This window comes from Carassius gibelio, chromosome A12 (assembly GCF_023724105.1).
Source record: "Carassius gibelio isolate Cgi1373 ecotype wild population from Czech Republic chromosome A12, carGib1.2-hapl.c, whole genome shotgun sequence".
NCBI classification, from domain to species: Eukaryota; Metazoa; Chordata; class Actinopteri; order Cypriniformes; family Cyprinidae; genus Carassius; species Carassius gibelio.
In genome coordinates this window covers 10,509,807-10,622,413 of record NC_068382.1, presented here as the reverse complement: position 1 = coordinate 10,622,413, position 112,607 = coordinate 10,509,807, and the positions used below count along the sequence as shown (strand labels likewise).

Sequence of the window (112,607 nt, the reverse complement as noted above, 5' to 3'; positions counted from 1 at the left end):
ATTACAGTGTCTGACATCGTGCTTGCAAGTTCAAGTTTCTCAGTGGGTGCATCACTGAGTGGAGAGAACCTCTTTAATGTTTTGATCGGAACAGAAGAGCGTTGTTTTGACCCACGACTACGCTGCCTCACCGTCACCCAGTTGCCCTGCTGCAGGGGCTCTGTTTCCGGAACCGAATAATGTACAGGAATCCCTGAGCTAGACGCATCCAAAGCCGTATCTAGTGCCCTAACATTCGTACTGTCGTCAATTAAAGTTTGGATGGGTGTCTCTAATTCTGAAATCTTCTTTGTCAGCCTAACTATTTCCCTGCATTTGTCACATGTGAATCCCTCATCTGCAAATAACAATAGCAGGAGAAGCCATTAGTCATCGTGCTTTATGAAATATTCTTACCATAGTAGTTTGATGAACTTGTGAAAAACTAGAGCGAGAGAGAGAGGAGAGGAGAAAAGGAAACAGCGATAGGTTTGAATGAAAATGCTAATGACAAGCTAACGAGTGCTAACGCAATGTAGGTGTTGAAATAAAAGTGAATGATCAAAATTAATCTGATAAGCTTGATCGATAATATCAGAAATATGGTGTGAATTAAAAAAACTTTAAAAAAACAGAGAGTGATAGTAAGATAAAGATTCTAGAGAAAAAAAAAACAACTACACGGAGCTACGATCAGCTACAGCAAGGTCAGCAGGACGCAGAGAAAACACTGTCCAACAGCGACACCCGCAGTCAGGGAGGGGTAGAGCCTCAGCTTTTTAGTCAAGCAAGCAATACGAAATACCTTTAGTTTTGTTTTCCTCCAGCTGCACTGCATTTTTCGGGCTGCTCTCTTTAGGGTGCGAGTGTGCTCATTATAACACTGTAAAAACATGGAAAAAGATTCATGGTGTAACATCTTGCAGATCTAAATTTAATACTGCAGCCAACACTTTTTCAAACAGCCATCAATAGAAAATAATGAATTTAAAATGGGAATTTCTCTGGATTTACAAATCAGTGGGAATTTTTGGCATAAGGTAAGTGCACAACTGCATGAAATATATAACAATGTGCAAGTGGCTTTTGGATATTTCATGACATAAATCTTACATATTATGCCTTTAAGTATTTTTTGTTTATGTATACATGAATTTAAAAAAAAATTAAAAGGTGTATGTGCCCAACACAGACGAAAAAAATTAATCGGTGCCTATGCAACCGTCACACAAGAAAACATTACTCCATCAACTTTCAGCCCCAAAATGTTACTCTGCTGCCATTATCAGCTCCTTTCACTGGGTGTTTCTCTAAGAGCAAAAATCTTTTCTAAATTGGGCAACCCAACACAGTACCAAAAGAAAAATACCTGGCTGTTATTAAGCCTCTCATTAAAAAACCACAACTTGACCCCAAAGAACTAGTTAATTATAGACCAATCTTGAATCTCCCTTTTCTGTCCAAGATACTAGAAAAGGTGGTATCCTCACAATTATATTCCTTCTTAGAGAAAAATGGTATATGTGAGGATTTCCAGTCAGGATTTAGACCGTACCATAGTACTGAAACTGCTCTCCTTAGAGTTACAAATGATCTGCTCTTATCATCTGATCGTGGGTGTATCTCTCTATTAGTTTTATTGGATCTTAGTGCTGCGTTTGACACAATTGGCCACAACATTCTTTTGCATAGACTTGAACACTTTGTTGGCATCACTGGAAGTGCATTAGCATGGTTTAAATCTTACTTATATGACCACCATCAGTTCGTAGCAGTGAATGAAGATGTATCATATCGATCACAAGTGCAGTATGGAGTACCTCAAGGCTCAGTACTAGGGCCGCTACTCTTCACGCTTTATATGTTACCCTTGGGAGATTTCATCAGGAAACATGGTGTTAGCTTTCACTGTTATGCTGATAATACTCAGCTCTATATTTCTTCGCGGCCATGTGAAACACACCAATGTGAAATACTAATGGAATGTATAGTCGATATAAAAAACTGGATGACGAGTAATTTTTTACTGCTAAATTCTTTTTTTTTTTTTTTTGAAATGTTTATCACTTTTTGTTTTAATTTCACAACATTTTATAACAGTAGCCAGGTGGCGAAGACAAGAAAAAATAAACTAAATTACAATGTCACCTGCAATCGCAACTTGCACTCTCTGCTACCTGTGACACTTGCAATAGACACAAATTGTGAATGTTGCCAATGGAGACAAGAAGCTGTAGTGGTGATTAAATGATTAAACCTAATTTAGTACTATAATGTACAGGGTCCTGCAAGAAAAAGACAAGACTGGCAAATCCGCGGCCAGAACACCAGAATATAAACGTTTGTGCAAAGTCTCTCGCTAAGCGTAGAAAAACATAAACACTTAACATGGCTTAATGTATTAAGATGCTATTAAAATATCAAATTACAATTACAGTTCATTATTTTAATGAATATGTATATAGTATTTTCCTCACATACCGCAAAATGTGGCATAATGGACTAAGATGATAAAAGCCAAACTCAATATGCTTCTCTTCTCTTGAGGACTGAGTATGTTCAGGTAAGTTCAGATTTCAAGATGGCTGTTGTAAAAACATTCCCAAAAATTCTACATTGTAGAGTAATCTCTAAATCTCTTTCCAAAATGTATTTTTAGAGGGTGATGGAGCTGGATGCTGATGATGACCATCACAAATTCATATATTTGGATGAGGCAGGTTTTAATCTGGCCAAGACAAGGAGGAGAGGTCAGAATTTCATTGGTCAGCGGGCAACCATCCAAGTACCTGGACAACGTGGGACCAACATTACCATGTGTGCGGCTATATCAGAAGATTGTGTGGTGGGACGCAGACCTCATATTGGACCATATAATGCAGCTCTCCTTGTCACCTCGACAAGCTCGATCAGGTTTGTAGAGCTGAAGGTCTGACCTATGTCATTGTGTGGGACAATGTCGGGTTCCATCATGCTAATGTGGTGCAAGAATGCTTTCAGGCCCATGCACAATTTACCACCTTGTTTTTACTCCCATACTCTCCCTTTCTTAACCTGATTGAGGAATTTTTCTCAAAAAGGAATTTCAGAAAGCCAAGTCCTAACTGTGGATGAAAGGAGGAGCTGGGGATGGAGGAGGATAATTAGCTCCTGAATAAAACAACAAAGCTGCTGAATAATACTCAATGAACTTTATATACTGTATGCATGCTAGGCATCATATTCCTTGACTGATTTAATCGAGTAGGGTAAGCTGGGGCAAGATCACCCACAACTTAATTTTGTGTCTCTTGATCACTGATGAGACAAAATTTCAAAGCTGTTCCATCTTATAACAACTAAATTATTTCCATTTCTTTTCTTTAATAACACATCGGCTAATGGATCACCATTCTGTACAGACTAAACTTACATTTAAATGTGTTGCAGCATGAAAATGAATGCATATTTTCCCCGATCTTCAGCAGTCTTACTCTTCCTGTCTTGACCTGACTAACTAAAATATGAAAGTAATTTCTTAAATGCCACAGCACACTTCTCCACCAAGAGCTGCTTTGACATATCACTGATTTTACTCGAACATGAGGTTTTTTTATAAATATGTTGTAGTCCATTTTAATAAATCATATTTGGTAAAACCAGTGAGAGGGATTCTCTGGAGGAATGGACGAAAAATGAATCAGCCATAGAACACTGAAGCTCCAGTCAGGAGCCTGAAATTAAAAAGCTAAACGGTGCGTGCACTAAATGTCTTCTGAATCTCCAGGGCTCTCTGCTGTTGACTGGAATCAGATTTGTCTCTGAAAGCTCCATCTGCCTGAGACGTGCTTAACATCTCTGCTATGAGCTCACACTTTCAGCCTAACTCCAGTGCTGTCAGACAGTTTTGGTCTCTCATCTGAGAGAACAGGGAGAAATTCTTCTGATTGCTTGTACCATCCTCACCGTCTCTAAACCCTGGCAGCCCAGTGGAGCTCCTACAATACGTCCTGCTTAAAGAGCTGCTGGCCATTACACAACTGACATCTAAACCCACAGGAGCATGTAATACAGTTATATAGTTTTTCGCCAGCCAAAGTCTAAATGCAAGTTTTGAGAAAAACTAGTGGTTTATATATATATATATATATATATATATATATATATATATATATATATATATATATATATATATATTATATATATATATATATATATTTTTTTTTTTAAATTAAAGAGAATGAGTTTTTAAATGTTGTTAGTATATATATTCTATAGATTAAGAGAGAAAGGTTTACACATCATAGCCACTTAAATTGTTTATCATATCACCACCTGTTTATAGGCGTCGTGTGTTTAGGCTGTGTTTGCACTTCCTCCACTGAATAAAAAGCCAAGATCTCCATAAGTTAATAAGGTTTCCTAATTTCTGAGTTAAGTGTCATTCCACGTTATGTATCTCAGTTGCATCCTCTTTCTTTTTTAAAAACAAAAAATACATTTCGTCAAAGCTCTGAACAACATTCATTTGGAAAACAGTGTGTCAATAATGCAGAATGATAGTTAAAGGCAGTTCATCATTGAATTCAGTTATGTCATCTCTGTTCAGTTAAATAGTGTCTGTGCATTTATTTGCAATCAAGTCAATGATATCGCTGTAGATGAAGTGACCCCAACTAAGCAAGCCAGAGGTGACAGCGGCAAGGAACTGAAACTCCATCGGTGACAGAATGGAGAAAAAAACCTTGGAAGAAACCAGGCTCAGTTGGGGTCAGTTCTCCTCTGACCAGACGAAAACCAGTAGTTCAATTCCAGACTGCAGCAAAGTCAGATTGTGCAGAAGAATCATCTGTTTCCTGTGGTCTTGTCCTGGTGCTCCTCTGAGACGAGGTCTTTACAGGGGATCTGTATCTGGGGCTCTAGTTGTCCTGGTCTCCGCTGTCTTTCAGGGCAGTAGAGGTCCTTTCTAGGTGCTGATCCACCATCTGGTCTGGATACGTACTGGATCCAGATGACTGCAGTGACCCTCTGATCTGGATACAGACTGGATCTGGTGTTCACAGGAGAGAAACAGGCAAATATTAGCGTAGATGCCATTCTTCTAATGATGTAGCAAGTACATAGGGTGTTATGGGAAGTGTTTCCGGTTCAGGTTTACCTAATTAATGCAGCCTAAAAATCCTTTAACGGATTTGGATATTGAAAGCATATTAGTATGTAAGAACTCTTGCTGCTGCATTTTGGACTAGCTGTAGTTTGTTTATTAAGCGTGCAGAACAACCACCCAATAAAGCATTACAATAATCTATCCTTGAATTGAATTGAATAATCTATCCTTGAAGTCATACATGCATGGATTAACATTTCTGGATTTGACATTGAGAGCATAGGCCGTAATTTAGATATATTTTTGAGATGGAAAAATGCAGTTTTACAAATGCTAGAAGCGTGGCTTTCTAAGGAAAGATTGCAATCAAATAGCACACCTAGGTTCCTAACTGATGACGAAGAATTGACAGAGCAGCCATCAAGTCTTAGACAGTGTTCTAGGTTATTACAAGCAGAGTTTTTAAGTCCTATAATTAACACCTCTGTTTTTTCTGAATTTAGCAGTAATAAATTACTCGTCATCCAAAATCGGCTATGCATGCCATTAGTTTTTCAAATTGGTTTGTTTTACCGGACCGCGAATAAATATAGAGCTGAGTATCATCAGCATAACAGTGAAAGCTAACACCATGTTTCCTGATGATATCTCCCAAGGGTAACATATAAAGCGTGAAGAGTAGCGGCCCTAGTACTGAGCCTTGAGGTACTCCATACTGCACTTGTGATCGATATGATACATCTTCATTCACTGCTACGAACTGATGGCGGTCATATAAGTACGATTTAAACCATGCTAATGCACTTCCACTGATGCCAACAAAGTGTTCAAGTCTATGCAAAAGAATGCTGTGGTCAATTGTGTAAAACGCAGCACTAAGATCCAATAAAACTAATAGAGAGATACACCCACGATCAGATGATAAGAGCAGATCATTTGTAACTCTAAGGAGAGCAGTCTCAGTACTATGATACGGTCTAAATCCTGACTGGAAATCCTCACATATACCATTTTTCTCTAAGAAGGAATATAATTGTGAGGATACCACCTTTTCTATTATCTAATATGCTCATATAGGCCGTTTGTCCAAATCCCTGAAATACGACCCTTCAGACTGTATACTAAAATTGCGCCCCTCTCTGCAAAAGGTCGTTTTCATATTAATGTTTTGTACTCTTTTATTTGCACTCTGATTTGAGTCATGAATAGATAGATTCGAATTATGCTATCATGGGTTCGATCCCAGGGAACGGATGTGCACGAAAATGTATATGCTCAATAAATCATAATTTAGCATGATTTCTGTGAGGGTTAGGTTTAGGGGTGGGGTTAGGTGTGGTAATTCAAACGAATAAGCCACCTAGTAAAATATATACAAAATACTGTGAGATCGGTGTAAAAAGTCCACACATTGCATTTAAATTGGTAATGGCGTTATATGTGATTTCATGACGTTAGACGCAATGTGGTACTGTCATTATTTTTACACCGCTAGATGCCACTTAACTTTAAAACGTAAATATAGGTCGTAATAAGGTGCTTGCACAAACGACTTATATGGTAGTTTTTTGTTGGAGGAAAGACTAAATTTTTTCCAACATAGAAAGTTTACAAAATAACAGATTAATGTAGGCCTGTCCATTCAGTAATGAAGAGTGTAATTTTAATTATTCAGTAAAACAGTGAAAACTGAAGGAATATATACAGTTTTTTATTGTGTAATTCTCCAGTGCAACTGAAGTTTTCCCAATGTGAAAAGTAACTGAAAAAAGTTTTTCACATTACTAACATAGCATCTGCTAAATAAATAAATATAAATAATGTGCCATTAAATGTTCATTTTTCTATGGCATTTTTTTTTTTTTACGTTATCAAGTGCAAACGTTTGCCACAATACTGAGGGAGGAGGCGTGGGGGTCTTTGGTTTAAAATAATAATTAAGGGGTCGAGACAAAAAGAAAATACACTACACTACTAGACTTTCTAAGCAAACAAAAGATTTACTAAATTCAGAATACTAGCACAATAACATAAAATTACTGTACATATGATGGTATGCAATTTTCAATTCAGGAATTGTGTTTTTCCTGACGGATTAAAGAACATATTTGCACGTAGTGTGTATAACTGTGTGTAGTTACTGTTATTCATCAGGCTGATAGCTGCAGTAACACTATGTTTTGCTGATATCGTTATCGCCTGTACAGCCAAGATAAATGTAATATTAAAAAGTGCTATGATTCAGAGTTCATGAATAATACAGCATTGAGAGCTCTGCTTACTCTCCTGAATCCTTTAACAAACACCCAATTGTATTAGCATACTTAGTGTCAGTCAGCGTGAGAACTTTGCAGAAGGAAAATAAAAATGTCATGGTTGCATAGAGCAAAGCCATTTTGGAAGGGAACTTTCATGTGTATTTGTTTATACATATAAACAAATCACAGATATAAACAGCATTATTTGTGCAATATTTTTTTTGTGTGTGTTTCTGATTACTTCTGTTAGACAATCTGTGGCTTCATTAAAGTTTGCTGTAACCAACAAGGTGAGCGACAACATAAACGCTTTGAAGCAACTCTTCTAAGAACAAAAAACAAAACATCATTCCCGTGCCAAGACTTTAAATCGAAGCACTGGATTTCTGTGGTTTGTCCAATACAAACAGATGGTTGGATTTTGCAGTCTAAATACGATGTCTAATAAATTCCTCCTCGATTGATTCGACCATTTTTTCACATACTGTCGGAGAAGAATACGAAGGGGAACCAAGACGTATGGAGAAAATGCCAAAGCAAGCTTTACGGGGGTGATTTGTTTTGAGCCATCTGTTTTCATTGGAGCCACAAGTTCAACTGAACCTGGAAGGAAACTCCAAAGTAAGAAAAGCTTTATTTAAATCACACAGTGCTGGTGAAGTACTGAAACTGATTCCAACTGCTAAGCTCACATGTGCCAACCATATATGCAAATACTTTAAGAGAAGAAGTTTGTCTTTGTCCTAAATGTCAGAATGAACAGGAAGTTGTGATCCAAATACTAAAATATAATACATTAATTCAGTCAAATAATAAAAATAAGAAACCTGTAGTGCTGGCCTTGGGAACTGATTGGATCGTTTTGAAGGTTTGGGACGGGAGGATTACTGTCCCGTTCTCGCATGAGTGCACACGTCATCATTAGTTGTGAAGGGAACTTCATTATCAGGGCACATGAGTTATATATATATATATATATATATATATATATATATATATATATATATATATATATATATATATATATATATATATATATATATATATATAATTATGACACAGATGTGATTTATAATAAATACTATAACATTCCATAAATACAAGAATTGTCCATTTTGATATCATGGCGACTTTGGTGACAACGGTGATGCTGTTTGCTATATTAAGTTTGTTTTTTTGTCTTATATAAGTTGTGTTGTGAGGTCTGAAGAAGAAGAAGACTGATATTAAAGAAGGTACAATCAGGCACCTGGTAAAGCGGCCCTTACTTTAGATTAGATTCAACTTTATTGCCATTATGCAGAGTACAAGTACAGAGCTAATGAAATGCAGTTAGCATCTAACCAGAAGTGCAAGAATATAGTGTTTTATATACATAAAAGTGCAGAATAAGTAAAGCTATGATATACAGAATGTACAGTGGAGTTGCTATATACAGTATTGAGCAGAGTATATACAGAATATAAATATGAATGCAATGTTGGGATTCTATGTACATTATGAACAGAGCAATGAAGGATTATATATACATTATGAATAGCAGGAACGTGAGAATAGTGGTAATAAATACAATTGAATGAGTGTGCAAAAGTATTGTTGAACAATGTATTAAATGCAAAATAACAGTAGTGCAATGATTTTTTTGTAGAAATAGTCTACTGTGCTTGTACAGTAAAAACTTAGACAATTTATAGTGTAATGGATTTAACCATGTGCAGTCTGTGCAAAATATGAGTAGTGCAATACATGTAAAGTACTGTGACCAGTGCAGTAAAAGAGCAGGTGTAGGTTAGATTGGTGGTGAGGTGTTCAGGAGTGTCACAGCCTCAGGAAAGAAGCTCTTCCTGAGCCTACTAGTTCGAGAGCTTAGGCTCCTGTAACGCCTGCCAGATGGAAGGAGGGTGAAAAGTCCATGGTTAAGGTGAGAAGCATCCTTGATCCCAGACAGCGCTTCTGATAAATATTCTCTATGGAGGTTAACTGGGTGCCAGTGATCAGTTGAGCAGTTTTCACCACCCGCTGAAGTGCTTTGCGGTCAGATGCGGAGCAATTGCTGTACTACACTGAGATGCTGTTTGTGAGTATGCTCTCAATGGTACATCGGTAGAATTCAGCAAGGATCCTGGGACTGAGGTGAACTTTTTAAAGGCTCCGTAAGAAGTAAAGGCGCTGCTGAGCCTTTTTGACCAGACTGGAGGTGTTTAGGGACCAGGTGAGGTCATCTGAAATGTGGATGCCAAGGAACTTGAAACTCGACACACGCTCCACTACAGCTCCGTTGATGCAGTTTAAATCTAGATTAAAAACCCATCTCTTTAACCTGGCATACACATAACATACTAATATGCTTTTAATATCCAAATCCGTTAAAGGATTTTTAGGCTGCATTAATTAGGTAAACCGGAACCGGAAACACTTCCCATAACACCCTATGTACTTGCTACATCATTAGAAGAATGGCATCTATGCTAATATTTGTCTGTTTCTCTCTTGTTCCGAGGTCACCGTGGATCACCAGATCCAGTCTGTATCCAGATAAGAGGGTCACTGCAGTCACCGGGATCCAGTACGTATCCTGACCAGATGGTGGATCAGCACCTAGAAAGGACCTCTACTGCCCTGAAAGGACCACCAGGAAAAGACCACAGGAAACAGATGATTCTTCTGCACAATCTGACTTTGCTGCAGTCTGGAATTGAACTACTGGTTTCGTCTGGTCAGAGGAGAACTGACCCCAACTGAGCCTGGTTTCTCCCAAGGTTTTTTTCTCCATTCTGTCACCGATGGAGCTTCGGTTCCTTGCCGCTGTCGCCTCTGGCTTGCTTAGTTGGGGTCACCTTCATCCACAGCAATATCATTGACTTGAAATAAATGCACAGAGCATCAACTGAACAGAGATGCCTTTAACTATCATTTTGCATTATTGAGACACTGTTTTCCAAATGAATGTGGTTCAGTTGCTTTGACGCAATGTATTTTGTTTAAAGAGCTGTATAAATAAAGGTGATTGATTGATTGATTGATGTAGATAGGTGTGTGTGCATGATTCCTAGTCCGCCTGAAGTCCACAATAATCTCCTTTGTCTTGTGGGTGTTTAGTTCCAGGTTGTTGGTGGCACACCACACAGCCAGGTGCTGCACCTCATCCCTGTCTGACTGACTGTCCAGGTGGGTGAGGGCAGAGTGAAGTGCCGTTGAGATGGCATCCTCAGTTGACCTATTGTTGCGATAGGCAAATTGGAATGGGTCTAATGTAGCAGGGAGACAGGATTTTAAGTGGGATGCGACCAGTTTCTCAAAGCACTTGGCAATGATGGGGGTGAGTGCAACAGGACGGAAGTGGTTAGGGACAGAGGGAGTGGAGTGCTTTGGTACAGGCATGATGGTGGAGGTTTTGAAGCAAGTGGGGACAGTTTGGGCCAGGGACAGAATGAAAATGTCTGTGAAGACCTCAGCCAGCTGTTTGGCACAGGCTTTAAGCACACCACCAGGTATTCCGTCAGGGCCAGCTGCTTTCCGTCCATTCACTTTACGCAGAGTGGAGTAAACATCTGATGTGGAGAGTGTGAGAGGCAGTTGACTGGGTTGATGCTCAGTTTTGAGTGAGATCTCCTTATTATTTTTATCAAAACGAGCATAAAAGTGATTGAGCTCATCTGGGAGGGAGGCAGAGCTGGAGGGGGGCAAAGAGTTAGGTAGTTTGTAATCTGTGATAGATTGTATGCCTTGCCACATACGCTGGGGGTCTGAAGAATTGAAGTGTTCTCCAATCCTCTGTTTATGTTTGAGTTTGGCCTGGCAGATACCCTTCCTCAGGTTGGCTCTGGCTGAGATGTAAGGTCTCCAGACCTGAAGGCTGCATCTCTTGCTTTGAGCAGGAGGCAAACCTCTCTGTTCATCCAGGGCTTCTGATTGGGGAAAAATTTTATTTTTTTGTGTGTGGTCACTCTGCTCACACATCTGTTGATGTGCTCCAGGACAGAGTTGGTGTAATTGTCAATGTTGATCTGAGAGTTTGTGGTGGCCTGGGCAGCAAACTCACTCCAGTCTGTGTGCTGGAACTGATATTGAAGAGTGGAGTCTGTACCTTCCAGCCAGATTTTAAAGGGGGGGTGAAATTCTTGTTTTCACTCAGTCTCCTGTTAATCTTGAGTACCTATAGAGTAGTACTGCATCCTTCATAACTCCAAAAAGTCTTTAGTTTTATTATATTCATAAGAGAAAGATAGTCTGTACCGATTTTTCCCGGAAAAACACGAGTGGCTGGAGGCGTGGCTAAAGAATCACGGGCACCAGTAGGCTTTTTCGTTGAGCGCGTCTAGAATCTGTGACGCCGTGAGGACAAAACCAACCAAAACAAACCATGGCTAACAGTCAGATTCAGCGTATATTTATGATCCAGAATCAGATCCAGAGGCTGAAATTGAACAAGAGCACCATCAGCAACGACGTCTCTATGTGGTATGTACTGAAACTGTATATATTTGCTTAGCGGTTTTGGAAAATGACTAAGTTCCACTTTGTCGTCTTTTTTTTTTAAGCTGTACATGTGGAAAGTGCAGTTTGATGACAACATTGCATGTTGTTTACTTGATGTGCTTACGCGCCGATAGCTAAGTTAACAACACAGAGATATTTGAAGCAGTTTTACTCGTGCAGTTTGATGACAACATCACATGTTGTTTACTTGATGTGCTAACACGCTGATAGCTAAGTTAATAACACAGAGATATTTGAAGCAGTTTTACTCACCGCATGTGGTTCCAACACATGATCGTGACCCTTTTTCGTTGGGACTGCATTATCCTTAAGAAATAAAACTGGACCTTGTTTGTAAAACAAGCATCTCCGAAATGCAGGGGAACAAACACAAACACTTGCACAACTCCGTTGATGCTCTGTAAAAATAAACTCCATCCACTGGTCCCTTAATGCTGTTTCTCTTTTGGTAATCTGTGCAGGGTTGTCTTGCCCTGGCAACCAAAAACACACTTCTTTTGTGACATTTGGCGACGCTCTCGCTCTGATCAGTGAAGTCTGTTGTGCTCTCAGTGCTCTGCTATACGGGAGCGCGCGCTCTTCCGGCAGAAGTGCCTCAGGACCCATATAAGGAAATTCCGCTCCATCTAACGTCACAGAGCCATACTCGAAAAAAACTTTCCGAAACTTGTGACAAACCGGAAGTAGTATTTTTGTAGTAGTACATTATAATGTTGTTATATTTAAGATATACCGTGATTCAAATGTGTATGCTCACTACCGTTAATCCTCTCATGTTGATTAATGTATAATGTGACAGTAGCAAGTTGTTAGTTCCACTACACAACTGTAATTTACATTTAGCAGATGTAAACTGATGTTTGTTTATTCTGTTTATTCCCGTTCATTTTGGTCCTTTGAGCCGGATGCTATATTCACTTCGGTGATATGGAGCAACAGAGCCTACTTCATTCCCCTGATACGACACACGGTGTGCGCACACAGGCGAGAGCACTTCAGCTTTCCACACGTCTGCAAGCTTATGATGTAGCCTTGCCGAAGTCTCTCATACCAGACCCTGTTCTTCACGAAAGTTCATACCACCTACCAAGGATGGATTCTCCAGCAGCGCAGTTCGACCTCAGTGGACAGGCCGAGCCAGTCTCGACTGTGGAGCAGCTGCCCATGGGTGATCTATCAGTGGTGCAGTATGGAGAAGTTTCCGCTATGAGTCATCAATTGGATGTTGAGAGATCTGTCGGTCATCTTAGCTCTTTAGTAGCTCCTCCAGGGTATCACAGCCCATCTGAGTGTGATTCATTCAGTAGTGGTGCTGCATCACCCATATTCAAGGTAGATGTACGAGCCCAAACTATTTCACCACATGTAGTCAGACCGAAGGCTACTGCAGTCTCATCTGTCCTGCTTCCGCATTTAGGCCAGTCATTTCAAGCTCAGACAGCCCACATTGATATTTCTCAGTAGTCAGTTTTGTGGCACGTAACACAAGGCACCCTTCCTGCTGCATATGGTACTACTTCAACATATCGTGGTGCTCCCCTTATCTGTACCACATGTAAGGCCACAGCAGGGGGTCCTGTTCAGCACAGTAGATTCTACATGTCAGCTTACCTCATCACTGCCACATACTGTTACTTCAGTGAAGCTGTCTTTGACCACTACAACGTATAGGCCTTTAGTGCCCCCTGTATATCAGTTACAGGCTCACATGCCGAGCCAAGCCACACGGCAGTCGTTGGCTGTCTCTGACCCGTATCGCCCTCCTCTACAGACTGCTGGGTATCACCCTGCTCAGCCTCCCGTCCACACTCCTGTGCAGTCTGGGTATCCCCCTTCAGTGGTTCGCCAACCACCACCTCCTTTTCCGGTTTACCAGCCTCTGCCAGTTACACCAACAGCTACAACCAGTTCCCATTCCAGCCTTGCCTAAGCTTGTGAACGATAGTGAGAGGGAGTTCACAGACCTGAAGATGGCCTTGGATAATCTTCTCAATCCTCACACCGAGCTTACAGAGCACTATAAATACAGGGTACTGATGGAACAGTTGGTTCTTGAGGAAGCTAGGATGATTTCACAAGCATGCCGGCATCATCCTGCGCCCTAAATGGCAGCTATGATAGCATTGCAAAGACAGTATGGCCAGCCTCATCAACTGGCACAGAGCAAGATCGCAGCCCTGCTGAACTCACCTGATATTAGAGTTGGTGATGCAAAGGCCTTTCAGAGTTTTGCACTCAATGTTGACTTACTAGTTGGTATGCTGATGTCACTCGAGGGGCCACAGAGGCGAGAGCTCTCTTGTACAGGGCATGTTGATAGATTACTCAGTAAGTTGCCCAAACACTACCAAGACAGCTTTATAGAGCATTTACAGTTGCGAGGCCGATTGCACACTGACAGCCTCAATCCATATAACCTGCATGACCTTGCTGACTGGTTGAAGGTCAAGGCGGAAGCACAGCCTTTATCTACCAAGATGGTGCAGCGCTACCAGACAGAGAGAGTACAGGTCTCACGCAAGGACCGCCAGTCTGTACCCAAGCCCCAGACTCGACCCACTGCAGTCTATCATGGCAGTGAACAGCCCATGGAAGCTAGCACAGGGCAGTCTGTCCATACCAGTGCTGCTAATTCTCAGTCATCGGCCAGGAGACTGAAGCATTTGTGTCTGTTCTTTAAGAGTCAGGAGCTTTACCTGTCACAGTGTAGCAAAATCACTGAGTGCTCACCTGATCAGATTCTGAAGTGGATAAAGGATGGGAAAAGATGCTGGAAATGTGGACGCACAAGTCATAAATTGGAGGAATGTATCTTGAAGAAGCCCTGCAGGGATTGTGGTAATATACATCTCAGAGTGCTGCATTCCATTGCCAGGATGGTCCAAGCAGTGTGCTGCTGACAACCTCTCACGAGCGTGCATATCTTACTTCTCCTAGTTTCACGGGGCGTGTGTACTTGAAAGTGGTTCCAGTGCTTCTGTGGAGAGGCAAGAGGTCTATTTCAACTTATGCTATCTTGGATGATGGGGCTCAGCGGAGTATCATCCTTCCTGCAGCAGTCCAGCAACTTGGTATTGAGGGAAGAGAAGAGATTCTGGCCCTTCGCACCATCCGACATGACATCACAGAATTGAAGGGGCAGTCAATTGACTTGCTGCTTTCCCTACAGTCAAGGCCAGAGGAGAAGCACAGCCTTACAGGTATCTTCACCACGCCTCTCCTCACGCTTACCGAGCAAACCTACCCCATCAAGAGGCTCAATCGATGTTATCACCATCTGAGAGGGATCCCCATTCCATCTTTCGCTAGGGTCCAACCCTTAATTTTAATTGGGTCTGATTATCCTACATTAATTACCCCAAAGGAGCCCATCAGATTGGGACCAGCGGCGGACCAGTCACTGTACGGACGCAGCTAGGTTGGGTCCTCCAGGGACCAGATGGATTGCTCCCACGTCAGATACCTTCATCTCAGTGTTTGTTCACTTCTCTTACACCACTGCGAGATCCTGTCTATCAGCATGTTGAACGACTCTGGCAGCTTGATGTCCTTCCATCTCGCAGCGAGAAAGTGAAAACTCGGTCTAAACAGGATCAGATGGCTGCAGACATGTTGGAGACCAAGACGCGACGAGTAGAAGTTGATGGAGTCTGGTGTTACGCTACTCCACTCCTTTGTGCGCCAAACGCTCAACCGCTGAAGGGGACTATGGAATCCGTTTTGTCCAGCCTCAGGAACACTGAGAAACACCTGAGTAGAGACCCTGAGAGGGCTAAGGTGTACAAAGCTGAAATATAGAAGCTCCTTGATTCAGGGTATGTTGTCAGGGTACCATCAGAAGGCCAGCAGGTAGACAAGGAGTCGTGGTGCATACCACACCACCTCGTGCAGCATAATGGCAAATACAGGTTGGTCTTCAATTGTTCCTTTGCCTACCAAGGTATGTCTCTTAACCAGCAGTTGCTTCCAGGTCCTACTCTCGGTGCCTCACTGCTAGGAGTACTTCTGCGGTTCCGGCAGTACGCAGTCACCATCAGTGGGGATATACGTGGTATGTTCCACCGAGTGAGACTCCTACCAGAGGATAGACCCCTTCTGAGGTTCATTTGGAGGAACATGCGCAGAAAGGACCTGCCAGACATCTATGAATGGCAAGTCTTGCCTTTCGGGATGACCTGCAGCCCCTGCTCCGTCACCTTTGAGCTGCAGATGCACGTTCGCTGCCAGCAGTTCGGCAATGAGGAAGTGTTGCAGTCCATAGAGCGGAGCTTCTACTTGGACTACTGCCTACAGAGCCTTCCCACTGCTGATGAAGCCAAGTGACTAATTGACAAGATGAGGCCTCTCTTAGCCTCCGGGGGCTTTGAAATCAGACAGTGGGCCACTAATATCCCTTCTGTTGTCCAGCACCTCCCATCTAAGGCTCGTCCACAGAGCATCTAATTGTGGTTACGGCAAAATCATTCAGACCCATTGGAGCCGGCTCTTGGCTTAATGTGGCACTGCCTAGAAGACAGCCTGGGTTACAGGCATCGTACACTATCAGAGGATCATCCGACCATGAGGTATATTTATAAGGTCTTGGCAACGCAATATGACCCTCTAGGATTCTCCATTCCTTTCACCACCCGAGCCAAGGTTCTCATTCAGAGACTCTGGAACAAACTGAGGGATTGGGATGATCCGAATCTTCCTGCAGACCTGCTGGAGAAGTGGAACGTATGGGAGAAGGAGCTGCCTGATCTCTGTAAGCTCACGCTTCCAAGGTGCTATCTTCCTGCTGACTTTGATGTGGAGAAATCAAAATTAAGCCTTCATGTGTTTGGCGAAGCATCCGAGGTTGGCTTATCTCCGTGCAGAGCAACACGGTGAGATCCACACCACCTTTGTCATGGCTCGCTCTAGGGTAGCCCCCAAGCGTCAACTGTCGATGCCACGTCTCAAGCTGTGTGCAGCATTGACTAGCGCTCAGCTTGCACAGTTTCTCAAACAGGAGCTAACCATTGCCTTAGAGACAGTGACATTATGGACTGACTCGACTGCAGTGCTCACCTGGGTCCAGTCTGAGTCCTGTAGATACAAGGTGTTCATCGGGACAAGGGTGGCAGATATACAAGAGTTGACTGAGCTCCACTCTTGGCAATACGTTGACTCCTCAAATAACCGGCGGACGATATTACCAGAGGGAGAACGCTCAAGGAGCTGGCGAACTCTGACATGTGGAGTCGAGGCCCAGGATTCCTCCGTGAACCGCCAGATCACTGGCCAGTCAAGCCCCTTGCAGAGGCCTGAGAGGATACCTCAGAAACAAGGAAATCTGTTTTCTGTGGATTAGTCAAAGACGATCGAAATCCAGACATGCTTGATGCATCTCAGTATACTTCTTGGAGTGCCTTAATCGACGCGACCTACCGGTCCCTCCATGGGGTGGCCGCCCAAGATACTAGTAAAGCATCCGTAGAATACAGGCATGCAGAAGCTATCATCTTGAGTCAATGTCAGGAGGAATCCTTCCCAGAGGAATTCAAGGCTTTAAAATCAGGGAAACAGGTGCCCACAGCCAGCCGTCTGAACACGCTTGCACCCGAGTTTGACCCTGAGTTCTGTCTAATTCGTGTGGGAGGTAGGCTACAGCAAAACCGAGATACACCCAGTGGTTCTAGATCCCCATCATCAGGTGACAAAACTCATTGTTAAGCACTTTGATGAGCATCCACTCCATCCAGGACCTGATAGGGTCTTCGCAGAGCTACGTCGCCATTTCTGGATCCTAAGGGGCAGGCAAGCCATCAAACGACACCAGAGAGAGTGCGTAGAATGCCAGAAGTGGAGAGCTAAGCCGACTCTACCTATTATGTCTGACTTACCCTCAGCTCGCCTATGATTGTACCAACCCCCCTTCTTCTCTACTGGAGTCACTGCTTCGGGCCATTCATGGTTAAGATTGGACATCGGACGGAGAAGCGATGGGGCGTCATCTTCAAGTGCCTGACAACCAGATGCATTCAGCTTGACCTGCTCAGCAGCATCAACACTGATGCATTCTTACTGGCATTAGGGCACTTCATAGCACGCAGAGGAACCCCATCTGAGATCATATCAAATCAGGGTACTAACTTCCGGGGAGCCGAGACCGAAGTGAGAGAAGCTTTCAAAGAGATGGAGCCAAGACTGCAGGAGCAGCTGGCTAGCTATCAGATCACTTTTAGGTGCATGGGAAAGGGAGATCCGATCTGTAAAGTCTGCACTGCGAGTAGTCATCGGGAGTCATCTGACGTGGCAGACTTGGATCCAATTACCCCAAATATGCTTCTCATGGGGCGGCGGGATGCCTCGCTTCCATAGGTGGTCTACATCCCTGAGCCCTTGTCCAAGCGTTGCTGCCGTCATTCCCAGACTATCATCGATCATTTTTGGTCTTACTTTACACGACACTACCTACCGGGTCTCCAGACTCGCCAGAAATGGCAGCAGGTAACTCAAGATCTAGCTGAGAACACAGTGGTCATGATAATCGACCAGCAGCTTCCCAGAGCCCAATGGCCAATTGGTCGGGTTGTCAAACTGATACCCAGTGCTGATGGACACGTCAGGTCAGCTCAAGTACAGGTCAATGATCGCTTATACCTACGACCTGTGGCTAAACTTGTCAGACTTCCAGCACTTCTGGATGGAGGTGAAGCGGACTCGGTGTGTAAATGAGACGCATGAACTTTCTACGGAATTCCTCATTTGTGCACTACAGAAAAAAATACATTAATGTTTGGAATGACATGAGGACGAATAGATGACTGTTAATGTTTTATTTTGGTATGAAACTTTTTTTTCCTTTTTTAACCATATATATATATATATATATATATATATATATATATATATATATATATATATATATATATATAAATCTTCCCAGCAACCTTTCAGATCGTGGTGATTCCTACCAATTAAAACGATGATGCAGTCAAGGTAATTTGAGCATTTCTGTATAACTTTTCATATTCTACCTCGAAAATGATTTGATAAGACAGGAATGGATTCGTTGTGTAAATTCTGTTAACAGCTTGATTTTGCTCTGCTGTACATGAAATGCTCCTTGAGTACAGTGTGGTGTCAGTGTTGTGCACATTTACACAAAACACAAATGGAGATGCGTGAATTTGAAGGTGTGCTCTGCATTTTTCAAACAGTGTTTTGTGGCCTATGGGTTTTCTCTTTACTGCTGTAAACAATTATCCATCTTCTCTCAATGCACAACTGTCCACAGTGTTTAACGGTGGCTCTGCATAGATGCACAGAAGGACGACATCAATTTAAACTTTTACTGTAGGTGGTGTGCAATACATTTTAGCAAAACTGATGTCTTACTTGTGGCTTATCTGTGGCAGAGGAAAACGTTTCAAAGCATCTTGTGAGAATCGCAGACAGATGGACCAGCTGTGTGTCCTCATGCAGAAGAGCCTTGAACCTTTGCTCCTCCATCCATCATCACAGGCTCAGTAAGATGATGTATGAGCCACTGTTCTTACACCTTTACTGCAGGAGTTTGACGTGCTGTCAGATCTGAGCGCCTTATTTGCGTTTAGTGTGTCATATTTAATTAGGGAAATTAGGGTACTTTCCAATGAACTGCGATAAAATATGGGATCTTATAGATTGTAAATAAGTAAAGAATCGTAAAATAAAAAAATGAAAAAAGACTATACATGAAGCAAGATACTCCTTAAAAAGATTTCTATGTCAAGCAGTGCTAGAAAGGGACATCACTGGTTGACATCACTCAGATTGATGATTTGACTACACAAAAAGTATTTTTTTCCAATGACGGTTTTGCAAAAGCAGTCCACAGAAGCAGTCACTGGACTGAAATAATGATTTATAATCTCAGTGCTCTACTCCATTTAATTTAGAATTTTATATGGACTGTAATATATAGTTATATTAACTTTAAACCAAATCTTGTGTAAGTTACAGCTTGCTTAGGGGTCTGAAAGACACTTAACTCTCTGTAATTTATCGATATGTCCACACAGCAACTGACTCCATCAGAGTTAAAGTCGAAGATGCACTTATGTTGTCATCTGTAGAGCTGCTTTACAGCTGAATCACATCCTGCAACATCAAAACTAGTAAATAAATAAATTGAATCATCATTAAACTGAATACAAACTGCTTATAGCTGAACTTCAGAGAAAATGTCCACAGAACCACAGAAAAATGTCTGTGAAGGATTGCTTGCAGAGAACAAATCACCCACAGGATTTATATCACCATTATAGCCAGATACGGATCAACCTACTGTAGACAAGTTCCACTTCCTTGAAACAGATAGTTTACCATGGACAACAGTACAGTTCAAATGACAAAAGGGATTTTACTGAATAATTCAGATGTTTAAGTAAAAATAAAAGCTTCAGATGTCTAAGCCTCCAGAATGTTGGTCTGTCCCAGTGTGTTACTGTAACTGTCTACTTTTAGTAAAAAACTAAAATCGTCTGTGATGATCATCACACTGCACAGGCATTTGATAAACCTGGAACAATGCTTTAAATCTGAGCACAGCGAACACAGAGAGACGGGAGCTGGACGTAAAAGCATTGTGTAGATGAATGATTTAACACTGTCTCAGTGATGTAGTCAAGAGCAGCTCATTCAAATCTGAGTCAAGACCGAGACCAGAGAGATAGAATTGGTACCATACTCAAACAGTATATTAAATATTATCAGTTAAGGGTAAAAAGGCCACATATCACAGAATGTTTCTTTTTTAGATTCGTACTGCACACAAAGTCTTTGTGGCTCTTATATGCAAACTGAAAAATAGATGTTGTAACAGACGCTTTAAAAAGTTACTGTGTTAAGTTCATGAGACATCCTGACCCGAGTTTCGCTAACATCTCACATCACAAGAACATCACCAATCATTGAATGTGTCAATCATAGGGCCCAATAAAATCAGATTTATTTTATTTTATTTTTCCAAATTCCATTTTTTCCGTTTTAATTTTTCTGGATTACATTTTTTTTTTCTGTTTTAATTTTTCTCAACTCCTTTTTAATGGCTACATTTAATTGTATTAATCAAAAAGTGTGTCTAATTAATTAAAATCATAACACATACATTTTCACAACAATTTATTTATTATATGTTTAGGGCCCTATGAAATGTTTTATATTTTCTTCACCATATGTTTTAGCATGTCTTATTATCAAGCATTGCATTAGTTCAGTCAGGTCACGTGAGTTAAGCTTGCACCAGCTGATAGTCAGCTGTTCCTGACGTGTACCAATCCAGTCTTGACACCTATCTCCTGCGGTCTATTTAAATTCCCATTATTCAGTGTCTCTCCATCGCATTGCTGCTTGCAATTAACTCCCTCCTCCAACCCCAACTCCACCAACTGAACCTGTAATCTGATCTAACTTGTTCTTTCTTTACAGTGTCTTCATTGGAAGCAGTCTCCATGACATTTTGTTTACAACTCATGTAACTGAGAATTGTAATTATGTATGCATATTATGTATATAATGGTTCTGTACTGTACCCCGGGGGGGTTTGTCTTGCTGCTTTCCCTGCTCTGTCCAAGCATGGCTGCATGGACAGGCGTGTGGAGTGTTGCCCAGAACATAACCATAACGCCAACACTAACTGTATGCAATTATAATTGTCATTAAATATACTTGACGGAAGTGGTCCTGATTGAAATTTAAATGCATAAAAACAACTTTTTTTTTCTTCTTAAAATAGCCTTATGAAATGTTTTCTTTCTTCTCAGAAATTCTGTTGTGTATTTACATTTTTCTGGTTATCAAATGAAGGCATAAAACATTCATTTAATATTTCTTTTAATTATTGAAAATTAAGCAAACTTTATTTTTTGGTAAACAAAGGGGATTTACTATTAAAAATAAAACATGGAAGAAATGTTGTGTGATTATTCCTTTGAAAAATGATGTTTGTTTCATTTTAGTAGTAGTAGTATTAGTGGGCTATGTTCTGCTGAACAATAGTAACACATTTCTGGCAAATTAAATTAAACCGGATTTTTATTTTGACGGGTTACGGTGAATACCTTTACAGTTCTGTGTATGTGATGTGACGCTAGTTTTACTCAAATCAAACGGTCAGATGCTCATGAAGTCACTCTCAGTGCAGTTCTGGAGATGTTGTTCATGTGTTCTCGTCTCATTTAGTGAGACAGCAGACTCTGAAACAACCACGAGCGTCACGCAGGCTCTTGTGTGTGTAATAAACGAAATCACGCTTCTGCGCCATTCATTAACGCAGACACACAGAACGTGCAGGATTCATGTTTAAATAGACTTTTCCGGCTTAATATTTACAGGTACTAGTCCATATTGTGATTGATGTAAGTGCAATGACCTACTTTTGATTAATTCATTCAAGATTTTACAAATTCTGTGATCATTAAACTGTAAATTCTGTTTTTATGACTGGATTCCACGATTCCATCCGCGTTTTCTGCATTGCGGAAATCATTTGGCCTTACAATCATATCAATTTAAGGAAATATTAACATAATATATCATGAAATATATCAATAATAATCATGAAATATTTTGATTGGGAATCAAGTGGACTCAGGAATAAGTCAGATTCCTAATACGTTCAAGTCCGAGTCAATACCGAGTCAAAATGCCCACAAGTCCATGGCCAGACCAAGCACATTAAAATACGGTCTCGAGACCGAGTTCAAGATCGAGTCCGAGTCTCCAGTACTCAGCACTGCTCTGTCTCATGTTTCTGTGGCTCTAGTAGAGAAGAGAGAAAAACGAGAAGTCATCAGACTCACATGCGTGTTCAGTTCTTAGGGAAGCTTGTCTGAACAGAAGCTGAAATATGTGCTCGTCTTTGCAGCTGTGACCCACTTAATTCATTCATCCAACAGTTGATGTCAGGAAAGAGGAAAACAGTGGCAGCTGTAAAAGTATTCCCCTGAGAGACTTATGAATCACGTTAGCCCACAGCAGTTCCTATAACTGTACTGCTCTGTGCTGCTTTACGTTTCTTCGGCTCTCAGTCATTCTGATATGAAGTGATATGATGAGGGTAGTGAAACTCTAGCGTTGTCTGTCAAAGGTGAGCGGTTTCTCCATTTGAGTTAAAAATCACCTTCATAAACCGCCAGAAACCTTGGAGTTATGATTGATGGTCAGCTGACTTTCACATTGCTAAAACTGTCCGACCCTGCAGATTTGCTTTCTTCAACATCAAAAAGATCAAGCCCTTTCTTTGGGAACATGCTGCACAACTCCTTGTTCAAGCTCTTGTTCTGTGGCTGGACTATTGCAATGCTCTCTTGGCAGGTCTTCCAGCCAATTCTATCAAAGCTTTACAATTAATTCAGAACACCGCAGCAAGATTAATTTTTAATGAGCCAAAAAGAATACACGTCACACCTCTGTTTATCAATTTGCACTGGCTTCCAATAGCTGCTCGCATAAAATTCAAGGCACTGATGTTTGCATACAACACCACCACTGGCTCTGCACCCATTTACCTAAATTCGTTACTTCAGACTTATGTGCCTCTAGAAGCTTGCGTTCTGCAAGTGAACGTCGCTTGATTGTTCATCCCAAAGAAGCACAAAGTCACTTTTAAGAACTTTTACATTAAATGTTCCTCCTGATGGAATGAACTCCCCAACTCAATCCGAGCAGCTGAGTCCTTAGCCATCTTCAATCTCTTCCATCTTTATTTGACCCTCTAACTTTAACATTCACTATTCTAATTCTATTCTTAAAAAATCTAACTACCTTTCTAATCTTTTTGTATTCTATCTATTTTATTTTTATTTTACAATTATAAAAAAAGACCTCTAACACTACATTTATTCAGTTAGCTGACGCTTTTATCCAAAGCGACTTACAATTGCTATATATGTCAGAGGTCACACGCCTCTGGAGCAACGAGGGGTTAAGTGTCTTGCTCAGGGACACATTGGTGTCTCACAGTGGATTCAAACCAGGGTCTCTCACACCAAAGGCATGCGTCTTATCCACTGCGCTAACACCACCACCCTAACACTAGCTTGCTCTATTCTTTTTTCTATTCTATCTGTTTTCTTTTTATTTATTATATTATTTAAAAGCCCATGCTATGTACTGTGTTAACCTAACTGAGACTTGTTATAGCACTAGCATTGCTATAGCATTGCTCTTTTTGTTGTTTTTGATTGCTTCCACTGTCTTCATCTGTAAGTCATCTGATTAAAATTTTTATTTTTTAATCAGTGTAATTAACTACATAGGTCCAGTGTTATCACATTTAATTTTATTTGTATTTTTAATATTTTAATGACAGTAACATTCCATCTCCAAAGCCTAATCTTTACTATGATCCAAAATGCTAAATATAATATAATATAATATAATATAATATAATATAATATAATATAATATAATATAATATATAATTGATGCTAATTTAAATATACATTCAAATGTATTTGTGCGGGCATACATATATTTTTTCACCAAGCCTGAATTTATTTGATCAAAAATACAAGAAAAAAACAGTAATATTGTGAAATATTATTACAATTTAAAATGACTGTTCTGTGAATATATTTTATAAAGCAATTTATTCCTGTAATCAAAGCTGTATTTTCAGCATTATTACTCCTGTCTTCAGTGTCATAAGGAGCCCTGCACATGACATGCAGGAAATTGTAGGATTGTAGGCTAAATCATGCGCACGATTTACTAATTCAAAAATCATTCTAAAAACATCTTTTTTTTTTTTTTTTTTTTTTTTTTATCAGGGCGTCCAGTGGTGTTTCTAGCGGACCATCTTCATTCCAGCATCATTCTGGCTCTAATTAAACACCAGAACCCTGATGGCACACAGCTAATCAAGGTTTTCAGGATCACTAGAAATGTCCAAAAGTTTTTTTTTTTTTTTTTTTTTTTTTTTTTAACTGTGCAGTGATGTAACTCGCTGCTTAACAATCATAACATGGTGCGTCATCACAGAAATTAATCAGCTAGTTTCCCAAAACCGTTTCTGTTATGCTGCTGTGATGAACATGGCATCTGAGGACTAATTAACTTTTTCCTCCTCAGTTGTTTGTCTTTATTCAAGGTTTGATTCATCACAGATTCCCTTTTCTGTCATACTCCAGGGTTCCTTTATGCACTGATGCACATGCATAGTCTTCACTGATTTATGATGTGCTAAAATATATTGAAATAAAATATGTGTGTGTGTATTAAAATGGAATGAAGGATATCAATCAATCAGTCAATCACCTTTATTTATATAGTGCTTTAAACAAAATACATTGCGTCAAAGCTCTGAACAACATTCATTAGGAAAACAGTGTCTCAATAATGCAAAATGATAGTTAAAGGCAGTTCATCATTGAATTCAGTGATGTCATCTCTGTTCAGTTAAATAGTGTCTGTGCATTTATTTGCAATCAAGTCAATGATATCGCTGTAGATGAAGTGACCCCAACTAAGCAAGCCAGAGGCGACAGCGGCAAGGAACCGAAACTCCATCGGTGACAGAATGGAGAAAAAAACCTTGGGAGAAACCAGGCTCAGTTGGGGGTCAGTTCTCCTCTGACCAGACGAAACCAGTAGTTCAATTCCAGGCTGCAGCAAAGTCAGATTGTGCAGAAGAATCATCTGTTTCCTGTGGTCTTGTCCTGGTGCTCCTCTGAGACAAGGTCTTTACAGGGGATCTGTATCTGGGGATCTAGTTGTCCTGGTCTCCGCTGTCTTTCAGGGCAGTAGAGGTCCTTTCTAGGTGCTGATCCACCATCTGGTCTGGATACGTACTGGATCCGGGTGACTGCAGTGACCCTCTGATCTGGACACAGACTGGATCTGGTGGCCACGGTGACCTCGGAACAAGAGAGAAACAGACAAATATTAGCGTAGATGCCATTCTTCTAATGATGTAGAAAGTACGGTTGTATTCTAAACAGATATCAAAAGTACTGTATGTTAGCTTTCATATTTTCCCCCCAAGAGCATAATCTGTGCAAGTCACAGTGTAAAGTCACAGTCATACTCAAGTAAAAGTACAGATGTCTTACAAGAAAATGACTTTTGTGGAAGTTGAAGTCACTGTTTAGAATACAACTTGAGTAAAAGTCTTAAAGTACGTGATATTTATCGTACTTACATACGAAAAACATTTTTTTAAATCTTAAACGTACTTAAGTATTGAAAGTAAAAGTACAAGTAAATGGAAAATGGAAAAGGAGCAAAAATAACACACACACACACACACACACACACACACACATACACATACATTATGTATATATATATATATATATATATAGATGGTTTCAACGACAACAACATAAACAAACGTTACTGCGCACTCGCGCTTTTGTGGACCTAACTTAACTTCCGGTTGACTTCCGAATAGAATCAATAACAACAGCCAAGTCCCTCTAGAGTAGATATTTTTTGATAACAAACACAATATGTTTGCTGCGTGGATCAGGCAGACTTAATGAAAATACAAATTCATTCTTTGCCAGCAGGAGATGTTTTAAAGCATAGACATAAAGCGCGATAAATAGAGGTATCCCCAGTAACAGCTGTAAACAAAGCAGAGCTACGCTCACACGCTGCTATCAGGCATATAACATGCAAGTCTTCCTTCAGAAATACAGCGATATAAAAACACCTGTGCCTCGTTTTGATATTTAAACATATAAATGTAAGGAATTATTATTATTAAACATGCAGTACATAACGTTACTCATGTTTATTCAACGAATAAGTTTTAAAATTGTGGCGAGTCTCCAAAAATAAATAAATGTATGGGAAACACACCCCACAGCACAACCACCTGAGCCCAACTTCAGTCTACTCATCACCTTAACTTTAACTGTGTTTGTAGAAGGCACCGCAGCCAGACCGATATACACAACATATATATATCCTATAATCATTCAAACGGTTGATTCATTCAGAAACAAAGCATTTGACTGTGTTAATGAGTGAATCACTGAATCATTTATTCAACCAATTCATTCAAAATTCTGATTAATTCAATAAGTGAACACCTTCCATTGCTTAGTGCTGTGATCTTTGTTTGAAACTATTGTCGTTACCAAATAGAGCAAAAACAAGCAATATTATGTCTAAAATGTAAGTCATTTATTGCTTTACTGAACTTTTATAAAATTATTAATAATGTATTCATGCATCTGAAAAAAAAAAACGTCAATCTTTGTAATATAGATTAAGTTAACTAGGCCTACATTAAATTACATAAATATAGAAAGCATACAGAAGATTTTTTTAGTCTACAATTTAGAATGCCTTAAATTTTGAGTTTCTAGACTAATAAATCAATGTGCATGATCTGTGTATGATTTGGTGATAAAGCCTACATGAGAACATCAGATTGCACATCATTACAACAACACTTACCATATTATCGCAGACTCGACTTGAGTGGAAAATGAAATTGTCACAGTGTCTGGGTTGTGTTCCCTGGGGTTCCACTAGATGTCCCCCTTTCTCACGGTGTCTGTCACCTTATCACTTCCGGTTCCCTTATTTGGTCACCTTCCTCCTTGTTTGTGCTAATTGATTGTTCCCCAGCTGTGTCCAGTTCCCTCATCATCCTTTTGTGTATTTATACCCGGTCTATCTAACCGAGTCTGTGTTACGGAGTCCTTGTTTATGTCTTATGATAATTCATGTCCGTCAATTCTTGCCTTGCCTTGCCTTGTGTTCGTGTCTTGTTGTTATTGTTTGGATATTCTGGTTTTGACCCTGCCTGGATTGTTTACCCGTTTGAATTACCCTTAATAAATGACTTACCTGCAATTGGTTCCCTCTCCGTGTTTTCCGTAACACCGATCGTGACAGAAATCATCTGCGGTTGTGCACAATGCGCACTTATTTGCACGAGAGCAAAAGGTGTTTTTAGGAGACGCCACTGACTCGTCAAACCTGCTTTCCTGCAGTATGTGTTCTTCTGACTATTTTGTGGTATGTAATGGATATGCTTCTGGGGAATGTATCGGAGTAAAAGTATACATTTTATTTAGGAAATGTGGTGGAGTACAAGTAAAAGTTGGCTAAGATATAAAAACTCAAGTAAAGTACAGATACTCCCAAAAAATACTTAAGTACTGTAATTAAGTATTTTTAATTCGTTACATTACATAACTGCAAGTCAACATATTAACGATAAACCGTGCTTCTAACCCAATGGTCAAAAGTTGTAGCTCCACCACACAGGTTTGCAATGCCGTTTGCAGACAATGAATCACTCAACTATGTAGCTAACAACGGGACTTGCACCCATACTGTAGTTGGTCAGTGATGTTTTTGAGAAGTCTGCCCCTGGTTTGTTTTAAAACAGAGGCAGAATGACCTGAGACTGACCGGAAAAGTTTTGAGATCTCCATGTATTTGATTTGCATAAAAAAAAAAAAAATCATTTTGCATCCAACAACAGCTCACTACATTTCCTTCCACAGCTTTTTCTTTCTTTTTTTTTTCTCCCTTCCACATCCATGTCTTTTGCTGTGAAAACACTCCCCGAGAGCTTGAACCTGTGAAGTGTTGTACAGATTGTTGATGCCTTGGCAGTTTCTCCTATTCAGCCAAAGAGCCTGTCAGTGTTTTAGCTTCTCTGACAATTACCCTTTTTTTCTCCAGCTGCACAATATGGTAGGGGGGTCAGATCACTGTTTGCTCTCCGTTGGGTCTTGCCTTTTCCATTTTGTTTCACAGGTCTACACTGAGCTCCTAGGAAGCTTTCAAGTCTTTTTGTGAACTTGTGAACTCCAGTATTTCAGTTGTTAGACAAACCTCACAAAGTTAGCAATATTACTGTATATGTTACATTTCTCAAACACTCTGTAATTTGTAGATTTGTAAGTAGATCACAGTCATGCTGATATTCAGGAGAAATACACTCTTGCCTTTGTGATATTGATAGTGATGATAGGTTGAGTCTGTCTATGTTTATACACACACCTATCATCAACGCTATATGTCATTAGTTAGCACTGAGGCAGGTATGTACTCTAGCCCTATGTGATGACTCTGTGGAGCTAAAATAGCTAGAGTTCCCAAAGATGAGGTAATGTTAGTTGGGCTTTTTGCTTTAAATAGCGCTTCCAGTCAATTCCAGTAACCCAAATGCTAAGTCACTCAGGCAAGACACATAGCTAGAAAATTATGACCACAGCTGGGGCCAAGTTGCCCTGTGACTATGAAAGATCTTACCTGACTCTCAGAGGATTTTTTGTGATGCTTTCGCCATGCAGGAACAATACAGTATATTATACAAGGGACGTCGTTAGGCCTATTTTAGGGGGACTGAAGCTAGCCCCAAAATGTTTCTAAGCCCCCCCCCGAATGGTAATGAGAACAACAATAACAATTCGATTTATCAACAACTGTATCCTCATGCATATTTAGAGGCAACAAATGATATATATCCAGCTGCAAAAAATAGCTGAAAAGTCGGAAGTTGGACAGAAGTACAAAGAGTCGTTGAGTCTCGTTGCATTGGTGTGAACTGGCAGCTTTCAGAGTATTACAGACTCATCTCCTATTACAGGAGGATTCATCTCATCTCCGCGTTACTCTAGATTGGTCTGAACTCGCTATGCACCCTCCCACCCACACACACCGATACACACACACCGATACATACACCGATACACACACCGGTACATACACCGATACATACACTGATACATACACACCGGTACACACACCGGTACATACACCGATACACACACCGGTACATACACCGATACACACACCGGTACATACACCGATACATACACTGATACATACACACCGGTACACACACCGGTACATGCACCGATACACACACCGGTACATACACCGATACATACACTGATACATACACACCGATACACACAACGGTACACACACCGGTACATACACTGATACATACACACCGATACACACACTGGTACACACACCGGTACAAACACTTATACACACACTGGTACACACACCGATACACACACCTATACACACGCTAATGGTGAAAGGAAGATTGGTCGATGTCGTGATACAGAGTGAAATTGTATGTTGTTTTTATTTACCTGCTTACCTTGAGCTACGTTTTCTTGAGGTAAAGGAAAGGGGATATTTTTGTTTGCTATGGAAAACTGTAGTCTAGCTAGAGTGAACAAGCAAGCTAATCACAACTCTTTATTATAATATAATAATATAGCCTATCTCTATAATAGGCATATTCTAAAACAGTATAAATCCCCATAGAATGTCGTTGTCACTGAAAATTAAATGTCATAGGGTCCCTGTTAATGCTATTATCGTTGTATCCTTCAATTCATTGAGCAGATGAGATGGATGTTCGAAGATATTTTATCAGACAGAAAGAGAAGCAGGAGATCGGCAGCTCAGTTGATTCTAAGGGAGCCGGTGTGATTGAGCTCAGTAATGGTTTATGTCTAAGGATTGTTTAGTTTTCTCGTAACGATAAGCATTTGCTGGCAGGTCTAGGCACTATGCATAGCCTAAACTAAATTATTTCATTATATTTATTATATATGCTAGCTATATTCCAACTAGGGCTGAGAAGATTATAATTGTGATTAATTGCATCCAAATTAAAAGTTTGTATTTACATAATAAATGTGTGTGTACTCTCACTGTGTATAATTATTTAATATTTATAAATACACACACATGCTTGTATGTGAGTGCAAAGATTTAGCAAACGCAAGTTACAAATACACTGGGGGCTAAGCCCCGTCTTCCAATCCTAGTGACATCCCTGGTATATACCCTGCAAACAAACCTGCACTATCCCTTTACAGCCCCACTTTGGGCTAGTCTAAGCCACCCAGCTGGCTGCACAGATTTTACACAGTGAGACACAAAACGTTGACCCCTTAGGGCCAGCCCTCACTTAGCCCACACTATTAATCTACAACAGGGGAGCCCAACTCTGGTGGACTATAACTTAAGTATTTGGGAAAATCAGTTTTTATACACCTGAAATGTCTATTAAACTACCTGAATGTCTATTTTGTCAAAAATGTACAGTAGTCAGAGGGATTTCAAATCAATGGATTTATTAAATACAAAATATAAAACATTAAATTCAGGTAAATACAGCAACATATAGCCAAAAATGTTAATACACAAACGTACACACACACAAAGCAATGTTAGATTGTAGGATTTCGTCATTTGAAAGTTGATGTGTGTGATGGATTTGTGCGGTGTTGATAGGAGTCTCAGTTCTACATATGTTGTTGTCAGGTGTCTGTGTTTTGATTCAGCTCTGTTCTGTCTCCCGGTCATGATTTAATTGGGTTTCCTAGTTTGCTCACTCAGCTTCTGTTTCTGTTCACCTGCTCTGTTAATTATATCATTATTTCTCCTTGTTATTTGTTGAGCTCTTTGTTCATTCTCATCCTTGTTTAATTTCCTCATTGTGCATTTTATTTGGATTGTACTGCACTTCTACATTACAGTTGTGCAGTAAAGCGTTTTCTTGCATGCATATGTTGTGTGCAGGTACTCATGTCTGAACACCGTCTCACCAGAACACAGATGACTGTGTGATGCTAAAACGACAAACAGCTCATGCGAATTCATTTAGTGGACAAATGGCAAACAGGAGTGATGCTGGAATAATGAGTTTTTGGACGTTTGGAGAATGAAAGATAATGAATTATTTTTCAAGAGAAAGGTCTTATAAACATTTTCTTTCATCCCAGGATTTGTTACCATTTTAATTATATAGTCTATCTCCTGAGAGTGACAGATGAGACGGTGGATGAGATTAGAAGTGTCACAAACTTGACACGCATCACAGGGATAATTTCACTGGAAATACACTCTGAAGACATAAAGAGGGACTTTTAGAGAGCTTTCAGGAGAAATGCAGCTTTGGTGTGTCGTCTGCTCTGTGTGCTTGTGATTTAATGAATGGGAGTGAGTTTATCCTGACTGTACTGTTTTTCCAACGCTCTGATTTCTCTTTCAGCATTGGGGAACAGTTGAGTGACACATGAATGACATTACGGTAATTTTTTTAAACAAAGTTAACACACTGAAAATACAGTAGATGTCAAAGTAATCTCTTACAGTTTACTACTATTGCTAGCTAGCAAAAGCACACACTAGCAAGCTAATTATTACTTTTTTATTACCATGATGATAATGGTTTTCAGCAGGAAGCACAAGTTAAAGGCACAATTGTTTTCAGTAAAGTAACATATATATAATGCTTTTAATGTGTACTATGCTAAATCCCTTTTTTCATCTTTCTCAAAGACAAATGAAACACTTCATTTCAACATTTACTCACTCCATTCAGCTCCATGCAAAACATGCTGGGAATTAGAAACCTGTTCTGTTTCAGCTTTCATCACAATAACACAGCAGAAATTATTCATGTAGTTTCACTGCAGATTAATTATGTAAACTTATATTTTACACATACAAATATTTAGGAATTGTTGCATTAGCTAATTTTAGGCAATTAAGCAATTGGAGTAAGCAGCATTTATGAATTGGTGTATTCATGTATTTGTTTATTGCAGTGGTCTTAAACTCTGTGAATTTGTGAGTCCCTCTTGAATAGTTTTATTTTTATTTTTATTTCATGAGTAAAACAAGCCCTGTGGTTGCCTTTATTTGAAGAGACTTTAACATTGATGTTGATGTCAAGTTGTTAAATAAATTTGCCTCACAGCCTTATATATAGTGTACCTATCATTTTATCCTTCTTTAATAAAATAGAATAACATTTCTTGTTGTTATGACCCATGTTGGGCCAAAAGCTTTAGCAAATTGTTTTTTTTTAATTTTTTTTCCATTTTTTTTTATTTAATTTTTTTTTTAGTTTACAGAACAGGCACTTCTCAAACGTTATATGTAAGGTAGATTTTTTTTTATACGCTGACGGAATCTGACTCTTCTTAGCTTGTACTTTCTCTTCTTCTGCCTCCAGCACACAAGACACAGCATTAGAAAGACTTGACGAAGCGCTTTGTCTACAGCGACTCCACACACATGCAGAAACACAAGAGGAAGGTTGACTTATAGTGCTCTTAAACACACTTCAACACACGCTGTAATTTAGGAACAGTGTTTTCACAAGACATTGGGTCAGAACATTGACAGAGAGACAAGACATATCAGAAGACGTGCAAGCCTCCAGGAGAAGTAAGAAACTTATAGAGGCTTATACTGGGGAAATACACACACACACACACACACACACACACACACACACACAAACATGCTGTCTTCCAAGCTTTGATGCCTGGATTGGAAACAGACTGATTTGCATATTTCCTTGTGGACTTTTTCTAATTATGATGCAATAGCATTTTCTATTCTTGTTTAATTGTTCTGTTAATGTTCATTTTATAAACATACAAATAAACTAGATAGATAGATAGATAGATAGATAGATAGATAGATAGATAGATAGATAGATAGATAGATAGATAGATAGATAGATAGATAGATAGATAGAACTTCACAAGAAGTGCTTGAATATTTTATTAGAGAAACTATGGATGGCATTGTAAAGAAAAGAAAAGAAAAGAGAAGATACAGAGCAAGTAAGAAGCTGTAATTTAACAACAGCTCTCAGGATTTATAATCTGTGTAGACTGTAGGATGAACTTAAAAATATTCTAAATAGTATTTTTCTTCTTAATGTTCGACCTGTTAATTAATTTCTGATTACTGAATAAACTTAAGCTGTTTTGGTTTGATCTTTTTCATTTGCTCAGACCATAGCCACACAAAATAATAAATCTTTTGTTAACTGACTGCAAAATATATAAAGAACGATTTGACCAAATTTGTAGGAGATCTCTTCAAAATACAATTACACAATAGAGCTGAACATCTCTTAAAGCCTAACACAGGCACTTCACAATACCTGCCTGGAGAAGCTGTTGAACCCTGTGACTTCATGCAGATTATTCAATAATGTTTTTCTGAACTATCTGTGTCATGACTTCAGTCTGATCAGCAGGTTTTTGTTGTGTTTGACAGTTCACCATGTGCTCGTTGTGACGAGTTTATTCCTTAACGCTCTCTCTTTTTAAGTTCCCCTCGTGTGCAGTCTGGTGTCTGACTGTCGTGGTGTAATGAGCTACACTTAACTACACATAGTTAGTCTTGTCGTGTCTTGCTGTGTTTTCTTAGGCTCCAAGTACTGTTTAGTGATTTCAGTTCACCATCTCTGCTGCTTGCTCTCAGCCTCTTGTTTCAGCAGTCTTCTGTTCCCTAGTTCCTGCCCTGATATTGCCAGAATACTCCGTGCCCTACAAGAGACTCTCAGCTCCGACGTTGTGTCAGTACTGACGCTTGGACCCTTAGTGCTGTGCTCCATCTGTGTTCTGACGCTGGGACCGTGTGCGCTGGTCCTCAGCAATTACCTTTCCCGGATCGTGTGACTGTTCCCCTTATCCTTCTCCTAGTCTCAGCCTCAGTCGAGTGGTGCTTGAGACTTTAAATAGATTTGAGTTGTACCTGCAAATTGAATCTGTGTGTCTCCCTGACAATCTAATGCTATAAATACCACACAGTACAAGCCGGGCATAATAGTAATTAAACACAATGTATCTGCAGTAGTAGAATTGTAATCTTTAAGACCGAGATGGTGTCAGTCAAGCCCTGAGACCAGCACCATGGGCTCCTTTATGAATCATTCATCTCCAAAGCATCTGTGTTGAGATCTCTGCAGCTCCGGCTTTCAGTAAGATTAAAAGTAATTAAGGGGCACAGGGAGTGATTCATGGCACAAAGAACAGCCAGACGGAGTGCACAAAGTGTCCTGAAGAAGTTAAAGCAGGTTGGAGAAGACCGTATTCCAGGGCGATCTGTCACATAACAAGAGTAATGCTTTAAGTGACTTCCTGTGACAGCTGTTTTCTAGTACTTGTAAAAAGTATGCAGGAACTGAAATCAATGAAAGCATGCATGAGCGAGAGATAGAATACAGACTGCTATAGGAAATCTATTCAGTGCTGTTTGTAGATTTTGTTCATCACTGTCTGCACACAGACTGAAGTCTGGCTAAACAGCAGCGAAACCCATGCAATTTTATATGGATATAATGAGCAACTATAAGACATGGCACATAAAAAGCTGATGAATAGGTTTGGTAATGTGTGTAGGGAGGCAATGAAGAACTGCGTCCCTGAAAGAGAGAGAGAGAGAGAGAGAGAGAGAGAGAGAGAGAGAGAGAGAGAGAGAGAGAGTCGGACACAGATGCTGAAGAGAGAACGGTAGGCGGATCGTTCAGATGGCTCTGTTCGGGATCGGATACTGACTCCTCTTCACCTTTGCAGGAGCACCCGCCTGAAGCAGTGAAGTCAAGGTAAGTGCTGACCACATAAAAGCCAAAAATTGAGCTCATGAATATTGACGTGTTGATATGCATCGGTATGGAATTTATTTTTTTTTTATTTTTTTTTATGAGGATTTTTTGCTTGGGCAAATTGATCGTATATAATTACTACAGAAAGAATGCACGGACGAAGTCATTTAATTTAATTCGACCGTTTTTACCAATGTTCCGTCCAATGAAGCATCGAATCCACAAGCAGTTGTATTTCAGGTAGCCTACATTGTTTGCCATTTCAGCTTGATATAGGGTTAGGATATATATATATATATATATATATATATATATATATATATATATATATATATATATATATATATATATATATATATATATATATATATACACACTATATTGCACCGTTTGTAACAATTAAGTTCGTCTCTACTTCCCAGAGCAAGATGGGAAGTGACATGTAAAGGCTGGTTTGACAAGAGTTGTCGGAAATCCCAGCAGTGACGCCCAGCTGAGCCGAACACAAGCTGTTTTAGGGGGGGGAATATCTGAGTTAAATGAATGGCGTCTTTCATCAGCATCTCCACCAGCGGCTCGTCGTCAGTGATGCGGGACGCGCGAACAGCGGAGGATCAGCGCGCCTGAAGCGGAAATCACCGAGAGCTTTCCAGGGTCCTGAAAACGCGCCGCGCCATGGGTATACGACACTTTCTGCTGCTACTCATTTATCTGGACCCCCTCAACGTGTTTGGCACCCTCACTGCCAAACGAGCCAAACCTGCTCCCAAAAGGACTCCGAAGTCGAAGGACCTGAACGGCACCACTGTCGCGCCTTCCGCGTCCACGCAGCGGATCACGCAAGTCCGTCCGGCACTGACGCACGAGACATGCCTGGGCTACTACGACGTGAGCGGCCAGTTCGACAAGGAGTTCGAGTGCAATAATACCGACCACCGTTACTGCTGCGGCTCGTGTTACTTGCGATTCTGTTGCCAGTTTAAAGGCAACCGGTTGGAGCAGAGAACTTGCAAGAACTACCACAAGCCTGACTGGGTGAAAACTGTGCCCACGTCCCCGGTTCCAACAGGGGACACTTACGATCCGAGCATGGACCAAACGAGCACCGCGGTCTACATTACCTGCGGTGTCATTGCTTTTATTATAGTCCTTGGGGTTTCAACTAAAGTCGCATATGACAAAGCAACACAACCACCTCAGGAAATGAACATTCACAGGTGAGCACCTCGCAGTCATTCTCCTACAACTCTAGCTGTAGAGAAGCAAGTACAGGTTCTAAACTGCTCCTAACAACCCATCGAGCTCAAATTCTCCTTTGCATATCAGAGATTTGGAGTGATTGATAACGTTGCAATGGGACTGGATAGAAGCACTCTCACTATCTGCAGTTCTTTTTCAAACAAACAAACAAACTGAGAATGCATGTAGGAAAGTGTGCTGTTGACTCCTCTGTCAGTTCAGCTACTGCACACTTACAAAATGCAAAAATAATTCAGCTTCTCTGGTAACAGTAAACATTTACAGAGTTAACAGTCACTTCCATAATGCAGCTGTGAATTCACGTCTTCTAGGCTTCCTACCAAATGCAACTCTGAGAATATTGAAATGTGGATTACTAATGACGATTAAGCATTTATTTATAGATGTTCTTTCTTTATTTCTGTACAAATCCAGGGGAATTAGAGTAGAGTAACTGCAGGTAATCTTTCACCCAGGCTCTGAAAAGGTGTTGCTGTTGTTGTTGTTATCTTCATATAGTATATTTCTTCAATTTTCTCCACAGAGCTCTAGCAGATATACTTAGACAACAAGGACCCATTCCTATATCTCAGTATGACTGTGAGAGCTTTGCGGCCATGAACAGCTCATCCAAAGACAACACTCTACAGCGCACAGGCTCCAAAAACCACTACACCCCTGTCCACAGCTCCAAATCCAATCACGGTAAGTGGCCTGATGCTATTCAGACGTTTGTGGAAAAGTCAAACGGAATGAGTTAGTTTCATGGAATGCATGACTTATTTACTTCAGCTCTGTTCCAAAAGCTGTTCCTTTTAATGCATCCAAACCATCACGGGACTTCATAAGTGACCGATCTGGAATGATCTACATAAGCAACAACTACACATGCCGCAACTGATTGGTGTTAGCATCTTGCTAAGTTAACAACATGACACTTAAAAATAAATCATAAAAACACATAGCAGCAAGTCAGTTTTTATTTACACTTTTTTTAATTGACTTTTTTTGCATTTAATGTTTTTATTTATTTATTTATTATTATTATTATTATTATTATTATTATTACTATCTCGAAATAAAGCATTTTCCTTATCCACCACCTTATTTAATTATTTTTCTTCACTGAGCTTGAATGCATGCGTTCTGGGATTACTGCCTTAGCATTTTGCCAAAGCGAGACCGCAGAGTTGGCAGCATGATTAAACCAGCTACCTTTTGAAACCGCATTAGCTTCTGCAGCACTATATGATGGGTTAAATGCTGTCTCTGTCGGCAGCTCACTAGGCTTTGGAACAGAGCACTGGAAAACCTTCAGTCACAGTTGTGATATTGTCTTATATGAGAATAAATATCAGGGGGCTTGTTGGTGGATTGTGTATGTTGCGTTGCAGAACATGTGCTAGACGCCTGTCAGTCAGATGGTTTATATTTCATGCTGTTCTCATTGCAGCATGTGTTTCAGCCCTGTCACGTGTAATGTGCCAGGTTAACGCATGGTAAACAACTGACTTTTACATGCCATATTTAAATGGGAGCCAATTATAGACGAGCCATAAAGATCTGCCTCCTCAGGTGTGCTTGGATCAAAGGCTATGGTCAGTTTCATTAAGTTCAAGGTCAGGAGGGACTTCGGAGCATTGTTGGAGGTTCTCATGAGTTCTGATTGCACAAACGGCAATTTTGACTTCAGGGAGATTCATGTCACTCATCTGGCAACAACAGCAAACCAAAGGCGATTTATATTTGACTCCTATTCCCCTACTAGATCTACAGCTCCTGAAACCCCTTATAATGCACTTTAGGTGAGATTTATGCTGCATGTTTTCCATATCCTGTTTACAAAGCGACCTTGTAGTGCAGGATGACATAAGAGCACTTGACCCCTGACCTGGGATCAGGATCGATATGAGGCTCTGAATGCACTGCAGCTCATTAGCCCAAGATCTTTTCGATCTTCATTTTCAGAATTATCTGTTGATGTCTTCAAAGAAATGTTCCTGCTTCAATACAAGTTTGACAGCATTTGTGGCATGATGATGATTACAACGAAACCAAATTGATTTTGACTGCAAACAGAAGAATTTCGTTGAAGAAATCTGGGTTACAGAGAGGAAGTAAATGAGGCCAACTTTGGAGGATTTGAAAGCAATAAATGTGAATTATGATTATAGTAATTCCCTTATCATGTTAAAATGTCTGTATTATTGGAGCTGTAATGTTATTCCCAGTCATTTTGAGGATTAAAGATTATGTTTTCAAGGCAGAAAAGTTATATTGACATATGACTTTAGACAGGAAAGATAGGAAACCAAATAAATAAATAAATAAATTCACCTAAAAGCATGATAAGTTTATGTGTTGTACTATTATAGGCTGCACTACTGAAACAGTGTATATGTGTATTATTATTATTATTATTATTATTATTATCTATTTAGACATTAGTCTAAAATGATTTTTATAACATGATCTAGGGGGATTCATCGCCTGACTGTGAATAATTAGTGTTTTTGCACTATAGTCTCACACAAATGGACTATCTCTATTGAATCATGCAGGATATTATAAAATGGCAGCCTTAGAAAAATGTAAATATGCTTCATTTGTTGAAGGATGCACAGCAAACGTATGCACACTAAAGAGACTAAAGAATGATTTGACATTGAGAAATATGCATGAATAAAATAATGAATATTTGATAAATATACCTGAATAACATATAATAACAGTTGCTGAAGGAAAGTAGCACACCAGTGCAGTGAATGTGCTTCTGTAGGCTTTTGTGTGTGTGTTTGCTCAAATATAATTCTTTAAGAGATCAGCAATGCATGCATAGATTGTGTCTAGCTTATTAAGCTATAATGTAATTGGTTTAATTAAGATATGGAGCACCAATAGGCAATTTCATAATGATACAGCTTTACACATTTTTAACTTATTGCTTCCTCATCTCTACACAAAGCAGTTAATATCAAAGTTAGATGGGCCATAAAGTCTTACTGGCGAAACAGCTGTGGTTTCTCCTGTGGTTTGCGGAGCCTTACCTGCGTTTATCATGAGCGCATCAGATCCGACGGCACTAGCGTGTCCAAGCACAGCATCACAAGGATTATCGCTAATGGTTTGAGGCTCTGAAGTCGTTATCATTTAAACAGCGTCTCGGATTCTTGCCCCTATGGCAAGGTTGAGCACACTTTTTGGGATTTCCTTGGGGGTAATAAAATAGCCTGCTAAATTCAGCTACATAGTGTTATAACATCCCAGTGTAATGAATTCTCGGCAAGACGGCTCACCTGTGCGTGAGATGCTCAGGGCTTCTCTGGATTTGGAGTGAAAGTAGTTTATTGTGGCTTTATTGTATTCTCTACCCCTTTGATTCAGAAGACTGTGTCAGATCTTCCTCTTACCTGAGTGCTGTACTGTGGTTTTTTCTGTTTGTCAAACTGTTCCCTGTGATCCAAAGCTAAAGGCTGGACATGCAGACTCTCAGTATGAGAATCTGTCCTTCTCTGAAGTCTCTGATAACAACATCTTAACATCGTGTTTCTTGCAGCTCCATCTTTATATGGTTAAACTTGCAGTTATGACAATGTACAATAGTATTGTAATGTCAAATTTGAAATCATCGTTTGTGTTCTACAGACGAAAGAAAAATGAATGCAGATTTGACATTACATGATGGTGAACACATTACATCAGAATTGTAATTTTTGGGTTGATAATGTCTACAATATTAGGAATGAAAAGCATTACATTCTCTGAAAACAAGAAACACGAGTGAAAGTGACTGCAGTAGACTCCCAGATGGTGCTCAAGGTTATCGTCCGACTTCTGACTCCTCCATGAACATGCTGGTATTTCATTGATAATGAGAATGTCAAGAATAGATATAACACCTCGGACGCTGCCAGCATCTAATATTCTCATGACAGAGCAGTGTGTTGGGTGGACAAGGTGCCTTTACCTCTGAATTATGAAATATCATCTGTCTTGAAATGCAGTGGGAACTTTGCTTGTTGTGCTGCTGTTTATCTGGGAAGCAAAGTGTGACAGGACGCTGAGTGATATTCTACATTAATGTTCAGTTCTGGTGTCCATTTACAGGAGCATATTACTCGAAGGAGAGCAGTCGACGCGGTGGCCATGACCTTCACAACTTCATCACGTCTGGCTTTGTGACACTTGGCCGGAGTCACGAAAAAGGTAACATGATTCTATATCGCTGTTTAATGACACTGAGATCATTCATCCTTGACAAATGAGGGGAAAAAAACATTAATCTCATATTTCTTTCTCATCACAGTTCTGGTTGCTAACACTGAATCTGGCTTCGGCTGAGACAGTTTTTAGTTTTTGTAGGTATTTTCCTAATTCTAAGCTCAAATGTGTCAATTCAATATCAATTATACACGAAGACCGGTGGATTGATTAAAACCATAAAATGGCTCATGTCAACTCTTTCTAGGGATTTGCTAGTATTCTATAATCTTTACTGAAAATGAAACAAGGTACATTCTCTTCAAATACTTCAATCTTATGTAGTTTTGTTTGGTTTTTATGCACATGTATCTTGTTTTAAAGCTTTTTGCTGAAACACCACACCATGTGGTATCTGACTTCTGTTAAAGAGTGTCTCTGTACGTCTATTGTCATCTCAACATCCGTAGTGTAACATTAGTAACATGTGGAGCGTTTGCAGCAGGTGCATGATTTTTAACATGCACATAAAACATTACGCTTAATCTAACAGTCGGCGGTAAGTTGAGTGACGTGGCAGAGCTTCATCCCACACGCAGCGTCGCTCATTTACACCGTTCTCACTTGTGATGCAGCGATTAATATTCGTGCTCTCTCTGCTGACTCAGACTAACAATGGATCTACACATGCATTCTGTGCAAACGAATCACTCATAACAACCTGCGCGTAATAATTGAATTTCAGTAATTCCATTAAAGCACAAAGGAAACGAGGCGAGAAATAAGAGGTATCGGCATATTTTGGTGTAAGTGATGTGTGCATGTAGCTCATCAAAAAGTTAAGTTTACAGTGATAAACGTGTCATCAATTATCTGACCAGTAGCAAATAACAACTCTTAAAGACCGTAGTGATCACAGCCCAAGCCAAAATAACCATGAGAGGACAAGACCAGCTCCTTTTTTTCACTTGCTCCAGTACAGTGCTTTGACCTAATCTCCATTTATTTTTCGGAGTCTGTCTGCCTCCACCCTGCTCAAGATGTTTGTTTTTGATTTTTGGGTAATGTGTCTTTAGTGCCCTTTTCACAATTCAGCCATCTAGTCGTGGTGGAACGAAGGGCTGTTTTTGTTAGTCATGAAATATGAGCAGAAAGGATTTGGACACTGCTGCAAGGTCAGTGCTTTGACAAAAACACATTTTTATTTCTTAGACCGGTGCTGCAATATGAACATCCATGTTTGAAATGTTTTGTTGTGGGTATTTTTTGTTTTTTTACTCATTTAAAATGACCTTATTTACTGGGGGGCTGAGGTTCATAGTTCAGTGGTGCCTGGGGCAGAAGAGGGACGGGGCCAGTGTGGGGGGGGGAGTTCAGCTTCCTGACAGCCCGATGGATGAAGCTGTCCTTCAGAAGCTGTGTGACGGGAGGGTGGGATCACCTGCGATGCAGAGGGCTTTGCGTCACAGTGCTGCGGTGTTGTCGGTCCAGGAGCGGTCCTCTGTGATGTGCACACCCAGGATCACTCTCTCCACAGTCGCACCGCTGATGGTCAGAGGAACGTGCTGAGTGTGTGCTCTCCTGAAGTCTACAACAATCTCCTTGGTCTTCTCCACGTTCAGACAGAGATTGTTGTCACTGCACCACTCGGCCAGGACTCACCTCGCTCCTGTAGTTCCTCATCTCTGTTGCTAATGAGACCCACCACAGTCGTGTCATCCTTAATGAAGAGGTTGGAGTTGTGTGATCAGTATCTGGTCTTTGCTGTATAGTACATCCAACATCATTAACCAGAGTCAAGATAGACGCCATGTTTACTTTGACATGAATGAAGACAAGGCCCTACTGTATTAAGATTTTTTTTGGCAAGACATATTTTCAATGTTCATCGATTTAACAACCAATACAGATTTAGATAGCAGTTCGACCCCTTGAGGAGACTGCACGTCTTATTTTATCCTAATTTTATATGTGTCAAATTTAACATGCCGTCAGGCCTGAAGTTCATTGACGACAGTGATAATGTTTGATTCCTTCCAGCATAACTCTTGCCTCATCCGAGCGAGAGTAAGTGCAGCGAACACATCTCTCCTCTGGATAATGATGCAGTAAGATGAGTGGTCTTCACTGATTCTCTTGCTGTCACGATCAGACCGAGACCAGCGCTGTGTATAGGATGGGCTCTTGACTCTTGATAGCAGACAGATATGTCGTGGAATGTTATCCTCTTTCATAAACTGCTGTTTTTGCTCCTAACATCCTTTCTCTGTCTCTTCCTCTGATTGTTGCCATGCTACCAATTCTCCACCTGTGCATCATCCTCACCGCTTGTGCCTTGTGTTCCAGAATAGTTTTAAGAGTCACCATGGTGATTAAAGGGTCATCGCAGGGGAAGACTCTCTAGCCGTGGTGAAACGTGTGTGTGTGTGTGTGTGCGGGCAGACCGTTGAGTAATCGAGTGTCCGTCCAACTACAGAATTACAAAGAGACCATGTGAACGGTTTGTCACTTCCTGTAGAGTGAGAGAGAGACAGAGCTGCACTACAGGGGAGTGAAAGAAATCATGCCCCACAGTTTTCTTAACAAACGTTAATTACTTAAACTGTTAATGGATAATTAATTGTAAGGAGCATGGGCACACTGTCTGACTGCATAAAGTTGTGTTCTATATGCGCTCAGTGTCTGGAAGCTATGATGACTATCACAGTAGGCTTCCACAAGAGCGATCGTGACCAGGACAGCTGCACGAGCTCTGATGATGACAAATAACTCACAATTATTTATTGTTAATGTGTGTGTGTGTGTGTGTGTGTGTGCGCGCATTTATTTTTAATTTTGTTTGGGTAGTTTTCTTGAACCTGTCTCTTCTTGACCAGCAGATCTACTGTTATGAACAGAACTGTCTCCACCTTGTAGCAAAACATCTCTTTAATGTGTTTGCACACAATCTAAGTTTATTTTCGTTATTTTTATTTTACCATTTTAAACTATTTGATGGAAGTGCAAAACAAAAGTGAGCAGAATCATAGATGAACTGATTCATGATTTATCGAATATCACACCCGGTAAAGACACTTGGTACACGGGGCAGGCAACAATCTAAAAGATTATAAATAATATAAATCAAGTTTCAGCAGTACATTCATTTTGACTAAATGTTTAGCTACTCTATTTTTTATTACTTTATAACATTATTTTTCTGAATACGGTTAAATTTAAATGATTTATGGATTGAGAGGAACTAAATTAGTATATCTGTATTTATAGTTATAAAATAGTTATTGTAAACTAGTTATCTGTATAATGTTAACCTGGAGCTCTATTTTCTGCATTTTACTTTACACTTAATTTCTTTTCTTTTCTCAAAAACACAGTTAAATAAGGAATTTAACCATGTGTTTAAAATTTTACTTTGAAAAATTAGCGAATTGTTGTCACCTGGGCACATCCGTGTTTGTTTTGTCATTGCACATTATAAGTGTTGTTTTAGGAACAGCCCAAACGCTGTGCCATTATTCACTGATAATCCACCGCTCTAGTGAGCTGCTAATGTAAGCAGATCATTGATTCAGTGAGTGGATCAATCACAGGCAGTGTTTCTTGAGTTCACTGTAGAGGATGGTTTATTGTGAACAATGATGATATTTATTTTGATGTGGCTGCAGAAGTTGTATGAGTTGTAAGGACCACATGTATGTTTTTGTTTATTTTTTACAGCTGTGGTCACGATGATCTGTGTGAAAGGCCAGGTTCTTTAAAATGCCATTTTATTGTTTGACAAAACTGGTCATAAAGAATGACAGAGTACATAATGAGTGAAAAGATTGACAGAATGTCCCTCTGCGTCAGAAGCGTCACCATCAGCCATTGGTAGAAAAGCTTCTCACAAACCGTGCAGCACTAATAATTATTCATATATGTGTGTAAAGGGGTAGTGGCTGGTCATTCACGCATCTCTCATAGGAGGGAAGACAGCTGATATTATTGGATTCAAGGCTCTGGCCTTTGGCTCTGCTTGGCTTGACTATAGAGCAGTTCCCCTATAAGAGATCCGGACAGTTCTTTCACATGAACTTGTTAATATGCTAGTCCTCCTGTCATCTTTCAATAGATCCTCCGTTAGTTGGGGAAAAAGAAAAAGTAGTTTCATACTGACCCAGTAGCATTGGGAATTCCGAAATTTGCCCTTGTCCTGTAGGCCTGACCAGGGGCGGTTTCTCCATTAGGACGCACCACTGCGAAAGAGAGGGATTTTTTTTTTCACATTCAACCACAGTGTTAGGCTAGCGTTCACTATTCTAGACTGTTTGTTCTGCTCTATGGTTCTGCCTCTAAATAGTGCAATCAGTGTCGAGTCGCCTTTTGTGTCAGACTGAGAATCGTGCGAAAGCTCTTATTGACTTCTATTCAAAGATCATTGTTTTCAAACTGCAGGCAATGCAATGCAATCTCAGTGAGTTCCCGGAGGACTCGCACTAATGTGCTTTCCTCATCATGCGTAATCTTAACCTGTTGAAGGATTGGTGGGAACAGTGGCATACAATAATATTTAAAAACTATTTTCAATTTTAACAACATGAGAAAAAATGTAAAACTTCCTTATCTTTATCAAATGTGAAAAACATAAATAACTGAGAGCTGAACTTTCGGTTCAGTTGTCAGCTGAATTTGATCGACATTACCTCGGCGAACGTTACCTCAGCGCAGATGAAGTAATGTAAGGGAGCAATGTAAGATAATGTGATATGTGTGAGTAATCTGATTTAAGTGAGTAGTGCAATACAAATTAGCTGTGTAATAATAGAAGTAATGTTGTAAATGAGCAGTGTAATATAAGTGAGTTGTGTAAGAAGAGATTTATGTGACTTCAATTATTTTGTTATTAAACTGGTTTTGAAGTAAATAGTTTTTTGGAAAACCACATCCTGGCTTCAGTCTTCATTTGCTGCTAGAAACATAAGGAGAGCAAGTGATCGATAGAGTCAGTTTAAGTTTAACTAATACTATAATAGTTCAGTTTCCTTTACATCTTTAACTAGCCGTTCATTTATCAATTAAATGGGTGACCTATTTTTGAAATGTCTTTGTCTAGAAGAACCGTCTAAACTGAACTCTTTGATTAATGGCATCCAAATAAGAGAGAATTGTAAACAGGCCATTTCACCATGATTTGAGTTCAGTCCAAAGACAGAGACTGGTTTAGTCTCATCTAACTCCAGCAGGATCGAACATTTCCTCTGATCCTTGATTATTCTGATGCAGGCTATGGTTATATGAGAAAACATGATTCCCTGTGATTGACATGACAGCATAACAACCGGTGGGTGGAAGGATTGGAGTTTAGGAGATTTATCCCTGGCTGAAAAGTTATTAACACACCTCTTTGCTCATATAAGTAACATCAAATCAATCTGACAGATGGCTGATTGCAGTATATTTATATGTTATGGAAATATGGCGTCATCCAAACCAAGGCTGCGTATGACTTACCCTAGTGGGTTTTATTGCCTCTATGTGTAAATGTTTTCCCCAAATGGAGTAGATTTGTAATGCATTATGTTGTGTTTGGAAGCTGACTGAGACTGTTTAAACACCACTGCAAGCCTGAATGGCAATTGTTTTTTAACAGCAAGAGGAATTTGCAATTATGCAAACAGAAGTAAACTCATTAACAGGGAAAATGAAGGAGAAGAGAAATAAAGTCCTGTCGATTTGCCTGGTTTCTGTTTCTGAAGCTTGGTGCTTGACGGCTCCATGTGAAAGTGATTGATTGATTGATTGGTCTGCTCCGTTTAAATATTCTTCTGATTGTCTGCGATCGATTGTCTATTGCTATATGGTGACTGATTAGGGCACATTGTCAGCCTGTAACATATGAGTCTGAAAGCAGTGATTACAATCCGTGTCCAGGTGACCTGTCTGAGCTGTCAGATTCTTTAGCAGTGAATTCATTAGTGTGAAAACAAGCTGGAAGAGCCTCCCACTGTGTCCTTAAACAACAAAGTCTCTAAATGTCAGCGCAGTCATCCTCTCTGCCGCTGGTCCAGCTCACTCTATATTCCCTGAGTCCTGCAATAATCCACAGAAAGTCAGTTTTCATATCCTTCTGGCTCCGTTTTGTGTCCATTCGCAGAGAAGAGATGCCACAAACTGAGGGGTAATAAAACTAGCTAGAAATGAACAAGCATATAAATAAGAGAATATGGATGGGGAGCTTACATCACGTGTTCTTCACTTTCTAGAAACTGAAATATTGTCCTTGACATCAAACGTGATAAGACTTACTTTAAACCATTTATCATTCTATATATTGTATTGCATGCATTTCTCTTGATTGAGATGTTTATGCAGCTTTTATCTGGATTTGTATTACTGAAGCTGGCACTGAAAGCCAAAATAACATAACAACATAAAAAGCCCCATCAAAAATCAAGTTTCCTTCATTACGGGTCGTAGGACAGTGTGATGAGGGCTAATATTTCTGGTCTTTATTTGGAAGAAGAAGAAAAAAACAGTAGTGGGAGAAAGGGGATATTCCTGCAAATCCATGTTCTATTGTAAGCTGAAGGAATTGTATGCTAATCGAGTGGTCTTTCAAGAGAGCTGAAATGTCTTGAATGGTTCATTTATTATGCAGGAGAACATTTGATCATATACTTTTTTTTACGAAGCTTGGGGTTAAACTACCCGAGAGAAGACTTTCTTTAAATATAAGTGTGGTTATGTTTTATTTCTTATTTTCCATTTTCTCTTGTTACGTGAATCCTTTTTTCATACTGGTGTAAAATATTCATACCCATATATGTAACACATACCAGTTTTGTGTAATAAAAAAAATATATATAAAATAAAGATTGATTCCTACTAGACCTATATGAAATGGAAGTAATTTTCAGCTGTCAAAAAGAACAAAAACTCTGGCCTTTTCAACTCATTTAAGCTCTTAAGCTGGTTTTTCACCACTATGTGTTCCTCCACTTCAGGAAAAACTAAAAGGTTTTGTTCTCGCAGATGAGCTGAAAGAGAAGGAACAGAATTTGGGGTGAATTGCGATGCTGGGTTGGGCTCCTCACTAATGTATGGTATCAATCAGGAATCTGTCCCCAACAGGCCAGGCAGCTTTTCTATCAGTGCTCGTTACTCTAAGTGCTGATATGTTACGCATCACTTGGAATGCAAAGATTTTTTCATGCAAATGCTCTCGTTTTAGATATTTATTATGCATACGTCACTTGGGAGAAAAAGAGACTGTTTTGGGAAGCAGCATGTCATTGAACTCCAGCCAGATACTTCATACCAGCAGATTATTCACACGTAATGGAAATGAATATGTCACGCTGTGCCGCACTGATTAATTTCTCCATTTTAGAAGATGCTTCCTTGTTCTCAGTAAACGGCACATAATGAAGCTGTTTGATTGTGTCTCCTCAGCTAAATCGGTGACGTATGGTTTATTCATGCTTGGACACATAAGCTGTTCATATTCAATTCAATTCAATTCAAGTTTATTTGTATAGCGCTTTTTACAAAATAAATCGTTACAAAGCAACTTTACAGAAAATTATGTTTCTACAATATTTAGTAGTAGCTAGTAGTTTGTGCACATTTGACAGGATTTTAGAAAAAAATAATAATAATAATACAAGACGTAGTCAGCTAGACGATGAACTATCAATATTATTAAGTTATTATATGATTCAGTCACACATTTAGCAATAATTGTTAGTTCTGTTTGTTGATTCAAGGTTAGCATCATCTGGGGTCCTCTGAGGGTCAGCATCATCTCTTCTCAGGTGTTCTGGATCCAGACTGGAGCTTGTGTAAATCCTAGTTACCACGGGATGTAAATCCCGTGGCGAAACATAGAAACAAAATACAGACATCATTAGCATAGCTGCTGATCCAACAAAGTAAAATTAGTTTAACCCAAGCTAATGAATAAAAATGCAACTTTGAACAGATGCAACTACACTCACAATTAAAAAGAAACATTATTCGAATGCTTGGCGAAAGAGATGTGTTTTTAATCTAGATTTAAAAAGAGAGAGTGTGTCTGAACCCCGAACATTATCAGGAAGGCTATTCCAGAGTTTGGGAGCCAAATGTGAGAAAGCTCTACCTCCTTTAGTGGGCTTTGCTATCCTAGGAACGACCAAAAGTCCAGCGTTTTGTGACCTTAGGGTGCGTGATGGGTTGTAGCGTGGTAGAAGGCTAGTTAGGTACGCTGGAGCTAAACCATTTAGGGCCTTATAGGTAAGTAATGATAATTTGTAACTGATATGGAACTTAATAGGTAGCCAGTGCAGAGACTGTAAAATTGGGGTAATATGATCATATTTTCTTGACCTCATAAGGACTCTAGCTGCTGCATTTTGGACGACCTGTAGCTTGTTTATTGAAGAAGCAGGACAACCACCTAGAAGTGCATTACAATAGTCCAGTCTAGAGGTCATGAATGCATGAACTAGCTTTTCTGCATCAGAAACAGATAACATGTTTCGTAGCTTGGCAATGTTTCTAAGATGGAAGAATGCAGTTTTTGTAACATTGGAAATATGATTTTCAAAAGACAAATTGCTGTCTAATATAACACCCAGATTTCTGACTGTAGAGGAAGTAACAGTACATCCGTCTAGTTGCAGATTGTAATCTACAAGATTCTGTGTAGTGTTTTTTGGTCCAATAATTAATATCTCTGTCTTATCCGAATTTAATTGGAGAAAATTGTGTGTCTTCCAATCTTTTACATTTTTAACACACTCTGTTAGCTTAGATAATTGGGAAGTTTCATCTGGTCTCGTTGAGATATATAGCTGAGTATCATCAGCATAACAGTGGAAGCTAATTCCGTATTTTCTAATAATATTACCAAGGGGCAACATATATATTGAAAATAGAAGGGGACCTAGGACGGATCCTTGTGGCACTCCATATTTTACTGATGATAAATGAGATGACTCCCCATTTAAGTAAACAAAATGGTAGCGATCGGACAGGTAGGATCTAAACCATCTTAGAGCCTGCCCTTGAATACCTGTATAGTTTTGTAATCGATCTATGAGTATGTCATGATCTATGGTGTCGAACGCAGCACTAAGATCAAGTAAGACTAGAAATGAGATGCAGCCTTGGTCTGACGCAAGGAGCAGGTCATTTGTAATTTTAACAAGTGCAGTTTCTGTGCTATGGTGGGGCCTAAAACCTGACTGAAATTCTTCATACATATCATTTTTATGCAGGAAGGTGCTCAATTGAGCAGACACAACTTTCTCTAAAATTTTAGACATAAATGGAAGATTTGAAATAGGCCTATAATTTGCCAGTACACTAGGATCTAGTTTTGGTTTCTTAATAAGAGGCTTGATAACCGCCAGCTTGAATGGTTTTGGGACGTGTCCTAAAGTTAACGACGAGTTAATGATATTGAGAAGCGGTTCTTCGGCTACAGGTAACAGCTCTTTCAGTAATTTAGTGGGTACAGGATCTAATAAACATGTTGTTGGTTTAGATACAGTGATAAGTTTATTTAGCTCTTCCTGTCCTATGGTTGTAAAGCGCTGCAGTTTATCTTTGGGTGCGATGGATGAAACTGAAGTGTTAGACGCTGTAGAATCTACATTCGCTATTGTATTTCTAATGTTATCTATTTTATCAGTGAAGAAATTCATAAAGTCATTACTATTTAACGTTGGTGGAATATTTGAATCAGGTGGCATCTGGTAATTTGTTAACTTAGCCACTGTGCTAAATAAAAACCTTGGATTGTTTTGGTTATTTTCAATGAGTTTGTGTATATGGTCTGCCCTAGCAGTTTTTAGAGCCTGTCTATAGCTGGACATACTGTTTTTCCATGCAATTCTATTTGCGTTCAAGACTACGAGTTAATTTCTTGAGAGAGTGAGTATTACTGTTATACCATGGTACAGTACGTTTTTCTCTAACTTTTTTCAATTTGATTGGGGCAACAGCTTCTAATGTATTAGAGAAAATAGTGCCCATGTTGTCAGTAATTTCGTCTAATTCGTGTGTATTTTTGGGTACAATTAGCAGTTGAGATAGATCAGGCAGGTTATTTGCGAATCTTTCTTTGGTGGCTGGAACAATAGTTCTGCCCAGACGGTAACGCTGCGACATATAGTTAATATCAGTTATACGCAGCATGCACGATACAAGGAAATGGTCTGTAATATCATCACTTTGAGGTACAATATCTATAGCAGTAAGATCGATTCCATGCGATATAATTAAATATCAGTGGTCCTCAAGTGACTTTTCATCTGCTTTTATTTGGTATATGAAGTGCCGATATCATATAATAGTGAAATCTCCCTTACAAACCAAACGTTAAAATTGGTATAAATGCATCAACATAACAATAGGCCTACAAGACGTAACATTGGCTGAATAGGACAATTCACAACTTTGTGCGTGCATGAACCATTACCAGCCCAAAACATTATGATTCAAACACTGGGAAGAGTGTTGGGAGTATCAGCTGTATTCAATTCAATTCATGTTTATTTCTATAGCACTTACGATATTTGTGCATATGATACAAATCATTGCAAAGCAGCTTTTACAATATTTAGCAGTAGCTTATCAGTGGTGACTGTCAGTTTATGTGCATATGGCAGAAATCTTCTGAAAAATTAATTAAAGATGTAGTCAAACAGATGATGAACACTATTTACAGCAATTATTATATGATGCAGTCACACTTGTAGCTAAATTTGGTAGTTCTGTATGTTGTTTCAGGGTGAGCATCATCTCTTCTCAGGTGTTCAAATCACATGAGATTCAGGAATAGTTTTCTCCTCCAAATCATTTTCATTGGTGCCCATCATGAAATAGCACAAAATGTATGAAAGACCTGTAAAGGACAAGGAAAATATTTGTTTACATCTAAACAGGGCAGCTAGTTTTCAGATGGACAGCTTTCAGGTTGCACTTGAGCGTTCACTTCTGGTTACTGCATTAATAGAGGCGTTGCAGAAGATCTTAATAAGTTTTGTGTGTGTGACCTGTGAAATATGCAGCTCTGTCTCTCTGAACATCAGTTTTCTCCTCCAAATCATTTTCATATGAGAACTGATTTGGGACCAGTTTCTGGGTTGCGACTCACCATTTGAGAACCTTTGATGTTAAGAATGAAGAGAATTTCATAGTTTCGAATAGTTTCAGTCCTATCGGTCAAAACAATGCTGATAAAATACTGTACGTTATAGAGACAGCAATGACAACACACACAAACCTGTTTAAATCATGAAATAACTTTATGTTGTTGCTAATATTGCTGGGTCTGTATACATAAGCATGTTATCTGGTTAATAAAATAATTTAATGAACATCAATATTCTTTATTATAGTATATAGAATCAAAGAAATGAGGCATTTATCTTTGAGCTATATTGAGAATGAACTGATGGCTGATGCTTGCAGGCTCTCGGTTGCGTGTCGCGACTAACAACGCTCTTCAGCCGTGACTGTATTGACAATATCACACAGAAACGAGTGCCTTCGTGCTTAAATATGATATTCATCATTGATTAAGGTGCTGTAGCTGTAGGGCTGTTACTGGTAGGGTATAAAGTAATGTATGCTATTTGAAAAAATAGTGCATTCAATATGACAGACGATAAATTATGGCTTTATCATTTGTCTCTTATTTTATTATGGTAATGTGCTAACACTGCCCTCACTTTCCCATGCTACAAATTGAGTTATACATTGTGTCAGTCCACACTGAAAGATGACTTTCTCTCTCCTTCGGATGTAAATACCATTGATTGAAATGGAAATTGACACTAATCTGATATGTCGGATATGCTGGACTGTATAACTCTTTCTCCGAGCATGAAGCAGACACTGGTGCACTGCTAATCTCAGATGTGTACAAGGAGGATAAGAATTTACAAAGCCTCTATGAGCGACACTTTCATGAATACATTAACAGATGAAAGGCACAGCAAAGGAGGAGACGTTCATTACAATACTGTTTGCAAAAAAGGCATGTTTTGTGTGTGAATATTTGCATGATTTATGATCGCGTCAGGTCAGTTTTATTTTTAAACCATTGACTTTTAAGCGAAACTCCGGGACAGAGGACCTCACATAAAGAAACTCCTGTAGATTAAAGTGGATTATATACCATCAAGATTTAGCGAGCTCATTCCAGACTGAATAAGGAGCAGTCACACAAGGTGACCTGTGAGACATTAACACATGAACACAAAACCTATACTTTCCCACTTAATGCCTCGATGAAGCCAGCATATCATATTTGGGAAGTGAAATATGAATAATAATCCTTCCCAGCACACTTTCTTGACCTCACCAGCGTAGTGCTTGACAACTGCGAGGCCAATGCTGGTTTTGGTTTGTAATCTATTATTCATATGGAAGCTGTGGGAATGAAGACTCGTCCGAGCTGATACGGTCTCACTCGCAGTGAAGCACACAGAAGCAGTGAGAAGGGAAAGAGACGCTCCATCTGGAATCAGATCTGAACATATCATCCTGAGCTCCGGCTCACATCCAGAATACGGCTTTTAGTTCTGTGTGTTTTGTGCTGGAGATCCAGTTAGCTCTTTCACAGATTTCCATGTGCTCTGTTGTCACCATAATAACGTTGTCACTGTATAGAGCTATATCAGGGTCAATTACGGGTTGTTTATTATTCAAAAATGTGCAGTTCATACAGTACATACCATTATTGAATATAGCTCTATTACTATAAGCATGTTTTTAATTTCTGAACTAAAATTAATTTTGATATACTTCAAATATGTAAAAGTGACACAACTGTCTTGAAATCATGAAGAAGAAAAATGTGTGTGACCAACATGCAGAAAAAAAGAAGATAAAACAGGAAATTACATCATTGTCAGGAGTCCTGCAGTCTCTAATGACTGTGTGTCCAACACTTTTATCCAAAGCGACTTACAGGGCATTCAAGCTAACATTCTTTACCTAACATGTGTTCCCTGGGAATCAAACCCACAACCTTGTGTGCTCATTATGGTTTTCATTGGTGCCCATCATGAAATTGCACAAAATGTATGAAAGACCTGTAAAGGACAAGGAAAATATTTGTTTACATCTAAACAGGGCAGCTAGTTTTCAGATGGATTACTTTCAGGTTGCACTTGAGCGTTCACTTCTGGTTACTGCATTAATAGAGGCGTTGCAGAAGATCTTAATAAGTTTTGTATGTATGTATCTCTGAACATCCCTGAAGTGCTTGTTGTGTAACTCTCGTCCTCTCTGAGCACTGATAAACACTGACCTAGCAGGAGCTCATGGGCTCCCACCGAGACTCGGAGTGCTGGGTATGTAGGCTAATGGATGGAGGATGCTCTATGCCATTCTTCAGCACAATGAATGCTTCAGACGGGACACTTACAGTAGCCCAGATTAGGAGAAGTTGAGTGCAATTAGATGGATCTGCACATCTCTCCTCAGGGGAGAGATAGAAAATCAGTTTTAATGGTTTTCAGTTGTGATAATCTTACATGCATAAACAGTTAAACACAAGTGAGTTACACTTTGTTTCCATAGTCCACTTCAGACATTTCATCTAATTATTAACTACAACTACAGCTAACTCTCATTGGAGTATTGGTAAACTCTACGTTTAGGGCTAGTAGAGTAAGCTGCTATGTGCTTCATAGTTGGTAGAATGTCTATCGAAATAAAGTGTCATCAGATATTAAGCAGACATTCACTAATACTGTGAATACATGACTAATACATGACTGCTAGTTGAGTTGCAAAGTTACTGATCGTCAGTAGAATGTATAAAGTGGACCAGTGAAGTGCAACCTTTCTTAGTATGAGTGTGATTTTATATACTTTAATACTTTGAGTAAAAACTCGTGTAACCTTCCAAGTTGTTTTGTATATATTTCCACTCAAGCAGCAAAAGTATTTTGGAAGAAGCCAAGCATCAGACTCTGTGTGTCGAGAGTGAATCTGCTGGTGATCAGCCCGGTCCAGCAGGGGTCTGACAGGGTCTGGTGGAGACCAAACCTTAGTTCTGGCTAATAGTGCTTTTCATATGATTTTATTATGCACTGGATTATCAGAAATAAAACAATCAATAACATCTTTCAGGAAAGTATTATTATTTAAGGGTTAGTCCGCCCAAAAATGAAAATTGTGCTATTTTACTCACCCCCGAGGTATCCTAGATGTATATGACGTTCTTCTTTCAGACGAATCCTGTCGGAGTTATATATAAAAAATTGTCTATGATCTGTCAAGCGCTATCATTGCAGTCAGGTGGTGTTGCATTGCTTCAGTCCAAAAGAATTTAAATAAAAAGTGCCCTTCCATATAAAAAAAAAAAAAAAAAAGTCTCACACGGCGCTGAGGGATGAACAAAAGCCTGTAGCTTTTGATGTGTTTCGATGTGTTTTTGTAAGAAAGACATTCATATTCAAGACATAATCATCACTTGAATCTATCTTGTGCTCACTGTTGTAAACGGAAGAAGTTCCGGGGAAATGATGTATGAGGTCAGCATTGAGGAGACTAATTTTAGTTTTTTTTTTTAGGTTAACTAACCCTTTAATATAATTTTGAAGGAAAATAAGTATTGTTTGTGACTTATTTTCTAAACTTGCATTTTAATGACGTCACATAAAGACAAGTAATTAATAATAAATTAACAAATTCCTAGCTATAACACAAAGATACAAATACAAATAAACAGTGCTTTAAGTTTTTCTGGTAGGTCTAACAGAAATTTTATATATATATAAAAAATAATAATAAAAAATATATATGTTTACATGTATAGAGATGAAACTGTTTAAAAATGTCATATCACTATTATATATCACTATTATGACCATAAATGGTTACCAGTATTATCACAGTATTGGTCTGTTTTATTGCTCTGTCTGAGACTGGCCTCTGTGAAAGCAGTGCTCCTGTACAGAATTCTTATTTGAATTCTTAATTCAATCAATCAATCACCTTTATTTATATAGTGCTTTAAACAAAATACATTGCGCCAAAGCACTGAACAACATTCATTTGGAAAACAGTGTCTCAATAATGCAAAATGATAGTTAAAGGCAGTTCATCATTGAATTCATTGATGTCATCTCTGTTCAGTTGAAATAGTGTCTGTTTTAATTTGCAATCAAGTCAACGATATCGCTGTAGATGAAGTGACCCCAACTAAGCAAGCCAGAGGCGACAGCGGCAAGGAACCGAAACTCCATCGGTGACAGAATGGAGAAAAAAACCTTGGGAGAAACCAGGCTCAGTTGGGGGGCCAGTTCTCCTCTGACCAGACGAAACCAGTAGTTCAATTCCAGGCTGCAGCAAAGTCAGATTGTGCAGAAGAATCATCTGTTTCCTGTGGTCTTGTCCTGGTGCTCCTCTGAGACAAGGTCTTTACAGGGGATCTGTATCTGGGCTCTAGTTGTCCTGGTCTCCGCTGTCTTTCAGGGCAGTAGAGGTCCTTTCTAGGTGCTGATCCACCATCTGGTCTGGATACGTACTGGATCCGGGTGACTGCAGTGACCCTCTGATCTGGACACAGACTGGATCTGGTGGCCACGGTGACCTCGGAACAAGAGAGAAACAGACAAATATTAGCGTAGATGCCATTCTTCTAATGATGTAGAAAGTACGGTGTTATGTGAAGTGTTCCGGTTCCAGTTTACCTAATTAATGCAGCCTAAAAATCCTTTAACGGATTTGGATATTAAAAGCATATTAGTATGTTATGTGTATGCCAGGTTAAAGAGATGGGTCTTTAATCTAGATTTAAACTGCAAGAGTGTGTCTGCCTCCCGAACAATGTTAGGTAGGTTATTCCAGAGTTTAGGCGCCAAATAGGAAAAGGATCTGCCGCCCGCAGTTGATTTTGATATTCTAGGTATTATCAAATTGCCTGAGTTTTGAGAACGTAGCGGACGTAGAGGAGTATAATGTAAAAGGAGCTCATTCAAATACTGAGGTGCTAAACCATTCAGGGCTTTATAAGTAATAAGCAATATTTTAAAATCTATACGATGTTTGATAGGGAGCCAGTGCAGTGTGGACATGACCGGGCTAATATGGTCATACTTCCTGGTTCTAGTAAGAACTCTTGCTGCTGCATTTTGGACTAGCTGTAGTTTGTTTACCAAGCGTGCAGAACAACCACCCAATAAAGCATTACAGTAGTCTAACCTTGAAGTCATAAATGCATGGATTAACATTTCTGCATTTGACATTGAGAGCATAGGCCGTAATTTAGATATATTTTTGAGATGGAAAAATGCAGTTTTACAAATGCTAGAAACGTGGCTTTCTAAGGAAAGATTGCGATCAAGTAGCACACCTAGGTTCCTAACTGATGACGAAGAATTGACAGAGCAACCATCAAGTCTTAGACAGTGTTCTAGGTTATTACAAGTAGAGTTTTTAGGCCCTATGATTAACACCTCTGTTTTTTCTGAATTTAGCAGTAAGAAATTACTCGTCATCCAATTTTTTATATCGACTATGCATTCCATTAGTTTTTCAAATTGGTGTGTTTCACCGGGCTGCGAGGAAATATAGAGCTGCGTATCATCAGCATAACAGTGAAAGCTAACACCATGTTTCCTGATGATATCTCCCAAGGGTAACATATAAAGCGTGAAGAGTAGCGGCCCTAGAACTGAGCCTTGAGGTACTCCATACTGCACTTGTGATCGATATGATACATCTTCATTCACTGCTACGAACTGATGGCGGTCATATAAGTACGATTTAAACCATGCTAATGCACTTCCACTGATGCCAACAAAGTGTTCAAGTCTATGCAAAAGAATGTTGTGGTCAATTGTGTCAAACGCAGCACTAAGATCCAATAAAACTAATAGAGAGATACACCCACAATCAGATGATAAGAGCAGATCATTTGTAACTCTAAGGAGAGCAGTTTCAGTACTATGATACGGTCTAAATCCTGACTGGAAATCCTCACATATACCATTTTTCTCTAAGAAGGAATATAATTGTGAGGATACCACCTTTTCTAGTATCTTGGACAGAAAAGGGAGATTCGAGATTGGTCTATAATTAACTAGTTCTCTGGGGTCAAGTTGTGGCTTTTTTATGAGAGGCTTAATAACAGCCAGTTTGAAGGTTTTGGGGACATGTCCTAATAACAATGAGGAATTAATAATAGTCAGAAGAGGACCTATGACTTCTGGAAGCACCTCTTTTAAGAGCTTAGATGGTATAGGGTCTAACATACATGTTGTAAGTTTAGATGATTTAACAAGTTTATACAATTCTTCCTCTCCTATAGTAGAGAATGAGTGGAACTGTTCCTCAGGGGGTCTATAGTGCACTGTCTGATGCGAAACTGTAGCTGACGGCTGAATGGTTGCAATTTTATCTCTAATAGTATCGATTTTAGAAGTAAAGTAGTTCATAAAGTCATTACTGCTGTGGTGTTGGGAAATGTCAACACTTGTTGAGGCTTTATTTTTCGTTAATTTAGCCACTGTATTGAATAAATACCTGGGGTTATGTTTGTTTTCTTCTAAAAGAGAAGAAAAGTAATCAGATCTAGCAGTTTTTAATGCTTTTCGGTAGGATATGCTACTTTCCCGCCAAGCAATACGAAATACCTCTAGTTTTGTTTTCCTCCAGCTGCGCTCCATTTTTCGGGCTGCTCTCTTTAGGGTGCGAGTATGCTCATTATACCATGGTGTCAAACTGTTTTCCTTAACCTTTCTTAAGCGTAAAGGAGCAACTGTATTTAAAGTGCTAGAAAAGAGAGAGTCCATAGTTTCTGTTACATCATCAAGTTGTTCTGAGGTTTTGGATATGCTAAGGAATTCGGATACATCAGGAAGATAACTTAAAAAGCTGTCTTTTGTGGTAGAAGTGATGGTTCTTCGATACTTGTAACAAGAAGTAGAATTTACAATTTTGGCTATATGAAGTTTACACAGAACTAAATAATGATCTGAGATATCATCACTTGGCTGAATAATTTCAACACTATCAACATCAATTCCATGAGACAGTATTAAATCTAGAGTATGATTTCGACAATGAGTAGGTCCTGAAACGTGTTGTCTAACACCAATAGAGTTCAGAATGTCTATAAATGCTGATCCCAATACATCTTTTTCATTATCGACATGGATATTAAAATCACCAACTATTAAGACTTTATCTGCAGCCAGAACTAACTCGGATGTAAAATCACCAAACTCTTTAATAAAGTCTGTATGGTGCCCTGGTGGCCTGTATACAGTAGCCAGTACAAACATAACAGGGGATTTATCATTAACATTGGTTTCTCTGGATAATGTTATATGAAGCACCATTACTTCAAACGAGTTATACTTGAAGCCTGCCCTCTGAGAAATCCTGAAAACGTTATTATAAATTGAAGCAACTCCTCCCCCTTTGCCTTTTAGACGCGGCTCGTGTTTATAACAATAATCTTGGGGGGTGGACTCATTTAAAATAATGTAATCATCAGGTTTTAGCCAGGTTTCTGTCAAGCAGAGCACATCTATATTATGATCAGTTATCATATTATTTACAAAAAGTGTTTTCGTAGAAATGGATCTGATATTCAATAAGCCAATCTTTATCATTTGTTTATCCATATTGCATTTGTTTTTTATTTGTTGAACCTCAATTAAATTGTTAACCTTAACTTGGTTTGGACGTTTTTTGTATTTTCTAGTTCGGGGAACAGACACAGTCTCTATAGTGTGATATCTAGGTGAAAGAGTCTCTATGTGCTGAGAATTAACTGACCTCTGTGACGGGAGGCAGCTAGCAGACGGTCGGTTTAGCCAGTCTGTCTGCTTCCTGACCTGGGCCCCAGTTAGTCAAGTATAAACACTAAGACTATTTGCCATATTTCTAGACAGAAGAGTGGCGCCACCCCAGGAGGGATGAAGACCATCTCTTTTAAACAGGTCAGGTCTGCCCCAAAAGCTCGTCCAATTGTCTATATAACCTATGTTATTCTGTGGGCACCACTTAGACATCCAGCCATTGAGTGATGACAATCTGCTATGCATCTCATCACCACGGTAAGCAGGGAGGGGACCAGAGCATATTACAGTGTCTGACATCGTGCTTGCAAGTTCACACACCTCTTTAAAGTTATTTTTAGTGATCTCCGACTGGCGAAGTCGAACATCATTAGCGCCGGCATGAATAACAATCTTACTGTATTTACGTTTAGCATTAGCCAGCACTTTTAAATTTGCCAAGATGTCAGGCGCTCTGGCTCCCGGTAAACATTTGACTATGGTGGCTGGTGTCTCTATATTCACGTTCCGTACAATAGAATCGCCAATAACTAGAGCACTTTCATCAGGTTTCTCAGTGGGTGCATCACTGAGTGGGGAGAACCTGTTTAATGTTTTGATTGGAACAGAAGAGCGGTGTTTTGACCCACGACTACGCTGCCTCACCGTCACCCAGTTGCCCTGCTGCAGGGGCTCTGCTGGAACCGGACAATGTACAGCAGTGGTTCCCAACCTTTTTCAACTCGCGGCCCACACAACCAAACACATATGTTTGCGCGGCCCACTTCAAAAAAATTAACTGACCCCGCTATTGTTGGGTTAATAACTTAGTACTCAGAAGCTAGATTTTAAACTATATTTATTGAATAAACTAGGGCTGTGCGATATGGACAAAAAAAAAAAAAAACTATCGCGATTTTTTTTTAATCAATTTTGCAATTGTGCTTTTACAGTCATAAATGCATTCAGGATTAATTTGAAACATATTTCCAAAAGAAAACCAATCAGAGCTTTATCAAAAAGTTGTAACATCTCTACAACAGACATAAGTCAAAATTATCACTATAGTGAAGATGTAAAAAAAATGTATAGACTTGTGGCAAAAATAAATAAATAAAAAAAAAATCCTGTATACAGGGACTTTTTTTTCTTTTTTGCCATGCATTGTTCATAGAGCTCATTAATTGTAGCGGTGCCTCAGGTGTTTGCAGTGTGTATACAGTATGTGTATGCGCTCAGCAGTGAGAGCGCATAAATATAACGCGAAAGCACATTAAAATAATGCACAAGTGCGAATCTCTCTGTTCGCAGCAGATTTCCTTTGCTCTGTCACAAAACCGGTCTTGCTTGCTCAGATATACGCTGCTTTGCAAGGAGAGAGTGTGCACATGTCTCCTCTCACTTAAACTGCATCCTGTTCACTAACAAATTCACTCTATGCTCATGACATGAATTGTTTTCGCACGTTTTTATTTCTAGCCTTTTACCGCAGTGAGAACGCTCTGATCCGTCAACATTGGCTCAGAAAAAAGGCGCATCACAGACAGTGTGTGAACCTGGAGTTAGGCATATGCGCACGCTCAAATCGTGATTTTAGGACGTTTTCTTTTAATCGCACAGCCCTAGAATGGACTGGAAATGAACAGAAAATAATTGGCGGCCCACCTGCAATACCACCGCGGCCCACTAGGGGTCCGCGGACCACAGGTTGAAAACCACTGATGTACAGGAATCCCTGAGCTAGACGCATCCAAAGCCATATCTAGAGCCCTAACATTCTTACTGTCCTCAATTAAAGTTTGGATGCGTGTCTCTAATTCTGAAATCTTCTCTGTCAGCCTAACTGTTTCCCTGCATTTATCACATGTGAATCCCTCATCAGCGACAGAGATAGATAAACTGTACATGTGGCAAGAGGTGCAAATAACAATTGTAGGAGAAGCCATTACTCACCGTGCTTGATGAAATATTCTTACTGCGGTTGTTTGATGAACTTGTGGAAAACTGCAGCGTGAGAGAGGAGAGGAGAGGAGAAAAGAAAACGCTAATGACAAGCTAACGAGTGCTAACGCTTTGCAGGTGTGCTGCAGTCACGGAAGAGTGAACGATCAAAGTTAATCTGATAAGATTGATCGGTAATATCAGAAATATGGTGTGAATTAAGTTATATTTTACAATTAAAAAAAACAAACAAACAGACAGTGATAGTAAGAAAGATTATAGAGAAAAAATATAAAATAAAAACAGCTACATGGAGCTATGATTAGCTACAGAAGGCCAACAGGAAGTAGAGAAAACACTGTCCAACAGCGACACCAACAGGCACATGTCTTAATTGAGACAAATCTGCTATTATTTTAGTCTCCAATCTGTTATTTATCAGTTCAGATAATTTGTTAATGCTTTGATAACTAGCAGAAGACACTAACCAGTTTTAAATTCCAGTTGCGCAGATGGGGCACGTTGTTACACTGCGTTACAATGTGCTATTCTATGACATTAGTGATGTAATTTACATTATTTATTTTAATTAACGTTAAGGAGAAACAACAAGAAACAGTTGAGTAAAGACTGACAGTCAATGTTTAGAAATTATTATTTCAAGACATAAAGCTTTTTGCTCGTTTATGTGGACCATCCCAAGCATGGTTACAATGTGAGAAAAAAAAAAAAAAAAAAAAAAAAAAAAAAAAAAAATATATATATATATATATATATATATATATATATATATATATATATATATATATATATATATATATATTATTACTAATTTTTTTAATTAGTATTAAAATTTAAATTAGTTTAGTTAAATTAGTTAAATTTAAATTAGTATTAAAATTTATTTAAAATTATTTTTAAATTAACTTAAATTATGAGAGTAAATAAAGTTTAGATTGACCTTTATTTTATTTTTATTACTTCCATTTTTTGAGGGTAAAAAAAAAAAAAAAAAAAAAAAAATCTATTTCATTTGGTTCCAAAACACTATAAACGCCATTTAAAAAGTATATAAAAAGTATTGTAACTGTTTGGCATTGAAAACCAAATATTTTATTTTTTGCAAAATGCGATATTCACAGAGTTATTAGGTCATGTTTTTTCCCTTTTTTTCCAAACTATGACAAACGGCAGTCTCCCTTTTTTGGAAATAATTCAAGTGCTGTAGATCAATGACAAGCTACACTATTTCGCGTTCATTAGATGAATCGCATTCGATTATGAAAGCGATATTGCGTAGCTTGTCAGTGTTAGTGTTTTTATTAATGCAATTTATGTTTTTGTAAACTTTTCTAAGCACCAGAGTCAAGATGTCATATTTAATAAAATAGACTGTAGTTCCTATTATGGTGTAATATCTCATTTGTATTCCCTACCACTAGATTGCAAACATGTATTACTTCGATTCTAAACTGACATTTTGTCTCATTCCTATTCAAAGTGTTCGAGGAAATAGCAAAGCAAGTGAGCTCTCGTGTAATTGATGCGGAAACAGTTCAGATCATAGCTTGTGAGTAAATTGTGAGATTTGTGAGAGAAAATCGCCAAATGACTAATAATAAGTTGTACCGTAAGGATGTTCAAGTTTATTCAATTCAAGTTTATTTGTATAGCGCTTTTTACAAAATAAATCGTTACAAACCAACTTTACAGAAAATTATGTTTCTACAATATTTAGTAGTAGCTAGTAGTTTGTGCACATTTGACAGGATTTTAGAAAAAATAAAAATAATAATAATAATACAAGACGTAGTCAGCTAGACGATGAACTATCAATATTATAAATTAAGTTATTATATGATTCATTCACACATTTAGCAATATTTGTTAGTTCTGTTGTTGATTCAGGGTCAGCATCATCTGAGGTCCTCTGAGGGTCAGCATCATCTCTTCTCAGGTGTTCTGGATCCAGACTGGAGCTTGTGTAAATCCTAGTTACCACGGGATGAAGATCCAGCAGAAACAGAGAAACACATAGAGACATCATTAGCATAGCTGCTTATCCAACAAAGTAAAATTAATTAGTTTAACCAAAGCTAAAGAATAAGAATACACATTTGATCAGATACTACTGCAATCTCAATTTAAGAGATACATTATTCGAATGCTTGGCAAAAGAGATGTGTTTTTAATCTAGATTTAAACAGAGAGAGTGTGTCTGAACCCCGAACATTATCAGGAAGGCTATTCCAGAGTTTGGGAGCCAAATGTGAGAAAGCCCTACCTCCTTTAGTGGACTTTGCTATCCTAGGAACGACCAAAAGTCCAGTGTTTTGTGACCTTAGGGTGCGTGATGGGATGTAGCGTGGTAGAAGGCTAGTTAGGTACGCAGGAGCTAAACCATTTAGGGCCTTAAAGGTAAGTAATGATAATTTGTAACTGATACGGAACTTAATAGGTAGCCAGTGCAGAGACTGTAAAATTGGGGTAATATGATCATATTTTCTTGACCTCGTAAGGACTCTAGCTGCTGTATTTTGGACGACCTGTAGCTTGTTTAATGACGAAGCAGGACAACCACCTAGAAGTGCATTACAATAGTCCAGTCTAGAGGTCATGAATGCATGAACTAGCTTTTCTGCATCAGATACAGATAACATGTTTCGTAGCTTGGCAATGTTTCTAAGATGGAAGAATGCAGTTTTTGTAACATTGGAAATATGATTTTCAAAAGACAAATTGCTGTCTAATATAACGCCCAGATTTCTGACTGTAGAGGAAGTAACAGTACATCCGTCTAGTTGCAGATTGTAATCTACAAGATTCTGTGTAGTGTTTTTTGGTCCAATAATTAGTATCTCTGTCTTATCCGAATTTAATTGGAGAAAATTGTGTGTCATCCAATCTTTTACATTTTTAACACACTCTGTTAGCTTAGATAATTGAGAAGTTTCATCAGTATATAGCTGAGTAACATCAGCATAACAGTGGAAGCTAATCCCGTATTTTCTAATAATATTACCGTAAGGATGTGTAGCAAATGTTATTTGCAGACTTTGTTTCTGAAGGGGAAATGATGATCGGTCGTCAAATAGTCGCGCTTCTCCCTGGTACATCTTTGCCGCACAATGGTGCAGCCGTTCAAGGTGAGAGAAGAATCAGAAAGAGCTTTACTGCCAAGTGTGCTTGTGCATACAAGGAATTTGTTTTAGTGACATAAGCTTCCAGTGCACAGAGACAACAACACACAGAGAAAAAAGAGCAAGCAAACACATTGTCTAAACAGTTGTGCTATACATAATAATGGAATTGAATTGAGTAAGATACAGGGATGTACTAGGATGGAGGGGTAACAAGTTAAATGTAATGATATTGCAAATTTTTTTCTAAAATATAAGGATATTGCACATTTTTATTTCGTAAGTGGGGAACATTTAACTGTTCATGAGGTAGATTGCCTGGGGGAATAAACTGTTCTTGTGCCTTGCTGTTCTGGTGTTTGCCGGCCAGATGGCAAAAGTTCAAAGATGGGGTGACTTGGATGTGAGGGATCCAGAGTGATTTTCTGAGCCCTTTTCCTCACTCTGGATGTGTACAGTTCTTGAAGGGGAGGACAGGGGAGCACCATTAATCCTTTCAGCTGTCCGAACCGTTCTCTGTAGTCTTCTGATGTCTGATTTTGTTGCTGAACCAAAACAGACAGTTATAGAAGTACACAGTACAGACTCAATGACGGCCGAGTAGAAATGTTTTAGCAGCTCCTGTGGCAGGTTAAACTTCCTCAGCTGGAGAAGGAAATACAACCTCTGCTGGGCCTTTTTTACAATGGAGTCAATGTGAATGTCCCACTTTAGGTCCTGAGAGATGGTGGTTCCCCTGGGATCTGAATGACTCCACTGCAGTCACAGTGCTGTTCATGATGGTGAGTGGGGGGAGTGCAGGGGGGTTTCTCCTGAAGTCCACGATCATCTCCACTGTTTTGAGCGTGTTCAGCTCCAGGTTGTTAAGACTGCACCAGACATTTAGATATGGGTCAGATGCAGTATTCCCTAAACCTATACTTAAGATTTAGAGACCAAACATAACACTATAATGAAATTTTCATAATTGGCATAACATTACTATATTATATTCTATGGGTTCAATGCATTTGCAGACAATGTAGTTACATATAACTATCATATCACTGTAGCCATTGAAGTGCCATTGAATGTATAGCTAATATTAAGTGGATTTTCATGGGGAGAAATCTTTTACATCTATTTTTACATTTGATGTTGATCTGAGGAGTTATTACTGCCATCATGCCAACTGATAATTTATTGCAATGACTTTAAACTCAGTTGATCTATCTATCTGACATATTATGACATAACATTGATGTTTTATATAAAGTCTTTATGGCCATAGGCTATAATATGTTGTTTTTAGATAAATTGCTCAGAGACCTACCAGTTGGACCGATATTTTGTGCAAATCATCCAGGCACCCAATTCCTGGGCATTTCTATTCCATTAACATAAATATGATTAAACAGGAAAGAAATTTCCCCGTTTTTGATTGTAAAAAGAATTCCAGGCTCAGTTCACTCAGCCAATTATATTCCATGTAGTATTTTCATTGGTCAGTTGTGGAGGTCTGATTGGTTAAAGCTTTGTTCATAGTACCTTTTAAAACAGTGTTAACAAAGTAGCCTATTTTACAGAGAGATGCATATGTGCAAAAGATATAGTAAGACAAAGTAGCTACAATAAACATTTAATGTTGAAACAAAAATACAACAATAAAAAAATCAAGGAAATGCGAAGCACTAATCTGTTTTGAGACTACTTTTTAAAAGTGCATAATGATTACCTTTGACAATCTTTAATTCAGGTGCGAAAATAATTAATATCTATAACGCATGAGCATGCACAGGACACAGTTTGCGTGAGAGGAGAGACACGTTTTAAGAGCGCACACTTTTTTCCGGGCGAGTGCAGTATATCTGAGTGTGTGAGTCCGGTTTTGGTCTAGAGCAGTGGTTCCCAACCTTTTTCAACTCGCGGCCCACACAACCAAACACATATGTTTGCGCGGCCCACTTCAAAAAAATTAACTGACCCCGCTATTGTTGAGTTAATAACTTAGTACTCAGAAGCTAGATTTTAAACTATATTTATTGAATAAACTAGGGCTGTGCGATATGGACAAAAAAAAAAAAAAAAAAAAAAAAAAAAACTATCGCGATTTTTTTGATCAATTTTGCAATTGTGCTTTTACAGTCATAAATGCATTAAGGATTAATTTGAAACATATTTCCAAAAGAAAACCAATCAGAGCTTTATCAAAAAGTTGTAACATCTCTAGAACAGACATAAGTCAAAATTATCATTATAGTGAAGATGTAAAAAAATGTATAGACTTGTGGCAAAATAAAAAAAAAAAAAAAAAAATCCTGTTTACAGGGACTTTTTTTTCTTTTTTGCCATGCATTGTTCATAGAGCTCATTAATTGTAGCGGTGCCTCAGGTGTTTGCAGTGTGTATACAGTATGTGTATGCGGTCAGCAGTGAGAGTGCATAAATATAACGCGAAAGCACATTAAAATAATGCACGAGTGCGAATCTCTCTGTTCACAGCAGATTTCCTTTGCTCTGTCACAAAACCGGTCGTGCTTGCTCAGATACACGCTGCTTTGCGAGGAGAGAGTGTGCACACTTAAAACGTGTCTCCTCTCACTTAAACTGCATCCTGTTCACTAACAAATTCACTCTATGCTCATGTGTTAGACATGAATTATTTTCGAACTTTTTTATTTCTAGCCTTTTACCGCAGTGAGAACGCTCTGATCCGTCAACATTGGCTCAGAAAAAATGCGCATCACAGACAGTGTGTGAACCTGGAGTTAGGCATATGCGCACGCTCAAATCGTGATTTTAGGACGTTTTCTTTTAATCGCACAGCCCTAGAATGGACTGGAAATGAACAGAAAATAATTGGCGGCCCACCTGCAATACCACCGCGGCCCACAGGTTGAAAACCACTGTTCTAGAGCAAAGTGAAGGATGAGTTTGGAGTAAATAATGATAGTTCTGTTCCTGTAGCTCAATTGGTAGAGCACCCCGGGAACACATATGTAAAAATTTATAGCCTCAGTGCACTGTAAGTCGCTTTGGATAAGAGCGTCTGCTAAATGCATAAATTGAATTGAATTTTAATTTAATGACAGACTGATGATTTCTGATCTCATAAGCACATTGGTTCTTCGTTTTAGAAGCCTAAATATCACCTTGATCCAGAGGCATTATTCCACCACACATGTCTAATGCTGAATGTTTATTGTAATATTCTGAACAAAATGGAGTGCAGACATCTCAGATCTGTCTGTGGGAGGATGTTTGATGTCAGATTGTGTCCATAGAGTCCTCCCTGTCGAGGTGACCTCAGAGAAACGGAGCCACATTCACTCAATCTCTGCCACAGTCGCCACTGAACACCTGACAAACAGATATGATATAATACTTTGCTAAAAACAGATTCATTGGTATCAGGTGCTGAGCATATAATGTGGACTGTATATGAATGGCTAATATAGCTGGTGCCATTTGTGTCCAGTAAGTAATGATTTATGTGTTGTATTTGTCACTTTCTCTCATCGAGAAGATGTTTTTTGCCACTTGTTTCCAGATTTTCTTTGAATTAGCAGATTTGCACAAATGAAAGAAAGTGAAAATTATTATAATGAAAACTAGCATTTTGGCTTTATTATCTCTTTATTCTTTAGTATTTTTAGATTTCACCTTGCATAATGTATTATTTTATTAAGAGGCACTAAAGTTAAGTTTACATGTCTGTTCGAGAGGAACATTTCCACCTACATTAATTGAAAAGTGGGTGTTTTTCAAAAAGATCTACTTTAAGAAAAAAAGTACTATTAATGTTAATCTTAAAAATTGTTGGACATGTATAATTCATGTATAAATCCTTGGTTCTCTTGAGCAGAACTGCAGGCACTTCTCTTTTTCTCATAGTAGTGCCCTGGAACATGAGTTTAAAGGGGTTATATGATGCGATTTCAAGTTTTCCTTTCTCTTTGGAGTGTTACAAACTGTTTGTGAATAGATGAGATCCCTAAAGTTGATCCCTAAAACACCTCGTTTAAACACCCCCCCCCCCCCCCCCCCCCCTTCACATGTTTATGGCACTGTGTGGGAAGGTTTGCATAATGGTGCCAAATATTCACACACTTTTGATTCTCGCTGTTGCCGCCAGCGCCATGTTGTGGAGACGCTGTTTCCTTGTAAAAGCGAAAATACTTAGTTTGGTCTTCCAAAAGAGGACACAATTAGAAATCATTGATTAAGTGGTTTACAACACTGTTCCAGAACAGTTCAACCCAAATTTTTAGATGTGTGCAACCAATTTATGGAGGACTGTTTCTTAATGGCTTCAGACGTTTGTTCTATTCAAATAAAAGTGCCATTGGACATTACAGGATATTCTCCCATGATTCCAGTTTGAAGCGAACGTATATGTTCCAGGTGTATTGAAGTGTGCGAGATGTGAATTTAAATTGTATTTATTTACAGAGGTATATGAAGTCACGCTTGTTTGTGTGTGAAGACGTTGCGTATCGCAAATCCATGAATGAATGTTCCGAAGTGAGATAAACTTCAACAGATTTCCCCATCTCGGGGAGTAGGGAGCAATGCACACTGTGTAGGGACCATGTCAAGGGGAACACAGTTCATGCACAGAGCTCACTTCTAACGAGCTGATTATCTGAATCAGGTGTGTTAACGAAGAGAGACACAATGTGCAGAGCTGGGGGCGCGAGGACTGGAATTAAGAACCGCTGGTGTAGAGTAGCTCTTGTTGTTTGTTGTTTCTCCAATAACAAATGCAGACATGGTTTTATGATTACATGCAATGCAACGCATAAAAATACAGTATAAGTCATTTAATCCAAATTATGTCCCCACTGAATGCCACAAATGCCTTGTTTGTAATGGGTTTTATTGTTTTTGTCTTGTCTCACTGGTGTTCTGACCGGGACACACATCACAGTATGTTAAGGGGCATAACATTTCTGTCACACACTTGAGGCATTCGACCAATCACAAATCACTGGATGGCTGGCCAATCAGAGCACACCTCGCTTTTCAGAACGATGAGCTTAGAAGAAAACGACGTGTTTCGGAAGGCAGGGCATAGAGGAGCAACAATAATGTACAGTATGTGGAAAATAATGTGTTTTTTTTTTAACCTTAAACAGCATAAACATATTTCATTACACCAAATAAACAAAATAATGTTCTTTTTAGCAACATCATATTACCCCTTTAATGCTAACTTTAATGCATCACGTCTCAGATGGCACTGAACTGATTAGCTTCCTGTAAGTGCTACACTGCTGTGCTATTAATATTGTGTCTGGCTCCTTTAAAATCCACCGGAACGGATCCTGCCTCCCTCTGATAGCGGTAACAGCACTCTCGATGTGTGTAATCACAGGTACAGACTGCAAAATGTTGTGAAACTTTTTTTCTTCTGTTTTTCAAAACTCTTTGCAAGATGTATTGTGCATAAACAAATAATAGTATTAATGAAAGAAATCAGTAGAGCACATTTAAAGGGATAATGACCTGGCTTCTTTCATTGTTTCATACTGTTGTGTGAGGTCTACTTATGATTGCATAACAGTTTTGCATTGTAAACTAACTTTGACAAGCTACGTCCTTCATTGTTGGAGTCTTCTGTGACTTTAGTTAGACACATACACATAATCAGGACATATTAAGTGATCAAACCAATAGTGACGTAGTACAAATATTTTTTACTTACATGCTACCATACCTGTCATATCTGATAGAGACGTGCAGCATTGCTTTTTAATCTCAGTCTCTCTGCAAATCCAGTGTCGAGCTGTCAATTGTTTACAAAGGAATACGCAGTGAAATGAAGCAAACAAAAAGTAAACCACTCATTCCTAATATCTGAAGCTGAAGGAAGGTTATGCAGCCACTGTGCTATTCTGCAAACTTCAACAGAATGTTTATGGCTTGGTTGCTCGATCCAGTTTAGTGCCACTTATGATATTTCCCTACTATGTTGTGCGCAAATCAGTGGCCGGGGCTACATAATTAGGTATTGTGTTAACCTATTTACTGACGTTCTTCTGGGGAGGTGGTGTTTAACCTATTTATTATAGCCACATTCCAGGATCTGGCATTCGCTGGCCCTGGTGTCAATAAAAGCTTTAAATTATATCAAATAATATCAAAATCTCAAGGAAAAGTTAAGTTCTTAATTCATGACCCCTTTAAGGAATGCGTGTTTAATTTTTAGTGATTCAGAAGGATATTAACCCATGATGATACAACCCATGCAATATAAATTTCATCATCTGCATATTAGGCATAATGCATGATCTGGTTTCAGGCCGAACACATATCTCAAACTCATCTCCTGGAGACGGAGCAGTACAAGTGAAGTTATCATTTAATGTAATTACATTAACCTAGTGATGAGCGGCTCAAAGCGTGGGATACTGCTGGCTCATGGTGCATGCAATCTCTTTGTCAGCTCGCGAGAAAAGTCCTGTCTGCGGCACTGGAGTTTCACCAAGCCAGATTTCTGTATGAGATAGAGCAGTGAAGGCAAGCATGAAAACATTTAATTAAAGCCGGTGAAGTCAGTCACGCATCAGTTATCAGAAGCCCAGGGGAGAGGAGGCGCTGGATGAGAGCTGCAGCCAGTTTGTCACTTCTGTCTGAGGCCAGCAGACCCACAGATTTACAGAAGAAGTTTATTCTGGACTGTTTCTGGTAAAAAAATATGCACACTTGTGCTTTCAGGGATCACTTAGGCATAGCAAGACTTTTATCCATTTTCACACAATACATGAATAGAGTGCAGTTAATATTAGGGGTGGCACGGTTCGCTGAAAAGAATCCGAACCGTTCGGTTCACCCCACACAGTTTGGCACGCGCTGGGACCACGGTTCAACTTAAATCTGACATAGCATCTGTATGGTTTGTTGGTTTGCTATAAATTGTACATAAAACAAACTGGGTTCAACTAATATATGTTTCTGTTGATGGATCACTCTTGATCAATGTGAATTACTGCTGGAATATGAGCAGTTATTTATTCCGTCATCACCCGGGTGCTGATATGGGGGGCGCGCACAGATGAGACCTGAACAGCACACGTTAACATGTGTTTAAACTAAACTCATTTATGCTTTGTCAGTTTAAACATTTAATCTGTTCAGGTCTCAGAACGCGTGCAAATATAAGCTCTCTCTGAAGTATTGTTTAAATGGACAAATTCACACAAAAATTATGTAAAAATGACCGTCTTGGTAAGTATCCTACAGCAGACATATCCGGCTGAACGCAGGCCTGCTGTATCAGTGCATTCTCTTAAAGTGACAGTCTTTATATTAATCGAACAGCAACAACAAATAAATCACTCACTGCTCTTGATTAAAAAGCTTTAATATGATGTTTTACATTTGATTACTTTATTAAATTTCTGTACTTAAAAACTTATGCTAGACCTGCTTAAAAAAATAAAAATGAAAATCACTGTTTATTGTTTGTATCTTTACTCTGTTATATTTGTTATATTAAATGATTCTTCTGCACAATCTGACTTTGCTGCAGCCTGGAATTGAACTACTGGTTTCGTCTGGTCAGAGGAGAACTGGTCCCCAACTGAGCCTGGTTTCTCCCAAGGTTTTTTTCTCCATTCTGTCACCGATGGAGTTTCGGTTCCTTGCCGCTGTCGCCTCTGGCTTGCTTAGTTGGGGTCACTTCATCTACAGTGATATCATTGACTTGATTGCAAATAAATGCACAGAGCATCAACTGAACAGAGATGACATCACTGAATTCAATGATGAACTGCCTTTAACTATCATTCTGCATTATTGACACACTGTTTTCCAAATGAATGTTGTTCAGTGCTTTGACGCAATGTATTTTGTTTAAAGCGCTATATGAATAAAGATGATTGATTGATTGATATTTATTTGTGCTGTTGGTTGTAGTTAGATAGAATATTATTATTATTATTTAATTTATTTATTAGAAAGTATAGTTTTTTCATAAACATAACAAATACCGAACTGTACCGACAACCGTGACTCTAAAACGTGGAACAAACCGAACCGTGAAAAAGTTGAACCGTGCCACCCCTGGTTAATATGGTCTAATGTACTCTATCTGATATTTAACTGGGATCTAGACTCACTCTCTGTCTTCTTAAATGTGTCTCGAATGACAACCGATGTAAAAATAATATACATTTTAATAGAAGTCACACTGCACAATAATTCGTATTTTACTCATTATCACAATTTCTGTTTCTCTCTATTTATTGAGCATTGACGTCAAGTATCTGACATTACTGACATTACTTATTTGAAAAAGTAACTCCGATATTTTCTTGTCAAATAAAAAGCAATGTGCTGCTTTTGTAGTTACTTGAACAAGGTAATCTGATTATACAACTCAAGTTACTTATAATAAGCAGGATTATGTTTTTGTGCAGGAGCTGAATGAGTTCTTCTTAATGTAATAGTTTTACTCATCTTCATAAATGGACTGTGCTGCAGTGGTGCTGGTTGGTTTGTGTAAGTGTGAGAGCGTTTCTCTGTTATCCAGCTGCAGGTGTGTTTCTCCTCCACACAGATAAAGGCTGGTGGGTTTTCAGCATCTATCCTCTCATCTTTCAGCTTGCCCTTTCTCCAGATTTGTGTGTTTACACACACACACACACACACACACACACACACACACACACACACACTATCAGAATGTTATTATCTATCATGCTCCACTCGCCGAGTTAGATTGTGCCTTTCAAAACAAATTACCTCCAGTGTCTTGAAGATTAATTTCATAGATTTTCCCGCTTGCTCTTAGCTTTTGAGCTCATTATGATTTATTTGCAGATTTTGCAGTTTTGCTTTTCTCACCCACCCTGTCTCAATGTGTGAATATAATTATATTATTAAAGTCTCCTGCTGTTCAGGTCTTTCTATGATTTCTGTGGTGTAAACGTGCCTCCCTCACCAAAAACCCTGACTGGTGAATCAACAGAGTCACTGGCACAGCATTCGCTTCCATGGATCCCGTATTAATGTTTTCAGGGACAATATTGAGCGACACGTTTCCTCTCCATTACCAAACATGAAAATATAGTGACTATCAGATCACTGCAATCTTGATACTGATCAATAAGAGGAATGGACCCTTAAAATACAGGCCAATTTGCTAAACAGTTGCAGGATTCTTTGCTTCAGTAAATCTTATTCACGAACCCTCCACTCAACTGAATGTTACACATAAAAAGCCTTGTTCACAGAGTTTGTTTTCTCTAGGATTCTTCATATGCGTACTCACAGTGTGCATGTGTTTGTCCATGTTATGAGTTAAAGAAGCAAAATTAAATGTGAATTGTTGTCAGATATGAAATGTAGTCTGGAAAAAATACATTAAATGTAAATGCACTGAATGCATTCATGATGACAACTATTATTAAATCAAGTAATTTCTAAGTGCTTTATACCAAACACATAATTTCAAAGCAGCTTTACAGTGATAAACAGGAAAACAATAATTCAGTGATGCAAACATAACTCAATTATATTGTAAAGCAGCTCTAAAAACACTATAGTAATTGTTCATTTGAAATCAGTTAATCGTTTAATCAGTTCAGTTATTAGATATTAACTTATTAGAGCAAAAGTAGGTTACACTTATCGAAAGTCTACCGTAGACATTTTATTTACTATAACTCCATGTCAACTAAATCTCATTAGAGTATTAGAAGTAAGGTGAGGGTTGGTAAAATATACTGACTTGTAGTTTCAAAGAGACTTAAAGTCAGCTAAATGTCTATCAAAATAAAGTGTTAGTCTACTAATACTCTAATGACTGATAGTTGACATGGAGTTGGCAAGCAACTTATAGTTAGTAGAACGTATGTGGACATTGTTACCAGAAAGTAATAGACTACATAAAGCGGAATGATGCATTTGAGGGCACTGGTGGTCAGCAATGACATATGATAATCACCTTATGTGATGGACCATTTAATTTGAACCAGTCTTTCCATCACTAAACTCTGTCTAAGATGGCCAGCAGCTGACATCCATGTGTCCAGATGCACAGTATGATCAATTTTAGCGATTCAGCTAACCAGAGATCCCAATGATATGCTACACCAGTGCCAGATCAGTCACTTTTAAGCAGACTAGCTGTGCCATCTGGTACTAACTCTCATACTGAGTAGGTTTGTGAGCTACATTATGATATTCACATGCACCAGGTTTTGATCTCTTAGCTGTGGCATTTGTGAACACAATGTCTGTCTGCCAGATTCACCAGTAACAGCTAGACACATCAGGTACATTATTATGTGTTATATTAAAGAACTAATCCTACATCCCACACTCAACAAGCCAACCATGTGAGTCTATGGAGGCCACCCCTGAATGCAAACCCAAAAGGACAGAACCGATCTCTGGTTACTGTGGTTGACCAGATAGACTTTAAGACTGCAATTTAGAGAAAGCCTCCCTCTTCTTTAATTCCCTATTGCAACATACACACAAGTCCATAGACAAACCTTTCTATAAATGAACAAACGTATCCCAAGGACATTGTGTGTATTTTTAAGGTATTTTTTTTTTTTTTTTTGTATATTGTATATATAATATTTTAATATACTGTCACATTTCCTAGAGTTGTTTTGAAACTACACTGTATGTTCACTAGATGAACAGATTATTTGACTGTAACACTTCGGGCAGATTATATATTTAATTATTAGTATGTTTCTCCTTTGCGCTAATTTTCTGCGCACTGATGTTGTGAGCGTGTTTTCAGGGGCTTCTGGATGCCTGTTTATGACCGTTGTATTATAAGTGTGTTTATCCTTTGGGATTGATCGAGAAGCAAGACAAATATCAGGTGGATTCTACACGTTGTATCTGGAGGTCCTGCTGTGAGCGGCGCAGCCCAGTGCTGAAGAAACACTTCAGTGTTTAAAACTAAGACTTTCCATCCATTCTTAAATGCCTCCTTCTGTCTGACTCACATTATTCATGAACAATACATTACAACCTTTAAAGACTGAAAGCATGTTTATATATTTAACTTTATGAGTCCTAAATACAGTTAAAGAGTCCAAATGTTGTGCAATTAATTTTTTAATTTCCCTTTCAGACTAGCTGCTCTATTCATAGCTGCTTAAGTCGACAATTTAGTCTGAGCTTATTGTTATGGTGTGGCTGTTTTTATTGTTTTCGTTATCTAAATTATTGCTTTGACTTGTCTTTCCTCCACTTCTTCTGCTCCCGGGAGCTTCCTGTCTCATGGTTTTGTCTGACTTTAAAGCAACATTGTCTTATATCAGGGTTTGCACAAGCTGTGTGTGTGTGTGCAGACATGCGTGTTGTTTACAGGAATTTAAGGGTGTGTATAAAAGTGTTTTTTCACACTTGCTGTTGTCTCAGCAGTTGATGCTGTGCTAAAGCCTGTTTCTCAATGAAGCAGCAGCAGCACTCAACAGTTTCGCCCAATTTGTAGAATTCAGTCATTTCTTCCTTCTGTCATTCCAATTCAAATCACATTTCTGCTGCCTGTGGACATTTCAGTTTACATTCACACACAGCCAATTATTACGTTTTCTATTCTGTATGGGTGCAAACTCACCCATCTGTCTGTGACAAGCACAACACAGGAAACTTGATTGTATGAGAGCTTTTGAAAAGACATACAGTATAGAGCAACAACAACAAAAAACAACTGACAGGAGTCATAAATGAATATGTAAAATACTCCTGGTGAATATGTTAATATTTTAATTAGATTTTCCCCTCTATTATGCAAATCAATTCTTATTCATGAACTCGTTCCCCTCGAAACATAACATGTCATGCCTAAATCATTCATTTGGGCTCAATGGACATATTTGAACAGATGAAAATTAAATTTGTGAGTTTTTGCTTGACCTTTTTTGGGTTCATGTGCTGTTTGATTTTGGTACATTCTCAACATCACACAAAGATCGAACCATCTTTGATAATGCAGGACAAGTGATGCATGGAAATGTGTCTGATAACAACGGCCCTCTGACCAGAGAAAAGTTAGGACATTTTCCAGACACTTGAGCAAAGACATGCATTACTTTTATTTGGGTAGCTCTCATCTTTTAATGTCATTCTCATCTCCTAGCTGATGGTGTACAAACCCGATTCCCAAAAATTTGGGACACTGTACAAATTGTGAGTAAAAACTGAATGGAATAATTTACAAACCTCATAAACTTATATTTTATTCACAATAGAATATAGATAACATATCAAATGTTGAAAGTGAGACATTTTGAAATGTCATGCCAAATATTGGCTCATTTTGGATTTGTCAGTGAACACAATCCACCGTGCCATTCGTCGTTGCCGGTTAAAACTCTATAGGTCAAAAAAGAAGCCATATCTAAACATGATCCAGAAGCGCAGGTGCTTTCTCTGGGCCAAGGCTCATTTAAAATGGACTGTGACAGAGTGGAAAACTGTTCTGTGGTCAGACGAATCAAAATTTGAAGTTCTTTTTGTAAAACTGGGACGCCATGTCATCTGGACTAAAGAGGACAAGGACAACCCAAGTTGTTATCAGCGCTCAGTTCAGAAGTCTGCATCTCTGATGGTATGGGGTTCATGAGTGTGTGTGGCATGAGCAGCTTACACATCTGGAAAGATGAGCACCATCAATGCTGAAAGGTATATCCAAGTTCTAGAACAACATATGCTCCCATCCAGACGTCGTCTCTTTCAGGGAAGACCTTGCATTTTCCATCATGACAATGCCAGACCACATACTGCATCAATAACAACATCATGACTGTGTAGAAGAAGGATCCGGGTCTGAAATGACCAGCCTGCAGTCCAGATCTTTCACCCATAGAAAACATTTGGTGCATCATAAAGAGGAAGATGTGACAAAGAAGACCTAAGACAGTAACTAGAAGCCTGTATTAGACATTGTCATCATACACCGATATCTCTGTCACCTGCCAAAATGTTCCGTAATATTATGTAATATTCCTTGGATGTGATTCATGTTAATACCATAGTATTTGTTGTAATACATTGAGGTACCATATAAATATTATGGTATATGACTATGGTAATCATGGTTTCTATTTATGTTTTTATTGTATGTTTTTAATTTATATTACTACAATATTATCTTATTACATTGTTGAATCATTAGCATTGTCATATTAACATTACCATGGCACATTATGTGATACTGTCACTGCACACCATCTAAATGAATGGAATCAGATAGTATGACACGGTACAGTACTCCAGGTCACTTTAAGGAATCATATTACCATAGTACATAAAAAAAATAAATAAATAAATAATAATAATAATAATAATAATAATAATAATAAATAATAATAATAACATAGATGTTTTTGTAAGATGGTTGCTGTTGTTATTATTTCTTCACTTATTTTTGAATTAATGGTTTATTATTATGTTTCTTTTTTAAACGTTTTGCTATTATTATAATATTTTTATTTATTATTTTTATTCATATTATTTTCCATACTAATTTAGATTTTGGCTAAAATTTGCAGGGGTTTGAGCAAAATGTTAAAGTAAAAATAAAAATATTTGATTTTGAAATATTTTCTGGCCCCATTTTGTTCCCTATTCATGGAAATGATCTTTTATCATAGATTTTTATTCAGATCCCACTGATTAATGATATCAGTTTGCTGATAGTTTCTGAAGTGTGTCATGTGTGTTTCTATCAGAGGGGCATCAGATTGTCACACTTTGCTGTCAAGTCACCTTTTTTTTATATACGTAGCACTTTAAAAAGAACAGATTGTGTCAAAGCAAATGAACAACATTCATTAGGAAAACAGTGTGTCAATAATGCAAATTATAGTTAAAGGCAGTTCATCATTGAATTCAGTTATGTCATCAGTCAGCTCAGTTCAGTTTAAATAGTATCTGTGATATCGTTGACTTGATTGCAAACAATTAAACTGTAAATAAAGTGTCCCAACTAAGCAAGCCAGAGGCGACAGCGGCAAGGAACCGAAACTCCATCGGTGACAGAATGGAGAAAAAAACCTTGGGAGAAACCAGGCTCAGTTGGGGGTCAGTTCTCCTCTGACCAGACGAAACCAGTAGTTCAATTCCAGACTGCAGCAAAGTCAGATTGTGCAGAAGAATCATCTGTTTCCTGTGGTCATGGTCATACTTCCTGGTTCTAGTAAGAACTCTTGCTGCTGCATTTTGGACTAGCTGTAGCTGTTTACCAACTGTGCAGAACAACCACCCAATAAAGCAGTAGAATAATTTAACCTTGAAGTCATAAATGCATGGAATAACATTTCTGCATTTGACATTGGCTGTAATTAAGATTTTTTTTTTGAGATGGAAAAATGCAGTTTTACAAATGCTAGAAACGTGGCTTTCTCAGGAAAGATTGCGATCAAATAGCACACCTAGGTTCCTAACTGATGATGAAAAATTGACAGAGCAGCCATCAAGTCTTAGACATTGTTCTAGGTTATTACATGCAGAGTTTTTAGGTCCTATAATTAACACCTCAGTTGTTTTTTTTTTTTTCGTTTTTTTTTTTCTGAATTTAGCAGTAAGAAATTACTCATCATCCAGTTTTTTATTGACTATGCATTCCGTTCGTTTTTCAAATTGGTATGTTTCCCTGAGCAATGAAGAAATATAGAGCTGAGTATCATCAGCATAACAGTGAAAGCTAATACCATGTTTCCTGATGATATCTCCCAAGGGTAACATATAAAGTGTGAAGAGTAATGGCCCTAGTACTGAGCCTTGAGGTACTCAATACTGCACTTGTGATCGATATGATACCTCTTCATTCACTGCTACAAATTGATGGCATATAAGTACGATTTTAACAATGCTAATGCATTTTTTTTATTAATGCCAACAAAGTGATTTAGTCTATGCAAAATAATGTTGTGGTCAATAGTGTCGAATGCAGAACTAAGATCCAATAGCACTGATAGACAGATACAACCACGATCAGATGATAAGAGCAGATCATTTGTAACTCTAAGGAGAGCAGTCTCAGTACTATGATACGGTCTAAATCCTGACTGGAAATCCTCACATATACCATTTTTCTCTAAGAAGGAATATATTTTTGAGGATACCACCTTTTCTAGTATCTTGGACAGAAAAGGGAGATTCGAGATTTGTCCATAATTAAATAGTTCTTTGGGGTCAAGTTGTATTTTTTTGATGAGAATTGGGGTCACTTCATCTACAGCGATATCATTGACTTGATTTGCAAATAAATGCACAGACACGGTTTAAACTGAGCAGAGATGACATCACTGAATTCAATGATGAACTGCCTTTAACTGTCATTTTGCATTATTGACACACTGTTTTCCTAATGAATGTTGTTCAGTTGCTTTGATGCAATGTATTTTGTTTAAAGCGCTATTTAAATAAAGGTGACTTGAGAGGCTTAATAACAGCCAGTTTGAAGGTTTTGGGGACATATCCTAATGACAATGAGGAATTAATAATAGTCAGAAGAGGACCTATGACTTCTGGAAGCACCTCTTTTAGGAGCTTAGATGGTATAGGGTCTAACATACATGTTGTTGGTTTAGATGATTTAACAAGTTTATACAATTCTTCTCTCCTATAGTAGAGAATGAGTGGAACTGTTCCTCAGGGGGTCTATAGTGCACTGTCTGATGTGATACTGTAGCTGACGGCTGAATGGTTGCAATTTTATCTCTAATAGTATCGATTTTAGAAGTAAAGTAGTTCATAAAGTCATTACTGTTGTGATGATGGGCAATGTCAACACTTGTTGATGCTTTATTTTTCATTAATTTAGCCACTTTATTGAATAAATACCTTGATTTATGTTCATTTTCTTCTAAAAGAGACGAAAAGTAAGCTCTAGAAGTTTTTAATGTTTTTTTTCTGTAGGATAGGTTACTTTCCCACCAAGCAAAATGAAAAACTCTAGTCTTGTTTTCCTCCAGCTGCGCTCCATTTTCCGGGCTGCTCTCTTTAGGGTGCGAGTGTGTCTTTTGTGGTAGAAGTGATGGTTCTTCCATACTTGTAATGAGAAGTAGAATTAACAATTTTGGCTATATGAACTTTGCACAAAACTAAATAATGATCTGAGTTATCATCAATTGGTTGCATAATTTCAACACCATCAACATCAATTCCATATGACAGTATTAAATCTAGAGTATAATTTCTAAAATGAGTAGGTCCTGAGACGTGTTGTCTAACACCAATAGAGTTCAGAATGTCTATAAATGCTGATCCCAATGCATCTTTTTTATTATCGACATGGATATTAAAAATGAATTGGTTATTAATAATTCACCCTCATGTCGTTCCAAACCCGTAAGACCTCCGTTTATCTTCGGAACACAGTTTTTTTCAATTCAATTCAATTCAAGTTTATTTGTATAGCGCTTTTTACAAAACAAATCGTTACAAAGCAACTTTACAGAAAATTATGTTTCTATAATATTTAGTAGTAGCTAGTAGTTTGTGCACATTTGACAGGATTTTAGAAAAAATAAAAATAATAATAATAATACAAGACGTAGTCAGCTAGACGATGAACCATCAATATTATTAATTAAGTTATTATATGATTCAGTCACACATTTAGCAATAATTGTTAGTTCTGTTTGTTGATTCACGGTTAGCATCATCTGAGGTCCTCTGAGGGTCAGCATCATCTCTTCTCAGGTGTTCTGGATCCAGACTGGAGCTTGTGTAAATCCTAGTACATCCCGTGGCAAAACATAGAAACAAAATACAGACATCATTAGCATAGCTGCTGATCCAACAAAGTAAAATTAGTATAACCCAAGCTAATGAATAAAAAATGCACCTTTGATCAGATGCAACTACACTCACAATTAAAAAGATACATTATTCGAATGCTTGGCGAAAGATATGTGTTTTTAATCTAGATTTAAACAGAGAGAGTGTGTCTGAACCCCGAACATTATCAGGAAGGCTATTCCAGAGTTTGGGAGCCAAATGTGAGAAAGCTCTACCTCCTTTAGTGGACTTTGCTATCCTAGGAACGACCAAAAGTCCAGCGTTTTGTGACCTTAGGGAGCGTGATGGGTTGTAGCGTGGTAGAAGGTTAGTTAGGTACGCTGGAGCTAAACCATTTAGGGCCTTATAGGTAAGTAATGATAATTTGTAACTGATACAGAACTTAATAGGTAGCCAGTGCAGAGACTGTAAAATTGGGGTAATATGATCATATTTTCTTGACCTGGTAAGGACTCTAGCTGCTGCATTTTGGACGACCTGTAGCTTGTTTATTGACGAAGCAGGACAACCACCTAGAAGTGCATTACAATAGTCCAGTCTAGAGGTCATGAATGCATGAACTAGCTTTTCTGCATCAGAAACAGATAACATGTTTCGTAGCTTGGCAATGTTTCTAAGATGGAAGAATGCAGTTTTTGTAACATGGGAAATATGATTTCCAAAAGACAAATTGCTGTCTAATATAACACCCAGATTTCTGACTGTAGAGGAAGTAACAGTACATCCGTCTAGTTGCAGATTGTAATCTACAATATTCTGTGTAGTGTTTTTTGGTCCAATAATTAGTATCTCTGTCTTATCCGAATTTAAAACGATAAAATTATTGGTCTTCCAATCTTTTACATTTTTAACACACTCTGTTAGCTTAGATAATTGAGAAGTTTCATCTGGTCTCGTTGAGATATATAGCTGAGTATCATCAGCATAACAGTGGAAGCTAATCCCGTATTTTCTAATAATATTATCAAGGGGCAACATATATATTGAAAATAGAAGGGGACCTACGACGGATCCTTGTGGCACTCCATATTTTACTGATATTAAATGAGATGACTCCCCATTTAAGTAAACAAAATGGTAGCGATTGGACAGGTAGGATCTAAACCATCTTAGAGCCCGCTCTTGAATACCTGTATAGTTTTGTAATCGATCTATGAGTATGTCATGATCTATGGTGTCGAACGCAGCACTAAGATCAAGTAAGACATGTTTAAGATATTTTAGATTTAGTCCGAGAGTTCTCAGTCCCTCCATTGAAGCTGTGTGTACGGTATACTGTCCATGTCCAGAAAGGTCATAAAAACATCTTTAAAGTAGTCCATGTGACATCAGAGGGTCAGTTAGAATTTTTTGAAGCATCCAAAATAAATTTTGGTCCAAAAATAGCAAAAACTACGACTTTATTCAAGTCAAGTCACCTTTATTTATATAGCTCTTTAAACAAAATACATTGCGTCAAAGCAACTGAACAACATTCATTAGGAACACTCATCTTTGTCTTCTCTTCCGTGTCTGTTGTGAACGAGTTCAATACACTGCAGTTTAGTCATATCCGGTTTCCGAACAAATCATTTGATGTAACCGGATCTTCTTGAACCAGTTCACCAAATCGAACTGAATTGCTTGAAATGGTTCGCGTCTCCAATACTAACTTACCCAATAGTAACTTTTTTAATGTGGCTGTTACTCCCTCTAAGTTCAAACAAACCAATATCCCGGAGTAATTCATTTACTCAAACAGTGACTGACTGAACTGCTGTGAAGAGAGAACTGAAGATGAACACCGAGCCGTGCCAGATAACCAACAAACTATTGATTCTGGACTGAATTATGTCTTATTCCTCTCAGCACGAAGCAAACAGTAAAAAAAAAAAAAAAATGCTGCTTTATTTTCTGTACTATGGGCGTTTACACGCCGCGAGCCTCACGTGGAACGTTATAATATCAATATCTGTGTTCAGCGTGTGAGGGTGGTTTAATTAGATAAAATGAAGGGAGACGTGAAAGACGGGACATTGCGTTGTTTTCATATGAATTACTTTAACAGAATATTTGTTTTCGGTAAGAATTGCTTAGTTTACAATTCGATATTTCAAGCTCTCTATAGATCCATCTTTCATGTCTCTTTGTTGAGTATTTGTTGGGTTACAGTTCATTTTAATGGCACATCTCTAAATGATCACTGCAGACCAAGGCTCAGACAACGCACTCTGTTTGTTTGTTTTATTTATTTTTTAAATGCACAAAGTTTTGTTGTTAGTTGTTGTTTGTTGTAGACCCTTTCCAGATTCAATTGATGTGTTGCTCCTATCTGTACGATCAAAACTGAAAGTGTAATTTAAATTATTTTCAGTTTTATCAGGAGAAGATCCCACAAAACATGTATCCACATTAATCGACTCCAGAGGGTTACACATCAGAGTGTGATAGTAAGAAAGAAATTATACAGAAGAACAAAGTTACACAGAGCTATGATCACAAACCAGCAGCAGAGCAAACAGGAAGCAGAAATAACACTGTCTTAGTTACTAAAAGTGTCTGAATGCAATCCGTTACCTACAGCAAAGTAGATAGTATATATGTACAGAGTATTTAATTACCAAACTATAAGTGTACCTGTAAGTTCATTTTTAGTATAATTGCTGTACAAACTACAAAAATAGAAGTAAACTAGTAGTGTACTGAAATAATACTTTTATATACTAGAAAGTGGGCCAATTTAGTCCCAAGGAGTAGTGAACAGCACACTTACAAGTATACTACTAGAACACTTATATTTGTATACTTGCTACATAAGTAAAGTTCAAGTATATTTTTAAGTATACTTGGTAAAATAATCTTGAAGTATACTACTTTTTCATAAGGGTAGTTGAGTTTCCATTATTGATTCTACTATTTTGCTGTTTATCATTGTGAAGCTGCTTTGATGCAATCTGTATTTTGTAAAACACTATAGAAATACAGGTGACTAGACTAGTAGAAAAATAAAAAGCATGAAAAGTGGTTTGAAAATGGCTGTGCTTCCATTTTTATGTTAAATATAAGGTGGATTAAGATTGTGATTTGGTGTTCATTGTACATGCTTTGAGCCAGATCACCCATTCTTCACGTTCCCTGTCCTTTTTATACAGTACCATTCATAGAAAATAAAAATAAAATAAATGAACCAAAAGGTCCAAAAATGGTAAGTACAGTAAGCAATTAAATCAGCAGAATTTGTCATTAATAATTATGCTTACATGGCTTAGTATTTCTGTAAGTGACAGGTTGTACTTTTACACATAACAAAGCAGAACTCGTCTACATGACAAAAAAAAAAAAAAAAAAAAAACCTTATTCCCAGTATTAACCTGGTATGTAAATAAAGTTCAGTCATTGTGTCTGTCGGATTGTGCCATCTCCCAAGTTACTGAGGATCATTGGTGAAAAAATGGTGAAAAAAGCTGATATGTAATCAATAATGATGGATGAAAGCGATACACTTCCACTATCTGTGGTCAGAGCACATTACTGTTTGCTACTTCATAACATCTTCTCATCTCCTTCCTGGTGGTGTTTTTCTCTCGTTATTCATCAGTAGAAGGGACTGTGTTGTTCGGGCTCAACGCTCTGACAGAACTCAATAGGTGTTGAGAGAGATTCATCTGGATGAATGTTGACCTGGATTTGGTGTATATATTCAGTTCTATTGTTTGTATCGCTGGGCAGATGTTGATAACAGAATGTAACAGTTGCAACTGTAGAAATTGAAAAACAATTGCCACCTCAGATTTGATGCGTCTCACAGTGAATCCTGAAGTCAACTATTATCCTGCCATGAGCAGATTACAGGCCTCTCAAAAATGGGAACAGTACAAAGAGACGGCAAACAATAATATTTCTGAGAAAAAAAAAAAATAGAACTTGACTTGACTTATCAATGACCTTCTTTGTGTTTGTCAGTTTTGGGTGAAAATGTGCATCCAAAGAATGAAAAGGAAATGATGTGTGTTACGAACGCACAGTAAACTTTGCATTATTCAAATGCTCACAGCAATAATTGCATTGTATTCGAAAACACATTCATCCAAGTGAAGCATTTATTTCAGTTTCATCCTCTCTGATGATTCACTTCATCTTAATGATTCAGTCTAAAGCTATTGTTTGCTGAGCGGAAGGAGAAAGTCATTATCTTCTGTGATGAGTGCCAGCATTCCTTTGCTTTTCTGGAAGTGATGCTTGTGTCAAAGTCGACTGATCTGTTGACTCACCTTGACTCTGCCTGGTTGTGTCTTCCAGGGGAGAAGCACTGGCCGGTTCGGTCTCAGAGTCATCATGGTAGGAACGCTGCTTCTGTGTAGTTTGTTTCTTCCCTTGGCCTCTGCCCTGTGTCTGTGTTTGTGGTGGATGTGTAAGTCTGTGTAAGCTTACTCCTCACCTTGTAGCTCTGATTAGATCACTCTTCTCCGGCTTAAACTGCACCCCAGTAGTGTCTGTGTTCCTCTGGATTCTCTGTCCTCCATTGCTTCGGATTCAGGGTGGCTTCAACAGACAGAGGAGCACGCATGCTAGCGCAGGGATAAAGACAGTTTTGAATGATGTTACTTCTTATTAATTAAAGAAGACATCAGAAAAATCTGTGCTTATCTCTGTGGGCGACGTGATGATGCTCCTTGCAAGAAGATGGTCTGACGGCGTCCTCCAACCTGGTATGTGCAAGCCAAAGGGTCTTTTTTTTTAAATGTGTGGTTTTTATTTTTTATTATAATGTTTTTTTTTTTTAATGTAAAATGTTTTGTGTTGTTGTTTTCCATCTTGTCTTTATTTACAACATTTAGCAAATGAATCAAAACAAAATAAAACTGATCTGCAGGTGCATTTACTGCTTTGATGTCCTGTTTAGCATGAACGTGTCTGGGTCAGTGTCCATCAAACTGCTGAAATGTCTGTGACATTGCTAAACAATCCAGCGCAGAGCTTTTCCATCTGATCCCGAGAGAGAAGCTCTATAGTCACTCAATCAGTACATGTTTGTCAGTGCAGCACAGCTTTAAAAAGCAAATACACAAGATTTATTACCATCAACCTTCTGCTTCAAGAGCCAAAGGTTGCTGTGTCTCAAAAACCACACGATAATCCAAAAACTCTCAGGTATAGAGTTATATGTCTACATCCTTAAATCAAGATACATTTAGTTGAGTAGCAAAATTACTTAGCACTTGTCCTACGGTGCTCACAGAGAACTCGACCACGGCTCAGTCACAGCATCATTTACTGCAGGACGGGTCGAACCGTGGGCTTCAGTGGGGAATTGCATTTTCATACATGTAGGACTGCTATGACATTTCACAATAAAATGTTAACCGTTTTTGTAAGTTGCTAAATGCCAAACCCCAGTGGTTTTTCGGCTCTGCCTTCATCAAAACGGAGAAGGTCAAGTGAAATGGATCCAAACTGTCAGTGAGGTCTATACGACTATATCATTACAGCCCTGTTTCAAAAGCAGTGTCATAGCTGTGCATTTTGAGCAGGTGCATAAACTCGACCAAATGTGAGGTTCTCGTACTCTTCTCCCTCCTGCTGGTGTCTCACTCCCTTCCGGACCCAGTCAGCCATCACCTCTCAAGTGGCTTTTCCAGACTATACCACCGCTCTCGTCAGGTTTTTATCAGAGATGATTGGGTTTTATGTCATACACTGCCAGACATTTTAACAAAAGACCTCAGACAGGCAGATGTATTTGGCCATGCTCTAAGATGTGCTTGGAATGCCGAAAACTTACTGACGTAAGATTCTGGCACGATGTATTGATAAAGGAGGCAGAAGCTTGTTGTTAATTCTGGTCAACACAGGGCTGGACCGGATGAGACAGAAGGGAAGGAGCACTAGAGGCTACACAGCTGTTCATGTAAATGTTCTTGCATGACCTTGTTTACTCGCTGCTACTTGTTTTTTGCAATAAAATTTTAATTTTGGATTAAACTTAGTTTCCACAGGAATCAGAGGAAATGTCAATCATGCTCTCATCTTAAATTAACTTTTAAATTGTTGTCTTATTCCAGGTATCAGCTTTATTGGGATAATTTATTACCAAGTCTCATGAGATGTATGATATTACTGCTGTAATTGTTTCAGTGATTTTATCGTGAGATTTATTATAAAGTGCACCCCCTTCTTGTAAGCTACTTCTACGCTTATCCTGCACTATCTGATGATACTGTAAAATGAAACGCTCTCACAAAGATCTCATGTAAATGATGACAAACATTCTGATGATGTCGACGGATTTCATTCTCTGGAGATAAAGCAAGAGAAATGTCGAACGACTGAATCATTGCTTGGCCATCTGGACATTACTATTCAAACTGTTGTCGGGTTACATTAGATGTGACAATTCATCAGCTATAGGCTCTGGCGTTGCTACTGTTGCACTTTCAGAAGGCCAAATCAACAACATTAGCGGTGTCTGATTCATACTATGTCAGTTTCAGTGCAAAGAGGGGTTGGATATAAAAAATGGTGCACAGTTTATGACTTGTAAAAGCAACCGCATTGTTGTTAATGTCAGTGAGTCGCTCCAAAGAGCTCAAGATAACAATAATTCTCAATGCTTCTCTGAAATCATCAGCTTTTAAGCTATTAAAGGTAAAACAAACATTACAACCTGCTGTCTGGTTCAGAAACAAAACCCAGTAAAAGTGCTGCAATAAAAGATACCAGGTTCAGCTGATTGAGTCAGTGAAGACCTCAGACGGCATTATGCAATCTCTCCTAGAGCTGGTGAACTCTTCATTAACCTCACGATGCGTTGCAAGCAGTCGCCTCGAGCCCTTTCTTGTTGACTAAATGACCTGAGAGCCTTGGGTCGAGCGAGCCCAGATTGGTAGGTATTCCAAGAGAGAGAGACTGGAGAGAGCTCAGCCAGACCAGAACTGGACGATGCTTCTTATTAATTAGAACTCAAGACTTGCTTTGAGCTCTGGTTTTCATCAGTGCTGCTGTGAATGTAGTGGACCTGAGACATTTTGGGACATGTTTGCCTCCTAAGCACTCCTTAACCTTTCTTTGTCGTTTTTAATCAGTGTTTGTAGACAGTGCGAGGAGATCAGGTTTCTGGAGCATCTTGGAGTTGTCGCCACAGTTCTTCTGAATTGAGTCTGTCTCAGTTTCTTCTGTTTCTTCACGTAATCACAGTCTGGATGATGATCACATCAGATCAGATGCTGTCAGACTCCTTGTGCAAACAGAAATCTGACTGGATTATTACAATTAATGGCAAATTTATTTTTTGTAAATGTAAACTGATATTTTGTACTGACAGAGCAAAAGATAGACATAACTGACTTAACCATTTTTAACCATTTCTAACCATCTTTTAGCAGCTGATAATAGTAGTGTTCTAATATATTTGAGCAATACTGTACAAAACATACAATACTACTGTTTAGCCTTGGTTAGCATAAGAGACTACTTTAAACAATTATAACTTACCAACCCCAAATGTTTGATTGGTATTACAAGATTTTCTTTGAGAATAAAAAAAATATATTTTATACATTTAATGATTTTTATGTTTTTATGTTATTAATGAATATCATTGTACAGTGTATATGGATTTCCTCCTGTAAGTCTGGCCTGTGTTACTGACCTTGCTGTCGTCTATGTTGGCCTGAAAACGTTCATGTTAGCCAGAACCCTGTTATAAACAAACAGTATAATACTAAATCTATATTGTGTATATACAGTATACAGTAGGGGTGTAATGGTACTCAGAAGTCACAGTTCAGTATATACCTCTGTTCTGGGGCCATAATTTGATACAAGTTTAGTACAACTGGGCATTTTTAATTTATTTATAAAAAAATAAAAAAAAATAAATGCGTGCTACATTTACTATTACACCCCTAGTATACAGACTACAGGTTATTGAGTAAAAACACCTTCCTCTTATCGAATAACAGTATTGACTCTGTTCTATTGAAACAGGGGTCTTCAATCATCTGAGCTTCATGACAGATGTAAATGGATGTTAAACTAGTCATTCTAATGCATTTTTAAACAGGGACAACATATCCAGACGAGTATGACGCTGTGCTTCCTCAAGTATCCATCCATTTATCTCGGGCGCTTCATGAGCCCATCATTGCCAGCTCAGAAAGACTGCCATTCATCACCACTCACACACCGTGGTCCATCACAGAGCCATCGGCCGCCAGCCACATCAGCCTCCCGCCGTCCAAAACACACACACACACACACACACACACACACACGCACACACACACACACACACACACACACACACACACACGTGCAGAGACTTCATGACAGATGACAGCAACTTCAGTCCTGTAATAGAGCTCCTGAGAGCAAGGAAAATAAAAATGTCAGGTGGTGAAGCAGCCTTAATGCCTCTCAGTGACGTGCCGATGATGATGATGATGAACTCTGAACTAATGCACATGGTCCAGAAGTGTAGCACGTCCATTATTGCTGCAACCGTCAATTTAGTAAATGACACGTTTTTCTTTTCTGCAGCTTTTGGTGAGTGATGGAGCGGTGTTTGGATGTGTGGCCATCATTCAATAACTGTGCCTGCATGAGTGTTTAACAAAAGTCATTCTGCCAAGTGCCAATTTGAATATGTACAGGACTCTATCAAAGAATAATGCGTAATTGGTGTTTTATCATGTCAGTGATTTTGAGCAAATATTATATAAAAGAGTATGTTTACAATAATAACAAAAAGCATTTACTTTTATTTATTTTTTTGTGTGTTGCTGATGCTTCTTTTGTCATATGCTTTATGTGCACTATATAGCCAAATATATAGTATGTGGACGTCTTCTAATGAACAGGTTTGGCTGTTTTAGGTGCACACATTATTAACGTGCATGAAATCAAACATAATTAATTTTTGATTTGGCAATGATCAAAAAGGTGATAATAACAGACCTTGATGAAGACTCATAGAAAGGTTTAGTGAGTCTGGTGTTTAAAGGATTGAGTATCCTGCACCATTCATCACAGAAATCAAGAGCAGCAAAGGAGGATCTACTCCCTATTTAAAGCCTGGGGTGTTGGAATGAAATCGGAAACAAGCAAATATTGGTAGTGCACATATATTTGGCCATGTAGTGCATGTTACAACGCTTATCTTTGCTATTAATGTGCTTCCCTTTTGTGTGCCATTTCTCCCATTGAAGTGATCACACACTGGATTAGATTTGATCATGCTTGCCTTTATTTTGCAAAAAAATCAGATTTGTCATTGCTTTTTCTGCAGGAGCCCACCAACATAATTACAACCATCTTGGTCTCAGTAGCCCAACTCGAACACCTAAAAATGGTAAGGGCCTTGTTCCTCATCTAACAGCACCATTTCAACGGGAAAATCTTACTATCGAGTGCTTTTCATTGATTGTTTGTGTTTGCATGCCTTCAAGATCAGCTGGTTCCATGAGAAAAGATTAATGGTGTTGTCCATCTTCATCATCATCTCTACAATTAAAATAAACTAAGACCTTGATTTGAGTTCATGTTCTGGAGAAAACGCAATTTACAGCCAACCATGCAGTTAATTACTGTGTTTTCCTGAGCCTCTCTGACATGTAAAATCTTATAAGTCTGACACCTGGAGCCTCATGTTATATTTCTGTGACCTGAAAAGAAAACCTTTATAGCTCTGCATGCCCAATTTTTCAAAGCATTGTCCCATCTGTGTTCAGAGGACACCATCCGTTCAAACTCATGCCTCAAAACTCTCATCATCTGTCCCCAGAATGTTTTATTGAAGGCTCTATGAGAGCAGGGCTCGGGCTGCTGTTGCTGTAATGTGCAGCTGGAAAGCCTCTCACTAGTGACCAGAAATGGCTCAGATTGTTCGCACTGATTAAATTTCTTCCATTGGTGAAGCATCGGTCAGCTCAGCCTGCCATCTCTGAGCATCTAAACACAGGACGTTTGGATCATTAATGACAGTGTTGGGGAAGCTACTCTCAAACTGTAGCATGACCAGCTACAAGCTACTCATAAATTGAAGTATAAATTGTAGTTAAGCTACATTCAAGCTACCCTTCTGTAGAAGTAGCTAGCTACACTACAAGTTGTTGTCAATTAGTAGCTAGTATTTTTTTTTTATTAACATGACAAATAACTAAATAATTATTAATGAAGAATTATAATGAGGTTCTATGTAAAATATTATCAGTAAAATATTTGGGGTTTAAAACAACATACAGTAATGCAATCATGATTTCAAAGAATAGGGTGAATTCAGGTTGATTAGGACACTTATCCAAGCCATTTCAATGACAAAAAGTGTCCCAATCATTTGATTTGCTAAACTATTCGACACACACAATAATAAAATACTGTAGAGTTAAATAGTTATTATAGTAATATTAGTATATTGCAACAAACGTAACACCAATCCAACAACAAAATGTATGCAACTTAAACTGGACACTGAGGAGTCATAAAATAAGCAGATTAAACTCATGCGGTATTTACTGACTGTGAATAGAGTCAATCGCTTTGCGTAAATCCCACCACAACCATCCTTTGCCAATGTTCATTACAAAACTGTGGCGGGTCAGTGAATGCAGATTTTAATCTTTGTTTTGCACTAAACTACAGTTGATTTATGCTAAACATCCACTACCTGTACATCCTTTGCAATATCATCAGACAATTTCTTGTCGGTAGTTTGTGATCTAGTTATAGTTCAATAATAGTAAATTTTTGTTGGTTTTCAGTGATAATTGTCCAAAAGCCCACTCTGGATCCTCGAGTGTTTCTGGCAGACAGACTGATGTCTATATGCAGAACGGTTTTGAAGTGGCCTCACCTGCAAACACAGTCCTGAAAACATGCTCCACAAATCTCTAACATCAGCATCAAATATTCTCATAGTATGTCTGGTTACCGCACACTGATGCTGTGAAACTCGTCACATTGTGTGGACCCTGTCCTCTATAGCTGGTGCAAATAATCACTCTGACAAAAAGCCCAAATCAAAATGCCATTTCACGATGCTTCATCATTTCAAGAGCACGAGAACACAAAGCAGCCCGTCCCCAACTCTATTTCATCTCTCCACATAGTGCTATTATTGAACTGCGTTCTTTTTCCCTTGAACTGACCAGCTCACAGATCTCTAAGGCATGGTAAGTTATCTTGAACCTCATACATTCTCTATTTTTCCTCTTCCTCCTCCCTCCGGTGAAGATTAATGTTTTCCACTTCACAAACCCCATGGCATGAACTGAGCGAGTGCAAAATGCTGTTGTGTAAATATTGCTTGTCCTTCGTATCCCCCCCATCCGTCCCGTCCACCTGCAGACCGAGCTCCCTGGCTCTCTGGAGTGTTGTTGTGTCCTCCCCGTTCTGTTGAACTAGTCTCTGTCCTGTTTTAACCAGGGCTTGATCCTCATCCTTCCCAGACTCAGACTGGCGTGACGGGCACGCAGGAGCTGCCGCACACTTCACATCACACCAGTCACCAAACTTCTCCTCCATTATCAATGCCACGGCTGATCTAATGCCATTGGTCACTGTTGCCCTGCAGCTCTGGTCTTTTTCTGGCCACTCAATCCCCGTCATCTTTCCTCACAGTAATGTCTTCCAACATGTCAAATGTGTGCAGAAAACCTGACAACAGAGCTTTTTATTGACAGTGGAGATGTTTGCATTTGTGATTTTTACTTTGCCCAGATAAAGATTGGATGGTTTGTTTTGTCTTTCCCACAGAGAGCACCCGGATGAACAATATCCTCACCTCACAAACCGAGCCGTACGACCTGTCCTTCTCACGCTCCTTCCAGAGCCTGTCCCACCTCCCTCCATCCTACGAATCTGCTGTGAAAGCTGACCTCAACAAATACTCCTCACTCAAGAGACTAAGTATGTCCTCAGCTTTGCTTAGCATGATCTCTCTTTAGTGGGCTCTAGTGATTTCTAAAAGTTTAGCCTTAACAAATATTTCTCTATTTGTTTTATTTTCAGCTTAAATTTCAAATATAGCTCAGTTCTTTAACATTAGTCACACAGAAAATTAAAGTCCAAGTTGTGAGTTGCAAAACATGTTGATGTGTTACTTTTATCTTGAGATAATTTTTCTATTCATTTTATCATGTATATTTTATTATATTATAGTAAGAATAATTAATAATTCACAATAAGTTTCCATTTGTTAACCATAATTATGAATGTTATGAAATAAGGTCTCAGTGTTATGAGAAGGCAGTCGCAGTTGTGAGATGCAGAGTATCAAATAATTTTCTCTTTATGTATTTATATTGTAACACTTTACAGTTAGGTTAATTTTGCTGTTGATGCAAGAGTGCACAACATTTTATTAAAAGCACTCATTGATTTTAGGTTCACATTAATTTCTGCCATTCGAGTTCTATGAGTTAAGAGTATTGTATTAAGAATGGGCATGGATTAACAATGATAAAAGGGATTTTTATTTTATTTTTATTAACATTAACCTAGATCATGAATCCTGAATCCAGAGGTGGTCAAATCTGGTCTGTAACTGGTTCTTAATATGGAAGATTTAGCATTTTATTTTCTGTCCGCTGTGCAAGCTAATAGCTAATAACAAGTTAATAACAAGCTGTAAACCTAAGATAATACAGGCTGTGGCGGCGTCTCGTATGCCAGCGCTCACAGCTCAACGCCAGAATCAGAGCTTTCATTTCATCTCATCAGGATTGTTGTCCTCAACAGGCGGCCATTACCGCTACTATGGATTAGATCAGTATCTGATTTCACCAAGTAAAGCTTTCTCGTGGCCTTAGCTCTATCCTATTGATTCAGTTAGTGGCAGGTTCTTTTGCTGTGTAATAAGGTCTCTGCTCGTTATATTCCCTAAGTGAAGAGTACATTCCCCTGAGGCTTGTGTAATTGCATAAAGAACGCCTCAGATCACTTGTGGCCCTGAACCCAGCCGAGGCCAGGGAAACTGACAGCCTTGCTCATCCGTAGCTCTTCTGCTTCCGCCGAGCCTCCACGAGCGAAAAACATGCAATCATACACTAAACTATTCAGGGCAGCAGACCGTCCTGCTGCAGCACCTCCATCAAATCTCAGATATTTGGTCCTGAAGCAAGTTATTTGTTGTAGGGTTTTGCCGAAAGGCTAAGCTGTTAGGCACTGACGGATCTTGTTGGATGTTGGATGCAGCCAGCAGGAAAGAGCGTGTGGTAGAATCCTGTTAATACTGTGTCCAGCAGTCTCCTGATGATTATTTTGCTTATATACACAAACCTTCAAGAGGAGACTTCTTCATGAAGAAGATTAATTTAACACCATAAACAGATTATGTGCCATTAATTTCCTCACATAACACAGAGTTTGTCCTTTCTCCAAGCGTGGGATAAATGGTGTTATTTAGCTCTTTTATCTCCTAACAAACTGAATCTAATCCCCTGAAGATACCCTGTTTCAGATGTCCCACTAATATGAGTGCCACTACCTTGGGCTGTTAATTATTGTGCAGTTTTTGTATTTTTCTCAAAACTTTTCTCACAGTTATCCGATTAATTCTTACTAATATAAAGATTTGTGGCTGTAATTGTGTTTGATACGCTCCTTTATTGCATTCACTTCAATATTACTGGGCTCTAAATGTGTGGAGAAATCCATCAAGTGTAACTGAGATCTCAAGGGCATTAGTTCCCCCAGAATATATTCATTACACCTCCGGGCAGTGGATAACTTTATTATTTCCAGTTCCACTCACACAGTTTGTGACAGTACAGTCCGGACTGTCCTGAATGTGTTTGTGTCCTGAAGCTCTCAAGCAGTGATTCATGATGGATCTTGTAGGAAACAGAAAGTCTCTGAGGTTGAAAGTATCTTATTACTTGACTCTAGGGTTGCAAAGTGGCAGAACATTTCTGGTAAATTTCTGGAAACTTTCCATAATTTCTGCAAGTTTCCAAAAAAATCCTGGGATGTTCCAAAATTTCTGGTATGTTTCCACCTCTTTGCAACCATACTTGACACTGATCACTACTCGCTGTAGTTTAAACGGCTTGCAAAACCATTTTACTTCTGAAATCTTATGCAAAAAAAGGATGTTCAGCATGAAAAACTATGTGTAACTTTGTTGAATTAATTCTCATTAATTCCAACTACATTAACTCTCTAACTGTTTTCTTTTTTTGGTTGCAGAGTATGAAATAACATAACTTTTGATTTCATGTTGACTTGAATGCTCTGAAGCTAACACTGCTTGTGCTTTCATGCAGCAGATAAGGATGGTGACGACTACTACAGCCGGAAGAGGCATCTTACAGACCTAGCGGCACAAGAAACTCTTCCCTTGCACATAATCAAGATGAACCAGGAGTCCCAGAGCAGCCAGCAGCAGCAAACGCCCCGCCAGCGTCCCCGCAGGGTTCAGAGGGCCATGTCCCAGGACCGCGTGCTGTCCCCCGAGCGCAGCCTTGCAAACGACTACCCCATGTCTCCCTACAGCATCTCCCCATACGGTGGTCGCATCCTCTCTGATGAGCAGCTCCTGTCAGCTGAGCGCCTGCGCTCCCACGAGCGGCTCATCTCACAAGGACGCCACTACTCGCAGGACCGCATCCACACACAGGACCGCTTGATGTCGCAGGAGCGCCTTCACTCTCAGGAACGCCTGCATTCCCAGGACCGCTTCTATTCCCAAGACCGCCTCTACTCACAGGACCGCCTTCACTCCAAGGATCCGCTGATCTCCCCCGACAAGATGATGCCAATCAAGCGCTCCGGGTTCCACAGCGACATGTCCATGTCCAGAGCCATATCCCACACAGACGTGTTTATGCCCACCACACCCATCCTGGACCACTACAAGATGACAAAAATGCACTCACATCCCAGTGCCTCGAACAACACCCCACAGAACTCTGCAACCATGAACCAGACGGCCTCCAAGAGGCAGGTCTTTGCCTCACGCCGGACGCAGACGGTGGAGCAGCTGCACTACGTCCCACAGCAGCACCACCATCACTACCGCACAGGGAGCAAGACCGAAGTAACTGTTTAACCGCTTGCAAACTTGTGGACAGTTGAGCCTCAAGGCCAAATGAAAGCAGAATCATCCAAGAGCCAGACTAGACTCAGAACCGGTCCTTTCCAACAGTTCTCCAGTGACTGACCCAGCACCAGCTACTCTACAATCAACACTGAGATGATTCTGTGTGCATATCCATTCATTTATATGGGTTTGTTGATCACTAATATGGAAGGACTCACTTGCCAGATTCAGCATTCGTAAGGGCTTTGCATGGGGAGTCTCACAGAGCGTCACAAATAAGAACGTACGATGAAAGGATATATATATATATATATATATATATATATATATATATATATATATATATACAAATACTGTTCGTACTCCCGATCCTAATAAATAGCCTTGGAGGTTCACATAATTTTCGCACACTTCTTTTGGTCCCTCTACAAAAACGTTCCATTTCAATTATGAAGTGGTTTTGTGGGTTAAAAAGCACAATCAAGTAAAAGTAGCGTTCGCTCTGTTCTGTTAATTAGTTCGGTTTGTGATGGCTAGCACATATCAGTTTGTTCTTCAGTTAATGGCCATTAAACGTTTTGTGAAGATGATTGTAAATAAGCTCCTTTAGCCACAGTAAATGCACAAGTCTGCTATGGTTGGCAGTTGTATTACTGTAGTTTGACTTTTAGAGAGTCAAGACTTTGGAACTATAGACAACCCACTAACCCAGTGTTGGACCATTTAAAGTAGTATTATACTGTATGTGTGTCCTTTCAAATGTGTTTGTAGAATGGGAATCAGGCGAATGTTACATAAATACAACCGTTGATATCTGGCTGTAGACTGTGTTGCAGTGACTCACAAGACAAAGGAGTATGCTATGCTCATTGTAGTAGCTTCAAATAAACCGTCCTAGTTTTTTTAAACATTAAAATGAATGTTAAAAAGGTTTGTGTACCATAACTGAAATACAGTATCCGAATGAGCTTCATGATATAGAAAAGAGCTAAATTCAGTGAATAAAAATTAGCCATCATTAAGAAAACAAGGTTAGGCTTAGTTATAGTTCATCCTAAAATACACTGGGGTGTATGATGAACGTCACCTGACCAAAACAAGTCTCATCCACTTCTATGGATTTTTAAGGCATTCAGCCAACCTAGTTAGCTTGTTTTTTAACTTTGCTGTTTTGTTAAATTTTAATTTCTAAGTTAGAGCAAAGAAAAAATATACATTTTTTGATATCAATCTGTGTATGTCTGCATATATCAAAGAAGATCATAACTGTTCATCACATATGCAGATTGATATCGAAAAGGTTTTTACTTAAGATAAACCAGCTCCAGATTTTACGAAGCACATACAAAAGACCTGGAGCCTAATTTCTAAATTGTTGCATAGAAGTGAAATGTGGCATGAAAATTTTCTCTATGCACTTCACAGAAGAAAGTTAGAAATGCTTTTTAAAATACAAGTTGCACGTAACAAATGTCTGTTTTCTGTAAAACAGGTTGCATTGCTTCCGGAGCAGGGGCCTCGTTTACAAAAAAGCATTTGTACAGATTTGATCTAAGGCCAGTGACACACTGGCTGCATGGCGTTTCTGTTGCATGCCAGAAGCGTGGTGGCTGTTTCGCGTTTTCTGTGTCTTTACACACCAGAATCGTGCCTGATGCGGCGCTGGCGCGCTGCTGCTGCTGTAGGTTACAGAGGGATACCACCAATAGACCAGGCTCTTGTCTTCATGACAACAATATCAACTTTTTTTTACACACCTACGCCTACTGATAAAGGACACCTTCAACAGTATAGACGGCAAAATAGACTAGAACTTGACAGGTGCAATATTTGAAAATCGATAATTATTTATTTATTTTTCAAATTACATTTATATCAGAATTTATGTTTTAGACTTTCAAATATCAAAATGTCATGAATTAATATGTATTTGTGATGACATATAAACATATTTTCCTATTATATTTTGCCTGGAAACGCTTCCAACACACGCGCGTGTCGCATGAAAAATAGGCGTCGGTTTTATTTCTAGCATGCACGCGTTTTCCACGCAGGCAGTCTGCATGCTCTAACCTGTTAACATATGGGAGCCGAATTAAAAACTGACACGCCACGCGGCTGAGACGCTTGCGCCACGCATCCAGTGTGTCGCCGGCCTAAGAGTGTGTGTATGCTAATATCCTGACTAAAGTTCATATTTAGAAAAACAATCTTTGATGTGAAAAGTGCTTAAGCACAACTTCTGGATCTAAGCAGACGTATGCTCATTTTGGTGTCTTGGTACTGCACGTAATTGGAAATATGAGCAATTCTCGCCACTTGCCATTCTCAAGCAGGGGTGTCGGACTGGGGGTAAACCAGTACTAGGGCCCCGAAGGAAGAGAGGGTCCTTGAAAAGTCTGAAATATATTTTATTTTTTGTTTGGGGCCCATCAGGACTGCCTATGGATAGGGCCCGGGATCTTGTGCAACGCCCCTGTTCTCAAGTAAAAGATTTGGATGTTTGTTGACTGGTGCTCTATTATGTGTTGATGACATTATTTAGGCATCGTTTAAAAGTAGAGATCTGAAACCATTCAGTTGTGCACAATTTCAAGATCATTTTTGATTTATAGATTTCACAAAGAGAGGAGTATGGACACTTTTGGTGTGTATGTTTGTTCTCTGAATCACATGTACACACATTCTCTTCAGCGTTTTGCTATGGACGAACTTGCCTGAAGCTTCAGGAAAACAGCTATTAATTTTTAAATATTTTTTGGTATATTTATAAATCATATTATGTTTTAACTTTGGGAACACTTGTGTAAAATAATCTGAGGAAAAGAAATGCAATTACATTACATCCAGAAATCAGAGCAGCATGACAAATCGTCACGTCTTCCCCTTACAGCTCTAATGCAGAGCCAGAAAAAGCCAATGTGTCTTAAAACTAAGCAACTGAACGTGCTTCAGCAACTAGCTGATATATTGGGTTGTTTTTTTATTTTTGGGATATGTGAACCTTAACACCCGCTGTTCGCGTAGCAGCTGAAGCTGCAGGAACCTGCTTTAAATTCATTGGACTTCAAGGGTGAAAATGCAATTCTCACACACAAACAAAGCATTTTGCATTTACATTCCTTATTTGTAAAAGCTTAAGGAGTGAGACGGCCTCCTATCTCAGTTCCCACCTCCCCCCCATGTCTTCCCTATCAGCATTTATATGAAAATATGACACTTAAATGGAGTCTGTGTAGCAGACTGGTCGAAGTAAAAGCAGAAGCATGAGGCGAGTGAAAGCTTCCATTCTGCAAATGGCTGCTGACTAAAACATTGGTCCCATATAAAATAATAAAAAGCCCTCTAGGTCTCCACTTCTGAGAGCAATGTCTTGTTCAGGCAAAACACAATGTTTCGTAATAAATTTTTTATCCCAGTCAGGTTGAGGTTTAAGGCAGAGGCTCTCCCTGTATGAATTTATAACAATTCGTTAATTATTTACGTCAGAACGGCCAAGAGCAGAGATGAGAGAGCTTTTTAACTGCAGTATATGGGAACGTGCTGGAAAAGGCATTTTTCCAAGAAAATCTAACCATTTAGTCTTTGTGCCTGTAAAATAATACACTGAAAATACTCTCATAAGAGTCATATACGCCACATTAATCTTTATATTGTGCAGGTAATTGTGAATAATACAGGGAACGGTGTATTTCAAAAGCTTTTAAAAAAAACGAAGCAGCTCCAAGTGCTTCCAATAAGTTTCCAGAATATTTCAGGAAGCAAAAGTGAAGAAATGCTGCAATTCTCTGCAAATTACAGCCTGCTTTAATATTACATACACTGCGCCATTGCTGGCTCTCTCTTAAGTCATTTCTCAAGACTGACCTGTAGCCTAGCAACCAGCATTTCCCATGGAAATGATTAAAGCTTCCTCCTTTACATTCTGAGCAGGAGTGTGTGATAGATTTCTGCTGTAGCCTGACACTTTGCCCAGTGCATGTACCCGATGGTGCAAACATCCCCTGTGTGAGGTGAAATATGAATTGTCAGGTGTGAATGGTGGCTGTGACTGCGGGTGGAGACGGGGCTGTTCACATGCAGACTCTTACATGATTCTGAGTCAGACAGACCTGCACTTCGCCTGATCTGTGACCCAAACTTCCTTCTTACTTGAAATGTCAAGTCAAGTCACCTTTATTTATATAGCGCTTTAAACAAAATACATTGCGTCAAAGCTCTGAACAACATTCATTTGGAAAACAGTGTGTCAATAATGCAGAATGATAGTTAAAGGCAGTTCATCATTGAATTCAGTGATGTCATCTCTGTTCAGTTTAAATAGTGTCTGTGCATTTATTTGCAATGAAGTCAATGATATCGCTGTAGATGAAGTGACCCCAACTAAGCAAGCCAGAGGCGACAGCGGCAAGGAACCGAAACTCCATCAGTGACAGAATGGAGAAAAAAACCTTGGTAGAAACCAGGCTCAGTTGGGGTCAGTTCTCCTCTGACCAGACGAAACCAGTAGTTCAATTCCAGGCTGCAGCAAAGTCAGATTGTGCAGAAGAATCATCTGTTTCCTGTGGTCTTGTCCTGGTGCTCCTCTGAGACAAGGTCTTTACAGGGGATCTGTATCTGGGCTCTAGTTGTCCTGGTCTCCGCTGTCTTTCAGGGATGTAGAGGTCCTTTCTAGGTGCTGATCCACCATCTGGTCTGGATACGTACTGGATCCGGGTGACTGCAGTGACCCTCTGATCTGGACACAGACTGGATCTGGTGGCCACGGTGACCTCGGAACAAGAGAGAAACAGACTAATATTAGCGTAGATGCCATTCTTCTAATGATGTAGAAAGTACGGTGTTATGGGAAGTGTTTCCGGTTCCGGTTTACCTAATTAATGCAGCCTAAAAATCCTTTAACGGATTTGGATATTAAAAGCATATTAGTATGCTATGTGTAAGCCAGGTTAAAGAGATCTTTAAGAGGTCTTTAATCTAGATTTAAACTGCAAGAGTGTGTCTGCCTCCCGAACAATGTTAGGTAGGTTATTCCAGAGTTTAGGCGCCAAATAGGAAAAGGATCTGCCGCCCGCAGTTGATTTTGATATTCTAGGTATTATCAAATTGCCTGAGTTTTGAGAACGTAGCGGACGTAGAGGAGTATAATGTAAAAGGAGCTCATTCAAATACTGAGGTGCTAAACCATTCAGGGCTTTATAAGTAATAAGCAATATTTTAAAATCTATACAATGTTTGATAGGGAGCCAGTGCAGTGTGGACAGGACCGGGCTAATATGGTCATACTTCCTGGTTGTATTAAGACCTCTTGCTGCTGCATTTTGGACTAGCTGTAGTTTGTTTACTAAGCGTGCAGAACAACCACCCAATAAAGCATTACAATTATCTAACCTTGAAGTCATAAATGCATGGATTAACATTTCTGCATTTGACATTGAGAGCATAGGCCCTAAATTTAGATATATTTTTGAGATGGAAAAATGCTGTTTTGCAAATGCTAGAAACGTGGCTTTCTAAGGAAAGATTGCGATCAAATAGCACACCTAGGTTCCTAACTGATGACGAAGAATTGACAGAGCAACCATCAAGTCTTAGACAGTGTTCTAGGTTATTACATACAGAGTTTTAGGTCCTATAATTAACACCTCTGTTTTTCACCTCTCGTCATCCAGTTATTTTTAAATTTATTTATTTATTTATTTTATATCGACTATGCATTCCATTAGTTTTTCAAAATGGTGTGTTTCACCGGGCCGCGAAGAAATATAAAGCGGAGTATCATCAGCATAACAGTGAAAGCTAACACCATGTTTCCTGATGATATCTCCCAAGGGTAACATATAAAGCGTGAAGAGCGGCGGCCCTAGTACTGAGCCTTGAGGTACTCCATACTGCACTTGTGATCGATATGATACCTATTCATTCACTGCTACGAACTGATGGCGGTCACATAAGTACGATTTAAACCATGTTAATGCACTTCCATCAATACCAACAAAGTGTTCAAGTCTATGCAAAAGAATGTTGTGGCCAATTGTGTCAAATGCAGCACTAAGATCTGTCAAACAGAGCACATCAATTAAATTGTTAACCTTAACTTGGTTTGGACATTTTTTGTATTTTCTAGTTCGGGGAACAGACACAGACTCTATAGTGTTATATAGGTGAAAAAGTCTCTGAAGCCATACGCTAGTTATCACACAGGATGTCCTGTCCATTGCCACAGTCCTCAAATCTCATTTGGTTCTGTGCATATTCAAGTATGGTCTCAACAGAATTTGGATTTGCAATCACTGACACACAAAGCTCTAATGACTCAGGACTTTTATGATACCTTTGTAGATTTTTTTTTAATTTATTGGATCTTGAAAGCCCTGCTAACTGTCCAGTTTCATAAAGCACATTTAAAAATGTGGTTGCTTGCAGAAAAAAAACAAAAAAAAAAACAACAAAAAAAAAACAAATAAAACAAACAACAACAACAACAAAAAAAAAGAGCAACATCCCACTAGATTGAGTTTAGGATAACAGAAACAGCCATATTCTGGTGAACTCTTTAAGACTGATTTGACAGCAATCCTGACACTATGTAATCTGCTGTAACATGACCAACTTGATTTATTGCTTTCACCAATTTAGTGTTGTTTTTATAATGAACAGCCACCAATGCTTGATGCTTTGATCTCCTCAGCTGATATCCACAATCAATGCAAAAGCAATCTGAGGAGAAAACAAAATTTTCTTCTTAAATGGTTTTGAAAGATTCTTAGTCCTAATTAATGATCTGATCTTCAGCTCAGTCGCAAAATGTGTTTTTCAGCTCTTTGTTAAACATGCATTGGAAACCATCACAGCTGTGAAAAACAGGGTAAATATATATTTTAACCCTTGATACCTTCAATAACAGCCTGATTCTCCTTTGGCAGCAATATCTTGATGTAACGCTAGATCAGAGCTGCACATGCTCAGTAGCGTTCTTCTTTACAAACAGGTTTAAATGCAGGAACGCTCCGGTATGTTTGGTGTGAGTGGGTCAGGACTAATTTACTCCTGTGTTCAGGTTGAGCTTCGGCCGCTTGACGTATTACTGTATATTCCAACACTATCTCACGGCCAATTCGTACGTATTTTATGAGGTGGCTTATTCATACGAACTTGTACGACCTCACTCGTACAATTTTATACGATTTGTCTAAACCCCAGTGACGGTTAGGTTTAGGGGCAGGGTTATGTGTAGGTCATTCGTACAAATTCATACGAATTGTGCAACTCGTAAAATACGTACGATTTGGCAACAATGTGTGAGTGTGGTCGTACGAATTCGTACGAATAAGCCATCTTGTGAAAATTGAATCGAATTGCCGTGAGATCGGGTTGTATTTTGTCCTCCATGTTGTCCAAATCATTTCGCCTCATGAGATCGGTTTGGCCTTGATGCAAACATTAAGGATTATGGAGGGGCTTCTGTAACACCATCTTTATGCAAGTCAACATTATTAAGCTCAAGTGATCTTCCATTTTAAAGGAAGCACCAGACACGATTAAAATGTGCACTGCAAACCCTTCCAATGAAAGCATCTTTGAAATGTCCAAATGTAAATGTCTTTTGTTTGAGGCATGATTCACATTTAACGTGCTTCTTGTGAACAGCATCTCTTTGATTGGACTGTTTTGAAGTCATTCGCCTCAGGATTCACATTCTGTTTCTCATAGTGTGCTCAAACAAAACATGAAAACGTCATCTTGTGTGTTTGAGTTGTTGTGATTTAGCTAAAGATCAGATCAAATGATATGAACAGTTCGTTCAGGAATCTAGGTTTCTGCAAGCTTTCATGGAACTCATGACAGGTGCAGCATTTCACCGAAGCCTAAAAGCTCAATTTAAACTCCACACGTCTCTTCTGATGCCTTACAAATGCTGATATTTGCTTCCAGAATGCAAACGAGATAACAAAGTGCACTCTTTACTGCTGTGCTGGAACGAATAAACAAGCTGCACATTCATCATATTTAACCAATGGAAACACAAATAAATGAAGAAGGTTCCCTTATATTTGGTGTCAGTTTCATATTTATTTCTTTAACGTGTTTGTCTGCTGTCCTTTACACTGGGACACGGTAGAAATTAATATAAAGAGCACAGAGGAAGCTGTGAGTCACATGAAGCACTGTTTCCTGGTGCTTTGTAATTGGATTCTGGATGGATTTATTGCTGTTCTCCATATATTTTGTTGCCCTGTGGCCCTGTTTCATTGCTCAGTCTCAGTACATGTTGTTAAGTTTTCTCAATAACAGATGTAAGTGACCCTGGAGGCTCTGCTGCTGAGGTGTTGCATTTTCTGCTTTCTGATAGAACTGAGATTTGCAGGCTTCTAGTTTTAAATTTCAGAGAACAGAAGTAGAGCAGAGTCACACAAATCTGGGAAAGAAAAACGGAACAAATATGAAAGCGTTTCATCAAGGTGCTTTTAATTCTGCTGCATGGCACATTGCGTTTGTGCGAACGTTTGCATTGGAACTATTTCTTTTTCTTCTTCACTTGTGTTTTTTTTTTTGGAAACACACACAAACCAACATTAGCCTAAAATCCTCCAAAAGTATAGTAGTTTAATCATCCTTCTACAGGTGCAGATCAATTTTCTTCTCCTCCACAGATGACAGACTTTTAAATACTTATAGTTTTACGTCTCTGAATAAAGAGAGTCCATAAAAAACTGAGCTGATGTTTTGAGCAGCGATGCTGGATAATGATCTGCTGTAGGGCCTGAAAACCACCCGTCACGTCTCTTCAAATCTCTTCAAGAAGAGTACACTAATCTCAACCAAGAGAAATAAGCCACGTTAACTATATGACAAGAATATAGGTCATCACATATATGCTGTGTGTTTAATGTCATGGTGTTCTGAATCCGATCTGAAAGTTTAAGTTCATGGAAAACGTGAAGCAGCGGAGTGATTAAAATCTTCCTGTGCATAATTAAAAATGCTTTTCAGAGACATTCCCAGAAAGCCACATGCATCTCCATTCATTAGAGCGCTGATGGTGAAGCCTGTGTGTGTTTCTGCAGACCTGTGTGAGCAATCAGAATCAATTAATTTATCCAAATCAATCAGTAAATTAAGCAAACAGTGCCGGTGTCATTAAAGTCTCAGCTGGAGAAGCTCAGCTGATGCTCCACTCGTCGATGTTCCTCTAGGGTTCTTCAGCACAATGCTTCATTTCATTTGGATTTAAATCATCAGAAAGTGCTGTCTGATTCATAAGAAACATTGGACAGTGTTTAAAACCGCTCTTTAATCTTTCACACAATGTAGTCAATTGTAACAGTTCCTTACTTTAGTGTTACACACATGATTTTGGAGTCTTTGGAAAGAAGACTTGCTGTAAAAGTTATAGACACTGAAGTGTCTTGAAATTTTTTTTACCACACTGAATTTTTTTATTTATTTGGTATAACAGTACACGAAATCAGTCCTGGAGCAATCTAGAAAAGTAATTGGTTGAAAGTCAACCATGAAAAATGAGATTCCTGCAACCATTTTCTGAGACTATGTCTAGTCCACCCCACACCCCCCAAATATAAATAAAATATAAATATTTTAGTTATTAAACATACCACTGCATATTTCATTTATAAATAAAAAGCTTAGACATCATATAAGACAAAGCACAGTCATGTACTGAGATGATCTTTTAGTCTTTCTGTCGTTTAAAGAAGATGAAACAGGTGCAGGTCAGGACGATGATTCAACCGAAGGAAAATGTTTTAATGGTTTCATTTTGAATTTAAGAATGAAAATGTTATTCTGCCTGACATGAGCCCTTTAGATGACAGAGACTAAAAACATGCTTTTTCACACTCCATTATCGCATAATTGATTTTTAATGGAGATGTCACAGCTGAATATGAATATATATATGAAACAGAAACATAAAGATGAATATCAAATGTGATCTATAAATCTCAGTGTCACACTGCTCTCTCGTCAATTCATAATTTTCATTATTTTGTTTTTACAGCGTGTTATTTCCCACAATGCACTGTGGCTCCAAACACATCCACGAATATGTGAATAATTAAGATTTTTTCCCACATTGTCACAGAATGAGTAAAAGGATGGAAATCATCACAATGACTCCCAGTTAAATGGGCCGAGACCAGATTCCTGCGTTAGTTCATACTTCTCTTTTCTTCATACAGCGACGCATCATTCCGGGATTGAATGCGGTTAAAACAGGTCTGAAAAGAGCAACACAATCTCTCGCCCGCATGCTAGTGGTTTTATTTCTGATGTTACCAGGCACCAGGAAAGATACGGATGTGATATTCAAGCAGATGTGCCAAGAAAGCAATAACTGACTGCATCTGACTTTAATAATATGGCATAAAAATCATTCAGCTCAAAACTATTGTGCGCTCTCATCAATCAGTCACACTCCCATCACTCCACATATGAATAAAGCCTTAAAATATGCCCATTTTTTTTTTTTTGATTACATTATAAAAAGCCAATTAGTAATTTTTCCATTGCCTTCCATTAGGTGTTTTTATCTTTCTTGACTGATTTATAAATCAGAGAAATGCACACAGAGGAAATGATGGTTTGCAGGATGATTCAAGGGGATTCAATATAATAAATACTAATACTGTTGAACAAATGTATTAAACATGACGATCAAGCTAACAAAGCAGGAGTCTGAATCAGATCAGCATCTGAGTATAGGGAAGGTAAAGCTGTCAGCTCGCTCCTGGCTCTTTAACCCGCTTCTCTCCGAAGATCTGTTTGTTAAATACATGAAGAGTTTATGGAAAGCGCTCATTGTCTGTGTATCCTAATCTCTTAACTAAAAAGGTCAGCTGTCTTAATGCATTCAAGCGCTCTTAAAAACAGCCGCGATGTGAAAGGAGCACATTGTTTATAATAAATTCTTCAACAAATCAGTCAAAAGTGACCACAGTATCTGTTGCTGCACTAAACGGTGGTAAATTCTAGTGTGGTCATGAGAAGCTGAAAAGGTCTTCTTAATTATATTGGTGCAGGACGATGTTTTCTCCTCTTGTCCTCATCGGCCAGTCGTTTTAGATTGTGTGGCTGATTTAGATGCTTGATCTTCTACATCACAGAGCTTTAGTTAGTCGTAAATCATGGGTTCTCAACTTTCCCGGAGAGTTTGGCTCCAGCCCTAATCAAACACGCCATCAAGGTCTTCAGGACACAGAGTTTCAGGCAGGTGAGTCTGAACCGAACCGTGTTTGGGCTGTATCTCCAGCATGATGTGGAGAAGCTTCGCTGATCTCTGTGGGGGGTGCAGAGCCTCATCTATTACTCAAACAGATCCAGAGAGATGAAATGAGGTGCTGTGATCATCATGAGACTGAGCATTCGGACAGAGTGTGGTGCTTTAGTAGCAGTGAGCCTCGGGGTCACAAACACAAACCAACATGAGCCTCCAATCCGAACCATGAACCCTGGAGCTGGCCTCACACAACCGGGGTTACAGAGAAGGAATCTGTGATGCTATCTGGTGAAGTGAGGCATTTACAGATTGAATCTTGCACCTCTCGACCTGCTCACACACAAACCGTGGCCACCGATCACATTCAACATGTTTGATGAGGATAACCAGTGAGCTGCTGTAGGGTCCGGTGGAGATGCAGCGCTCCTACATGTTTTCCATCACAAAATTCCTTACTTTTTCAGACTCAAATGTCCAAACCTCTCAGACCACACTTATCATAAAACAAGCATTATTTTATTTTATTTTATTTTATTTATTATTTATTATTATTATTTTATTTTTTTTGTGTGTGCCATGGAGAAGCTATTAAAGGGTTAGTTCACCCAAAAATGAATCTCACCCTCATGTCGTTCCAAACCAGTGAGACCTCTGTTCATCTTCAGATATTTTAGATTTAGTCCGAAAGCTCTCAGTCTCTCCATTGAAGCTGTGTGTACGGTCTACTGTCCATGTCCAGAAAGGGAAGAAAAACATCATCAATGTAGTCCATGTGACATCAGAGGGTCTGTTAGAATATTCTGAAGCATCGAAAATACATTTTGGTCCAAAAATAGCAAAAACTGTGACTTTACTCATCATTGTCTTCTCTTCTGTGTCTGTTGTGAGTGCGTTCACAACATTGCAGTGATGCTGCTGGCGTGTTATCTTTATTATTGGGTGCATCTGAAAACATGTCAGCAGCATCGTGAAGAGACGACCCCTTCACAGAGATCTGCAGATGAGGACTAATGTTCTAGCCGCATCCAAGGTAACAAAATGGCACAAGTCAGAAATGTCAGACTCACAACTGTCCTGCTACAGTATGTGTTGAGATCAACACTTATCTTAAAATACTGGGTCAGATCTTATGACCTTTATGACCTTTTATGACAAGGCAATATTATTTCAGGTGGCAAAATGTAATTTTCACCAAATAATTATGTTTATGAATTAATAAATCATAATATAAAAACAAAAAACATAACAAAAAATATCCCTCTCTCTCTATATATATGATCACATACTAAAGATCCAAAGAGTGAAAACAGGATCTGTGTGTTTCAGTTTGCAGTCTGAAAATAGTATACGTTTTTTGAGCTAATATTGTGCAATGTAACCTTTTGCGGAAGTATACTCATAATATTCTGTAGGTGCTCTATCACTGTCAGTGTAGTACGTGGGAAATCACAACCATGAACAGATGCACTCTTTCCCACCATTGACCAAATCTTCTGTCTTTCTGTGTTTTCACTGCTGTACAGAAGGAGACGCTATTACACATGTACTGAGAAAGTACCGAACATCTGGATCAAAACAGTGAAGAAGTGACAGAAACAAGCACTTGTGTATATACTGTAAGCAGATATGTAAAATAATGCATTCATCAAGCATTTATCAGTCAAAGCTGCCTAATGTTACAGAATGAAATGTTCATCAGCTTTTTGTTAAAAATGTAGCTTTTTTGTGAAACTTACCCACATTGAAGTGTTGATGAAAAAAGATTGCATGTCACTAGAATAAAACGGGTTAGTTTTGTTTAAAAGCAGAGGCTCTTTTATTGGTTTTTATTGGCATGTTCAGATATTCATACAACAAGATATTCTGGGGACTTTCAGTGTGAACACGTGCAGCTTGCTCTGCTTGGTTGGAGTTGTCCAGGGCTTTGTGCAGGTTGGCATGCGGCCCATGGGCGGCTCGTCTGTGATTCGGATGAGTTCTCCAGGATGCCCTGTGGGATGATGGAGGACAGATCCATGCTGATCAACACCAAGTTCTGCTGGCTTCCCTCTGCACGAGAAGTCAGCGCGATTTAAACACAATGAGACATTCCTGCTGTACGCTGTTATTTGCCCATATGGATGTATAATCCTTCTTCAGTTCTCAATACATGTGAAGTTTTGTGTCTTTTGTACTGTCTTTAGCTCTAAACTGCAATGTTCTGTATTTTGTATTTTATAAGATGTAATGCATAAAAGTTCAGTGATGGATGAGAGACATCTGAGCTCAGACCACCCCCTCCTTGATTTCTTGACATATTGATCACGGCTGTGTTTTTTAATCAAACCTGATTTGTGCGTTTGGAAGGCTACTGGACAGTGTCCAGACTAATATGTGTAGTGAGCAGCGGTGGCGAGCAGACTCTAATGGACTCATTAGTGGAGTGCGGCTGTGGGGCATTTCTCTTTCCCAGCACAACACAACAGTCATCCATCAGCCAGCAGTGCTAATGTACAGGCAGCATTCTTCATCTGATCATACGGCACACGTTTAAACAGTCAGGGGGAACGTACACACACAATGTGCTGTTTGAGTGTACGATACGCTAAAGGAATGATGCCAGAAACCGCTGAATGCAGAGTAAACAGCTTGATAATGAATCCTCTGTACTTTACTGTAACTGTACAGCATCTCTCCAGACCAGAGCTGGTTTACAATAACTGAGATGCTGATATTATTTTTATTTTTATACCTTCCTCTTATCACTGGGCGATATGGCCAAAAAAAGAATCACAATAAAATTTTTCATTTCAATTGATCCTTTCTTTTTCTCAATATATTATTATTTATAGTATGTTTATATGCTTATTTATTGTCTATCCTTTATTATTAGCATTTTATTTTACTTTATTACCTTAAATGAAATGTCTGCACTATGTCTGTACTTTCTGTACCTTGTGTGTGTAAACTCACGTGTCAATAAAGCTCTTTCTGATTCTGATAATGATAGTTAACATGAAACATTTCAAATCTGTATTTCTTTTATGTTTAAAGGCAGATGTTTGCTCCTAAGTGAAAGACGTAGAAACCAGAGCATTCATTGTGCTTTTAAACTTGTCTTTATGGCCAGAACATGACAAACACGTCACACTTTTTCCTGAACATAATAAATATTTGTGTTCCTGACTTTGATTATCTTCAGCACAGTTTGCAGTACAAGCAATATTAATGCAAGCAATATTAATAATATATTCATATGTTTTTTTCTTTGTCACTTAGAAATGCACATTTGACAGTTGACAGTATAAGTAGCTTGTGTTTGGATGTAGATGTATATTTATGTTCATTATCAAAACAGTAAAAATTGTAACAGCCTCATATTCATGTGGTGAAATTGAATTATTCAATATATATATATATATATATATATATATATATATATATATTTATATTTATATATATGCATATGCTGTGTTAATGTACAGTATTACTGTTTTTTTTTCTTTCAAATTAAATAAATAAAACATAATCTCGTTATTTCTTGCATTTTCATTATTTTTCTCTAACTCTCTCTGACTACATGTGCTGAAAATAAAGTCAAAAGTTTAAATGTTAGACAAATAAATATATTTTGCCATATCAACAGTGGACGTTTCTGTAGAATGACCCCAAAATATGATAATGTTGTTGTTCGGGAGCTTTTATAAAAATATAGAAACGATCATTCTTACTAAATGTAATGTATATAGGCTACTGTGGCTACAAATAAACAGAAACAGACTCGACTGAATAAGCAGGCTATGTAACGCTTTATTTCTGTGTGACTAATTTTCAGTCCTGATAAATTAATTCATTATGATCGATGTATCACTTGTTATAGTAAAACATTAATGCTTTTGGATTTAAATATTTAACAAAGCATGCAAACAAACGCCGCTTTTATCATGTTTGTTTTGTGAACACGCTAGTTCCTGAGACTTATTTCTTATTTGTTTTCTGATAACTTGTTGGTGAAATGATGGGGTTGCGTGGCGTCACCTTTATTTATATAGCGCTTTAAACAAAATACATTGCGTCAAAGCAACTGAACAACATTCATTAGGAAAACAGTGTGTCAATAATGCAGAATGATAGTTAAAGGCAGTTCATCATTGAATTCAGTTATGTCATCTCTGTTCAGTTAAATAGTGTCTGTGCATTTATTTGCAATCAAGTCAATGATATCGCTGTAGATGAAGTGACCCCAACTAAGCAAGCCAGAGGCGACAGCGGCAAGGAACCGAAACTCCATCGGTGACAGAATGGAGAAAAAAACCTTGGGAGAAACCAGGCTCAGTTGGGGGGTCAGTTCTCCTCTGACCAGACGAAACCAGTAGTTCAATTCCAGACTGCAGCAAAGTCAGATTCAATAGATAAGAACAGTTCACCCACAATAAACAAACAAATAAACATATATAGGGTCACACTTTAGTTTGTGGACCAGTTCTCACAATTATTTAACTATTAACTATGACTTTAGCCATATAAACTTACTTATAGTTATTAGCAGTTATGTTCTGGTATGGGGTGGATTAAGAGAACTGGAATATGGTCAAGCAGAATAAGATCATAAGCTTTATAATGACCACTAAACAGCCAATGTGTTAGTAATATGCATGCTAGTAAGCAATGAGTTAGTAGTGAGAACTGGTCCCTAAATTAAAGTGGTACCATATAATAATAATAATAATAATAATAATAATAATAATAATCAAAAGGAGCCTATATTAAGATGAGGACAGAGAGTTGGTAAAGCAATATCCTCATATGCTTCTGCTCCTGTGGCCAGAGTTTCATCCTCTCATCCAGATAAATAACAGAGTATGGCATTTAGAAAGACCACGTTGAAGACCTGGACGTGAGGAGCACACAAACACACACATTACATGAGGAGAAAAACAGAGAAAGGACTGAAAGAACTTCCTTTAATATTCTTCTGCTTTTCTCTCACTCTCTAATAAGACACCGCTGTAACTAGTTTTGATCAGGCAAAGATTCAGGATTTTTCTGTAGAAAACTGTACACAAAGGAAAAGGCAATTATTTTTTGATAGCTGTAGATTGTATCTTGACAGCAAGATGACTGA

The 112,607-nt window shown here is 38.7% G+C and overlaps 1 protein-coding gene across 3 annotated transcripts; it reads left to right on the top strand.

Moving 5' to 3' along the window:
* Positions 1 to 35,073: 35,073 nt before the first annotated feature.
* Positions 35,074 to 96,578, top strand: LOC128025714 (protein shisa-6-like). Of its 3 annotated transcripts, none has more exons than XM_052612230.1 (9): positions 35,074 to 35,191; positions 35,614 to 36,408; positions 36,975 to 37,135; positions 40,538 to 40,636; positions 85,527 to 85,565; positions 90,514 to 90,576; positions 92,375 to 92,395; positions 92,979 to 93,131; positions 95,492 to 96,578. In XM_052612230.1, the coding sequence occupies exons 2-9, from the start codon at positions 35,867 to 35,869 to the stop codon at positions 96,271 to 96,273; spliced, it is 1,860 nt and encodes a 619-aa protein (XP_052468190.1). In that variant the 5' UTR covers positions 35,074 to 35,191; positions 35,614 to 35,866; the 3' UTR covers positions 96,274 to 96,578. The 3 variants fall into 3 exon arrangements, with proteins under 3 accessions (XP_052468190.1, XP_052468189.1, XP_052468192.1); XM_052612229.1 differs by having other exon boundaries at positions 95,489 to 96,577; XM_052612232.1 differs by lacking the exon at positions 92,375 to 92,395 and having other exon boundaries at positions 95,489 to 96,577.
* The last annotated feature ends 16,029 nt before the right edge of the window (positions 96,579 to 112,607 follow it).

Bases quoted from the DNA above. Each gene is read 5' to 3' on its own strand.
- LOC128025714 (XM_052612229.1), top strand. From the start codon at position 35,867: ATGGGTATACGACACTTTCTGCTGCTACTCATTTATCTGGACCCCCTC. The intron at 37,136-40,537 runs GTAAGTGGCCTG...GTCCATTTACAG, and splicing joins CAGCTCCAAATCCAATCACG to GAGCATATTACTCGAAGGAG. The intron at 92,396-92,978 runs GTAAGTTATCTT...TCTTTCCCACAG, and splicing joins TCACAGATCTCTAAGGCATG to AGAGCACCCGGATGAACAAT.